The sequence below is a fragment of the Ursus maritimus genome, unplaced genomic scaffold, assembly GCF_017311325.1.
Source record: "Ursus maritimus isolate PB19 unplaced genomic scaffold, ASM1731132v1 scaffold_4, whole genome shotgun sequence".
In the NCBI taxonomy this organism is placed as follows: Eukaryota; Metazoa; Chordata; class Mammalia; order Carnivora; family Ursidae; genus Ursus; species Ursus maritimus.
The window spans coordinates 63,089,392-63,227,556 of NW_024426552.1; the positions used below are offsets into that span (position 1 = coordinate 63,089,392).

Genomic DNA, 138,165 nt, shown 5'->3' on the forward strand with positions numbered 1-138,165 from the left:
ATTCTCATCTGTTTTCCTTTAGAGTCATTCATATATTTAATTAGCCGTTGATTCATTCGTCAAGTTTAGGATGAGCGTCCACTCTTAGATGGAAGAACACAGTTCAGATGGAGCGCCGTGGAGCCAGACTGCCTGGGTTTGAAGCTCTACCACTTACTAGCTTTGTGTCCCTGAGCAACTTACTTCACCCCACTGTGCCTTGGTTTTCTCAGTAGTAAACTGGGGATAATAATAGTAACTACCTCTCTGTTAGTATGCAGATTACATGAATTAAATTCAGGACAATCTCTTAGAATATGTCTGACGCATTGTAAACACTTAATAAATGTCACCTGATGTATTAGTCAGGATTCTCAGAGCAGCAGAACAAAGAAAATCTATATGAAGAGAACATGTGATTGTGGAGGTAAGAGGTCCCAGGATCTCTGCAGTGGGCAAGCTGGAGACCCAGGAAAGTGATGGTATCGTTTCAGTCCAAGTCTAAAGGCTTCAGACCCAAAAGGAGCCTATGTTTCAGTTTGAAGTCCAGCTCAAACAGCCTTTGACTGATTGATTGAGGGCCACCCAGATTAGAGAGGGCTGTCAGCTTAGTTTACCAACTCAAATATTGACCTCATCCAAAAACACCTTCAGAGACATGCCCAGAATAATGTTTGACCAAATTCCTGGGCACCCTGTGACCCAGTCACATTGGCACATAAGATAACACTGAACTGCGTTAAGTCCTGTGCTAGGCACTGGTGAAACAGGATGTTTAAGATATGGTCTCTGCACTCTTGGGACAGTCTATGCCCAGCCCCACCAACAGCCACGTGATTGCTACTGATCAATGAGCAGATTGCATCTATCGTTCAACTGGAATGTACCCTCCAGCATATCTCTCTGGCTGCTTTTTGCTGGGTGGATGGCTTGGAAGCTTCCTTGCCTATGAACTTTCACCATTTGGATTTTCCCTTGTGCTTCACCTATTTTTTTCTTCTATTTCATCTCACCTCATTATATCAAACACTCTCCTCGGAAGCCCAATTTTTAAAGTAAATTAGAGAGGGATTGTTCTGATGGAATTGGTGAAGGAGTGGAGGTCTCACTGATTTGGTCTTCCCCTGTCTGTCAGTGACAATTTCTGGGGAGGGCTTTAGAAAAACTGGTTTTGAAAAGATTGAATCAGATGATCTCTAAGGCTTCTTCCAGCTCTAACATATCAGGAATGTATTCCATGTCACGATTCCATGAATAATACAGAGTGCATGGCTGTATTCCTCAGAGCTCTCAGCTCCTACTCAGGATAGCTCTGCCCAGACCAGTAGGGATTTGTGGCAGGTAGAACAGACTGACTTACTAAAATCTGTTTCTGCCTTTCTGATTTGCCTTCCTGGCTTGCTGAGACTAGAGAGTAAAAAACTACATTTCCAAGACTGCTTTACAGTTTAGGTTCTGGGGATGACTTAAACTCTGCCAGTCAGACACATCTGCTCAAGCATTAAACTGCCAACTGGTTTAAGTGGGGGAATGGTGCTGGTGCGATCAGCGTGCGGCGTGCACGCGCTCTCTCGTGCTAGTGGGACTCTAACAGGTGCGTTTGGCTCTGGAGTCACTGTTTGCAGTGACGACTTCTGATAAGGCAGAGACAGCTGCTTCACTGGCAGACCCGCTCTGAAGTGCTGTCCTGAGCCCAGCACAATGGGAGGAAGGACTGAACACGCACACTGCTAGTCTCCCCTTCTGTGCCCTACTTTGGGCTCATTCCTCCAGCCTCCCAATGATTTTGTAAATGTCCACGTCTACGTACTAAATTCCTTACTGCTTGAAAGAGCTAGAATGATTTGTTTTATCTGTTATGAAAGCCTACCTGGTACAGCACTCACTGGCCTTTATGAATATTTTACTAACCTCATTTCTTTGAGATTCTCAGTGTCTACAGAAGAGTTACGGGTCCACCCTTTCACGGATGTTACCCTCACCTGCCGTTTCTCCTTCGTGGAGGGCACAGAAAATCTTGAGTTTTCTTGGGAAAGAGAAGACATCAAAGAAGAATATGGAGTAGAAGAGAATAAAGTATATTACCACTTTCTCAGGTGCTATGATTTTTTTGAATTTTCCCAAGGCTGGTTTACCAGTTTCATAATAACACTGAACAACTGGAGGATCAGAGGAGCTCCTTGGATGAGGGAAGAGTCTCCGTGGGTTGGGCTGAAATTTCTGAGGGACTCTAGCACTTTTACTAAGAAGTGTGGATTTCGTGGCTGAAACTATCTACAAGTGCTCAGCCATCACACCAAATGGAAGAGGCGAAAGTACAATCAAGCTAATAGCAGGAGGTAAGGGAATTTATTGGATGAACTTGGTTTCAAGCTCTGTCTCTGTTTATAGGGATAAATTTTAAGTTTCCTCTTCTGGTGTTCTCAGTTTTTCTCTTCTCAAGTTATCATAGGCTCTTCTCATATCCATCATAAGATTCAGGTATTTGCACTCTCAGTTCATGTTAGCTGAAAATACTGCTCTGGACCAAAGTTGGTATATCTGCATCTGTCTATATTACCCATTCATTCAAACAAGCAAACAAAATAAATACCCCCCCCACAATGCATTGGCCTTATCCCAGACTCGCCCAACAAATTATAACACTGAAAACCCAAAATGTTACATAACATAATTCTCCTCCATGAAAACCCTGAGATATGAAGTGTGGTTTCATGAAAATAGCCCTACACTGGGAGTTAGGAGGCCCAGGTTCTCATTCTGGATGACTCTGACAACTCGTTTAGCTTTTCTAGGCTTCATTTTCTCACTGTTAAAATGGGGGATTGGACCAGTGGATCTCCATTATGCCCCAGGGACGCTCACCCTTCTCGGGATTACATGGAGAGTGGTCTTCTCCCTGCCAGAGATCTGCAGGTAGAGGGAGGCGTAACAGAATCCCTCTGGAGAAAGATCTGGAAGAGATGGGAAGGTGGCAGTGAGAACCATTTGTTATCTTCTGCGATTCTCAGCAGGGTGTCTGAGGTCAGCTGAGAGTCTGCAATGAAGCCATGAAGAAGGAACGGTTCCACACGTAAATACAGCAGCGCTGGATGAGACCTGCAGGACAGGGGCATGCGTGTATTCTGATTCTTTTTCAGTGCCTAGGTTGGAAATTTAACTACGGTGAACCTCAAGACCTATTGCCTCCAGAAGGATTAACATAAAAACTCAGGGCAAGATTTTTGCTAGCTTGATCCTCCCGGGGCTGAAATAAAAAAGGAACTAATTGTTTTGTTGTTTTTTCCAACCAGACTTTGAAATGCCCCAGGTGCAGTTTGATAGGATTGATGAGGAGGACGTGGCAATGTGCATATCTAAGAGCTGGTACCTCATGCCCAGTGTGACCTGGCTTGACCCAGCAGAGAGGGACCTGAGCCACCACAGCACCGTGGTGGTCCTGGAGATGAATGGCTTCTACAGGGTGCTGTCTGTCCTGAAATACCCAGTCAAGTTACATGAGAAATATGTCTGCGGCATAACAGAGACAGATGTGAGCAACCAGCCCTTCAGAATCATCCGCAAATACCTAAGTGAGTGAGTGAAAGCAGGATGTATTTCACTACAGAGAAAGGAAGTATGATAATAATAATAATAATAATAATAATAATAATTACTAGTAGTAGTAACAATTATTTGTTATTTCTGCATAATAGGATTATAGACAATTTTTATTTTCTTCTTTGTACTTGTCAGTCTTATGCAACATTCTGTAATGACCATATATTATCTTTATAGTCCAAAAAAACTATACTTTAAACAATCTCTTTAAATCTTTTAAATCTTTACAAAATATAATTCACATGCCATAAAATTTACCCATTTAAAATGTACAATTCATTGTTTTAGCATATTCAGTTGTTCATCCATCACCACTGTCTAATTTTAGAACATTTTCATTGCCCTAAAAAGAAACCCCATCAGTCACTCTCCATTCCTACCGCCATGTCCCCTCATCATAGGCAAACACTAACCTACTTTCTGATGATATAAATTTGCCTATTTGGACCTTTCATGTAAATGGAATCATACAATATGTGGTAACTGACGTCTTCCATTCAGCATGATGTTTTCAAGTTTCATCATGTTGTAGAATGAACTGGCACTTCATTCATTTTTATTGTTGAATAATATTCCATTGGACGGATATGCCATATTCTACTTATCCATTAATCGGATGACGGAAATTTGGGTTGTTTCTATCTATTGGCTGCAATGAACAATGCTACTACAAACATTGGTGTACAAATTTTGGGTGAATATATGTTTCCATTTATCTTGGTTTATACCTAGGAGTGGAATTGCTGGATCATATGGTAACTATTTTTAATCTTTCGAGTAACTGCCGATCTGTTTTCCAAAATAGCTGCACCATTTTACACTCCCACCAATGAAGGTTCCAACTTCTCAACATCCTTGTCAGCATTCATTATTAATTTTTAATTCATTTTTAATTTTAGTCATTCTAATGGATATGAGTAGTATCTCTTTGTGGTTTTGACTTGCATTTCCCTGTTGGCTGATGATACTGAGCATCTTCCCATGTGCCTACTTGTGATCTGTATATCTTCTTTGAAATATCCATCCAAATCCTTTGCGCATGAAAAAAATGAGTTATCTTGTTATTATTAAGTTGTAAGACTCCTTTATGTATTTTGGATACCAGTCCCTTATCCAATGTATGATTTGCAAATACTTCCTTCCTTTCTGTGGGTTATCTTTTCACTTCTTTTTTTTTTAAGATTTTATTTATTTATTTTTCAGAAATAGAGACAGCCAGCGAGAGAGGGAACACAAGCAAGGGGAGTGGGAGAGGAAGAAGCAGGCTCATAGCGGAGGAGCCTGATGTGGGGCTCGATCCCATAACGCTGGGATCACGCCCTGAGCTGAAGGCAGACGCTTAACCGCTGTGCCACCCAGGTGCCCCTATCTTTTCACTTCTTGATGATGTTCTTTGAAGCAGTAAAGTTTCTGATTTTTATAAAGTCCAATTTATCTATTTTTATTGACACATGTGCTTTTGGTGTCATATCTAAGAAATAATTCCCTAATCCAAGATCACAAAGATTTACTGCTATGTTTTCTTCTAAGAGTCTTATGATTTTAGCTCCCACATTCAGGTCTATGACACATTTAAAGTTAATTTTTGTGTATGATATGAGATAGGGGCCAACATAATTTTTTATGTAGAGATATTCAGTCTTCCCAGGATCACTTATTGAAAAGACTATTCTTCCTCCATTGAATTGTCTTGACTTCCTTGTCAAAAATCGCTTGACCATAAATACAGGGTTTATATCTGGACTCTCAATTCTATTGGACTATGTACCTGTCCTTATGCTTATGGCAGGGCCACACTGTCTTGACTGGTATCGTTTTTTTAGTAAATTTTGACACAGGGAAGTGCCAGTCCTCCAAATTTGTTCTTCTTTTTCAAGATTGTTTTGGCTATTCTTTTTTTCTTTTTGAGGATTTTTTAAAAAAATTTTTCTTTGAAGTAGGTCCCACATCCAATGTGGAGCTTGAACTCCGACCCTGAGCTCAGGAGTTCCATGCTCCAGCTCCTGAGCCAGGCAGGCGCCCCTCTTTCTTCTTAACATGGGCATTTACAGTCGTAAATCCCTCTGAGCTCTGATTGAACTGCATCCCATACATTTTGGTATGTTATGCTTTCATTTTCACTTTTCTCAAAGTATTTTCTAATTTCCTTGAGATTTCTTCTTTGACCTATTGGTTATTTAGGATTGTGTTAATTTCCACATACATTTTATTTCCTAAATTTCATTCTGTTACTGAGTTCTAATTTCATCACATTTTAATAAGCTTTGAAAATGTGAAGTGCAAACTCTCCAATTTCGTTCTTCTATTTTTTTTTTTTTACCCATCTGCCCACCCACCTCCCCTCTGGCAACCGCCAGTTTGTTCTCTGTATTTGAGTTTGGTTTTTGTCTCTTTTTTTTTTCTTTGTTTGTTCGTAACTCTGTTCTTTGTTTTCCAAGTTGTTTTGGCTAGTCTGTGTCCCTGCCTTTCCCTATGGACTTTATGATCAGCATGTCAACTTCTGATCACAAGCAGGGTGAGGTTTGGGTAGGGATAGCAATGAAGCTACAGATCAATTTCGATAGCATTGCCATCTTAACAGTATTAAGATTTTGACCCATGAATCTGTGATACCTTCCCATTTATTTAAAGGTATACTTTTTTAAAAATGTGAAGTAAAATGTGGAGGCCCTGAGGTTAAGTGAACTTGGAGGGAAAAAAGATCGCTATGTCACACACTGAAGAAGTGAAGTCAACTTTAGTATAATTTTGCTACTGTTGTATTGTTGAAATGTGTAATGGCTCAAGCCCGTCCTACTGCAAGGAAGGAAGAGAAGAGAAAAAAATGAGGAAGAGAAAGAGAGGAAAGAAGGGAAGGCAAGAGAGAGGGACAGAGGAATGGAGGGAGAGAATGCAACATGTATTGACAGGTTAGATAAAGACAGAAAATGTTTATCTCATTTAGTGGCTTGCAGATCTTTCATGATCTTAGCAAGAAATGTGCAGTGGAGCAATCGTCCAGCAACCAGAGCAGAAAAGATTGGGGATTGATAATAATTGTATCTTTTTTCATGGCATTTCTTAAGAGGATTAAAAGATTTAATAAAGTAGGGGCGCCTGGGTGGCACAGCGGTTGGGCGTCTGCCTTCGGCTCAGGGCGTGATCCCGGCGTTCTGGGATCGAGTCCCGCATCAGGCTCCTCCACTATGAGCCTGCTTCTTCCTCTCCCACTCCCCCTGCTTGTGTTCCCTCTCTCGCTGGCTGTCTCTATCTCTGTCGAATAAATAAATAAAAAATCTTTAAAAAAAAAAGATTTAATAAAGTAAAATTCTAGCATAGTTCCTGGACATAGTACGCTAACAATAAATGTGAGGTGTTATTGTCATTAAAAATGTTCTTATTTTTATTTTTATTACTTCAAAATATTAGGAATGTTTGTTTTTAAGAGGGTAGGATTATAGATTGTATCCTTTATGCTTTGCTCCAGAGTCATAAAATCACTGACTAATAATGGGCAAAATTTAAAATAAAAATCATGAAAATCTGTTTAAATAAGCTGATCAAGCATAATTGTGTGAGCATAGAAAGACAAAAACAAGAAAAGGAAACTCCAAAAAAAAAAGCTTATGTTTATTTTATTTTACATATGTACTGATTATGTAAAATTCAGACAATAACTGCAAGAAGAAAGAATAATTTTTTCCTTCCTACAAGTTTATAATAATGAATATGTATTTTCCTAACGAAAGAAAAAATATAATGTGGAGGAATTAGATAGGCTTCAGAGAAGAGAATTAGATTCATATAGTAAAAGATCAAATTAGAACCTTACCCTAAGATGAAAAGATTAGGAGATTATTTTATTTTGGCCTTAATTATTTAGAGGACCTTTATAGAATAGAGACTGACTTGTTGTTCATGATATTTATGGAGGAGATAATAAAATGGCATGTCATAAATTAAAACATCAAGATTTTAAAATACCATTTTGAAGTTTTTCAAAACTGGAGTAGGTTAATGAAAAAAAGGCGTATCTCTAGCCAGGTGTGCGTGTGTGTGCGCGCGTGTGCGGGTGTGTTCTGTGGGTACAATAAACATAATAGTGCAAACTTAAATAGAACTCTTACTTGGTTTCAGTTGCTATTCTAGGGTTTTACATATATTTGCTTACTTAATCATTATGGGAACCAAATGAGGTAAGTCATATTATTATCCACATATAAGTAGGTTTACCAGATTTAGTAAATAAAAATAGAAGATTCACAGTTAAATTTGAATTTTAGATAAACAGCAAACATTGCCAAATATGGCCAAAGTATTATTTGTTATTTATCTAAAATGCAAATTTAACAGAGTGTCCTGTATTTTATCTGGCAAATCTATATGTAATAGATGGGGAAGCTGGAGCTCAGAGATGGTGGGGATGGAGCATTCAGACCTCACTAGAAGAACAGAAAGAAGAAACTAAAGATTTATCACTCTCATGCTTTCTGTGCTTAGCTGTAGAAGAGAGGGAGCTGGAACCATGTTCTTTGGAGGCCCCTTCCTCTCCTATGGTTCTGTGTCTTTGGGAAGCCAGTTGGAATCATTCTTCTATTAATTCAACAAATATAAGTAGAATGCTTGGTTGGTGCCAGACATTGGCACTGCACCACGAAGATAAACAAGATCGTAGTAGTTCCTGCCCTTTGTGCTGTGGACAGGTTGGTGGGGGAGACACAGGTTAAATGAATGCACACTGCAGGACGAGGGGATTATGATGGAGAGAAATTGGGTGCCACAGGAGCGTGCCGAGGGCCTCCTCACCTGGTTTAGCAGGGTAGCCTTGAGTAGGATGATGGTTCTCAAGCAGCAGCCCAGACCAGCCACATTCGCACCCCCTGGGAGCTTATTGGAAATGCAGATTTTCAGGCCCCACCCAAGACCTAATGAATTAAAAACTCTGAGGGTAGGCCTAACAGTTTGTGTTTTAACGAGGTCTCCAGGTGATTCTGACCCACTCTCGGGTTCAAGAACCACTGATACAGGGCATCAGCCCCCAGGGATGGTGAAGACACTCGAAGCATCTCTGGCCTATCCCTCCCCATGAGATGGGTTCTGTCTCCTCAAAGTCAGGGGCAGCAGGTTAGCAGAGCAGAGCTGCTGGCTCCTTGCTCCATTCCAGTAAAACAAGGATAATTAGACAGACTCAGAGGTCTAAATGTCCTATTTTGAGTTGTCCTTTCTTTAAAGGGGAAAAAAAGTGGGGGTTACTTATTCGCCAGACTATTCAGCCTTTCCCACATATTCAGAAATAGAGGTCTGTGGCCCTTGCAGTGGTGGCCACAGACTCTTTTCTGAGACACTATAAAGTTATTAATAAGCTGACTTCAAAGAAATCCCTGTTTTGTGTCCCCCTAAATGTCAACTCCTAAAAATGCCTGGCGTCCTAGAAATACCTAGAAGGACCCTATATTTTACTTTTCTTCCTTTCTAACTCCGTTCATGGACTTATTTGTATAAAGCCCTTTGAGATCTGGCATCTGCCTATTTTTCCACCCTCATGGCTCACTGGTTTCAACACATGGCTGTTGCCATCGCTTTCAGCTGACTGACTTCTCACGGTTTTTAGATTGTGTTTAGTTTTTCATTCTGCCGAGTCACAGCAGAGACTCTGCCTGTGTTTAGGCAGCTTTCTTTTTTGGGCTGCCTCATGGGTTTCTAGTCATCCTTTAAGATTTGGCTCAGATGTTAAGCCCTTCCTAAATCTTCTACTCTCATTTCCATTTGTTCAATATTTCATTCATTTATCAAATATTTGTTGGACTACAACTCTGTGTCCGATCCTTTTTTCGGCACTGGGTATACAACAATAAACAAAACAAATCCCTTCCCTCATGGCACTTACATGCTAATAGTGGGGTGGAATAGCCAGTGAATAAATAGATCCTTAAAATATGTAGTATGTCACTGTATGAATCCATTTATATGAAATACAAAAACAGGCAAAATTAATCTCTGCTGTTAGAAGTTAGAATACTTATCCTTGGAGTGTGAAAGGGGAGTAGTGGCTAGGAGAGGGCATGAGGAGCGTCTGGAGGTGTTGGTAATATTCTGTTTATTGGTCTGGGTGCTGGTTACATGGTTGTATTCAGTTTGTGAATATTAATTATTAATTAATTAAGAATAATTATTGATTAAGAATAATAATTAAGCTGAACACTTACATGCACTTTTCTGTGTGCATATTTCAATATAAACTGAATATGAAGTATATCAGGTGGTGAAGAGTCGTACGGAGAAAAAGAAAGCAGGCAAGGCAGATTGGAAAAAGGAGAGTGGAGGGGGGAGGAATGGAGCGTTGTGATTCTATGTAGGCTGTCCAGAGAAAGCCTTACTGAGAGGCTAAATTTTAACGAGGATCTGTAGGAGGTGAGGGAGCCAGGCCTTGGGATGGGCAAGGGCTGGTGGATTTGAGGAACAGCAAGGAGCCTACTGGTTGGAATGGAGAGAATATGAGGAGAGTGTAAGAGATCATATCAGAAAGATAACAGGAGGCTGAAATGAGTGGTGCTTTGTAGGCCATTGTAAGGGTTTTGACTTTTGCTCATGCTATGAGAAGAGATGGAAAGCTACTGGAAAGTTTTCAACAGAGGAGTAGAATGATCTGATATATCCAGGGGAAAGGGAACACAAGCAGGGGAAGTGGGAGAGGAAGAAGCAGGCTCATAGCGGAGGAGCCTGATGTGGGGCTTGATCCCATAACGCCGGGATCACGCCCTGAGCCGAAGGCAGACGCTTAACCGCTGTGCCACCCAGGCGCCCCTGATATATATTTTAAAAGTATATTTCTGACCGCTTTTGAAAGAACACTCAAGAGAGACAAGAATGAGAGCAGGGTGACCAACTGGGAGATTGTTATAATAATCCAGGTAAGAAAAGATGACTTGTCCAAGATGGTAGTAGTAGAAGTGGTGAGAAGAGAGTGGGTTATGTACATAGTTTTGAAGGCAGAGCAGCTAGGATTTGAGAAGAGATTAGATGATGGGTGTGGGGGGAAAGAGAGAAACTAGTGATGACTAAAGTTTTTGACCTGGGCAACTGGGAGAATGGAATTACCATTTATTCTGATCAGGAAATCTGGAGTTTGGTTTGGGATGTGTTGAGTTAGAGATGCCCGTTTCAGACAACTGAGGGGCCACGTTGAGTTGAAGGTTGGATATGAAATTGGAGTTTGGGAGAGAAGTCCAGGCTTGAAACATATACTTGAGAGTTGCTAACCTATAGATGGTATTTCAAATTATAAGATTAGATGGGTTTACAAGGGAGCAGTCATAGATGGAAAAGAATAGAGGTCCAGGGACTGAACCCTGGGCCCCCCCAATGTGTATAGATCAGGGAGATGAAGAGAAACCAGCAAAGGGAAATAAGAAGGAGAGGACAGAAAACAGAAGGGAAACTAGGGAAGCATCTTGACCTGGAAGTGCAATGAAGGGGATGTTTCAGGGAGGAGGGAGCGATCTCTTATGTCAAAAGCTACCCACAAGTCAATAAGAGGAGGACAAAGAATAGATCATTTGTGAGAAGGAACATGGGCAGCTTTGGAGGACTAAGAATAGATCACTGGAGAAGTAACACAGAGGATAATTTGCTTCAGAGGCGAGCAGCAGACAGATGTGTGTTAACGAGAAAGTTACAGAGTTTCACTCTTTCTTTTATTAGATGAGAGGAATAACAGCATGTTTGTATGTTGACAATGAACAAAAGGAGAGGGTAACGTTGATGTAGGAGAGGGGGGAGAATTACTGAGGAATGTCTCTTAGTAGGCAGAGGGCTGGGGTCTACGCACAGGTAGAAGGGTTCGCCTAGGTCAGATTGTGTGAGAGGGGCAAGGCCCAGTACGTGGGCAGTGATGAGAAAAGTGAATAGTGTGGTAGTGGGAGCTTGTAGAAATTCTCTTCTGCTTGCTTCTAATGTTCTCAGTGAAATAGGAGGCAAATTATCAGCTTGAATAGGAAGCTGAGGATGATGGTATTAGAGTGTGAGGAGAAAGAATGAAATAGTTATCTAGGAGAGGAGATGAGAATAACTGAAAAAAACGTCACGGGCTTCCTGGGCAGCACTGAAGGCACATTTGAGGTTTGTGGAGGTAAATTTAAAGTGAGAATACTTAGCGCGGTTGTGTGTTTTCCTCCAGCCACATTCAGTTGCTTGTGTGTGGGCACAGAATGGGAGGAGTGTAGGGTTAGCCAGATGTTGGGGTTTTGCCGTGCAGGTATGACAAAGGAAGACAGATATGTGCCAGCAAGTGATGCCATTCTCAGTCAGGGGATCTACGCTGGGCTAGTAAGGGTAAGGGGTGTGAGGCAGGGGAAGAGACAGTGAGAAAGTGGTAGGATCATTGGGTTCTAGGTCCTAATGGCACCCAAAGAATTTTTCGAGTCAGGTACCAGAGATAATGAGCAGGAAGGGTAAAAGGTAATGGTTGGAGAGTTGTAGTGCTTGAAATTGAGGTAATAGAGTGGTTGTGTTTATTGCTAATGACAAAATCCAAGCTCTAACCATGGAAAGGGTGGCTAAGGTAAAATGGAAGACAAGGTCTTGGAGGAAAGAAGGTCCAGGTCCAAAGAAGGTCATGGGTTGGTCGTATATGAGATAGTGATACCAAGAATCATGACAGAAGTAATGCTGGACAGTTTGGCAGGGACAGCAGCTAAAATCAAGGAATGGTGGTGAGCAGTAGAAGACTGTAACGTGGAAGGTAATGAACAGAAAAGTCTAATGGGATGAGATTTTACGCTAGAAGTGTGCAGAGAGGAGGGAAAGAGAATGATCTGGAAGCCATTATGAGAAGGAATTCACTTACGTCAGGTGTATGAAGGACGTTAGAAAGAAAACCAGCCCCCCTTGAAAGGGCTATAAGGGAAGAAGTGTCCTCAGAGGAAAGCCAGATTTCAGTTAGAGCAAGAAGGTGAGGGAAATGTTAACAGAAGTTGAGAACAGAAGGGATTTGCTGAAGATTCATAGCAAGTTCCAGAGGGTGCAGTAGAAGGGGTTCAGACTTTGGGACTACATTGGAAATGGGGTCAGAAAAAGGAGGGTAAGAGTCATATGGGGCTCAGAGTGAGGATATACTGGGGGTCTTGGGCTTCTTGTCATGTTAATCATGAATAGGGAAAAAGATAGGATGAGATTGGATATGGTTGTCTCAAAATAGACCCTGGTGGCAAAGCGGTGAAGATTGTGGAAGGAAAGAGGGTGAGGGCGTTGTCAGGAACACACAGAGTTCTGAGGCCCCCTTTTCACTCTCTGTGACGAAGGAGTGGAACTCAGGGTGGCACAGACTTATCTGGAACATGTGGAACTCTGGGAGTCCCTTTAGATTCTTGGGGGTGATGGCGTAGAAGCTGGAGAAGGAGAAGCAAGACAACCACGTGCAGTAGCTCAGGTTGTGCATATTACAAGTCAAGGGTACTTCATTTACGTCCACTCTGCTGTGACGGACACTCCTGGAGGAGTGCAGTGTGACTGCCCGGGGAAAATACACTCTCCACAGCACCGGAAATACATTACATTTGTAAACTTTTAACATTGCTGAGATTCGTTACTATTCATCTTGTCACGAGGCTGTGAATCCCTCAGAAGCAGGAACCCTCTCTCTCTTTTCTGGCCCCTGAAACATAGTAGGCTTTTGCAATAGGTGTTGTTAGCTCTTAATTCCCGAGTGTTATCATCATGGCTCCAGAGATGCAAGATACCTTGGAACCTTGATGTGGAAACGTGCGACCTCTTCATTCCTTTGCCTGGGTCACATCAGGAATGTCCTCCTCCCTTCTCCCTCTATGGACTCACAAGCTCATAACAGACCCTACCTGGGAGTAGTTCCCTCCAGAGAATACTGAAATGTGCTGGGGTTTGCTGGCCGAGAACATCAGCTCCCCTTACGTGTGTCTCAGTCCCACAAACTTAACAGACACAGTCATGCAATTTCAAGGCCCTGGGCCTATCTTGTTTCTGTTTCCCCTCTCTCTCTGAAAGTCAGCTGGAAATTTCCCATTTACTTCCCTTTTCTCTTTTTGCTTCTCTAAGTGTTCCCTAAACACGATTGATGAATTGATGAGTGAGCAAATCAGAATTTTGCCTTACCAATGAAGGAGAACTACTATGGTGAATGGGGGTTATCGAATGCTACTGCTCTCAGGGGGAACAGAGAACAGAGAAAATTCATTTCTTGCAACTGTTCTTTCCTCTGAGACTTTCAGAGATGCATCGTAGCTGAGTGCAGGGTTTGCCTCTAGTACAAAACCCCAGCCTACCACATTTTCTTTCTTTTTCACAGGGAGGAAGTATCCCGGTATTAAGAGATTTGAATAACATCTGCCCAAGGACCAAACTGCCTTTAGCCTGTGGAGCTCCTGTTTTTCTCTTGCGGATGATATTCTTTTTTGTTCCAGGCACCTGTCATAAACAGAGAAGAATTAAGGAGGTCACAGGTCCAGCATGTTGGATGTTGACCGAAACTATAGAGCTCTCCTATTTTGTCTCTCTTAGGCCTAAGTGTCAAAGTCTTATTTCTTTATCTCTAATTCTGTTTTATTTATAAGATTTCTTTCTTTCTATTTTTTTAAGATTTTATTCATTCATCTGAGAGAGAGCACGCGTGGGAGAGAGGGGAGAGGCAGAGGGAGAAGCAGACTTCCCACTGAGCAGGGAGCCCAACACGGGTGATCCCAGGACCTGGAGATCATGACCTGACCTGAAGGCAGACACTCAACCATCTGAGCCACCCAGGGACCCCTGCAAGATTTACTTTCATTTGACCTTATGCATCTCACGTGTTAAATGCTCTGAGAATTTAAAAATCCTAACTGAAAAAAAAAAAAAAAAAAAAAAAAATTAAAATCCTAGGGGTGCCTGGGTGGCTCAGTCGTTAAGCGTCTGCCTTCGGCTCAGGGCGTGTTCCCGGGGTTCTGGGATCGAGCCCCACATCAGGCTCTTCCGCTATGAGCCTGCTTCTTCCTCGCCCACTCCCCCTGCTTGTGTTCCCTCTCTCGCTGGCTGTCTCTCTCTCTCTGTCAGATAAATGAATAAAATCTTTAAAAAATAAATAAATAAAAAATTAAAAAAATAAAATCCTGATGACCTATCTACGTTGTGAATGTTTCATTGATGTGGTACTTCAGTGACCATCTGTTGGAGAGTTCAGGGCAGAGCAGATTTCCTCTAAGCCACTTTTTACTTTTTGGTAATGATATTACACAGGCACTTTGCTGATACGAAGGAAGACCTGAGTAAGGGACATCTTCCTAAAACTGGTTCTGGGTGGGCTCATTATTATATTTGCAAAGGCTTTCTCTGGGCATTACTGGACAGAGGCTATGGAAATCCTGGCAAGTCAAAGAAAGTGAGACTAACTCTTGAACTTTTCTACCTTGCCCAGTTGTTTGAAACCAACTCTTTATTATTCCTAAACCTCACCTTCAAATCTGTCCTCTCCCTATGCTCTTTGCACAGATTCTCCCCCTCTGTTCCTTTTGGAAGTGGTAGGGGTTGGAGGATGATATCTGTCCTGGGCCTTGTAGGAGTCAAGATTAGGTTATGGGAGAGAGGAGGAAAAAGCACATAAGAGAAAAGCCAACACAGAAAACTGTCTAAGAACCAGACATTTTAATTGTCTCACAGCCCAATTTTTTTGAATCAGTAGATTCAGGTGATAAAATAATTTCAGTGGAGATAAGATATGTATCTGCTTCTAAACCTTCCATGTCGAATGTCCCTGGAAGAAGGCACACCAAGGACACTGACAGCCGCACTCTAAAGGTAAGTTTTCTCCAGGCCAAAACTTTGAGATGTGTGCTGGAGGTTGTGGGGGACCCACGATGCCTGACATGACTCTTGGATTATCATCTCTGGGGAGACCAAGTTAGACTGAGGATCGCATTTACAGGAACTTCAGAGGCCTGGCCTGACCTGCCCTCACATATCTACTTAAAACAAACAAACAAACAAACAAACAAACAAACAAACAAAAAACCTGAAAGGATGTGCAGAGAGTTATTAGAACTAAATGAAGGAACTTATGGATGACTTATATGTGCTTAGCAATTACATAATAGAGAACACTAATTAGGAATTAATGATTCACATTGATGTGATGGTTTTTAAAATAAAGGGAAACATTGCAGCAAGGTAGAATGAGTATGAGAGGGACCCAGGTTTGGATCCTGACTCTGTTCTTTGCTAGTTGTGTGGTCTTAGACAAGTTCCTGAAATTTTTTGAACTGTATGTTCCTTATCTAGAAAACCATTTTTTTCACAGGGTCATTGTGAGAATTATAATACCTAATACGTGAAAATAATTGGTAATAATAATGATACCTGACACATAGCACTCTCTTTGTGCCACAGACTATTCAAAAAATTGTATACTCATTGAATTATATGCTCACTGAATCCTCAAAAAAAGAAAAGAAAAGAAAAAAGAAAAGGAATGAGTTAAGTACTATTACTATGCCACTTTAAGGAGGAGCCAGACACAGAAAGGTTAAATAAATTCCAGAAGTATAAAAAGCCTGGTCAGGCAGAGCCAGGATTTAAACCCAGGAAGCCTGGTTGTTAAACATATGTTACATTGTCTCACAATAAGGTATCAATCACAAGAACATTGTTTCGATACAGGTCAGTTAGAAGGAAGTTGAAACGTGAGACTAAGGATGACTGGTATTTACCAAAGACAAAGAGTATGTGAGAATATAAATACCAGCTTTAACTGTGGAGTCCGGTGGAAGAATTTGGAGCAGATATTTTGTCTTGAGTTGTCCCTGCTCCTTGGAAAATGACAAATTCTGCTAACTTGTATAATTTAAAACTAGGCTAGGAACTAGAAGTATAAAGTCCCTATTCTCTTGAAGGCAAAAATTTCCTTTTAAACATGTTTCATCCTTTTGACGATTTTATACAAATTTCCTGGTTAAAATATTATATTCTTATTCATTAACAATCTTGTCTCTTATTTTCCTGACAGGACATTCTTTTTACAGGCCCTAATTATTCTCCAGTTTCAGAGTGTTTCCTATCTGACCACAGCAGGTCAGATAAGACCTTTGCATTCCAGTGATAGCCAGCAGGGTGCATTTCCTCTTCCTTTCTCCTACATTCATATAGCCTGTTCTGTTGTACTGCTCCCTTCCATATGTGCATGGTGGTTCCTTCTCAGTTTTGACCTCTCCCTAGAATCCACAGTATCATTTCCCATCTGAATTGTTACATGCTGTGTATGTGAATCTCATATGAGTCCAGCCCATTATACCTTTTTTGTAACTGTGTCCACTTTTTGTTAATGATGCCATGAGGAAGCAGAAGAAATAGACAAACCTAGTTTTTCAAAAGAGTTCTCTTTCTCTAGGATGGACCCTCACCACTCAACATTTTTTCCTCACTTGATACATTTTCCATAGACTGTCTTGTCTACACAAAGGAATACTATCTCTATACTATTACCAGATCTGTACCTCTAGCCCAGCGCTCTTCCAGAAACTCTCTGTCCATCTTGCTCACAAGGTATCTATTTGGATGTCTTAAGGCAACTCAGATTCAACCCCCGAGAAATCTAATTCATTGTTTTCCATTCCTTCCTTCCTTCCCCAGCCAAGCACTTCCTCCTATTCACTTACCAGTCTCTGGAAATGGCATGACTATCTACCAAGTTGTCCAAGCTGGAACCTTGGAGTCATTCTTGACTGTTACCTCCTCTTTAACTCTCATAGCTAGTCAATACCCAACTCCTGCCACCTCCTGAACCTTCTGTTAATCCCCACTGCCCATTATCTTAATTCAAATCACCATATTTCTCACCTCATTCCTCAAAGAGCCTTCTATCCAAGCTAGTACAGCAAGGTCTTGCCACCTTTGTGAGAGACAAAGGGCTAATAACAATATACGAAGAACTATTATAAACCAGTTAGAAAAAGACAAAAAGCCAATAGAAAAAGGAATAAAGGGTATGAAAGAAAAGGGCAAGAACCAATTAATTCACAGAAAGATGAAATTGATCTCACAAAGGGAGTAATACATTTAAAATAAAGCAACAATGAGTTACCATTTTTCCTCTGTAAGAGGCCCGAAATTTAAAGACACAGTGCTTGAAAAAATACAGGTAAATAGACAACGGTGTCTGTATTTTTGGTGTGAATGTAAATGGGTGCAACTTCTTTGAGGGACAATTGGTAATTCTAAGCAAATTTATAAATGTCCACACCCTCTAAGAGGATGGATCTTTTGATTGTATTTTCTCTGATACAACTTAATTTTTTTTCCCATGTGCATCTATTACTTTTTCAATAGGAGATGTGTTACATAATTATAAAATTAACTTTTCTTGGCAGGAAGACCCTCTCATTAGGGCAGCGGCATGATGTCTCCTGTGTTCTCTCAGGGCACAGTCCCCAGCAGCAGCAGCCCTGCTTTCCTGTCTTCACGTCCCACATCCATGCTGGGTTTACTCCACAGCTCTGATGGCATCTGCTTGGAGCTATGCACTCATTCATTCTTTTTCTTTCCTCCCTCCTTCCACTTATTTCAGAGGTAATTTGAGAGGACTGATGGGGACTTGATACAGGTGCTCTAAAACTAAAGCTAATTAATTTGTATTAATTTGCACAACTCATAATATTACATTTTGATTATAGGAAAATTACCATTTGAATGAAGTTTCTTTCAGGCTATTTTCATTTTTAAAAAGATTTTATTTATTTGACAGAGAGAGAGAGAGCGCACACAAAGAGGGGAAGCAGCAGGCAGAGGCAGAGGGAGAAGCAGGCTCTCCGCTGAGCAGGGAACCGGATGCAGGGCTCCAGCCCAGGACCCTGGGATCATGACCTGAGCTGAAGACAGACGCTTAACTGACTGAGCCACCCGGGCGCCCCCAGACTATTTTAAATACATTTTCACTTCCTAACGCATACATACTGTAATAGCAGTGTTCCCAGAGCATGGTACAAGATTGGGAGAGGCCAGCCAGGATTTAAAAGTGGTTGTGGACAAGGTACTCTTCAAATTGGGTTTAAAATTTCATTCTGAAAATAAAAATCGGAAGAACCAAATTGATTAGTGAGACCAGTAATCTACAGCAATAACATTACCAGAGATTGCCTTTTAGTGTTTGATCAGCATTTGAGTAATACCCCACATCCAGTCAAGGTGATCTGGCTGTAAGTTTAGAGCGGCAAGGCTTCTCCACATAAGACTAATAGAATGAGCTCTTTTGGAGGACAGAATTATTGGGAGTATGGAGTGCACAATAGCTGTAAGACTTGGACAGGGAGGTAGAAAGCAAGTATTGGTCATGTGTCTCCAAGATGGAGCAGAACAGAGGGTTTTAACCAGCCAACACTCACTTCACTCAGAAATGTTTATCTTTATGGGACATATATCGGGTGAAAGCCACGGAGGCTGTCCGGTGAGAGCCTGGCTCCCTGTGTCACTTTGTAGCTTTACTCGGCTTCTCGGTTTCACCCGCAGCCAGCCTCACGGTGTCATTCCAGTCTCATAAGCCCTTCAGGGCTTTAGGAGCCGTTTAGTTTAATCTCTTCCCAGTGTAGGAATGCTTCTTGACTTCTCGTCACTTCCTACTCCAGACCCACCGTCTAGGATTCATTTGAATCAACTTGCTCTATCGGTCCCTGAGTAAACTTGCCCTCCCAATGGCAGTCCCAGATTTTATTAGGAGAAACTCTTCAAGGCCTCTTTTAAGGCTCCTGGAGGCCAAATCCACTTTTATGAGGTAAATGGTTAATGTTCTCATAACTTTATTTGGTCTTAATTGGGGGGGGGAGGAAAACAATACAATGACTATTTTAATTTCTTTATTTATTAATAGTATCCAAAAAAGGGGGGGGAGAATCAGGAGTAACAAAAACAAGTTAAATGCAATATGGAAGCTTACTAATACAAATACATTTCACAAATACATAGGCAACAGAAACCAGTTCAAACTGCTTCTTGAAATTTGATTATTTAAAAACTTAAGTGTAAAGGAAAGACATTCGGATTTGTCCACATGGGCTTATTAGCAGGTGGAGGAGCCCTGCTTTCCAAAAACAGTGATGGAGTCCAGAGTCATGGCATGTGAGAAGGTTTCCATGAACACTGAATCTTAACAGACACCGTAATAGGTTAATAAAATCATATAAGCACTGAGAAAGCCCAAGGAAGCTTGCAGTCTAAGCCCTGTGCTTGTAGAGAGCTGGAGGAATGGAAGCTGGTTTAATCCTATTTGCTCCATGCAAAGCTCTATGCAAGACTCCCCAAACTAGGCTATTTAGCAGCTTTCCATGAATGGTCATCATATTGTGAGATTCTATGGTGCAGACAATGGCGGCCCTATTTACAGGAGGAATGCAGATTAGCTCTTGGGAATTCCATGTTGCAGGGTAGGGTAGTCTTAGATGGCAACCACTGCCCTGAATGTAACTGGTGAGGAGACACTCTGGCTTCTTGCTTTAAGCAAACTGGTATTCCTGCCCTCTCCCTCAGGGTCCAAGGGCTGGCAAAACTCAATCAAGGTGTGCTGTTGGGAGTTCTCCGAGGTGACTGGACAGGAAGGTGCGTTTCAGCGTGCACAAGTGGGGCTCGAAGGCAGCTTTTAAATGGGCTGTATATAAAAGCTGAGAATTCTAAACAAAAGGGAATGTTCTCCTTCCAAAGGAGAACAAGCAAACTTGTTTAGAAGGGACTCCACATTCAAGCACAACTTTCTCAGAGTCGCCTGGGCAGTGCAATCTACCTAATTTCCCTCGCATGGTCTGTAATCTGCTTTCTGAAAATGAGATCTTATGTCAAGTGTTCAATCTTTGTTGTTTCAAGTGCATCTTCAACATGGTAAATAGTGGGGTTAATAAGCACAGAGTCCAAAAGATAGGAATGATGGACTTCTTCCCAGTCACAGTTTGAAGACTCCATTTCCATGCCCCGTCTCCTAAAATGTGAAACCATCTTTTGTCCTCATTTTGAAAGGTAAAGCTTTTCTGTTTCCAAGAAGATTTAAGAAGGGAGTGCAAAAGCGAAGGCAAAGTGGAGTGGTTCTCTTTCCCGTTCTCTTCCTGGAAAGACTTTACCGAGAGGGCTCTACGTCACAGCACAACCTGGGCAGCCATCTGGACTGAGGTCAGATTTGGGCATCTTGTTTTTGGCCGTCTAACCCTTTTGTTGTAACAGTAAGGTTTCATTTATCCTAAGGAGAAGGAAAATCATAGGAACCTGTATCTTTCCGGACCAATGATCAGAACCACAGAATTTATAATTTATCAAATTGAAAGGTTAATGCATTCCTACTTGCTTACTGAGGAAACCGAGGCCCAGAAATAGGAAGAGACAGGGCCAGAGTCACTCTCCTAGTTAGTGGTGGATCAAGGAGCATATTGATAGGCACACATATCTAAGCCTTGCTTGGCTGCACTTGTTTCCATCCTTGGGAATACTGATTTGCATGAACGTATCAGAATAAATGGAAACAAATTAGCTTTTGGACCTTGAAAGCTTTGTATGGAGACGCTTGTATTCCCCTGGCTTCTGTCTGAGGCACCCACTGGCAGACTGCTGATCCACTGGAAGCCAGGGGGACCAAACTCTGGGCTGCATCTAACATGTGGCAGGGTGGGCGGAGTCTGGGTTATAGCGGTCCCTGCACCAGAAAGAACCCCAAACTCTCCCACCTCTGAAATGGTAGGACTACTGAAAAATAATTACAAAAGCTTAATTTCTAGTCAAGAAAATAAAATATTAAAAAACAACAATAATATAATGATAATAATCAAAGAATGAAGTCAACTTGCCAAAAAAAGTTTTACAGAAAAATAGCACCTTTGGTAAAAAGTATTTTAAAAATTTGGTTAGGTCTCTCAGGGGCTCAAAGTAGACAAGTATCTGCATCATTTGTGTGTACCCTCCCGGAAACTCCCAAGTCTGAGGGACACCAGGTAACTAGAAGGATGGCTGTGTATCTGGAGCCAGTGGTTGGGGCCGTGAGAAGCACGGATGCCGGAGGTCAACTATGCTGATGGCGCAAGAAGGGCTGCACGCAGAATGCGGCCCTCTCCACTGAGCGTCCCCAACCCCCCTCGGGGGCAGCCTGCAAAGCCCTGGCCGGCATTGCTGCACTCCCTGCAGCATGTTGATAGCTGTGGCAGACTGTGGTTCAGATCTGGGTCCAGATCCGGGTCTGCTCCTCTCCCAACCCTGATGCAGTTTCCTTGTCTCCAGCCCCTGAGCACCACTTACAGTTTCTCTCGAAGCACTTCTAGAAATGAAGGCTATGGCCCTTCCCCTCCTAGCCAGCCACCCCCATTTCCTTTATTGCAAAACAAATAGACAAAATAAAAACTCATTGCTATACAAGCAAATACTGGTGATTGGGCGATTGTAGCAGACACTTGCGGATACTGGACTCAGCACTGAAGTAGAAGAGAAGGTGCCAGGCTCTGGACACCCTTCCCGGGTGCCTCCTCTTTAGATCTCTTTGGTGCTCATTTTCTTGGTCTTTTCAGCTGTTTCCTTTGAGAAGCAGGAGAAAATAAGCATTGTGAATTATAAAAAAAAAATCACTGGCATCTATCTAGTCCTCAAGATTTTATATGGCATTGACAGAGAGAGACATGCTTCTGCTAAATTTTAGTTCTGTTTACTCGTCTGTCTCTTCTGTGGATGAAAACAACCTGAGGGGAAAGATCATGTCTTCTTTTTGACATGGTCCCATAGGGACTGTCACTGAATTAAGAGCTGAGCCCATTTGAACACCTATGAAACCACGGGTCAGACATGATTATCCCCCTTTTAAAGATAAAGGAAAAGATACTAAACGCAAGTGCTACAAGATGTTCCAAAAATCCCAGCCCAGAGCGGGGTTAAGAGCAACAGGCTCCGGAGGCGGACTGTCTGAACTTCAGTCAGGGATGTGCTTTCTGGGGGACTTCGGGCATATTATGAAAACTGTGCCTCAATGTCTTCATTACAAAATGAGGGTAATAAAGCACCACCTCTTACAACATGTCACATTTCTCCGAAGAAGCCATTCTTACTTATGGCCAGTAAGCCCATGAGAAAATGTTCGACACCATTAGTCATTAGGGAAATGCAAGTCAAAACGACAACGAGATGCCACTTCACATCCACTGGGCTGGCTAAAATAACACATAATGGACAATGACAAATGCGGTGAGTTTGTGGAAAAATAGGAACACTGCTGGCTTGGATGTAAAATGGTACAGCCACTTGGAAAACAGCCTGGCAGCTCCTCAGAAGATTAACCACAGAGTTACCATACGATCCAGCAATTGTGCTCCTAGGTGTATACCCAAGAGACCTGAAAACATATGTCCACACAAAACCAAACTTGAACAAGAATGTTCACAGCAGCATTATTCATCATAGCCAAAAAGGAGAAACCACCAAAATATCTAACAGCTGCTGAACAGACATAGAAAATGTGGCAAATCCATACAATGGAATGTTATGTAGCCATGAAAAGGAATGAGGTACTGACTAATGCCATAACAAGGATAGGCCTTGAACACACTATGCCGGTGAAAGAAGTCACACAGAAAATGCCATATAGTGTATGATTCCATTTGTATATGTCCAGAATAGGCAAACCTGAGAGTTAGAAAGTAGATAAGTGCTTGCCAGGGGCTGGGAGAAGAGAGAATGTGGAGTCACTTATAATGGGCCTGGGGTTTCTTTCTGGGATAATGAAAATGTTCTGGAATTAGGCAGTAGTGATGGCTGATAATCTAGTGAATATACTAAAAACCACTGGATTGTATACTTTAAAAGGGCGAATTTTATGGTATATAAATTATATCTCAATAAAAAATTAATTAGGAAATAAAAAGCAATGCCTGGCATCTAGCAGACACTGTTGGTCTCCCATCCGTAGCCCCTTCAGCATTTCAGAACACTGGCGTGGCTTCTTCCTGCCAGTACCTGCACCTCTTTGCCCAAGACATTCCCTGGCTGCTGGAGCCTGCTCTGCCCACACACGTTGGCAGGCCAGAGATGCCAGGGAATTTGTGCTGCTGGTGGCAGTGCTCGCCAATGGCGGCTGGGAGTTTGTGGAGGAATACTCTTGCTCCGTTCCCCCTCAGGCGTGGGAACTCTGGTCCCAGCCCTCCACAGCAGGACTAAGCTCCCCACGCCCCCAGTGGTAACACGCTTGGATATACACTCTTTATTGCTTCCTTCCCGTCCTGGGCTTGCTTCCCAACTCCCCTTCTGGTGTCTCCTAGGATTGCTAAATCAACTATTTGTACTCGAGTCCTTGCCTTAGCGTCTGCTTTCTGAGGGAACTCACATAAAACGCATAAAAATGTTAGCTATTATAATTCACTCCCCACTGTCTACTCTGATCATTTCCCCACCCTAGAGGAAAGGAATTCCTATTAAGTTCTTTTTTTCTTTTATGTGGTCGGACTCGTCTGGAGACTCAAGGCTGATGAAATATGGAAAAACAAAAGGCTAGAAGCTTCTGCTTTGGCTTAAAAAACTGACATGAGGTTTCTATGTTATCATGACAATAATGACAAAATGCATATAAAAAACCATCAATAAATATGAGCAATTATTATTTTTGAGCACTTACTATTAATAATTATTTTCAAGTCAAATATTTCATCTCAGTAGTTGAGGAGCTCTTACGACTGTTACAGTCCCTCCGAACTTAAGTCAGAGAGAAGGCTGGTATACCAGACCCAGGCCGCAGACAGCTGACATGACGCACGATATCCTTTGTTAACTACATGGTAAACCAGCGGGAAGACAGCCCTTAGAGCCTGCAGAGCCGTGTTTTCTCTCCAGCCCTTACCAGAGTACGTCAGTGAATCACTATTCTGCCAAGAGCCTTTTCCCCAGGAAGGCCTTCAACTTAATGACACAGAACTGGAACAGAATTCTTATTTATTATCTTCTCAAGTCTCCAGGGAGTAGAACCTCTAAGTTCTCCGGGTTTGTCAATCCCAGGCTATTTTCTAACCAGCTTGGCATTTAACTGAAATCCTTTCTGCTATGGTCCACATTCACTAATTTCCTGCTCATTGCCCCCAAGGAGCTCCTAGTCTTTGGGTCTGGGCACTGCTCGTGACAGGAAACGGTAACACTGTTTTAGACCCTGCTCATTTGAAAACCACTGACAACCTATTTGCAGATCACCACCTGCCTTATTCTTACCCATAAAGCAATTTACCGCGTCATAACCAATATCTGCCGGGACCTGCTGGACCCTGGAGGGACTCCATCAGGGAACTGTCGATATCATGGTTTGATACTGCGGGTTTACCGTTCAGGACTACTGTACGGACCAGAGCGGCTCCTTGGTCTCCTGGAGCATGCGGCAATATCTGAATGGTGGAAGGGCCTACTGGTGGAGGCAGAACCTGAGCCAGCATGGAGGCTACTACTCACCTGGTGCTTCTGGAGCTCCTGGACATATCTGGTCATCTCCTCCTCTGTCTGGGTCTGGGCCCCCTTCTGATTCTTTCCTGCAAGAAGACTCAAAGCTCAGAGCAGTGGTCTCTGAGGGAAGCCAGTTCAGGATCCCACCAACAGCTACCTTTTAGGCTCTCAATCTCCTCTCCCATTTAACCTATGGAAGGAACGGTGAACTGCCTGCATTTCTGTGAATATGAAGTGTCCCAGTGCCATGGACACCTTCAAAGTAACACACAGTGAACAAAGCAATCTCCTTCACTCTCCTCGGCCTCTGCTCTGCCCCTGCTCCAGTGCAGCCATGCCAGGGGCGGGCCTGCAGGGAAAGAGAGGGGGAGTGCCTGGGTCTGGACTCAGCAGATCCTCTGGGCCAGTGATTCTCAACTGTGCCACCCCCACAAAATGTCCTACAGAACTTTTCGAGACACAATTGTTTAAATTCTACTTTTAGATTCTGGTTTAGCTGTTGTTGGGCACCAGGATTTTATAAAGACTCTAGGTAATTCTAATGCACAGCCAGGGTTGATAACCACTGCGTCTAGCAATGTTTCCCAATTTTACAGGGTGACTGAAAAAAAAATCATAGAGTACATCCTAAAAATGTAGGTTCCCAAGCTGCCCTTTTGTGGATTCTGCTTTGGTAGGTCTGGGATGCAATCCGTACATTTACTGTGCGCAGTGCTCTCTGTGAGGAAACACCGCTCCACCGTCCCCTTCTCAAGTTGGGCATTGATCTGCCCCTCACGGCCGCTTCCCCCAGTTCTGGCTCCACCTGGTTTCACATCTTGATGCCCCTTTTTCTTTGCTCCTTTGGGGTTTATGATCTAAGACCAGACTACCTTTCAGGTACTGACTTTGTAATGCTGAGGCATTACGATGTCCTCTCAAATCCATGGCCCACACATCAAGACAGGCTCACCTTGGGGCACCCACATACCCGGGGCTCTTTATACCCACAGAGGGCCGTGGACCTGGGCCATCCAGAGAAGGAGGACAAGCCTTCCAGCCTGCCTGTGGAAATGCGATCATTTGGGTTTTGTCTGATGCACGTGATGGGGTTTATTTTCCAGATGATCACGCTTACTCTGTAAACCAGCTATTCAACGACTGCCCGTGTCTTAGAAATGGATGGCTGCCCTTACAAAGCCAGACCAGGCGCAGTTACGTGTAGAGAGCTACCATAGGGGGTTTGGGGAAGATAAACATGGGATGCTTCCTGATTGAGGCAGCTTGGGTAGTGTTTTGAGATGTCCTCTCTTGGCTTCAATAGCTACTGTGTGCTTAGCCTGGCTACACTGACTTAGTTTTGACTTCCAGCAACTTCTAGGATTTCTAGTTTCTAAACAGCCTCTTCCGGCTCTTCCATTTGTCTCTGGAGTGGTGTTGGCTTCTTGCCTTCCCACACTGAGAAGAGACTTGGTCGTGGGCAGTGAGAGACTAGGGATCCCCTGGTAGGACTGAGTTCCATTTGTACTGTTGCTGCTGCCTGGGCTTCTTATCGAGAACTACCTCTTCTGGGTCCTTGACCTCTGTCTTCCAGTTACCATCTTACCTGACCTTCGTGAACATGATCCTAAGACCAGCCTGTTCTTTCTTGTCTCAGTTTTTTTAAGATATACTTTTAAATTCACCCCATCTAATCACCCCCTGTAAATTTTGGGCTTGGTTCCTACCAACTGATCTTTCTTCTCAAACCCAGTGTGACTCTCCATTCTAGACCTGGCTTCACCCTCTGTCTTTCCTCTGATCTGAATGGTGCCTGTTTTTTCCTATGACCTGGCTCCAATTCAAGAGGTTTTTTTGATCTTTGGCATCATTCCAACGTGCCATGTGGTTTCTGCACTAGTCCCCCAAACTTTCTCTGACATCTCTATCTTCCCAACCCACCCTGACCATGTCTCAACTTTTTTTTTTTCCTTAAGGAATTACCCAAGTCTGTTAATTCAAATAGGGCCTATGAACATTTCTCCTTTTTCTGCTGGGTATGGATGGCAAGGAGGAGTCATTTTGTCTTCCAACCACCTGAGTCTTTTACATAGAGCATTTCCTAAGCTGTCATAAGAATTACGTGGGTTAATATGCAAAGTGCGTAGAAGAATGCCTGGCACGCAGCTCTAAGTATTTGCTTTCATTATTATTATTACTATTATTATTATTATTCCAATCTCATATCAACGTTTGATCTTACCCTGCATCTTAAACCTCTCTTCTGCCAAGCCTCTGGAGTGAGTATTGAACTTAATGCATCTGGCAGAAGTACTTTGCCCTCGATGCTGACACTACAATTGGAGTCTGTTATTTGTTCCCCAGTTTCCTCGCTCCTGGCCACCGTACTCCTCTCCATCATCCCCACCCTGACTTCTATGTTGAGTTCACAAAGAAAGCTCTCTCCCCACTGTTCCTCCCTTCTGCCTGAGGGACAGCTCACCATCGCAGGTCATGGCTGTGCAGACCCAGTTTCCGCAGGCACAGACGCAACGGTTACAGTCCACCTCGGTCTCTGCTCCATCTGCATACGTCTCATCCTCCAGGGCACACTCTGTTGGGACCGGAAATAAGGGGCAACAGTTTAGGGTGAGGGCGGGACAGGACATGCTGGCTACTGTCTGTGCACTTTACCCCTTTCCCAGACAAGGCCTGCTTCTGGTTATCCTTCAGAGACCACATATCTGGGTAAATGAACCCATCGATCCAAAAATTTTTGGACCCTAACCTCAGCATGTAGGTGACGGGTTAGGGCCCAGTCTAGAATGGTGGAAGGGAATTTTCTTAGCAAGCTCTGGAAAATTCCATCAAGTCTCTCTATCTTGGCCTTTCCCAAAGCCCCCCGCCCCTCCCACCATTCCCTACAACTCTGTATTTCTTAGGTTAAGCATACTCTTCTCTGGAGGATTGAAGGTCGGGTTGAGGCACTTGAGGAACTCTTGGAAGCTGAGTTTCCAGTCAGCATTTTCGTCAGACAGTTCAATGAGAGCATCAACACAGAGCCCTCTGGAACAAAACACAGCGGAAATGTGTCAGCAAGACCTCAGCTTCACTCCCACAGAAAGGAACTAAGCATTGGGATCACATACACTTGGGGACAGTTAATTGAGGACCTTCTGCACTGCCTCCCCACAAGCATCATCCATCCTGACTCCCGTGAGCACCCAACTTTTCTTTGTTATACTTGATGTCGGATCATTCACACTGTTCAAATGTCCCTCCCAAGAAGACTGAAGTTCCCTGAATGGTTTTGTCCACTTTGATTGACAAATGTTCTCACTGCCTATGCACCTTCTATGAGCAATTGCCTTTCCCCGTGGTATTGGTTAAGTCAACTAAACTGGGGAAATCAAAACAGAAGGGAGATGAATAGATGATAGGAATGGAATGTGTGATGGAGTTCAAGCAGGCATCGTCAGTATCACTATTCTAGAAAGATAAACGTGTGTTCAGAAAAGTTTTATGGAACTCCAGTTCCCTCATGATCCCCTTGGCCTGGATTTGAACCCTGGTTCCATCACTTCCTACCCAAATGGCCTTGAGCTAGCTCTTCAACTTTTCTGAGCCTGTTTTCTCATCTGTAAAATGAGGACAGGGAGCCCTTCTTCACTGGGATGTTAGGAAGATCAAACATTGAATTTGTAAAATATTATCTAATTTCAAGTTATCAAAATATGAAGGATTTTCAGATGTTATACTGTAAGGTCGTGGACTATTACTGAGAAAGAATCATTCTAGAATCTGGACTTCATGCTTTCTATTTCTTCTGAACAAAGGAGGTGCTGTTTCTATTTTTAATTCTTTCTGATGTACTGGAACCACACCAGAAGTTTCTCAGGGGTTTATTAATATTTACTCCGGAATAATATGAGAAAAGGACAGGGGCATGCTCTCATTTGTCACAATTAGAGTTCTTTATGTGAAATAGCACCAATTATCTTAAAATCAGAACAAAAGCTATTTTAGACTTGTGGTTAAATAACACAGTAATGTAATTCCTTCAGAAAATTAACCATGAAAACATTACCCACAATACTCAGAAACACTTTTGCTCTGATGTGACCTTGGTAATTTATTTTAAGATTACATTCTATTGCTTGCAAGTTCTGGCCAAAAACAATAACTATTTGATCAGATACCAGGGGTGCTCAATATATTAGTTCATCATGTTCACACAGTAGACCAGGACAGAATTCCTGGCTCCTTCCTGTCCAGCCTTCGCCTCGTGGACGACTCCCTGACCCCTCAACTCCACTCACCTAAGCAGCTTGTTGTTCTCCTGGTCTGCATAGGTAGTGATGTTGATGGCAGTTTCATTCTGCTCCACAAATTTCAGTAATTCACTGGAGTCCAAGCGAGAGTCACCATTATCAACGTTCTAGAAAGGGGATGAAGAGCTTTTCAGGAACATTTTGTAGAACTGTCTCCTACTCAGCTTGACCCATCTTTGGTTCATCTTGCTCTTGATATTTTCCAACCCTGCCCTGTCCTCAGAGCTACAGCAACAAAGGCTTGAAGACTTGAGAAGGCACCTGCCCTCTGAGATGAGAGAGTGTAAGTGTGTGGGCAGAGTCCACCAAGGGCCTTTCAAACCCAGGCCCTGCTCAGAAGGGCAGCTGGGACACAGGCCTGTGTTTACCCAAGTAGCCTGGGGTGCTTGAGGACGCTCTGCAGCCTCATCCCTGACATGGTCCTGCAGACATTCTCCACGTAACATCTGGGTTCAGGCCAGCCACCATACCCTGTTCTCGAACCTCAGTGGACATATAACAGCAACATTCTGAATCGGCATCTGTGGCAGAGCCCAGGATGTGTATTTCTAACAAGCTGCTTGGGAACAACAATGCAGGTGACCCTCAGAGCTCACTCTGGGAGTCACAGGACCATTTCTTGCTGCTTGATTTTCCTGGCCTGCTCTCATGCTTAACACTCACACTGGTACCTCTAACCAAGCACATCAGTGAGAAGTCACAGCAAAGGTCCTGAATTGATAACCTGCAGGCAGAGATGGTGCAAAGCCCCCCCGCCCAACTCTGGGCTGGGGGCCCCACTGCAGACGTGTGCAAGGTCCTTGGCTTACAGAGCACAGGCTGTCCTCATGACCCAGCTGACATCCCATGAGCACAAGGTGAGGGTACAGTGAGCTCAGGCATTATCCCCTCTTTGACAAGATGCTAAACCTAGACCATAGCCATTTGGGCCTCTTCAACATGCTCAGGCGCCACTGCAGGGGGAGGGTGTCGAGGTCAAGGTCTTATCAAATTCTAAGTTGGTATTGCTGCTCTCCTCAATAGTTCCAATGGGGGAAAATGTTTTTGAAAAATTCTTTCCCTAGGCTGCCTCGTCCTGCTGCCTTAGGAAATAATCAGCATTCCCATGTTATTTTCAAGGTGGCTCCCCGGATGGTGTAAGGGCTTCTGGAAGAAAAGTCTGTCCAGGCCTCCAGGCAGAAGGGACTCTCCTTCCATGACTGTCCTGTGTCACATGCGTTCTACTCTAAGGCTGTAACTCTTTCCACGGTATGTATAATACAAACCATGCCAGCCCTTGCTTCGTGCCTTTTCATCATTCTTGTCCCAATTCCTAGCAACAGGTCTCAGACGTTCTCTAGTCGCTATACATCCACCCTGAGGAAACCACCCCTCACCTTGTGAAGGCCTGATTAATTAATGGAGAAAAATGAAATAAGGTTGGCCAGGGGTCACTGTTTGCAGTGTGGGACTTTCTTGAATCGAAATGTTCCAAGTGCTGGACAGACAGAAGCAAGGTTCACAGACCCCAGCAGCACCACAGCCTGATGAGAGAGCAAGACTGAAGAGGAGCTGTGTAGTCGTGGTTGCAGACCCGGGGCCACATGGCACCTGGGGGCACCAGGAACCTGCGACTACAGCCCAGGAAGCTCCCAAAAGTCAGCGCTAAGTGCACACACCGCACATTCAGTAGGACCAAAATCTAGGCCTGAAGCTGAGGGGAGAGCCAGCCAGCCAGCCTGCACGCTCATCTCAGGAGGGACCAAGCAGGCCTCCCCAGGCCAGCTCTGTATGTGGAATCCACAGGAAAACAGACGTCTGGTACTTGCCCCAGAAATAGCCTGGACTGCCCGGGGGCTTCCCTTGGAGGGCATGATCTTGGACCATGAACCAACCTAATTCACTCGGCCTCTGTTTAGCCAACCAGTGACAAAAGGGACGTACCTCTGTATGCCTGCCTTCCCCAGCTCTATGTACACGTGATGTAGCACCCTTTTCTTCTATGTAACTCTACGATTGTAGGAAGGCGGGAAGGCGTGTGATACAAAACCCATGTTTGGGGCTCACTGACAAGTTTGGAGAGGACGGGCTAGGCCAGGCACTCGCTCACACACAGCAGCTGTGGTGATGGGGGACATGATAACAGAATAAGGGAGGAAGGAGTCTGGCTCCAATTGTGGCCCTGGCCACTAGGGGTCTGCCACCACGAGTCCAGAGTGTGTGTTTATGACGTGGCCATGGCAGGCACTCCCTACTGGTCTGTTACACTTTCACTGGAGAAATCATGAATGAACCAATAGGTGAAGTGAGAGTCTGGTTTTGGTCTTAGCCAAATTCTGATTACATTTTCTCTTAACTAATTTTGATATAAGGAATGCCAGCTGGGCTGGAGGGCAGTCCCGGGTTCAGAAACAGTTTCTGTGAGATATCGGATCTCTCACCAACAGGCAGCTGTTTGACTAGTGGGAAGGAATCGCCCTTTGAGGACTGCACCACACAGGACTCTGATAATCATCAAAAAGTAGACAGTGAAACCCCTGTTTTCTCAGAGGACACTGCCAGAGCGTCTGGGAGAAGCAAGCGTTGTGCGTGTCAGTCAAGATCAAGCTTTCGTGGTCAAGAGTGAGAATGCCCTAGAGAAAGCTACTTTCTCAAGGGAGCCTATTGGAGGAGTTAGTGCCAGAGCGGGTGGAGAGGTGTCAAGGGGGGCGTGGGGCCCAGGTACCTGGGAATCAAATTAATAGCAGATGCCATTGACGCCTGAGGCAGGGTGCCACCAAGGGGCCACTGGAATGATTATAAGGTCCCAAGAGGTCCCTTGGAAAGAGTGTCCTGGGTCTCCTGGGCCTTAGCAGCCATGGCCAAGTCCATGCACACAACGACCTGGCAGGTGCTCCTCACTCAGCTTCTGGAAACCGTTTTCTTCAAGTTACTTTCTGCTCCCGTGCGACTCTCCTGGCTCGGCACTGTAACGTGTTTCTCTGGAGATGAGCAACCACCCTCTGCCCCAAGGGCTCTGTAACATCGGGGGATTGAGACAGAGGCAGACTGAGAAGGGCTGCGCCTTCTCCGCCAGGTGCGATCTCAAATGCTTGGAACCCAGAGAGACATACTTTCTGCCACAGGAGAGACAACTCACTAAAGACAGGGACACAAGTGACGTCCTAAATGACCAAATACCCAGTCCAGTATTTCTCCATCCGTGGGGTCCATAAAGTCAGTTAGGAAGAGGAATCCACAGACTAGGCTGGTTTTGGCACGTGGTGGCCACAGAACTGCCAAGAAATCCCTCGTGTGTCTGGGGCTGCTTCTGAGCCCAGGCTGGGTACGGCCTGGGAGAGCAGGCCCTGGAGGCACGAGAGAACATGTCCGTCTGTGGACGAGCACCTGAGGGCGTCTAGCTAGAGACGTGTGTCTGTATGTAACAGGGGCTTCTGGCTTATGCGGCAGTGTGGGTATCTGAACGTGTGTCTGTGAGGAGGCTGTGTCTCTACGTGGGGTGTGCATCTCTGTATGTGGGATGTGTGTGTGCTTGTGCATGCTTCTGCGTGTGGTATTTTTATCTCTGGGTGTGATGTACATATGTGTGTGTCTGTGTTCCTGTCTCTCAGCTGGAAGAGCGCCCTTAACCGCTTCTTCGAACAGTGTCTCAAGCTCTCTGAGAAATCCGCGTGCCATGGGAGCCCTACTCATTGCTAACAACTGTTTCCGACCTTTTTCAAAGCAGCATCTCTCCTGTCCCCAGTTGGAACAACCTGTCTCTTGAACTAAGTGATGGGACAAGCAATATCCAGGTTCATGAAGAATCTTGGACCCATGGAATGCCAGTCTGTGGACTCCTCTCCGATGATGAGGAGCTCTACAGGCCGGGGACGAGCAAGTTAATGACTTAGAGAAATGTCAAACTGGGTGGGAAATGCCTGGGTCTGGGTGCGATCGGAAGGTGTTCTGTATCAACAGCCAGCTCTATGAGGTAGAGGGTGGGGGGATACATACAGGGTAGGGGGATAGAGCCTGGCCATATACATGTGCTTTAGATCCCAAAGGCTCTCTTGCTGGAATCCCACTGACCAGGCTGGTCAGAAAGCAACTGTCATAGCTTCAGGGAATGATGGGAAGATGTGATCAGGCGACGGGAGAGGAAGTCTCCCTTTGTCTGGGGCTGAAGAGTCTTTGACCCCAACTCTGGATTACCTTAAAGTACTTGTCTAGGGTTTCACTGTAGTTGCTGCCTTTAGAGAACCAGCCATCAGGAACAATCTCTGCTTCCAGCCACTGGATGATGCGACGCCGGAGCTCATCGCGGTTGGACTGATAGCAAACGACTGTAGGAAAGGGGAGGGAGGTCAGCTGAGCGATGAGGACCCCAATGTCACCCAGTATCCACTCCAGCGGAGGTTCAATGCCTGGGGCTCGGCATGCGACATCTCATTGACTTTTCACAGCACTCCAGGGACACAAAACTATCACACACATTTTAGAAGAGTCAACCTACGGTAAACCACTGGAAAGTGTCTTAATCAGGATTCAAGCTTATGTTTCTAAAAAACTTATAAGAATTGAGAATATTGAAACAGAGAGACTATGTTGCTTAGGTGAGAAAAATATTGGCAGAAAAATAAAGGACATTTTCATTAACTTCAGGAAGCTGAGGGGCGAAAAATCAATCAATCGATAAACAGTGTTCTTGGCTCAAAGATGAGCTGAAATGACAAGTGAATGAAGAAGCACATAATTTTTCATGCCACCAGATTTTAAACTCTCTCTCTATAGCTTTTTCCTCTTATCAACTGGGTCTATCAAAACTCTCCCACTTAAAATTTTACACTGTCTGCATTATCCTTTGTTCTAAACCACAGAAAACAAGGTCAAGAAAGGGCCACGCTGAAACCCTGCTCTGGACAGCTGTTGCAAGCCACATGGCAGGAACAGGCGGGACTGAGAGTTGAGTAGATGGAGGACAGGGAAGGGAGAGTGCCTTGTCAAGAGGAAATTCCTGGAAGACAACACACACCGGAATGTGCTTAGGGCCCTGAGTCAGGGGAATGGAAATCTGGGCTCCCTCTTCCAAGCTGTGTAATTCAGGGAAATTCACTTAACCTCTCTGAGCCTCAATTTCCTCAACCATGAGGTCATTACAATAAGGCCCACCTCACAAGATTTTTGTAAAGATCTAAGGAAAAGCATATGCTAAAGGTTCTGTAACTATAATGATGAAATTTTAATTTCAATTCATAGAAAACCATGGAGAAAGTCCTACTGGCATTTCCAATTATCTCCTTTCCAAAGAGGCTGTGCCTTCTGATTCTGCTAGTCCTGTGACATCAGCCTATCTTACAGAGCATCGAAGGAAAGATTCAGTGGCTTTCCTGTTCTTTTAAGGCAATCACTACTCAGCAAAAATGGAAAACACAGCCAACATTCTGACCCAACCAGCTGCTTTAAATGGCAAGCACACACACAAAACAATGCAGTTTTGCAGCTTTTCTGAGCTGTGTTGAGGAGTGACCTGTTCTGGGTCACAAGTTCTGACACACAGATCTTGTGAGCTTCAGCAGGAAATGTGAAACACAAAATTCCCTCAGAAAAAGAATTTCTTCCTTAACAGGCACCCTGGAGAAAAAGCAGGCTCTCACCTGGGCTGGCTGATGGACTTATGGGTTTCTTCTCTGCAAGACAAAAGGAAAAAATGCATAAGGCCAAGTGAAGACCAAAGAACATTTCTGTGTACTGTTTGGATTAAAATCATCCCACGTTAAGGGGGCCACTTACATCCTTTTCATCATTTTGTCCTGGGTCCCTGTCTCCTTTCCTTCTTCTAGGGCTTACGTTTGGGATCTTTTCTTCCCTGCTTTATTTGACATTTTTTGGGCCACTGAGTTGCCCTCCTGGTCTCATACCTCCTCCTGTTATGTTGAGGGGTGGGGATGGGTTGCTGGGACTTTGAGAATTCACATGGAACCATTACAGAGAGGGAAATGGAGTGGAGACCCAAATGTGGGAAACAGTTTCTTGTTTCACCAGGACAGTTCAAAGCTGGGATGGGCTAAGTGGGGCTGTGGCTTGGCAGGGAGCTGGTGTCTAATTAGCAATGAGCTTGGGACCCCTTCCTTCTTATCCTAATGGCAATGGCTTGAGTGCAAAATAGAGGAAATACGTATACCAGGGCTGAAAGGTGCCTAAATTTAAAAAGTAAAATTCAGGGCGCCTGGGTGGCTCAGTCGGTTAAGCATCCGACTCTTGGTTTTGGCTCAGGTCATGATCTCAGTCATGAGATAGAGCCCCACATTAGGCTCTGTGCTCAGCGTGGAGTCTGCTTGAGATTCTCTCTCTCCCTCTCCCTTTGCCCCTCCCCACCGCACTTTCTCTCTAAAATAAATAAATAAATCTTTAAAAAATAAATAAAATAAAAAGTGAAATTCACCTGCTTTTTAAAAAAGCATAGAGTTCATTTAAATACTTCTTTATTATTGTTGATTATTCATGTGGTTCCCCGTCCACTGCAGACAGTACTGCAAGCTCCCCTGGGAGGCTGATGCTGGAAACCTGAGCACAGGCCTGCGCAAAGCTAGTATCCAGGGCAAAGCCAGTAGGCTCATGAGCTCCAAGAGGATGCATCTCCAAGTTGCTCGGTGGTCTCTGTGGCTCTGGGTGTTGCGGCCCAGTGGAAAGGGCTGTGGGAAGCCAGGCCACACTGCTGTGTCCCCTGGCTCCTCTGGCTGGAGCTGGGAGATGGTGGTAACAGCGGTCCTTACCTTTGCAGTGTCCGTCGTAATCAACCTGGATTTTGGATCCAGTGAGGCAGGCGTCTCGATGCAGCTCACAGTGGTTGAGGTAGGTCTTGCCGTTGCTGCCGCACACAGGCCTCTTGTGAGGTTTGCATTGCTGAAACAGACCCGAGCAGGAGGTCTGTGCAGTCAGGGTGCCAATGCACGCATACGTGCACGCACACACGCACACGTGCAGCTTGTGGGGACACCCTGGTAGGGAGTCTCAGCTCTGGCATCAGTGACTCTCCCCCACTCAACGTTGGAGGAACCCCATCATTTTGCAGCCCTGCATGGCCCTCTGTGCTGATCCTGGATCATCTCCTCTACTCAGTGAAGAAATAGACCACCCTGACCCTATCAAATCAGCAGGAAGGGCATTTTATTAGAAGTCAGGAATCTGGACGCTCTATCACCTTGGAGAAAGTCACTCGATGTCTTTGCATAATCTCAGATCCCTTAAAATGCTGACATTCTATGACATGAGAGCCAGAGCTGAGAGCGGGGAATGTGGAGACTCACAGGCAAGTGCATAGACATGTGTGTGAGCGCACACACACTCACACACCGCAATTCTTCAGTTCTTCTGGGGTTTAACTAGAAGGATCTTTGCTCTCTCTCTTTGTATAGTATTTTGGGGCCATTCTCGCAAGGGCTGTTGTGAGGCAGGGCTGGGGACACCGGGTCTTTGTGAAGTACTGCAGAGAATCATTATGGACAGGGAAATGGACTAAAGCTCACTTGGCAACTTGGGTCTACGTTGGCTATTTAAAGGGCCATGGTCACAGGCAAGCTCAGTTTCTTTAGACTTTTGTGGTTTTTGAAAGGCGGTAAGGGGGAAGCAAGTTCAGCTCAGCCCTGATGAAGGCACCAAAGCAAGAAAGAGCAGATGCAGTAAGAAGAAACACAGAACGCTGGAGCTGGAAGGCAGCCCCGCCTCTCGGATTTTAGATGAAAATACCAAAGTCTGGGAGGACAAACTTTATTTAACCAATATTTATTATTGAGTTCTTACTAAATGATCTACATGCTGGGCAAACATGGTTTCTTGTCTCCGCAGCATCCAGTGGCAACTAACTTCCTCGAGATCACACAAATATATGAGGTCAAGGTGCGACTGGATGCTCACGTCACCACACAGTGGCCAGCTGCACATCTGGGGAGGGCCTCCTAAGGCTCCCGATGGATCTGGTTTTCACATTTCTAAGTCGGGGGACTTCCCTTCTGACACAACGGATCAGATCTTCATCTGGGGACTAAATTAGGTGTATTTATTTGCAGAAAGGCAAATATATTTCTAGGCTTGTGTTGGTTTGACAGAAAGGAGAAGAAAGGTGTTTATGTTTGTCTGAAGAGTGAGAACTTGTCAGAATCCTGCTTACAAAAGAAGTCTTTCTCAAAAGCTCACATTGCTTTTTAAACCTCATTAAAAACAAACAAAACCCTCTAAAAAAAACTTTGTTTCTTCTAATAGTGTTCTAAAAGCGTGCATATCCTTTGGCTTGGCAAGCCCTAGTGGGAATCAATCCCGTAGACGTACAGGCTGCAGCACCTAAGGGTACGTGCGCAGGGATGTTATTATTCGTAGCGGTAAACAACTCAGGAAACAACCTGAATGTCCACCTATGGGAAAATTATTACATAAATATGATGTTATTACAAAATATTTATTATGATCCCATTTTTTTATAAAATGGGGGGAACCGTATACATTTATAGTAACAGAAAAACAAGTGGAATAAGATATATCAAACCATTAACACTGATCATCTCAAACTAGTCAGATTTGAGGGTTATGGGGAAGATCATTAATTTTAGGTTTATACAAATGTCTGTATTATTTGACTTATATATAAACATTATTAAAATTTTGACTTAAAAATCTTATAAAACTAAACATTTTTTAAAAAAAGAAAGAATATCCCTGCATTCACATCTGGTTTTTAACTTCTGGGATGAAAATCCCTTGTCCTTCAGAGAGACAAGGTATGCTTTTATACAGATGATGAAATTGTTGGCCCTGCCCTGCTGACTAGCCGTGCCAGCAAGGGAGCCAGCCATTTGGCCTTGGCTACTGTCCTCTAGCTTCTGACCTCAGGACTTACCTCAATGCAGAGGCAGGTGGGCTCTCCCTTCTCTGTGACTGCACATTCCCGGCCGGCTCCACAAAACACATTGGCGCAGATCTTTGATTTGCTCTTTAGTTCTTCCTAAAACACAAAATCATAAAGGAAACCACGTCACGGAGATGAGCCTGTCACAGCATAAGCCAATGGCGGCAGTTACTTTCCAGACTCAGGTCTTGGTCTGGAGTTGCAGCTCATGGTGGTGGAAGGGTCCTGAACAGCTAGAAGCTGTCCCCAGGAGTCAGCCCCAGACTTGCTGGCACTGCTCCAGCCCAGGCCTGGCTATCTCGGAGTCCCTTAGATTGTTTCTTAAAGAGCAAGAGACTCTTATGTGTTTCCTTTCCTTTAAAAATGGCTACTCAACACCCCTTGTATGTCAACACTACAGTAAAGAGCTATAAAGGCAGTCTCTGTCCTCAAGAAGCTCCATGACTCTCTGCGGAAGCTCCCAAATACAGATTTAGCAAGCAACATGGAGCCGGAGGGGAGAAGGAGGGCGAGCATTAAATAAGGCTTTCTGAAGATAGGATGTCTTAACTAATTCCTAGAGGATGAGAAGAGCAAGCCAGACAGACACAGAGACATGTGAGAGAAATATGGCTATCTGAAGGACCAAAATCCCCGAGTCGTGTGCAAGGTAATATATTTCAAAAGGCCAAAGAAGAATAGCTAACCCATCGGGAACGTGGATTTGCTATTATTCCATATGGTCTTATTCAGCCCCTGTCCACATCTGCCTCTGGCTTCAAGACCAAGAGAGCCAAACCACCCGACAGACAGCAGAATTATCCTCAAACTACTTGTGGTCAGACATTCCTGTTCAGACGTGCACAGCAGAACCTACAGGCAGGGAATGGTCCCAGCCTATGCCACTGAAAATGAGAGTGTCTGTAGGCACTAATCTCTCGGTGACACATTGCTCCCTCACATTAATTGGTGGCTAAAAAGCAGCCCCACCTCATTTGTTCACGCAGGCCAGCAGCAGTGGTGGCTGAACAAAGGAGAATGCGAGTCCTCCAGCCTCTGTCTGACTGCTGAGCAGGCAGTCACCACAGGCCTCCCGGCCCCCGCCCACTGGGGTAGCACTGACTGTCACAAAACCAACAAAGATGGCAGGAGCTGTGCTGGGGTCAGTAAAGGCAGAGGAGGAACCGCAGATTCCACCCCTCAGACCGCGTCTACCATGTCATGCGGACAACTCACACCCACATAGCTTGTAATACTAAAATTCTCGTAGTCGGTAAATATTTCATATCTAAGAAGAGGTCAAAGAAAACAAAAGACGTAGATATTGAGAGCTGAGGGCTGTGCCCAATACAGCTGGTCTGCTGCCACCTGGAGGCTGCTTTGCAAACTCCGCGTTATTATTGTCTCGCCTCAGCCATCTTGCCTGTCATGCAGGGATCCCATTGGTCCAGACACTCTCTCCATGCTCACATTTCATTGGTTCATAGGCTGTTGCTAAACCCATTCTTTTTTGGATGTTGCTAAGGCGAATGCAATAAAGCTGGCAAGCAGGGAAGAAAAGAGGAAGTAATTCCCAGAATGCTGGGGTGACTAGAGAGCTGTTGTTTCCTAAACCAGGAGTGGAGATAAAATCGAGCATATTCTCCAGGCAGGGCCCTCCTCACTGTGCCTGGGAAGGGAAAGCAGCTCTAAAAAGGAAGAGGAAAAAGCTATTGCTGACCAGTGTAAAAAATCTCAGATTAGACCACCTTCTCCTCTCCCTTCATGAAACACCATTCTAGCCAAGAGACACAGACAAATGAATGCATAAAAAGGCATGCCCTGACACTGCCTACACTCAAAAGACACAGCGCACAGCTCCCGGGGAAGACCTTTTACCACTTGCCTGTGAGTCTGTAACTAGCCACTTTAATTCCTTGAACCTCAAGTTTCCTCATATGACAAATAGGGGTAAATACCAGCCCTGCCTTGTGAAGATGAAACAGTGTATCTGGAAGGGCGTCATAAGCTGAAAAGCAAGCTTCCTGCAGAACAGCGTGTGGCACGCACAGAGCTTCTTTCACCTTCTGTTGCTGTGTTCAGTGAATATTAAAATATTAAAAAGGAAAGCTTTTACTTCCAGGTTGAATTCAACCCAAGTCATTTTTTCAGAAATAGTTCTCCAAAATCATTTGAAGAAACACTCTTTTTTTTTTAAAGATTTTATTTATTTATTCATTCAACAGAGATAGAGACAGCCAGCGAGAGAGGGAACACAAGCAGGGGGAGTGGGAGAGGAAGAAGCAGGCTCCCAGCAGAGGAGCCTGATGTGGGGCTCGATCCCATAACGCTAGGATCACGCCCTGAGCTGAAGGCAGATGCTTAACCGCTGTGCCACCCAGGCGCCCCAGAAACAGACACTCTTTATGTAAAATATAAAGCCTCATATTTGAACAGTCCAGTCAAATTTACAAAATGTTTCCACACATACGATTTCATCTCACTGTATGAACAACCCTGCAAGGACATGTGTATTATTAACCTCATTTTACAGGAGAGGGAACTGAAGATCAGAAAGGTCAAGTGACTTGCCCAAAGGTCCCAAAGCTAAAACTGAGAGGAGCTAGGATTCCAACCTGGATCTTCAGACAACAGATGGGTAAGTTCCCATTTATAAAACCCGGCACTCGGCTAAGTGATTTGGATTATACGTTGTCTCACTTAAGCCCTGGGATAACACCATGAGTTAGACATCGTAACGTTCCCTGTTTCATAGACGAGCGAACTGAGCCTTAGAGGTTAAATAACTAGAACATGACAGAGCTAAGATGCCACCCAACCAAAGGGAAAGCAGTTCCTTTATATTTGATTTACTTTCATAGCCAGAAAATTAAAGGTTATGGAGATAATGATAGAGATGTGATTTGCATAATTAGCTAATGTGAGAAAGCGCTTACAAGTGCGTCAGAGCTAGATTTGAATTCCCACATCCCACCTCTGCTACCTACTTGTCATGGTGATGGGCAAGGTACTTTCTTTAGACCTCAGTTTCCTCACGTGTGAAATGGGACCACTCATCCCCGCGAGGGGTGTGTGAGCCCTATAGGAGAGGCACTGCCCGCAGCAGGGTGCCTGACACAGAGCTGAGAGCTGCTGTGGTTACTGCCTCTCAGACAATTTCCCCACTGAGTGCCGTCCCCACCTCGGTTGTCATGTCCCCATCCAGCCTCCCTTACCCTGAAACGATTATACTGAGAGCGGGAGGACTGACCGAATGGAAAAAACCAAGGGCTGAAACCAGCCTCCTTTCCCCTTTAAGACCAGAGAGAAAGGGGGGCCACGCTAGTCACACAAGCGTTCCTCTTTGCAGGTGGCACATCTGTCAATAGGTGGCAATCTCCCTCTTTGTCTTGCAGAACCCGACGCCGCAATGCGGAGCCGCAGCCCTGGCTCTCGGCTCCACCCTCCCAGCCCGGGAGTGAGGGGCAGGAGGTGGGAGAGCAGGGCGGGGCGAGCACCCTACAGCCACCGGCCGCAGGTACAGAGAACGGGATTTTTGCCTACTTGGGAAAGAATGTTCTACCTGAAGCCCTCCATCCTCCCCAGTTCTTCCCATTCACAGGCGTGCTTTCATGCAGAAACAACAATGAAAATTTTCTACTTAGAGGTGGCCTCTTTGTACCATGGAAAGCCTTTCTCCAAGCCCTATCTTGGGGGGGGAAAGGGATGTCAGGAGCACCCCTGAGGCTCCTAGAAAGTTCTTTAGCATGGTGGGTGATCTTACCCCTCTGGTGAGTGGAGGAGAACATCTTGAGAGGAGATGTATACGGCGTAAACATGCTCCCGGGACAGGGCAATCAATGGCTGCCTTTTGGGGAGGGGTGTGGTAAGTTAGGCAGAAAAGAGGCAGGGCAGCAGGTGACATGGAAGGTGTCCCTTCCACCTCAGCAATTCTGACTCAAAGTGCAGGGCAGCCGGGATGGAGAGAGGCTGGAGCCAGGGGAACCTGACACGTGGAAGGTCGTGATCTAGTGGGGGTGACAAGGGCCTAGGGTCCAATGCTAATATTAATGAGTGCACCTACAACTGAGCGAGGCTCTTCACAGCTATCTCTGTCCCCAGAGTGTCTGTACAAGTTTCCATATTTTTAGACCCATCTAACAGATGGGGAGGAACTTAAGAGTCAGAAGAGCTCTGTGACATACAGCGGCCACATAATGAGGGGGAGCTGAGTCAGGACTGGAAGACAGGTCAGCCTGACCCCAGAGCCTCAATTTCCCTTACAAGGAACAGTCAAGGGAAGGAGCTGCAGGCAGAGGGGACAGCTACAAGGGCTGGCACAGGGAGAGGCCACACAGCACAATGCAGTTCTTTTAGGAATTAGGTCCAAAGCCTATAGGAGAATTTCATCTAGGAGTAGATAATCACACTGGCATATGAATTTGCTCTAGGAGTGGGAGGTCATAGGTTTACAAACCCCTAAGTCTGAGAGTACCTGTGAAAATGTGATTGACTGAATGGGGTTGGGGGGCGCTGTTCTGGAAGTGTGGACAGATATGTTGATAAAAGTCGACAAAATACTTGCTTCCAGTGGAGAAACACTGGGGTTCTAGCTTTGACTTTCTCCATCATCTCCCTGACCGGCTTCCTTGTTGTTTTCATTACGCACTGCAAGCCATGCTCTGGGGCTTTGGTCTCATGGTTAAACTTCACAATGCAAACTCCCCTTGGTAAAAGACTGACTGGGAACACTGCTAACTTTTACTAGAGGAAACACTTTCTCCCTGAGCAACTGTCAGCCTGACGATAATAATACTTTATACTAGTACAGCAATTTCAAATAGTCTGTAATTTTCACTATCACTTTTAATTCTCAAAACCCTTTAGGATAGGCAGGCAGGGGTCAGCTCTAAGGCACTTCCAGACTTAACATCCAATGATGAAGAAGAAACTGAGGCTCACGGCTACACGTGACTGGTCCAAGGACTCACAGTTGCAGAGCTGGGTCCGGGCCTAAGGTCTCCAGACTTTAATTCCAACGCTCTTTCCACAAACCACTTTGCCTCATTACAAATCAAAGCTAGAAAAGGTGCTGCTGTGGATCCAAGATCTAAAAAAATAAATTAGTTTTGCAATTAAAAAAAGATCCTTTGCCAACAAAGTGCGAAGCAAGTTATTTGTAAAACCACCAGAAGAGGTGATGGTGTGTAGGGATCTCTGGGCCGACAAGCATTAAGTCTGAACACAAACTACACTTTGAATGTTTAAAAAAAAGTCTTCTGAAGTAGAACAATTTCTGGAAGAACAGTGTGCTTTGGCAGGGGAGGCAGCTTGCAAGCAAAACCATAAAACTGTCAGCTTAATATATCATCATTTCACTAAAGTGAACTGGGTCAGCTCTGTACCCCCCCCATCCTTTTCCTCCTTTTCCAACTTTCTTTTCGAAAAAAAAAAAAAAAATAGCCCTACTTAATGCCAAGGTGGAATTTTGGCTCCACTGGCCACTATTTTGTGACAGAGTGGCTTTGTTGACATGAGAAAGGCTCTCCTTGCTTTGCCAGAATTAGTCATGGAAACTTCACAGGAACACCAGGGCCCCTCAGATACGCTGCTGAGCACCATGGAGCTTGGGACAAAGGAATTCACAGAGCTGGGGAGAGCCGGAGGAGGCCTGGGTGGGGCCCAGGGTGGGACGCTGGCTGCTCTCAGGCGGCGTTCTGGAAGGGAACCCAGCAGCACAGGCCTGAGAAAGCCAAACCTCTTTAGGACCTCGAAATCTAACTGGAGTGCCATTTGACCTTGTTCAAGTCTCTCCAATTCTTTTGCTCTGAAAAGGAGTATCTTGCTGCATCCCACGTACGCTAAGGAAAGAGGTGGAAGGCGATTTCTGGCAGCTGTTCTGAAGCCCGTGGCAGGAGCCTCTGCATCGGCAGGGACAGTGAACCTCCCTAGATGTGCTCGCAAACCATCCCTCTGCTCAAGGTGAACACACCAGGGCCAGATCCAGGTTCGATGGATCCTGAAGCTTCGACAATCTGAGGGGCCCTCCCTGAGAAAAACAATACATGATTATGACTGTGACATTGGGCTCGGGGCCTTGTGAGTAAGGTCTGAAACTCAAGCTTAATTAGCTCACAATAAATCTGACTCTCCACCTACCCTATTATTTTCTTCATAAACAAGAAGGCTTTGGGGCCTTCAGTCTCTTTAATATTTTATCCATGTATAGCTTATCTCAAGTGAACTCCAAGTGCCTGCACATTTTGGCTACTGATACACCCACCAGAATGTCCTGCCTGAGAAAATCCTCAATAAATGTTTTTTACGTTAAATTTCACCAGCGGGGGTGGGGGAAGATTCAAGTTAATGCCAATGTCAGTGGCCAGTGACAGTGGCTCTCAGAATGTTTGGGGGAAGATGTGGCTGGCCTTCATGACGTCAAAATAAGGGATGCATCACCCCAAAAGGATTAGCTTTAAGATAAAAAAATCAAAAATCTATTATGGACCTGTCATTGAAGAACTACCTAATTCTCCTTTGTATTTCTTTTTTTAAAAGATTTTATTTATTTATTTGACAGAGAGAGAGAGAGAGAAAGCACAAGGAGGGTGAGCAGCAGGCAGAGGAAGAAGCAGACTCCCTCATGAGCATTGAGCCTGGTGTGGGACTCGATCCCAAGACCCTGGGATCATGACCTGAGCCGAAGGCAGAAGCTTAACTGACTGAGCCACCCAGGTGTCCCTTTTGTATTAATTTCTATGTTTAGCTTCTATCACAGCTTATGGGATAAGATGTTCCTGACATTTTCTTCTCTTTACATGATAATGTATTGTGTGTCTAGAAATTACTACTTTCAAATTGGAAATGGGACAAGACTAGTTACCTTAACCATTGTCTTATGGATTCTGTCACATTCTCTGTGTTTGCCTTGTCAGACTGGAGGATCTGAACTGCCACCTTCACAGGGAAGCCCCCTCACTTTCCCAGCTGCACATTCAGTATCTCTGGGATGCCTCCCACTCCATGTACTTAGGTCTTTCTTGAGGTGGCCCAGCCCCAGCATGGCAGACTAGATGCTTGGTTTCTATATAATGCTAAGTTCAGTTTTCTGTGAGGGCCTTGTCCAGTCATAGTAGAAGAATAGCAGCACTTAGGACACACAGAGTTGGAAAGATGTCAGGCCCTTTCATCCGGGACTGAGAAAAATCGCACACGGGTCTATGGGGTCTGAGGAGTCGTCCCTGTTGGCAGTGAGGAGGCTCTGACTCCAGCACCCCAGGAGGGCGCTTCTGCTCTCATGCCCTCAGAGCATGGGTCACAGTGATGCACTGGGATGGCCCCATGGAGTGCCATGCTGTCTCCCCAACTTAGGCACATCCAGTGACTCCACTCTGACTGACAGTGTCTACCAGGCTCCCCAGTATCTGTCTACAGTTCTCAGAGTGATCCCTGGGAGTTTCTAAGATATCCTGTCTGTCTTCCTAAGAAGTGCTTTTCGTAAGGCCCCCGGCTGTACAATTGTACCCTTCAGTTTCTTTAAAATTCCTTGGTGGGACCTTTTAAGCCAAACCACTTTTTGCCCTGAATTAGTCTGTTGGGTTTGACCACGGTATTCATTTTCCATTTTCCCACCATCTGCCTAAAACTTGTCTGCTATAAAGGACAATGTTGGGCCACGGATAGTCCTACAGTCTTCTTCAGTAAAGGCCAGGGCAAGTAATTAAAATCCACTACGGAGCATATTTGATAAATGCCTATAAAAAAACCCACGAATGATAATAGCCTGTGACCGGTGTGATGCAAGCTCCATGTAATAAACCCGAAGGAGGGCAGGATGTGGCCTCTACCTTCTCAGGAGTTTCTAAACTCATAAACCAGATCAGTGCAGTCCTTAGTGAAGGGGGCTGCTGACTCCAGCAGATGGGCTTCATGGATGAGAGGGGACGTGAGCTGAGCCCTAAAAAATGGTACGATCTGGATAGAAAAACTGTAGGTTTTTGAGCAGGAGGGTCTTAAGACCAGTGGGTTGAGGCAGAACTGGGGGCACAAGGAACCTGGGTAGAAAGTGCCTGGGATGATGAAAGTCTCATGTATGGTGGTGGCATGGATACAGAGAAGGAGAGAATTCAGGAGAAAATTCTAAAGAACGAGATCTGGCAACAAACCAGATAGAAGAGGGGAAGGTGAGAATCCAGAGAACTGCCAAGATCCTTGGCTTTGAGAGCCTAAAGGTCGGCAGTGTGTCTTCCGAGTCAGAGACCAGGCAGAGACCGAGCGGGGGGTCGGTGATGATGAGTCAGTTATGGACTTAAGTCTAAGGGGACAGTACAACATCCCACTGACAGCTGAAAATAAAGGGACTAGAGAAGCGCATCTGGACATGATCCATGTAGAAGTGAGAAACGGGGCCAAGGGAATGAATGAGCTCAGGAAGAAAGGCTGGGAATGGAGGGCTGAGGGTGGCCAAGGAGCAGGAAGAAGAGGCTGCCTGCAGCCCAGCTGGGGCTTTCTGCAAGCCAGAAAAGGTGTGTTCTCCTCTAGGCAGATGTGACCCCGGGCCAGGTTACAGGGCTCAGCAAGCAGTGCAGGCTGGATTTCAGCCCCCTTCACCTCCTCATGCAGTGAACAGCCTGCACAACCGTTACAAGGGCTCTGAAGGCAAAGCAGACAAGAAAACAGAGCAGGCACACTGAGAAAACTGGGAGCAAAATCAGGACGTCTAGAGAGCTCCAAGAAATGGATGATGAATGCCATTGTATGAGAAATGATTTGGCAAAGGTTGGGATGAAACAGCAAAAAAAAAAAAAAAAAAAAAAAAAAATCTTTTAAACCTCTGTCAAAACCTGAACCAGAAGCCAGACCAGACTGAGGCGGGGAGGTCCTATGTAAGGAGAACTGATACAGGAACCTGGAGAGAGGCCCTGGACATTTCTCTCTCTGCCTTCAATGCTGTGTGACTTAGGGCAAGGTGCTTGACTTCTCTGGGCCTCAGTTTCCCCATCTATAAAAGGAAAAAATTGTAAATGATGCCAAAGTCCCTTAAACTGTGAAGATTCTCTTAACTAGAAAGTGAGATATTTGCCATTTCAGATGTTCTTGAGTATCAAACTTTGATTTCCCAAGGAAGTTAACCTAGATGCCCAAACTAGAGACTGGTAATGTATAGAGCCCCCGTGAGTGTTTCAAGGTTTTTGCTGGGTTTCGGTGGTGGAATTAAAGTTGGCTTTTGTAGTCAAAGAATTTCCATAAGCAATGTCTTTTCACTGTCTCCTGGGTCATGACAGAGGAAATCAGAGGAGAGTAATGGGAACACAGTTGAGTGGCCTGATTTCACTCTTGATTGAATGGTTGGAACCCTCTACTCCCTTTGAATGCCATTAATGACATTTTTATTCTATTTGTGTTTGCCTTGCAAGACGAAAAGGGAGAGAATGGCGAAATTCACATGAGATTCACAATTCTTCATTCCTGCCAAGAACCTGTCACTGAAGTATGTCTGGGACTGCCAGGGCTCACATTTACTCAGCATCCATGCTCTAATTATTTCCACATGTAGTTCAAGGCAAATGGTTGATTAAAAATTAAAAAAAAAATACCCACACACCTAAATCCCAGTACCCTCCACTAAGGGGGTGGGGAGAGAGCTCTAGGGAAACTACGGGAGGCTCAGAGAGAACATTTTGGAAGTGTCTGCTGTAGTGCCAGCCACATCAGCCCAATCCCCACACATCCCCACACATTCCCAGCACTCCATCCCAAGCCAGCCCTCCACCTCCCCAAGCTTCCCCAAGCACTAAACCAAACACAATTCACATTCTTTGAACTTCTGAGTGGAATGTAGGATTTATTCCTGCTTTGGTGGAAGGCCTAAGAGATGGATATAGGCTAAGAGCTACAAGTACTCTCCACCCCTTTTGCCCTGGGCTCTACTGAATTTAGGTAGACTGGGCAGTTCCTGATATCACATCCTAGGGAAGAAATCCAGTGTGCAGAGAACGTGGGTACCTTCCCCAAGCTGGAGAATAGTCCCCACATTTGCAGCTCCTTTCCATGAACCCAATTTGCGTATGGCTCCCCCTAAAACTGAAAGTTAACCCACTGTTCCCCAAGGTGGTTCACATGACTGATTCAGATGCCTGACACTGTCATCTACTGACATCTACTTGGCCGTATTTAACAAGGTCTTCGGCAGTGACTCAGTCTCTTCTTGTCTCCTGGGTAATTTCATTGTTTATGCGGCCTCAAGATCCTTGACCTCCTCACCTCCAGGAAGCCTCACTTCTAAGGTCCTCTGGCTACAGGAAGCTTCAGGAGGAATCTGTGAGTAGAGCAGGTAACTGCAGCAAACTAAAATAAAGGGTACAGGGCTCCTGAGGTCCCACGTTTTGAAATGAAACCTCATTACCCTTTGAAAATGTCAGCACCGTGAAGCATTGTTAGATGCTTCTTTAACCTTCAAATGGGCAGAGAATGTCCCACAAGACCAGCTAAAAAAATAATGTCACCATCTGGGAAGTCTGATTTATTGTCTGAATTACACAAATCCTTCCTGTCCTTCAAGGCTCAGCTCAAGTTACACAACTCCATCCTTGGTGATCTTTTCCTCTTGAGTGGTATGAGCTCCTCCTTCCATCTCTAAACTTTCATTCTTCTCTGTACAAACTCATTTGATCACTTTTTAAAAATGTAATTGATTATGCAGACTTTGTCTTCCCAGCTGAACTGTAAGTTCCTAGAGGACAAAACTTATGTTCTAAAGTCTTTCATAGGTCCAGGCAGAGTACATTGTGCCAGGCCATCAACCTTTGTTGGAAGTATCCAAGGGCAACTGAGCCACACTGCCCTAAGGACCTAGACCGGGGCAGAAAGACAGCCCCTGGGCCAATTCCTCTCCTGGGACTCCCCCCTTTCAGGGTCAGGTTTTTTGTGGGGGAAATAGCCTAAAGACCCCACCCTTCTCCACCAGGCTATAAATATTTAGCCTGTAATTTCCCTAATGAGATACTGTCTTTGACCCACAGAAAGACATTGGGGTTTGTGTGTGTGTGTGTGAGGTGGATAGGAGAGCAATGGGAGCTGGAAATGGATTTCAGCCATTTCCTTTATCCACAATTAATGTATACTCTAGCAGACATGCTGAGGGAATGAGAATGGGAAAAGGGAAAAGAATGGAAGAGGAGGCAATGTGGGAATGTGGGGTTCCTCGCAGGAAGGCAAAATCGGGTGGGACTTCAGAGTGTAGGGTGGGGGTTGCCAAAGGGCAGCCTGACACCTTGGTGACCTATACAAGGGAGAAGCAGAGACAAAGATAAGCAAGAGGGGCCAAGAGAAATTGTGAAAATGGGCCCATTACCCAAGGCAGCTGTTTGTGTTAACTCTCTTCAGGAATGCTGCTCCTACATTGTCCTGAGGTAGAAGGAAGGCAAGATGGTCAGTCTGCCTAGACATGAGAAAGAATAAATTGCCATTACCTTATCCTACCCCTCCCCCACACGCAGAAGGCTCTGGAGGTCTCCAAGCACTCCCTCTGGCTCATCTGCTAGGCTGACCTTACGGTGGGCTGGAATACACTGAAATGGGAGTGGCCAGGGAAGGGCCAGGCCTTCTCTGTGCCCAAGTGTTTTATTTTCCAGGGTGCTGGGCATCTTGAAAAGAACGGTGATGTCCAACCAAGAGCTGAGACCACATAACAGATGGAGGGGACAAAGGGGAGGACAGCAGGGAGATGAGGAACAAAATGGAGCAGGGAAACCCCAGAGACCCAGCAGAGCACAACAGTGTGAGTCTCTACTTTAAAAACACAGACAAAGCCCTGGGACTCTGGGGGCAGCGTGGCTGCAAAGCAGCTGTCAAGTTTCTAGCATCCTGGCAATTATTCTCCAGCCTGTGGAATGCATAAGGGGTTAAAACGCAGCAAGAAACTCCATGCTAAATGAAGTCACCATATGTGTGGCTCCGTATGGTTCTAGGAGGAGCAGACAGATGTAATTAGAAGTTCTGAAGACACTGTGTTGTCATGGTAACTGTTGGCCAGGAGAACCCGGAGTCCGAGGAATACAGTCTTACAAGGAAATGCCAGACGCAGGTGGTGTGCATCGTCCTCAGGCTCCACAGGCAGGGCTGTTCCTCCCCCTTGCCCCGTCCTACACTCTCGGGGACCCTCCCTCTCCAATTCCTCCTCATCCCCACTTCCTATGCTCCAGACAGGCACCCAGAGCAACTCCAAATGCAGATGAAGCATTCCCCTCAGATGGCATCCAAAGGAAGGAATTAAGGAGAAGTCGAATCTTGGGAGTTCATGCAGGTGACATTGTTCTCTGGGCAGTCTCTGGTCCCACGGGCTTTCTAGATCTGAGTGTGGGGATCACCGGGGGAAGCTGCAAGCTTAATTTACATATCACTCTGGAGCCAGCTCCTCTAGGAGGCAGATGCTGGATGGGTACTACAGGACAAGTAGGGGTATGTGAACTTGAGCAGAGGAATGTCTGCTTTTAGTAGGCAACCATGCATTTTATCAGCCAAACTGGAACGCTTTGAAAGTAAAAGGGGACCTTTAAAATAGATATACTTGGACAACAGGCATACTGTGACATCTGGTCACCTCAATTAACAGGCTACCTAAGGGAAAAATTATTAGTTTTATTTTATGGAGTGGAAATTTTACCTGGTGTCTATGAGCCCCCAGAAACCCAGCTATGGATTTTGGGACTGGATTTCCCTAGAGCACAACCCAGGAAAGATGAGAAACTCAAAGAAAGTATGACTCTAGGCATGAACTGCCTGAATCTCTCGATTCAACTGCCACTTGAGGATATTCACAGGGTTCTGCTGTCGCAAAGCTGGGGAACCTGGGCAGATGGGGCCACTTTCCTTCAAAATCTCGGTCATTACAAATCCTTCCAACTGCTTCTCTAAAGAGAGAAACATTCATTTCACACATTGTTGTCAAAGAGGGATGATTCTCTGTGGATTTATGGCAATAATGTGGTCAACGGAGTGGGATCATTCCACAGTAGAGAGACCTAATAAATCTTCCCCTGAAGAGTGGAGGTTTCCAGGTGTACATTCTTACACATTCCTCAACAACTGAACCAAAAACAGTGGCTCAGGGATTCTGTGGTCACAAAACCCAGGGAAAGGTTAGACTCTCCCAGGGAACCAGCAGAAACGACTGTATTTTAGGCACAATATAACCAACCCAGAAATTATGAGAATGCGGTTCAGCCACAAGCTCAGTTACAGAACTGTGGGATTTCAGAGGGTAAGGCCCACCCAGGGTGCATCCCCTAGTATTTTCTCAGGGACTGTGGGAATCACAGCCATTTGATAAAAGTTCCTGGCAGTCCCTTGACAACTGTGACTAGAACTCTGGCTTAAGGATGGGAACCACTGGGGCCAACTTCCCTTATTTACCTGCTCCTAAATGCAGACAGGTCCTAGATACTGGGGTGCAAAACTCTGAGCTTAATGTGGAGCTTCCCCAAGGTTTTGGGGTGGCAATAAACGGCTCCTTACAATCTGTAATCATCAATTAACACCGTTGCTCTCTGCTAAGCATGTATGCGAGGAAGTCCTGACACCCATTGCAGGTCCCCTGCATTTTAATAGTCCAATTCAGAGGAACATTAACCTTTCTGGAACAAATTAAGAACTTGATAAAATCAATCCCTTTGAAAAAAAAAAAAAAACCACTGCAAGCATAAATTAATTCTGCATTTCCTTATTACTGTCCGAAGTGGAACTGGACAAAACCTATTTCCATGCAAGTAACTGAGCAACAGAATACCAAACATCACGTTGGATGCTGGGGACTCAAGGAAGGATAAAGCACAGTCCATGTCTCTAAGCTGCTGACAGTTTAGTTGAGGAGTTGAGGAGATGGGGTACAAATAGATGGAATCTATCTATCTTTCTTTCTTTCTTTCTTTCTTTCTTTCTTTCTTTCTTTCTTTCGAGAGGGAAAGGGAGAGAGAGAGAATCCCAAGCAGGCTCCACACCCAGCATGGAGCCTGATGCAGGGCTTGATCTCACTACCCTGAGATCACGACCTAAGCCAAAATCAAGAGTCTGCCGCTTAACTGAGCCACCCAGGTGTCCCAATACCTGTTTTTTTTTTTAATTTTTACTTTTTTTTAAAGATTTTATTTATTTGTTTGTGGGGAGAGAGAGAGAGAGAGAGAAAGCACACAAGCAGGGGGAGGGGCAGAGGGAGAAGAAGCAGACTCCCCTGCTGAGCAGGGAGCCTGATGTGGGGCTTGATCCCAGGACCCTGGGATCATGACATGAGCCGAAGGCGGATGCTTAACTGACTGAGCCACCCAAGTACCCCAATACATGGAATTTTAAATAACAACACGATCTAATAATTGAAAAGTCAGGACGACATGTAGCTAAGTGTGATTTGTGGTTAAGTGACAAGTGTCTAGAGCAGCCCTGTCCAACAGCAATATAATATCAGTCTCACAGAGGATTTGAAAACTTCTAGTAAAATTTTAGAAAGTCAAAAGAAACAATTATTTTAATAATTTTTTTACATAAGCCAATATAGCCAAAATATTACCATTTCAGCTTGTAACCAATAGCATTAGTGAGACGTTTTACGTGCTCTTGTTCATAGTAAGTGTTTGCTACCTGGCTCGCGTTTTTCACTTACGGCACATCTTACTGACACTAGACACACTGCAAGAGCTCAATAGCCACTTGTGGCTCGCGGCTTTTCCTACTGAACAGCCCAGCTCTAATAAGTTCTGGGTGCTGACATATTACTGAGGGCTGAACTGAGGAGGAGAGTTTAGGTAGAAAGAATACAACTTTCTTTAACTAGGAATGTCTTATATGTGGTGTACATAATCGAAGTCAACAGATAATTGAACACCTCGGTAAGGCAGCATGCTGGGCTGCATGGAGCAGGATACTGAGGTCATGAATATCCAGTCCTTTCAAAACAGGCAGGTGCCGTGGGCACTTAAGCCTAATTCTGGCTCTGGTCTCCTCTAGAAGAGAAAACGCTGCCACCTCCTTTAGTGCTTTGTATGGCTTATCTCATAAAACAATAAGGGGCTAATTAAACTACATATTTTGAAACTTCTCTTAACTATTTAAATACTTTTACTTTTTTTGCATAAAAGTCCATGGACAAATTCGACATGTAGTGGATATTTGTCAAAACTTTTTTTTTTTTTCTGTTTCTTGGCTCAACTGCTACACTCTTTTGCTGCCAACTTTCAATAATATTACACACACACACACACACACACACACACACACACACACACACAATTTTAGTGCCTTGAGATTAAAGTCCCTGAAAATATGCACACTCTATTCTTCTTGAGACATTCCTGCCTTGCATTCTTTCCTTGGAGCAGTTGGGAAGTCACAGCAGGGGGAGGGGAAGGAGCTGTAAATTCTACGCTGGCTGGCCAATCAGGCCTTATCGGAGTCGGGAGACCCACCAATGAGAGACGGCCAGGTATTCCGCTCCACAGTCCTAGCACAACTCCCTATTTTTGCAAAGATTAAAATTCTGTGAGACCTTCAAACTGTACCAACAAAGCACAAAGGCCTCTTTTTCTGTTCAATTTGCTTTCCCCCAAGGACTACATTAGAAACTCTACACAAAAACCTACTAGCTTAGTTGCTACAGACAGATTATCTTTTGCAGTAAAAACACTTCCTTAGTATTATGTAGCTGTTTAATTTTCAAAGCTCTGTCCTTTAACTGATTAAGCACTAGAGAAATGCCACATATTTAACTGCTTTCGATTACCCTGATTCCACTGAAAAGTGGAGCAACACGCTATGGAAGTCAACCAACTGGTCTATGGGTCAACAGTAAGGGAGTTTAGAGAATAAGGCTGCAGATAAGTGTCTGCCCCTTAAAACCCCACCCACTGCTGATCACTGCGCCATTGGTGGCACCTCCCAGGATAAAAGATATCTCTGAGCTCTAACGTGCAAATCCAGTGACACTGTTTTGCCCATACTGGGGACATCAGAGTTGCCATTCAAATGAGCAGGAGACAGAGCAAGAGCAGAAAGGATCCCAAAAAATAAAGGTCTCAGTAAATGGTGATGTCAGAAGACAAACTGGCCAGAGGCTTTGGGGCGAGGAATCACCAACAACAGAATTTAATTTAATGCTTTATTTTATATTCCTTGGGATATTAGCTTACTCTGGGAATGATGCCCAGTTAAATCAGAATTGCTGCTCACGCAAGGAAAGAATAAAAATATTTACTGTTTAGTAAGCCTCTGCTTAAATTCCAATGTCACCTGGAGCTGAGAGAATCAGGTTCCAGGTGTCAGACTAAGTAAGTCCAGCATTACTACCATGTCCAAGGTTAAGCAAAGTGTTGATGGGCAAATACTATCGACCATCTTCCCAGGTACACAAATACTTGCAGAATCTGACATAGAGATCAGAGATTATAGGCAGGATACCGTGCATCTCCTCATATTACATATGAGACATCCGGATTCATTAATTAACCCATTTGACCAATGGATCAATTCAACAAATATTTACTGAGCATCTAGTATATGCTAAGCTCAGTTCTAGGTGCTGGGGATTCATTGGTGAAAGAGACAGAGAAGGACTACATCTTGAAGAAGTACATATTCTAGAGAGAGGAGAGTAAAAATAAACACAATTAACAAGACTATTTCAGTGTGATTACATTAGAAGAACATAGCATATGTTTGACAGAGAAATCTGCGAGAGGGGACACCACTTAGATTGAATGAGGGAACGCTCTCTTGAGCTGAGACCAAAGGATGAAAGGAGCAGTCCAGGCAGCCGGAGGAAAACTGTAAAGGTTGTGACACAGGGCAGAATTTGTCACGTTCCTGGAACAGACAAAGGCTAGTGTGGCTGCAACATAGGGTCTAGCAGGGAGAGCGGTGAGAAGTTAGCTGGGAAAAGCAGGCAAGGCATGGAGCATGTAGGACCCTGTATGCACTGATAAGAACCTTGAATTTTATTCTTAATGAATAAAACTGGAGGAGAGTGATGTGATCAGATATGTGTTTTACAAAGATCACTCAGGCTGCTGTGTAGAGAAGTAGATGGAGAAAGGCAAGAAGGAAAAAGGGGTGAGCAGCTAAGAAGCTACTGCAATCGTCCAGTGCAAAATGATGGTGGCTTAGACTAGGGTGGTGGCGATGGAGGCTGAGAACAGTCAAAGGAGAGGTAATATTTTCTGACAGTAGAGCCAACAGGACTTGCTCATGGACTGGGACGGATAGGAAAAGTGAAAACACCTTTAGAAGATTCCTGGGTAATTTGAGTTGATAACCAAAAAATACCTCAGCCAGTTCTTGGTAGGTATGGACATTGCCATGCCAATGGTCCAGTACGGAGTCACTTCCAGAAGGATCTTCCCTCGGACTGGCCTTGGGGTCCAGATAAGTCCCATGCCTTCTCAATGAAACTGCATTAGTTTAGGAAGTGAGTTCAGCAAGCCCGCTAAGACCTGGTGTCAGATGTAAATAAACTCTGCTTATGAAAATCTGTCCAGAATTGACCCCTGTTCCCAACCATTCCATGGAAGACAGCACTGAAGTATTTATGGTATTTTTGGAAATGGTGCTCTATGGTGAGATGTCTGGGAAACAATGCTTATAATACTCTCTTTCTAGAGAAGAAAATAAATGATGCACACGAACATTGTCAAGTTCTAAAAAGTCCTGCGACTAAAGAACCACTTTGACCTAGCACATAGATTAACATCACTCACTAGAGTTGGAGAAACATGGATCTAGGCTCTGTATGTCTCTCCCTGTAGTTTCACTGTCCCCTGGAATTCAAGCAAAAACAAGAAGAGCAGCTACTGTTTACTGAGCACTTACCGTGTGTAAGGGACTGTATATCAGTATCTCCCTTGCTATACACACTATATACAGGTGCTGTTTTAATTTATAGCTTTTACATTATCATTTGTTCCTGTGAGTTTTGCTTTATGGACCATGTGTTCACTTGGCAAAAGCAGACATTTCTTCCCTAATCAAATACAGCGGCAGTGTTCATTCATAGTATTTCCTCAAGCTGCACTTAATATAAAGACCAGGAATTCTTCACTTTATCGCCCCACCTTCATTTACTCACCCCACTACAACGACGAGTGAGAATGTCCCACTCTCACCACTGCCTCACTCTTCCTTCAGGCCTCCTCTTCACTAGTTTCCTTCTTCCTATTTATTTTACTTATTTCTAAGACAAGAACCATTTAGGGGCAGTTCACATGCTTTGAACACCTTTAGGCTTAGAATTACCGTTCTTTTTTTAAAAAAAGATTTTATTTATTTGAGAGAGAGAGAAAGAGAGCACAAGCAGGGGGAGTGGCAGAGGGAGAGGGAGAAGCAGACTCCCCACAGAGCAGGGAGCCTGACAGGGGGCTCAGATCCCAGGACCCTGGGATCATGACCTGGGCCAAAGGCAGGCGCTTAACCAACTGAGCCACCCAGGCGCCCCAGAATTCCCTACTTTCTGCCTCTCTCTCAAATGTTGTGACTTTCAGAATATGGCTGTTGTCACATCTAAACCCTCAGGTTGGGGGTGCCTGGGTGGCTCAGTCAGTTAAGTGGCTGCCTTCAGCCCAGGTCATGATCCCAGGGATCTGGGATTGAGTCCCACGTTGGGCTCCCTACTCAGTGGAGAGTCTGCTTCTCTCTCTCTCCCCTTGCCCCATAATAACCCTTAGCTATCTGGAAGACAAACACACCACACACACACACACACACACACACACACACACACAGTCATTTCACCAACCTCAGCAAAGAGAAGACTTTTCCTGGAGTTGTAAACAATAGATCACTGGGGAATGGTGAGTTCTTTACATTCTAGGCTACTGTAACATGAGTCATTATGGTTACTAAATGACAATGCTATTTATTTTACACCGGGCAAAATAATCGTAGCATTACCTAGAAAAATAACCCAATCACCAACTGAAATATAGCCACTGGGGAAGACTGCGGCTCGCTCTAATCCACCAGCAATTCAATGATGCAACATAAGCAGGAAATGAACAGCCCTCTATTTGATCAAATGTGTAAAGAGAAATTAGTGGGAAAATGCAATGACTTAGCTGTAAAATGACCAACACAGTGAGATTAACAATCCTCAGCATTGGCTCTTCTTAGAGGATTTCACAGCTTCATGGTTTCCTTATTTTTGTCTAAGCAAAGGGAATGCCTACATAGGGCATGTGACAAACACACAAAAAAACAGCTTTTATAGTTTCTTATTATCCAGGTTGTATTGTACGTGCTTTTTTCTTTAATTTTTTTACTGAAGTATAATTCACATATTATTAGTTTCAGGTGTACATCATAGTGATTTGATATTTTTATACATTACGAAATAATCCCTACAGTAAGTCTCATTACCCATGTTCTTTTGCAGAAAACAAAGGAAAACACAAAGACAGTTGCCCAGTTGTATCTCTGGGAGATAAAGCTATTAACTTGGTACTTGTCCTTTAAAGACTATGGCCCACAAGTAGCTTAGGAAATTTATTAAGAAATAAGTCTGCAGTGAATACTGAATTTATTATACCCAACATTTAGCAAAGACTTCAGTGTCTTGCCTCTTTACTTAAAACACTTCCCAACGCCATTCTCCCTTCTAGTCCTGTCCCCTCAAGAAAGGGAATTGAGAAACCCCTAATGAACTCACACCTGAAGGAGGAGTCCTTGTGCTGGGGTTTTTTTTTGATCATTAGCCAGTGCTTCGTGCCATGCAGAAAATTACGCTTCTGTTGAACATGATGCAGACACCAATTAATGCATAAAGTGGAAGGCTTTACCCTGAAAATAAATAGCTAAACCAGGAAGTCTGCTTCTCTGCATGAGGCTGTTGGCAAGGCCAAGGCCACACAGGCTAAGAAAGGAAAGAAAAAAGAAAATGCCAAGGACAGAAGACTGGGGGGGGGGGGGGGCAAAGCACAAATGGACACATTCCTGAACAATTCTTAGGACTCTGAGCTGAATTTCCCGCTCTGACACAGACCTCGGCCTGCCCCCAGGCAACCGTAGCGCCGTAATTATAGCATATAGTGAAGACTTGCGGATAAGGCCGCCCTTGGAGGAGCGAAACTGAGCGTTCTGAGCATTTGTGCCATCTGCCTGCATCCCAAAGCAGGCTTTTGGGAGTTGAGGTGGGCCACCCTAGAAACCCCTACCTGGGTCCTCCTGGTAAGGACCTTGGCCATGAAGGGAACTCAGGTATGTCTGAGTCTCTGCTCAGTTCAATAGCTTTTAGCTGCAACACATTCATCAATTTCTTACTAGGCTTTAGATGGCCAGATAGCCCCGTGAGAGTCACCAGAAATTTTTCTGACTGTCGTTGAGTTCTTTATCTACTTTATTTTTCTCTGTTGCAAATATGCCACAAGTGGGTCCACTTGGGTCCTTCTCCATAACTGAAAATAGTTAGCCTAACACTAACAGAAGCTAGCCAGACTTGTGAGCTATGGGATTTGAAAGGAAAAACGCTATATACCTCTTATTTTTGGAATGAGGTAGGAAATGAATGAATGAACAAATGAATAATGCTCATTGATTACATTAATGTTCATTAACAAGCAGATTTCCCACCCACAAAAATAAGCCCTCCTCATCACTATTTTCTATGTGCCTTGGTTCAGAAAGGAATCAGGGCAGTATAATGGAGGTCAAATACTAAACTAAATTAAAAGAGTCACATTAAGGGAAATTTAATAACATACATGCTTCTCTTCGTAAATTCCAATAGGAATTTGGGGTTCTTTTTGTGAGGGAAGTATATCTGAGCTACAGGCCGACAGCCCTATTCTCTAAGTAGTGAAATCTAACTCAGTTAAGTAATGCCAATTAAATTAATTAAGTAGTGAAATTTACGTGTGTGTCTGTGTATAGTCTATTCTGGAGCACAGCCAATTTTAATTTGATTCTGACACTGTACAAGTAGATGTATTAGGAAAGCCACGGGCCACATTGGGCTGGCCCCCCACGCAGGACCAATAATGTAGCACAGTGGGCTTATCTAGCAGGATTTAGGATTGGGAGTGCAGTTAAGGTACCAAGCCTTTAAGTAGGACTAAAACATCTGTGTTGGCCTCTGTTTCCTTACTGAGTTCACCCTCGCAGGTCACTTGATTTACCTGCTGAGGTCAAGGCCAAAGAGGTCAAGGTCAAGGCCTCAGCTGTTAACAGCACTGAACTAATTTGGAGACAGGCATGGGGACTAGGGCAGCCACTTCATCAATATCTGTTCAGGAAACCCAGGATCCTGGTCCCGGGCCAGGTGGCATGATGAGAAGGCAAGATGCATTCCAGAAAACAAAATTAGGGTCCACACGGCATTTCCAGACAACTATTTTTGTAAGCCATTTTAATACTGCATCATTATTATTATTTTTAAAGATTTTATTTATTTATGTGACAGAGACAGCCAGCGAGAGAGGGAACACAGCAGGGAAGTGGGAGAGGAAGAAGCAGGCTCCCAGCGGAGGAGCCTGATGTGGGACTGGATTCCGGAATGCCGGGATCACGCCCTGAGCCGAAGGCAGACGCTTAACAACTGCGCTACCCAGGCACCCCTGCATCATTATTTTTAAAAGAACTTTTACAAAGGTCAGAAGAAAGTTTTTTTTTTTTTTTAAAGATTTTATTTATTTATTTATTCGACAGAGATAGAGACAGCCAGCGAGAGAGGGAACACAAGCAGGGGGAGTGGGAGAGGAAGAAGCAGGTTCATAGCAGAGGAGCCTGACGTGGGGCTCGATCCCACAACGCCGGGATCACGCCCTGAGCCGAAGGCAGACGCTTAACCGCTGTGCCACCCAGGCGCCCCTGTTTTTTGTTTTTTTTTTTAAATAAGTTCAGTAAAAGCTCAAGTTGCACACTTTAGAATTCTGAGTTGTTTTCCTTTTTAAAAAATTCTTTGCTCAACCTCAAGGACGCCCAGCATCCTTCATTTCTTGCCCAGTGTTGTTGAGCAGCTGGTTTCTGAAGTGGAAAATCAAGTGATTCCTTTCTATAGAGTAAACAGCATTTGGGATTCCTGGGCATGCAGACTGTTCGGGTGCCACATGCTGTACTATTTATGTTGCGCTCGGCACATGCAGGAGGAAGTAAGAGACACAAAAGGCCTACTGCTTTTAGTCACTCTTTTCTTCCCATTCCTGGGCCAGCTTCTCTTTTCAAACTGCTCCCCCTTGGGCCATCAGTTAAGACAAGAGCTAATCAAATATCTTAACTCCATTAAGAATATTTTGACAATCCAACCTAAAATGTCTGCCTCCTTTCCTATGGATAGGATCTGTGGGTGCGGTTCTAGAGCTCCCCTGCTCCAACCCCCATATTTTGCAGATAAGGGGTCCGGTGACTTGCCCAAGTTCATACTACCAGCCGAAGGCACAAGGCTCCTGACCTGGGTGCCACGGTCTGGCGTGAGTCGTTCATTCCAGCCCATCTCCGGCCAGTAAGAGGAGGCTTGTCTGAAGCCAGCTCACATCAGGAATCTCTGGAAGCCCAGCCACAGCTTCAGCCAGCGCTGCTGGCATTTCCGCAACTCCGAACGTCTCAAGACGGCTGAAACCTGACAGTCTCATAAATTCACTCACCTCCTGCTAATGTGTGCGGTGCGGGCCCTTCCCACCCCCACCCCCCCGAAATAGTGTGAGGCAGACTAAGAAAACTGGGGAAGTGAGCGAGGAGAGGCAACCCAAGTCAGAGCTACAGAACTGCGCGGATCGTGCTAAAAAGGCGCGGTGCCAAGCAGACACTGTCTAGACTTTAACCGGCCCCTCCAGAGGGGGGTGCGGGAGGAGGGGGAGCGGGGCCGGAAAGCCTGCTTGCTTTTTGTTCAGCTAATGCAAACACATGACATGGCCTCTGACAGGCTCCAGGCTGGGAGTTCACTCAGTCTAAGACATTTCTTCCTCGGGGCTGGAATTCAACTGTGGGCTCAGGGAAGCTGTGCTAATCCAGCAATCAGAAAGGAGCTGGGAACGTTTCTCCTAGTTCCTGGGGAATCACAGTTCCCAAACTAGACGGAGTTGGGGCAGCAGCCCAAACGAGCACATTTGTGGGTACAAAAGAACAGATTTTGAAAATTTTTCCATTTGTATCATCTTAGCTAAATCCATGAGGAAAACCCACAAAAATACAGAACTGGCTTTGGATGGAGGCCTGTTACAAAAATTTTGTTTAAGACTACTGATATCGGGGCGCCTGGGTGGCACAGCGGTTAAGCGTCTGCCTTCGGCTCAGGGCGTGATCCCGGCGTTACGGGATCGAGCCCCACATCAGGCTCTTCCGCTATGAGCCTGCTTCTTTCTCTCCCACTCCCCCTGCTTGTGTTCCCTCTCTCGCTGGCTGTCTCTATCTCTGTCGAATAAATAAATAAAATCTTTAAAAAAAAAAAAAAGACTACTGATATCAATTTATAAAATGTACAGATGGAGAAATGGCCTCCATGGTCCAATAAGCATCACACATCTAAGAGAAAATGTTGGGTTTGGGGAGCTCTGCATATCAGCTAGAAAGGAGGTACCCCCTCCTCCGGGGGACAGACAAGCTCTAAGCCAGGGCGCACAGAGCGCAGGATGGAGTCAGTCCCATTCTCCTCGTTGGCCAGCTGCTCTGGTGGCGAACAACCATACCCACAGCGGCTCAGCCGGAGCTGGAGAGCTGTCTCACAACTTGGTCCTATTCAATGTGGGACAGCTGTGAATGCATCTGAAGGACAAAGACACCGCCTTAAAACATCCCCTGAATCACTGAACACAATACGGCAGGTGCTCTAATGTTAGAGAAGCCGCTGAACCTGAACCAAGTGAGGGTCATACCCCTACCTGTGTGGTCCACAGAAGTGTGGATCCCGACACTTGTGCCGACAAAACACCAAGAGGCCTGTACGGGTTTTTGGTTTGGGGTTTTGTTTGTTTGTTTTTATTGTGTCCATGTTACCAAACAAAAAAATGTTTTTCGTGTGTTTTCAGAGTCACTTTCAAAAATAAGACACAATGGGCCTAGCCCACAGAGCAACTGCTTTGAGAGCTGGCGTCTGGATTTGTATCCTGATTTTACTCTTTACTAGTGGCTGATTTTGAGTAAGTAACTGAATTCGCTGAGCTACGGTTTCTTCATTGACGAAGACATGAAGATTATAGTAACTTATCAGGTTGTGAGAATTAAATAAGACAAGGCTCTTTCCCTCCCGCTGTTGTCTGGTGAACCACCACTCATTTTTCAGGGTGCAGCTGGGGGAGGCCTCCCAGAGCCCCCGGGGCTGGGTTAAGTTCTCAGGCCCATTCTGGCACTTACCACCCTGGTTCACTCTGAGCCTCTGTCCCTGTCTGTCTCCCCCACTGGACTGCAGGCTCCTTGGCAGCAGGGTCTGTGTCTTAGTCACTAGCACCAACTTAGCGCCTCACAGAGAACAGGGTTGTGATACTTCTTACTTTTGTCCCTTGAGTTAACTTTGTGCCTTTGTGAAACTTCACTTTGTCCCAGATGGGTGAAGCAAAATACTGCACGAAAACTTCATGCAGCTTTGTCTCTGAGTAAAATGTGACCCTGGTGATCTGGGGATGTTTTGGCAGCTCCTGAGGCAGCCCGAACCCTCCAGGATGACCTCTCTGTAACGGTGTTGGAGCAAGATGAGAAAGAAAAGGGAGACAAGGTAGAAGGGAGAGATGCAGAGGAAAGAGCAACACGGGGAGCAATGAAGACCCAGCTCTGGGGCTTGGGATCAGCAGCCACGTGAGGCTGTGGTCAGGGCTGGCTGCCAGACACAGCAGTGCCCAGCAGAGGACTCGAGGTTTGTGTGCAAAACACCTAGAGCGTTGCCTTGGTTCCTGAAGGGACAAATCGCAGTCTGCTCCAGGAATACTCCCCTACCCTGTCTTTGAGAGTAGGTATTTAGCAATGAAAGCAAAGAGTTCTATTCCTGTGCCTGATCATATTTTCCAAACCCCAAATTTAGAATTTGTAGTCCACTAACAGGTGTGTCATGGGGACGGCAGTAAGAATATATGAAAATGACCATCCCACAAAAAATCCAAGATATCTGGTGGCCACCTCCATTTGTAAGAAGGAGGGACACAGGAGAAAGAAAAACTGAATGTGGAAAAATTACAGGAGCCTTAGTCCCTCTTTTCTTTGCTTTTTCTCCCTCTTCTTCCCTTTCTGGTATTCTCCCTCGCTCACTTCGTCTTTAGGGAGAACCTATGCTGGTTGGCACAGCCCACTGCCTGTGCATGGGAGGTGCTCAATGAGTACCTAATTCTTTTCCTGCAGGAAGGATAGGGTTGTGGCTTCACAGAGGAAACACTATCTAGAAGTTCTGAAGCAAGACTGGCTCAGTAGCAGCAAGGGCTCTGATAAAAATTCTGGGCGTCAAAGCATCCAGTGAAATAAATATCCTAGTTGTCTTTTAAAAAGCAGGTGATCCTTAATCTCTGGAGTAAAAGAGGCAAGAAGAGTTTTCTGCAAGCCATGGGCGTGCATGCACACACCCACACCCCAAGGGTCCTGGAGTTCTTCCAATAAACAGACACCACAAGAATGATCCTAATAGCTAACACTGCATTCTATGTTCTGAGCCATTCTTCTACCTGCTTTACATATAAGAGCTTATTCGATTCTTACAGCTAACCTAGAGTAAATACTCTCTAGTAAGCCCATTTTATAGATGAGGACGTAGGCCCAGAGAGGTTAAGTAACTTCCCCAAGATCACAGGGCTAGTACTGAATTCAGGTAATCTAGCTTCAAGGTCCTAGAGCTAAACCATTATGTTATCCTTCCTCTCAAGAAAAAAATCAGTAAACGAAATACAGTGAAACCTGAGCCAACACACAGGTTGCACAAATATAGACAATGCCTAGTGGATGTTAGTATGTCAACTGAGAATTCTTTTACTGAAATCATTACAGAGTCAAAAACATTCTTTGTCAGTGCCTAGTGGGAGCTTCAGGTAAGAGGCATGGTATCTCTTGTAGGTGTTTGGTATTGACTATGTTCCATGAGTAGAGGATATCTTTTCCATTATCTAATTGGATAGAAAGGCAGAGAAATAGCCATTATCCCCATTTTACAGATGAGCAAAGTGAGCTCATGGAGGTTAAGTAACTTATACATGGTCTCGGAGCTAGACAAGGGCAGAATTCAAATCCAGCCCATTACCCAGAGCCCTTGCTCCTAACTGAAGCTGCAAGTCAGAGATACGAGGTGGCTTAAGAAAGGGACAGAGCAGGACTTCAAAGTCAAGGACTGTCGTTATTTTATAACGTCCTTCTTAATGAGAAGGTGCTGTAGCAGGGTCCTATCTTGTAAAAGATAAGACTTGGAAACACCCAGATAGGCCAACAAGAGAATGAAGAAAGGGACTCCGTGGAAGGCCTGAGTGACACGAATATGGGAAATCAGAGAAAAGTGTTGGCACTCCAGGAACAGACACAATTTCCACACAGAAACCTGCCACCTACTGGATGGGTTGTTCAAGTAGTCAAGGTGACAGGCTGCAAATGGCCCCAGCAACTCAAGCAGAGCCTCTTAAGTTCTGAAAAGTGTCCATCCCACTGCTGCATTTCAGGGTTTTCCGGACCAGCGGCCAGAGGTGAGGAACGGGGTGGTAATTTCTGTGAAAGCCATAAATCTGGCCCCCTAAATTTGACCAGGTCCGTTTGAGCAGTACCGGAGCTATGGTAACAGCAACTCCTTCAGAATAGGGACCTACAAGGTATTGCCTTTTAGTTCCACACTATTCTCCACAGCAGCATATGGGCAAAGGGACTGGCATAATGCTTGGCACTTCTGCAGATCAATAAATTACACTCATTTACTATCACTGGACGATAGAATCAAAGACTGTGGGGAAAAGACAAATTTTGCCTCAGACACAAAAATTTTAAGTCTTGAACAAGATAAAAAGTAACGACAAAGAGGCAGTTTCCTTATATAAATTCAAGCCAATATCCCATGACACACACATGTATAAATCAGTGCCTGCAACATGTCATGGCTTTTGCCATGTGTCACATAACTTGTTTTGGCAACAGTTAAGCTGGTCAAAAATAGCGTCCGGGATTATTCAGGGAACATTTTAAGGGTCATAAATTCAGACTTAATCCTGGGAATAGCTTATTGGTGATGGCTTCCAAATGAGCACATAAAAAGTCTGTGAAGAGATTTCATGGAAATCCTCCAACCACAGCAGAAAATGCAGATTTATAGGATATATTTTGTACTCCAACTACCCAAAGAGCTTTCTATTAGCAAGATATTGCCAGATGGCTGCTAATGTAGGAGCTGTTATCTATGACAGCAGCAGCTCGTAGAGCCTTAGCAAGAACAACTGTTTACTGCATCAGAACAGCCAAGAAAATTCTCATTATCATATTCTTGTTGATGGCCAACATTAGAGGGTTTGGCTCCCTTTAAGGTGTTCGAATTTGTCTAAAGAAGTTAAAAGCTTGGGCCAGGACTAAAATGCTGTTTTTTTTTTTTTTTTTCATCTATTTGCTACCCTAGTCACACCACCTAATAACTAATACCCCATGTTTTCTTTGTTTCACATAGTCCTGAACTTTGCCTTCTAATCACCTTAATTTTGCTTAAAGATATACCAATGTTTGTCAGATTGGATTGACATTTCCAGAAGGAATGGCAAATATCTTTTATCTCTCCTACAGACTAACTAATTGTTAGTGGCTACCCAGAACATGGCTGAGGATTTTCAAACCTTCTCCAGACTCAGGACAACAGAATTCTATGATTGATTAGCAATGTCTGTCATGGGTAAGGGAAAGGGTAGTGGGGACATGCATGCCATGTTTGTACCATCACTGCTGGCCATTTATCACAAAGTGTTGTGAGATACTTATTTTTATTGCCTACAGCAATAAAACATACATCTGTTGATTGCTAATTTCTCTGAAAGGAGGGAAAAAGGGCTGATTTATCTTTAGGTAGTGGAATTATGGTTAATTTCATTCTTTCCTCTAGTCTTTTCTATATTTTCTAAGCTTTTCATGAACACATTACATTTTCATATTTTATCAGAAAATAGCTCTTTTTTAAAATTTAAATAGAATAGCATACATTAGGAGGGTAAATTCCTCCTGAAAAAAGGAGAGGGGTCACAAGAATCCTCAAGATGGATTTTAAGGAGTTTTGTTATACTTCTCTATAAATCTATTCACAGTTGTGAGGATAATGCAGAGTGGAGAGTGTTCTGCTTTTTAAATTAAACTACAATCATTTGCCAGAACATTAAAAATTTTCGTAAACACAACTTTTAGTGGCACGTATTGTTGCTAACCCTTAACTCTTCCCCTATTGTTGGATATGCAGTAGATTTTAAGTTTTTCACCATCATAAATAATGTAATGGACATCTTATGCAGTCTCTCTAAAAGTAATAATGGCCAGGGCAAAGTGATCAAAAATAATTGAGTTTTTTTCCTTGCTGTAGTTTCTCAGTGTAGATTATATTGAGCCCTGGGTTATCCATCTGCAAAATAGCCAAGTCAGCTCCCCCAAAGCTGATCCAAAGTCTGCTAAAATGGATTCATGTCAATAAAGACTGTATTTAACTGTGTTTGCTTTAGGTCTGTGTAGTTAACAAGAAAAACAATTTTCTTGTATAAGCACTGTTAACTACAAGCTAAAATGCTTACAATAATATCCAAATTGCAATTATCATATGGAGAGGGTCAATTTACCTTTTCATTAATTATTAAAGTTTTATTGTTAAACCATGAATTAGAAGCTTGCCAAATGTTACTAGGGCCAGACATGAAGAGACTGGACTAATTAAATGATGAGTGATAAAATGTAACTCTGATCATATCTACTCCTCACTCTTTTCACTGTAACTGTTTCCACATACCATGAGTTCACAGCCTGCTTTCTGCACCGACTCCCTCAGCCTTGATTGGGTGGTGGCTACATGGGTGTACCCATGTGTACAGTTCAGCAAGCTGTACCTTAAGGATTTGCGCATTGTACTAATGTAAAAATAACTTTAAAAATCAAGGGAAGCCGTAAGTTAATGTAAAAAGAAAGAGCACTAATTATAATTGTACAGATACTTGTTCGTTATGTAGTTAAAACAATATTACAGCTGCCACAGTTTAAAGCATCTGGCCCATCATTAGACTGTGAGCAACCTGAAGGCAGAGATCATGTCTTGCACTTCATGCATGACTCCGCCCTGGGTGCAGGGCGTGTTCAGCCCGTAGCAGGGATACTGCTTGATGGGCCCTGTGATGAGAAGGCTGGTAATGACTCCGAGAGAAAGCACCCCAAGCCAAAGTCACAGGCACCAGAAGACAGCACCTTAGAGAAAATTATGCATCGACTTGCATGACATTAATCACCTAGCTTACAAAATGAATCCATCTAAGTGTAAGGTTCTTTTTCAGTCCTATAATATCTGGTGTCATTACATTTGTCCTATTTATGGCTGCTAGAAATTTTGTCTTGATGTCCAGTTATTTGAAGAGGAATACGAAAATGACACTGATGTTTTTAATTCATGATGTGTGACCACTGGTATTTACAGTTCATCCTTTGCTTTCTCAGTTTTCCTAGAAACACATCTTTCTGACTCACTGACTTTGAAGACTTTACTTTCTTCTCCAGGACGTTACATCCATTGCAGCCCATGCCCCCTGATCCCCACCTCACAGCTCCTCCCCAACTAGCTCCTCTGAACTTGGGAACTGACTCCTCCTTTCCACCACCCAATCCAGAGACTTCTATGGGAATTATAACACGTCCTCTTTCTAAAGACAGTTTCAGAGGCCAGGGCCTCATGTGCAGGGTGCTTGTCCATCTGTTCTGGCTGTTCAACAGAGTCCCTGCTATGTTTTAACATTCGAATCCCAACAATGATCTTCAGAATCACAGCAAGTAGTTTATTTGCCAATGGATAAACAAGACATTATTTTAGTGGTTAATGTACAAGATGGATATTAAAATCCTAGTTCTGCTGCAGCTCCAAGAAGGAGTCAGAGGATGTGGGTCAGACTCTGGTCCTCCCTGAATCCACCATTAGAATAATTCTGAAGGATACAGAGGAGCTCCCACATCAGCCAATAAAACCCCTAGAGTTGATTAACTTGTGCATTGCTAATAGGGTGTAAATGAGAAATCTGGCTTCAGAGGGACAATGACCTAATAATCTCCTTGTCTCTCTGGGTAATTAATATTATTTTTGTTACTATTATCTTAAGTGAGGCACTCACAGTTCATGGGTCAAATTTTTCCTTACTGCAGTGAGTGTTCTGATTTGTGCATCAGTCCCTTGCACGTGTGACTTACCATGGTGAGTTTACAGACCTGCAATGCTAGCAATCAGAGTGCTAGCAGAGACAACTACCAAGGGAGAGCGGAAGCGTGCCTGGGTGCTCGCCAAGGCTGTCTTTCAGAAGCAGGCAGTTGGGCCACAGGTTCGCCTCCAGCCTGCCATGTTAGAGTGCACTCGGATCCACCTACTGAGACTCCAGGGCACATGCTCTCGTGCCTGGACTGTCAAACTTTCCTAGCCTCCGTCCACACCTCTCACTGAACTGCAGTAATTCTCAGTGGGAGGGCAATGGGTGCAGGAGAATGAACAAGCCTACACAGCCCCCTCCCAACAGAATCTAGAAAAGGGGTAGCTGTGTAATAGTTGAAGCACTCCCTCAAGCTGCTGCCACCCCCCATTCCTCACCCATACCGATGCTAACATATGCTCTTCAACAGACTTGTGCCACATCCCCCCCCCCCCCGCAAGCCTAGACTGTAAAGGGGCCTAGGAGTGAGCTCAGGTGGATGGGGCAGAATTTAGGGGGAGGCTGACAGAAGCCATACATTGGTGATAAGAGTATTAAAGACAAACAAAGTAAGAACGAGAGGAAGCAATCAAAAAAGCATGTAGTGCCAAGTGAGTAAGAGACCATGGAAAACATTCAAAATATAACACATTCCTTAAAGAGATTTGTTAATAGTTTCTCAAATCTAACCAAACAGGATTTAAGACTGGCATTAATAATGATGACAACCACCTTTTCCCAGACTTGGGACACCTCTGATTCTGGAGGTCTACTATCACAAAGGCTTGGCTCCTTCTAATATCAACATGATTTGTCAGGGAATCATAGTTTTAGAAAATATGTTGAGTTGAATACGTGTACTTGTATTAAACCAAAAAGCACCAAGAAAACTAAGTTTATTTTCTAAATTTTATTTTTTAAAAATAAATCTTTATTTTTTTAAATAAATTTATTTTTTAATAAATAAATCCACAATATCTGTACAACTTTAGCCTTAAAGTGTACTAAAGTGGATTCATGTCAATAAAGCCTGTAAATATCATTATTTGACTGTTTGCTGTATGTTCATATACCTAGCAAGGAAAAAAATATTATTGCCAGCACAATTATAAGATAAAAGACTTAATATACAAATTGGTAGGGTTAATTTACCTTTTCATTAATAATTAAAAGTATATTATTATTAACCAGGGATTAAAAACTTGCCATGTGTTACTCAGGCCAGACATCAAGAGAATGGATTGATTAAAAGATAATTCTTGGGGCACCTAGGTCGCTTAGCTGGTTAAGTGTCCAACTCTTAGTTTCAGCTCAGGTCATGATCTCGTGGTGGTGGGACTGAGCCCCACGTCAGGCTCTGCACTTAGTGCGGGGTCTGTTTCAGATTTTCTCTCCCTCTCCCTTCCGCTTACTCTCCCCCCTCTTTCAAATAAATAAATAAAATCTTAAAAAAAAAAAGATAATCCTTAATAATCTGGAGCCATGAAATGTAACCAGGATCATACCTACTCCTCCTTACTCCTCAGGTACCCTGAGTTCGACCACTTTCTGCACTAACTCCCTGTTTTCATGCCTCGGCACCTCTTGATTTTGTCTGGGAATTTAGTGGGAGAACTCTCTGCTCTTCTACCCGAAGCAGGAAATTGCTGCTGGGGGAGCTTCCTATGAGAGCAAAACTTTTCCCTACAATGCTGGTAGGGGGGAGGGGTGTAGTGCAGGCTGCCTAGAATAGATCCTGGACCTTGGGTCACACAGCCTTCAGCCTTCAGTCTCCTGGTGCGGGAACCAACAGCCTCTCATACCTCACATCTGCATTCCAGTTCACGAGTGATTTCACACACTAGCTGGCAATTCCTAAACCTGCCGTAAAACCAATCAGGGATTCACCTCATCCATCATTGCACTGCAGCTGCCTTTTGAGGGCCACAGCAAGGATGGAAGGGTATTTCTTAGACAGGGCTAAATCAGCCAGTGAAGACAGATCCTCCCTCAAATTCAAACCCAAGGAAACAAAATGCATGAGAAGCAGATCTGGAGTTCAAGATAGGCCCCAAACATTGAAGGAGCTGGATTCAGATCCTTCTACAGGACTAACTAGCTGTGTGACCTTGGTCAGGTTATCTAATCTCCTAAACCTGTTTCCTCCTCTGTAAAATGGGGATAATAAAACTGACTTCATAAGGTTGGGGAAGATTTAAAAGAAAAAAACACATGCAGTCCAATGTCTGCTATGTAAGAAGTGCACCAAATGTGAACTCCTTCTGTGGGACAGTGGTTAAGAGCCTGGGGTATGATGCCAGACTGTTGGGTTCAGACCCCTATCCCTACCACTTAACAGCTTAGGGCACTGGATAAATTACATAACCTGACTCAGTTTCCCCATCATTAAAATGGGGTTTCATTACAACTCAAAGTAGATATCCAGTGAATATTAGCTATTTTTAAAATTTCATTGTTAGCTTGTGTTTCCAGGGCAACCAATAACATAGTGAATTGAGAGTTTATGTTTGAATTGAGAGTAATATATGTGTATTTTTTTCCTAACTCATGAAGACCTTGCATGCTTTTATGAATTTTTTCTGGCCAGAGACAAGCTGTGATGCAAAGGGTGGGGCTAAACTGTTATATGAAGAAAAAAATTCAAAGAGGGAGAATAACCACCCACCAGGGAGCTACTTCTTTTGTAATGTACATTCCATTTCTTCTCCCTCATGCTTTTTAATTCCTTCCACATTTCCTGCCATAATTATCAAATGTTTGGTTTCTGACCTCACTCTTCTGGAGACTAGAGCCCAGGGAATTTGGAACTGTTTATTTTCTGTCCATAAACCTTTGAGTTAATGGAGGGGCTTGTGAGCGAAGGGTTTGTTGGTTTGTTTGTACTGTCTCAGGAAGGTCACTGGAGTTGAAAGGAAAACATTACCAAAAAAGCGCTGAAATACTTTGACTGGAAACGCGGAGCCCCCAAAGAGCAGAGCAACGGATCTCTTACACTTGCGCAACGCTGGATTAAGGGAAAATTGCGATTTTAAAAGGCTGTTATATGGCCCTGATATTACCACAAAATCCGAGGGCACTTTACAAAGAAAGAAAAAAAAATGTTGAGAATCATAATTATACTTTATAAAAAAAGAAAAAAGCATTCCGCCCTAAAGGAAGAATCTCCCCCCGCCTTTCCCCGAGGAGTCAGCCTTGGAAGGAAAAAGCCCCCAACTATTCTTAATTTCCTCTTAAGTAAAGGAAAGAACTCAAAGGCGCCTTTTTGAACTCAGCTGCCGCTCTTGTCGCCGCCTCCGTCCCAATCCGCCCGGCTCGTCCTCTTTCCCCCTCCTCACCCTCCCTCCATATTAGCCGCGGCGGGGCTCCCGCTTATGGCCCAAACTACTTTTCCCGATTTGGAGGTTTAAGTTTCGCAAGTAGTATTTCTGCTCCGAGCGCCCCCTCACCCCACGCCTGGAAACTCCCGGTCCCACCCCGGGAGAACATCCCCAGGACGCACTCCCCGCCCGTCCGGCGCGCACACCCAAGTGGCCCGCTCACCTACCTCGGCGTGGACCCAGGCGACCGCCACCAGCGCGAGCGCGAACCAACGTGTCCACATCTGCGGAAGAGAGAAGAGCGAGAATGAAGGCGCCGGGCCCCGCGCCCACCCTGGAAACTTCTCCGGGTCCCGCAGACTCGCCCCCTCCGCCCGGTCACCCTCGGCCGCCCGGAGGGGTCGGGCCACCGCGCCCAGCGCCGCGCGCCCAGCTCTCACCATGGTCCCGTCCGGGTGTCCGGAAGGCGCGGGGCAGGGCGGCCGCAGCGAGCTCTGAGGGAAGGTGGGAGCTCCGCGGCTCGGCAGCCTCCGAGGAAATCCGACCTGCGCTCGCCGCCCCTTAAGACCCCTCCTTCCCCGACTGCCTGCCCCCCAGCTCCTCCCCCTTCTCCTCCCCTTCTGCAGCAGCGGCCCCCGCGGCTCGCGGCTCTGCTCGGTCCTCCCCGCCCCTCGCTCTGGGGAGCCCGCGTGCGTCCTGGCGCCGCCCGCACCCCTCTCTCCTCAGGCCCCCCGGACGTGGAGGCAGAGGCAGAGACAGAGAGGGGGTGTCCGGGGGGCGCTGCAACAAAGGCGGAAAGGGGTGGGGGGCCGAAACCCCACCCCCGGGAGGGCCCGCTGGCTTGCGGCAGCTCTGGCGGGCCGTGGGCGCGGGCTGCGGCGGTGGCCAGGTGGGCGGTGCTGCACGGGGCTCCCGGCCGGGTCTGGGGCGGGAACGTGCAGGAAAAGGCGCCCTGCGGCCTGGGGAGCCGCAGCCGCCCCCCGCGACTGATGGACAGAGGGCCGGAGGTGCAGAGGGACCCTCGCGGCCCAGGGACCGGGGCATCACGGCAGACAGAGTGCGAGGAAGTGGGCGCAGGGTCCGGAAGACCGGCCAGCAAGGGGAAGGCTGCTTTGGGTTCAACAGTGAATTTCCAGGGGGAGAGGTGGGAGCCGCCCCTCTCTGCTAAGATCTTGACTCCAGCGTTTGCCAGCAACCCCATCCTGTCCTTCTCTCTGGTCAAGGAGCGGTGTCCCCCCTCCTCTCTTCTGCGCCCCCCCATCACCTGTGCCCTTGCTCCCACCCCCATCAATCCGGGTTCCCTCCCTATTCTTGCTTCCCATCTCCACCAACTTCTTCCCAGGGGCCTTCAAAGGTACGCTGCCTCTTTGAAGGTGTTAACTCCCCAAACTCCTAGCTGCGGCTTCTTTCCTACCTTGTGTCTGGTGTCCCTGGTGCTGAGAACAAATATCCTTGACACCTCAGATTTAACATGCCCAAGGCTGAGCCCCACTTCTCGTCAGCTCCCAGGCCTGCTCATCTACCTTTTCCAGAGTACTGCCATCAAAACGTTTCCCCACTTCCCAGACCCTGGTTTCACCGTGTTCTGGCAGTTACCCCTTTGAGATCTCACATGCATCTCTTCACTGCCGTTCACATTTCCACTTCCCTAGGCCAGACCTTCATCCTCCCTCATTCCGGAATTCTGGAAACCACCTCTGGTTGCTTTCCAGCTCCAGGCTCTCCTCCCCTAGTCTCCACGGCAAACCATTGCCATATTTTCACTAGGTGATTTAAAAACTGTCCTCCTCAGGCTCTCCCCCTCCTCAGAAACTCAGCACTCTTCCACATTGCATCCAAAGTCTCTGCCTTTCTTGAAAGTCTCCCTTTTCTTGGGCCAACCTACTTACCTAACCGTACTTCAATGGCTTAATATACTCCCTTTGCTCAAATCAGGCCAGTATTGTCATTGCCCTCTGAACTTATCATATTCATCTGTTTGTTGCGTGCCTACTGTTGTGCTTCTAGGGGGTTTCAGATAGCACCCATAGTCCCCACGCAGGTTCACAGTCCGTTGAGATAGCTGCTGGAATCAGACTGACAGAAAGGAAAATCTCAGCTTTGTGCCGGGCGGGCACTGGAAGGGTGGCCATAGCTTAGATCTGGGGGGACAATGGATCTGCATGTACTTCACCTCAGAATTAAATAAAATAAGACATGTTAAATTGCTCTCGTCGTACCTGGCAGTCCCAAGAGGAATTGAACAATTTGCTTTGTAACATTGGGAAGCTAGAACCACCCCCACACCCCATGACTGATAGAGGGCTGGAGATGCAGAGGGACCCCTTTTGTGAAAATCTGCTTTTGTAAAATTGCAGTTTTACAGTTTCTGGAAAAGCAGAAAACACATGATTTCTAGAGTGGGTGAGCTCCCCAAAGTTGAGGGGAGCTCCCCAAACTCATTCCTGCTTCCTTGATATGGAAAAAAGAGAAGTAGGGAATAGATGTCCTCCCCGCCCTCTCAGTCTCTGCGCTAGGATTAAAGGCAAATGCGATGTATAAGATTTTGCTCCTGCCCTCTAATAACTCAAAATACTTTTTATCCCTCCCACATCAACTGCACCCCCTCAGAATCTGACATGATCTCCTTCCCTCTCTTTCTCCTTGTGTCTATTCAATGTCAAAGTCTGTCTTTCTCTCCCCAAGACCCAGGTGCAGTTTCTTTGCTTCTCTCGCACCATTTCTGACGATAACTTGGCATAGAGGACATGAGGTTTGAAGCCTGACAAACCTGGCTTTCAGTGGGGTCACTACCACTTACTAGCTGTGTGACCTTCATCAAATTACTTAAACTCTCTGAACCTAGGTTTCTGCACCTGAAAAATAGCAATGATAATGCCTTTCAGAGGGTTGTGGAATGTAGATGTGGTCGGTTATGGAAAGTGCCTGGCAAGGAGTAGACCTCTGCAAGTGGTAGCCATTATTTCACTGACCCTGCTTTGCATCTGAGTTGCAGTTGTTACTGCGTACTAGGTACTACAGAGCCATTCAACCCGTCTTATTTCATTTAATTATCACAACAAACTGAAAGGCATTTTTTTATTGCTTGCATTTCCCAAATAAGGAAACTGAAGCTCAGGAAGGTTAACAGTTGGTTATACAGCCCTACAACTTGGCATTTTATTGCATACTGTTATGCGCTGTTTAACACTTGTTCACATCATTGTTCTTGAGTCTCCAGCTAGATTTTAAGATGCTTAGCGCATAAACAGTTTTTGTTTGTTTGTTTTTGTATCTTTATTCTCTCTACGTTTGGGGCACAATCAATGGATGTGATTTTATCAAAATTACAGATTCCTGTTCAATCAAGGGCACCATAGAAAAAATGATAGATTAGAAGGAGAGACTCAATATCCAAAACTGACATGGAACTCATAAGTGCAATATAAATACAACTTCTGCAAATCAGTGAGAAAAAGACTGGAAACCCAACAGAAAAATGGGCAGAGAGTATGAACGGGCAGTTCCCAAAAAAAGGAATCCCAGATGACCAACAAGTAGAGAAAAGATGCTTAAGATCACTGGTATTATTTAAACTGCACAATGAACCTATGAAATCCGTATTATTTTATTGCCTCAATTTTACAGGTAAGAACATTGAGACATACAGATTTTATGTAATTTGTCCCAGATTGTACATTAAGTGGTAAATATTACTTTATAATCATCACAGAGGCAAAAATTAGACAGTTAGACAATGCTAAATGTTAGTGTGTGAGTAGTGCAGTCTTTCTGGTGTATTGTGATTAAGAGCATGGATTTAGAAGCCAGATTGCCTTGGTAGTATATCTTGGCTTACCTACATACTATGTAATCTTGGTCAAGCTATGTACCCTCTCTGCATCTGTTTCTTCACTTGTGAAGTGGAAGTAATAATAGTACTGATTCCATAGGGTAAGGTTATTGTACAAATTAAATGTGTAAATACATGTCAAGGACTTTTAATAGCACCTAGTACGTAAGCTTATAATTATTGTGTGATACTGAGGGAGTGATTCAATAGAAGGTCCTTGCAGGTACTGATGATAATTCTGTGCTACAGAATGGTTAATGTAACTCTCTACAACAAACAAAAAGCAAAACAAACAACAATAAAAACAAAACAAACTGCACGAAGGAGTTGACAGTTGTAAGAGTGAGGAATTTTTTTGGTTGCAGGTTAACAGAGAAGCTGACTTAAATGAATGGAATTTATTGGCCATATAGCTAAAAAATTCAGGGGGTAGTTTTAGCTTCAGGAAAGACTTCATCCAGGAGCTCAAATAAGGTCACCAAGGATCCAATTTCTTGCCATCTCTCACCTTTACCTTAAGCAATCTTATTTCATCGCTGGGTTTCACACAGTGGCTCCTGGGAGTTCCAGTCTCTGCTCTGAGGGTAGAGAACTGGCTGTAGTAGTGCTGGCCTCCTTATGCCCTTGGACCACACCATCTGGGTGAAGGAGAGAGCCTCTTTTGGGAGCTGCTCCAAATGTCCTAGGATTTACGTTTTTTAAAGCCTAAATGCATTTTTTTTTATTTAACGATTTTTTATTATATTATGTTAGTCACCATACAGTACATCCCCGGTTTCCGATGTAAAGTTCGATGATTCATTAGTTCCTAAATGCAGTTTCTTGACATCCTCGTGCTGAGCACTGTGACTGGGGGGCTGGGCTGGGCTCGATAGGCTAAAGCCAATAAGGATGACCCAAAAGAAAATCAGGCTAATGTCAGGAAAAGAAGGGACTGAATGCTGGGACTAGCCAAACAATGTCTAATGCAGCAACAAATCACCAACCTACACTATGAAACCAGCGCGCTCCCAAGTGGAGTGTAGGTTCCCCAGAGGGCATGAGAAAAGAGTATTAGAATTTCTATTTTTACTTATTTTCAATCCCAAAATAGAAATTGACTTTGCAAATAAGTAGATAGACTCTGGAGCCCATATTTAATCCATATGTCAGACAGTCATGAGTTATACTCCATTGCCAAGTACCATGAGGAGAGTGGGTGTTCTCCCACACAAAGGGACTGACAGCAGCTAGCTCCTTTTAACATATTGTAATATACTGCGGTGTGCCCACTTAAACGGATTTACATATTATACTATTTAGTTTTAATTAAACTAGATTAAAAACATTTCAGCTTTGAAACCATAAATTGAGGATAAAGCTTTTTCCTATTAATAAGAAAAGGGCAGAGCTGACATGTTTGCTATTTCTGGGAAGAGCTGTCTTTCACATAAACAAGGTAAAAGCAATAATTTGATCATATCTGACAATAAGTCAGTCAAAAACCTTGAAAGTAACAATAAGGCTATTTGAAATATTGGTTCACATTCATTGTTACCAGTAATAACTTCATCCTAAATATGCTTTGTGATATCATTTAAAAATACTTAGGATTGACAAGAACGTTAGAAATTATCCAGAATATAAAGACAATACCTACTATTTTTTTCTTGGTGATACCTGAAGATACGCAATTCTCAGTTCAATCCTTTAGAAAATTTCTCTCGATTTTTTATAAATAAGTAAACAAACCACTAGAACTCTTTGTTGGAAGGTTTTTGAACAGACTGAAAATTTTTGTTAAAGTTTTTAAAATGTGTATAAATGAGAGTTTTTATGGATGCCACATCTTTATTGTTTTCGACAACAAAATCACCTAATGATGAAACATTTCCAAATATCCCATTTGAGAATATTTTCTCCACAGCACAAGTTTATTTTTAAAAGCAATTACATTATCACTCATTATTAGCATCACAAATTTTCCTTGAAGTAGTAGATTGTGTGTGGATTTTTAAAAAAATCTGATTGGTAGCATTCTACTTATCACACAAAATGACAACAAATTTGAAAGAGCTGTTTTATGTCAAAGATTTGTCTTCAAGTTCAACAACATTTACGCCCTCTGTCCCAAGGTAATCTGTGAGCCTCAGTGTGATAGAAAACATTTGTATATCCCATATCATTTCACTTCCCATATCATTTTTAAAAAATTTATTTATGTATTTGCGAGCGAGAGAGAGGGAGAGAAAGCATGCATGTGAGTGGGGGGAAGGGCAGAAGGAGAGAAAGAGAACCTCAGGCAGACTCCCAGCTGAGCATGGAGCCCACGTGGGGCTTGATCCCACAACCCAGAGATCATGACCCTGAGATCACGACCTGAGCCGAAATCAAGAGCCGGACACTTAACCAACTGAGCCACCCAGGTGCCCCTCACTTCCCATATGACTTTTGATTATTACAAATATTCACTATATGTTAATTTATAAAGTTAACCACATCAATGTCTTCATGCAGCATGCTTTGCAGCTCTGGCCCCGGGTGTCTTTGCTGCAGTAATTCAGTTGTGAACGGTGCAGCAAAGCATTCCATGTGTGAGCACAGCAGTGGAACTTTACCCTGCATCCTTCTGCTCCATTCAGCCATTCCTCTGTAAGTTCACTTACAGGGTTCCTGCAGAAAATACTGCTTTCACTAAAGAAGTCATTTATTATTTAAAATGCACCTTTCCTAGTAGAGCTTTCTTTAGTTGCTCACAAAAAAAGGCAGTTTTTGGTTTATTTCATTATTGAAACAGAATGTACCCAATAGAAGAAGATGAGAAACATTCGAAACATCCATATTTTCATTCACTATATGGCAAATCTGCATGAATTTGCTCAAATACTTGTTTTCCCTGTTAATCTTCATAAACATGTATGAACATACATGTTTATGAAGAGTAAATATATATACATATTATATATATACATAGTTTATTGAATTTTTTTGCTAACTCCAATGGTGTATGCTGACCAAGGAGTACACTTTAGGTTGTCACCATATTGGTTTCCCTGTACTATTTCTACCATTCCTGATTATAACAGGAAGACAATTGTTTCCCCTCAAGGCATGTCTTTTGCCATTAAGTCAGAAACTTAAAAGAAAGTCTTAGACATTTAATAGAAATGGTGACAAACTTTCTATGTATATTTGGAGTGTATTGGTCTGCTAGGACTGCCATAACAACACCGGACAGGTTGGCTACACAACAGCAACTTATTTTTCAGACAGTTCTGGAGGCTGAAAGTCCAAGATCAAGGTGCTGGCCGGGTTGGTTTCTGGTAAGCCCCCTTCCCCTGGCCTGCAGTTGGCTACCTCCTCGCTGTGTCCTCACATGACCTTTTCTCGGTGTGCATGCATCGCTGGTAGTTCTTCCTCTTTTTATAGGGACACTAGTCCTGTGGGATTAGGACTCTACCTTTTGACCTCATGTAACCTTAATTACCTTCTTAAAGGCCCTGTTTCCAAATAGGGCCACACTGGGGGTTAGGGCTTTGACATATAAATTTTGAGGAAATGCAATTCAATCTATTACAGTGAGTTAACTTTTTTGCCTCTGACTGTCGTAAAACCAAATATCGAAATAAACTGGACTTAGACCTTCAGTTCTCTCTGTCACAAAATGTTAAGCAAATATTTCCAAATGAAACAAAAACATCACTCTCACTGAATCTATTATTTTTTCCAGTGAGAGCGAAAAGGTTTTTTGACCATTAATAAGCACAATGAAGTGCTATTAAAATGTTGATTATTGTATCTTTAACTCATTTTGTTATTTTATATTTTGTATATGTTTAATGGTATGTATACTGTATTTGCTCATTGTTATTGGTGGAGGTATGCGCCCATCAAGTTTGAATACCATTGCCACAGAAAACCAAATCTCACACTTAGGCCAAAAGAACAATTCTAGAATTGAGTACAGTATTTGTTACTTTTAATCACATTCATTGTGACATTAATCAAATTCATTGTGACATTTTTGTTTAATCATTGAGAACACCTGTGACAAGATGCTTTCATCAGCAACTTAGGGAAGTAAAGTATTTATTCAATTTTTATGTGTTTATTGACATATACAGAGCAATGTGTAATTTAAATGTGTGCCTGTTCTGCTCTATCTAAAGGTCCTAGATCCGCACAGGCTCTCTCTCAAGTTAATTTCTGAAAATTCCATAACTGATAGTATAAAATTTCATGTTTTATTCACAAAACTATGATGTGTGATAATCAATCTACTTGTCATGAGCTTGGCAGGCCTATTAATTTGGATGAGTACAAAAATTTTATATGATGAAATCCTCATGATATTCAGCACGCATCTGCTCCTTCTGCCGTCAGCATGTTTTCACTTCACTTCAGGTAACCATATAGTTTCCCTCTAAAATCCCATTCCTCTCCCACTCTATCTGTGTGTTCTACTCCATTCCAGGGGCAAAGCAGTGATCGCGAGTAAGCCAATCAGTGCATTTCTTCCCCTTGGTCACAGTTCAAGAGTATCTGACGGAAGTCAGGCCAAATCTCGCACGCCAAAAGAACACTTCTGGAATTGAGTACAGTATTTATTATCGTTAATCACATTTATTGTGACATTAATCAAATTTATTGTGACATTTTGTTTAATCATTGAGAGCACCTGTGACAAGATGCTTTCCTTACCAACTTGGGGGAATAAAGTATTTATTAAATATTTATGTGTTTATTGATATATGGGCCAATGAGATCCAATTCCAAGATTTTTGTTCTATCCAACAGGCAAACTAACCCTCTCTTCCCAAGTATAAGACAATGTGAGTCTGAAGCTGCAGGAGGCCACCTCCTGGGGTCAGAGGTACTGCCAACCCTAAGGAGGCAGACCCTAGAGATGGGGCCCAGAAATATCATCAGGGCCTCAAACTGAGCTATTTCTGATTGGTCTCAGACTTTTTAGCTTTGTTGTCTGCTTATTTTTGCTAAGCCTCTTACGCTGGTTTTGTTCGGTTGTTTTGTTTGTTTGTTTCGGGTCACAATTGAAAAAAATCCCAACTGATCATGGGGCCAATAATATAATTACAGAATGTTTAAAACAATAAAATAGTTAGCATAAATGACAGTCCATTAAGTCTAATATTTATAAGACTTATGAGACATCAAAGCTAGGCAAAGGAAATGCTTTGCTCAAACACTTGCAGAATAGTAGACGTTCTGTCCACTGCATGGGGCTGCCTCCTCCATTCCCCAGCCTACTGCAGACATGGGCATGTGTATTATTTAAGACATCTTTAATGCAAGTCACTAAACTGAATTCATACTAGCCTAAGCCAAGAAGGAACTTACTGGCTCGTGAGGTACCGGGGTTAAAGGAAGAGCTGCAGGACCTAAGGTCTCAGGGACTTGCATGGGAGTTATGGTAAGCTAAAAACCGCTCCCTGCACCCTTGCCAGGATATTCACTTCCTAATCTCTGGAACCTACAAATGTTACCTTACATGCAAAAAAGAGAATATTATATGGCACATCTTGTAAGGAACTTGACAGGAGAATCTTCTCCTGAATTATCCAGGTAGGCCCTAAATGCAATCACATGCATTCTTATAGAAGACAGGCAGAAGGATATTAGACACAGACAGAAGAGGGGAGGAGAGAAGGCAACATGAAGGCAACATGAAGACTGAGGCAGAGACTCGAGTGGTGCAGCCATGAGCCAAGGAACACCTGAGAATGCTGGCAGCCACCAGAAGCAGGAAGAGGCAAGAGACAGATTCTCCCCCAGAGTCTGCACGGGGAGCGCTGCCCTGCCGACACCTTAGTTTGAGTCTTCTGGCCTCCATAACTGGGAAAGAAGAAAGTTCTCTTGTTGTAAGCCAGCAGGTTGTGGTAATATTTTATGGCAACCCCAGGCAATGAATACAGGACTCAGTGCTATAAGTTCTCTCTCTCTCTCTCTTCTCTCTCTCTCATTAGACTCTCAGCTTATTCTGCGGTTTTAGTTTCTCCATATGGCTGAGGCGATGGCTATTGCAAGTCCCCAAACTGCATCCTCCCAGCTTTGGGACCTTGGCAAGAAGAGAGCCTTTATTTTCCCAAGGTCCATACATCCAAGCCAGGGAAGGATGCTGATTAGTCCTATTTGTGTCCTGTGCCCGCCACCCTCCTTGGACAAAGCATACCGATGAGTGGGAGGTCCTGTGGTTGGCTGTGTTTGGGTCATGATACCATCCCTCCAACAAGTAGCGGACTCTGATTGATAGCTTCACAAACCACGTGGTATGAGGGAGGAGGTTTTTCCAAGATGGGACGCTGGGCAGACTAAAACAACAAATATGCATGGCAAGGCAGCCGGCCAGATTCCTGGGCTCTTTCCCAGCCTGGGACACCATGGGGACGTGTAGGGTCGTGAACAAAAGAACAACAGACTTGTCCCTGAGATGTGGGACATTGGATATTCCCTCCTCTAATCCAGACATAGAAGTAAACAACTGCCTTTGGAATTTATGTGGAGACTGCAAAAGCTGCATGTTTGAACAAAAGGGTGGGCCCACCCCCTATAGTTTCTAGTCAGAGTGGAGCTAGTCCAGGCTGGAGAAGAGGGTGGCCTCAGTGGCCTCATGAGGCGCCATGAAGTTAATTGGCAGCACCAGGTTATGGAGGGGTTGGGGCTCTCCTGAGAAGATCCCTGTGGAGAGGGGTTTTCATGGCCAGAGCCCAAGGCTGAAGAGAGTCATCCTTCATTCTCTGCCACTTCATGTCCCTCTCTTTCACCCTTCTCTAATTCCCTCCCCCCTGTTCTTTCTCTCTTCTTCTCTCTCATCTCCCACCCTTGGGAGAAGAAGCAGGATGCTTACCCACCAGCCACCAGCTTTGCAGACAGCAGTTTATGCTTTTTAATTTTTTTTTATGCTTTGAGAAGAAAATGCCTTGCCCTGACTAGTTTCGGGGGAACACTCTATTATCAGCATAATCACTGACATTTATCATAAAACCTCACTGACTGAGATTCTCCCAGGGCCTGGGCTACTCCCTGGGCATAAATCAAGCACTTTTGAGCAATGACTGGGCTTCTTTCAGACCCTTAGGTATTACTTTTAATGCGCCAGCAAAAGCTAAAAATGGAAGTGAATAAATGCAGCTGTTTAAAGGAACGGATCTGCACATGAAGGTCATGCAGTAGAATAATTTGGCTCATTAGGAATGTGTGAACGTGGCAGAAAATGCTTATTTTTACTGGCTTTTCATAGTAAATAGAAATGCTGCCATTAACCTGCTGAATAACACTCAGATTGAGCCTACCAGAGATGTTGCTTGGACACCCCCCTCCAGCAGGGTCTGCCCCCTCAATATCTCCTCTCTGCCTTCGTTCATTTTTTATTCACTTATGGCTACTTCCAAAGAAAGCTGACTCTTTCAACTTCTGACTTCAATAGCTGTAATGGATGTGGGGGGTGTAATATCTCTGCAAGGAAGAGACTTATGGTTTCTCTCTTTCTTTTTTTTTAATGTGAGGAAATAGTGCTACTCCAATATGAATGAAAATCTCTGGACCTGATTGCACATTGGGATCTCCAAGGCCACTCCCAGATTCCAAGTTTCCCTAGAAGGTCTCACAGGACTGGGCACATACATGTATTGATGGCTATGATTGGTTACAGTGTGAGAATTCAAAGCAACAACAGTAAAAAGACAAGGGCACTTGGGGCAGAGACCAGAGGAAACCAGGCACAAGCTTCCAAGAGTCCACTCCAGTCATGTAGTGGAGTCACACAGGATGTGCTTAATTCCTCCAGTTCCTACCTGAGACAGTATGTGTGAAACGTTGTCTACCAGGGAAGCTCATTAGAGACTCAGTGCCCATGGTTTTTATTGGGGCGGTCATGTAAGCATTCTCCGCCTAGTAGATACTAGAAGTCCAGAATCCTAGAAGGGAAGCAAATGCTCAGCATAAGCCATACTCTCTGCACAGTTTAGGCACAACGAACCACTCTCATTATTTCTGGGGATGGTGCAATGCTTCCTGGGGTCTGACCAAGTGTTCTGATGCCAGCCATGGGCTACCCTTACAGTCAGGGATTTCTAAGGATAGAAGTCTCAGTCTTGCTATGCTAACTCTTTAATCTCCACTGTTTACCAGTGGCCATAGCATTTTCTCCATTAAGGAAAACACGAAGTTATAGAGCAGAACTTATTAATATAAATTAGGGGATACACCATGCAGACTCAAATGTCTTTCATGCCCCCAGCTTTCTTTAAAATGGTACTTATATGCCGTGTGTCTATTCTGCTATCCTGGCCGTAAATAATGGAATAAGGGATTTCTCCTTGAGTCAAAAGTTAGGAAGTATAGTCGGACATAATGGAGACCAAGTTCACGAAGTCTGACCAGTAGGGGAGCTCCATGGTGGGGGGGGGGGTAACAAAATGATCCAAGCCACTGTTTTTAGAATAATAAATGCTAGATGGAGAAAAGGAAGGTGGGTGACTAATGCTCAGACTGAGTGAGAACAAATGTTGAGTTACTGTTCCAGGTCTCTGTGAAGCCTGGTGCGCTCCTCAGTCTTGGGAGTCTATGGTCAAGATGGATGATTCTACCATATCCTTGCAATGAACACATTTCCTTCACAAATAGGAGTGTGTCTTTTCCAAGCAGTCTGAATGAAACTAGCTAACACCAGGGTAAATATTCCTTCTACAAAAGGATTTGGCCACTAAAATGACAATAGTTGTACTAGATGGCATCCAAGGACACTTGGAAGAGTATAGTTTAGGTCAATAAGAAGTAGGACCTTACACTGCAAAAAGGAAGTTTCAGAACACACCCCACTCTCTCAAAAACAGAAAACATAAGTAGGCTTAAGAAACACTTTAAAAATTATCTGTGTGGTTGTGTCACAAGGAGTCATTGGGACAGTTTTGCTATATTGGGACTACTTCCTTTCCTATCAGACAGATGTCAAGAAAGTGGTGATCCTCGATGGTGCAGCTCCCGTGTCCTTGGCACATACAATGCCAGGCAGGATGAACCCAGGATGGTCTGGAGCAAGAGTTCCTCCTGATAAGGCTGCCAGCAGGGGCTGTGAAGTTGAGAACAGCCCCTGAAAATATGAGCCCTGGAAGCCCCAAACCAGACTTGAAAGGTGAGCTGAAGCCTCCTGATGGGCTCAGTGGGAGGCAATATTCAACCCCTGCATCCAAATCAGGCTCAGGGGCAGGAGTAGAGTGTATTTATCAACTTGTCTGTGGGTTAAATATATCTTGAGTCAACATTTTGGGAGTCTGCAAGGATGAGGGTAATCAGAAGTGTACTCCATGGACACTGCTTCGTCCGAATGTTCTTGAGGCAGCCCCCTCAGAACACACAGATGGTGTTGGGGAACACACCACCTGCCACCTGCCTGAACACTTCAGAGACTCCCATTCACACGTCCTGGGCTGAGGCAGCATTGTGATTAGAAAGGATGGTTTCGTTGCAGCACCGTCACCTTCTTGAGAAAAGGATAACCTCTCTTTATCTGGCATGTGACCTTTCAGTTGTACTTGAAGTATTCAGGGCTGTTTGGAGAAAATGCGAAGTGACCTGAGAATACTTACTCTGGAACGATTGTTCCCTTAGGAGCTTCCTACAGGCAAAGTGATAAGTGTTGTCTGAGACTCCAATTTTAGTATTGGAGCTATTTCCAGCCTTCGTTATTAAGAGAGGGCTCAAGTTTTCCTTCTTTAAAAGGGGAGAGGAAAATGAATAGCTTCGTTAAGCATTCCGGTGGAGCATTAGAGTCCTGCAACCCTGGGATGGGCGACTGGGTCGCAGACCCCGGGAATTCTTCTCAATCTACTATTTATGGCACATTTCCTTTTAAAACGTAGTGTTCATTTTTCCCAGAGTACCTGCACAGAAATCGCATATTCTATTTTCTTTAATTACAAAATAACCAGAAGTAACAAAAGGAGATTTCCTATGTTGCTCTTTCAGAAACATGAAATTTACAACTTAATAATTTATAATATGGCATGATTTTTATGCCCTGAATCTTTTAGGGTATTAGCTTTTGATATCTAAAGACCAAGCGTTTGATCTCAAACTGCTTTTATCTTGCAAAGACTATTTTGAAACCCAAAAGCTAAAAACTGACAGTGTTATTTGCATTTTGTTGTAACAAGCCTACCTTGAGGCAATGACAACCTCAGGTCTAGGTCAAATGGAGACTGGTCAAGGGACATCAGGAAGTGTGGGGAGCGGTTAAGAGGAGAACACATCAGGGGCGCCTGGGTGGCACAGCGGTTAAGCGTCTGCCTTCGGCTCAGGGCTTGATCCCGGCGTTGCGGGATCGAGTCCCACATCAGGCTCCTCCACTGTGAGCCTGCTTCTTCCTCTCCCACTCCCCCTGCTTGTGTTCCCTCTCTCGCTGGCTGTCTCTATCTCTGTCAAATAAATAAATAAAATCTTTAAAAAAAAAAAAAAAGAGGAGAACACATCAGGTTATATTATGTACTCTATATGCCCAGGTGGTATTCATGAATTGGGGAATTTAAGTAAATCCCAGAGTTTCCTTTGCCAACGTCAAGCTTTTCCTCTATGGAAAGGTAAAAGATTTTCCCTCGGGGAGATTCCACTATATGGTAACATCTCATCTGCTGGAAACGGGTTGGAGGGGCAACCTCCAGAATCTAAACACCACTGGAGGTAGGAGACAGCAAGCAAAACCTCTAAGTTACCAAAACAGATTTCACAGAAGCCACACACTGAAGAGTTCACTCATAGGCAAGCCCTTAAGCCCTCAAATTAAGCCAATTTGGTTTTGTTTGTATATTCAAACTCTCCATTATCAAGTTTCTAGGCTGGGTTGGAGTTAGTGACAGAAGGATCTGGTTATGTATTGCAGATAGCAACGGAGGAGTCAGAGTACAACAAAAATCAGGCACAAACACTTCAAACATCAACGCCGTCTTGGGACTTCAACATAAAGATAACACGTCTGAAGTTTCTCATTTCTTCCTGTAACCAGGACTGTGATTACTAAGTGTCATAGCGCGCAGTGGGGATTCAGAGACATCCAATCCAAGTATGAAATATGGGGTTCATAAGTTAATAATATGACTTAATAATAATAGTGTGACATAATTTTATGCCTTTTGGGGGCATTAACTTTACAAAACTCAAAGTCAAGCTTTTAGATCTCAAAACTCCTTTTTTTATTTTTTGCAAAGAGCTGAGTTGCATCCCCCTAAACCTCATGTTAAAACCCTAATTCCCTGTACCTCCGAATGTAATTGCATTTGAGGATAGAGTCTGTGAAGAGGTGATTAAGTTAAAACGAGGCTGTTAAGGTGGGCTGGAATCCAATCTGACTAGTATTCTTGTGAAAAGAGATTAGGACACACAGGGAAACCCAGGCATGTGCGCACACGGAGAAAAGACCATGTGGAACCACAGTGAGACGAGAGCTGTCTGGGTGCCAAGGAGTGAGGCCTCAGAAGAAACCAAGCCTACTGATGCCTTGCTCTTGGACTTGCAGCCTCCAGAACAGTGAGAAAGTAACTTTCTGTTGTCGAAGCCCCAAGTCTGTGGTATTCTGTTAAGGCAGCCCTGGCAGACTCACACAAAGACTATTTTGAAACCCAAATGCCAAGAATCAACTTCTTTGTTATCTGCATTCTACTGAAAAAAAAAAAAAAGCCCACCTGAGGCTTTATAATTTAGTGAAAGAGCAGTCCAGCAGATTTCCCAAGGTCTCCAGGAAGACACAGAATTGACCCCAGTGTTCTTCTCTCTGGGTGTGTGGCCTGGGATAGCAGAAAGAACATCGGCCTTCGGGTTCAAATCTAGGCCTCTGTACTCAGAAGATGGGCTACAGTTGAAACTCTCCTTCACTCATCTGAGCCTCAGTTTCCTTATTTATAAAACACAGATGAGCTGTAAAAATCACATGAGATTACATTCAGGCCACATATGTAAAATTCCTAGCACAGGTCTGACACATAATAGGCAGAAAGCAAATATGGGTCTATTACTATTTCTACTCACCTTATCATGACCTTGTCATGACCTTGGTATTCTCTGTTGAAAAAGGGCGGAGGAAACATGTTATTTAAAAAAAGATTTTTAGCCTTATGTATTAAGATTCAAATGTCTGGGTGGTTAAAGGGATGAGCTTTATGTGTTCAGAATGCTGGATTATCCAGAACTGTTCCCCAAAGACTGTCAGGAGTTGAGATTTTGGCCTAAATATTTTGTGTCCTCTGAACTATTTTCAATCCCTAGTCTCCTTGTTTAGTCCTCCACTCCGAGTGCCCCAGTTCTCTCATATATACTTCACAGCTTCTCAGAACCCTTCAAAACTTTCTTTTTACTCTATTTTATTCTTTTTGGCATTTTCCAAAATGTCTATAATGGCTTAAACCAATAAAAAAATACACTATAAAATCTACCAAGAGTCCAGGTAAGGGAGTCCGTGATGAGTTTGGTAGCTTGGTCATTGCTGAGCTTGACAGAGGACATTGAACTGAGTGATAGTGGCTGAGGGCCGAGNNNNGGTGGTGCCAGAGCATGCGGGGGGGGGGGGTGAGGAGTGACAGAGAAGCAAGACAGATACATGTGGGTGAGTGTGGGAAGGGAGCTGGATTGGGGGAAGCCCTTTCTCTTATGGCAGCAGACTGGGATGTATTTATAGGTGGAAGGAAGTAGTTCCCAGAGAGGGTAAGATGATAAAAATAAAGACAAGAGAGCAAGGACTGGGGGCGGTGTGAGGAAGTGGGTTTGAGGCCCACACAGGTGAGGAGGCTAGCCTGGCACAGGAGGGCTGCAAGCTCTTCCTCGGAACAGGGGACATAATAGTATGGTCAGAGGCAGAGGGAGGAGGAATTGAAGGCTTCCTGTCTGATAGCTCATTTTCTTTGTGACAAGTGATCTCAACTGTTGAGATTGAGGGGATTGGGCTGGATAAAGGGCTTATGGAGAGTGTGTGGCGTTATCAACACGGAGAATGAGAAAGGACGATTAATAGGGGTGAGTGAAACCATTGTTAGTCAGGGCTGAGATCAAGGTTGAGAGAAAATAGGGTTGTAGAGACAACTGTGAGTCACTAAAGGTTTTTGAGGAGAGGAATGTGAATAATAAATGTATTTTAGGACACTTTTAAAGTACTGGTATACCAGATGTTGCAGGTAAGCTTTGCCAAATTTGGGGGTGACTGGTAATGGAACCAAAAAAGGAATGGTAAGCAGGGTCCTTTTAAAGGACCTTTATAAAAAGGAAGATGTCATTTCTCCTTGGCCTGCTGGCTCTCTGGGACACTCTGACAATAGAGGATGCTAAAGGGAGACTGGAAGCCTGGAGGAGATTCTTGGAACTGTTTTACTTTCTGTTCCTGTCAGCGTCACCCCAGGAAACGATCTTTCCCCTGTCGATGATCATTACTTCTAGTTTCCATTTTTTCTTATACTTCCAAGCCAACCTCATAGCATCCCCTTGGAATAACCAGCCCTAGCCAACTGGCCTCCTCTCCTCAGAGATGTGAGTTATAGCTTAGAGGTCCCTCCTCTGAGCTTGGAGACACCAACACTGACAGGCAACCCCCAGGTCTGGGCCCCAGTTCAGCAGACCTGTCCTTTAAGCTTCTAGACACTGATAACCCAGACCTTTTCCCTTTCCCGCTTAGCCCTAGAGATAGTAGCTGCTTCCCCTAATTCTGTGTTCCCCCAGTGTTCTCCCTTTACCTTCCAGTCCCCAACACCTGCTTAATCAGTTTCTTTAGGTAAATTCTTTCTGTAAGAAGCCATACTGGTTTTTGTTTTCTTGATTAAATCCTTAGCATAGAGTCACTGCATTAGCGTGCAAGGGCAGCTGTAACAAATTACCCCAAACTGGGGGGCTTAAGCAACAGAAGTTTATTGTCTCACAGTTCTGGAGGCTAGAAGTCTGAGAGCAAGGTGTTGGCAGGGTTGGCTCCTTCTGAGGGCTGGGAGGGAAGGTTGTAAATGGCCATCTTCTTACGTCTCTACACCATCTTCCCTCTACGTGTGTCTGTCTCTAAATTTCCTCTTCCTATAGACACCAGTCATATCAGATTAGAGCTCATTCTAATGACCTAACTTTAACTTGATTACCTCTGTAAAGATCCTATCTCCAAATAAAGTTACATTGTGAGGTACGGGGGGTTGGGGCTCCACCATACAGATACTACAGGATGTGGCGGGAGGACACAAGTCACTCTCTAGCAGTGGCCTAGAATAAGGAATAGCAGTTAGAGAAAACTGTGTGTTTAGCTTTTGGTTGGCCCACTTCTAGCTCCATGTCCTTGGGCAAGTAGCTTAATCTCTCAAACCTCAATTTTTATCCTTTATGGAATGGATGTAGTAATTTCTACATCAAAAATTAAATGAGATAATATTTTTAAAAATCTCAAATTCTCCTCTTCCCTCCTTCTCTCTTTTTCTTTCTTTTTTTTCTTTTTGTATTTTTCTAGGAGAAGATAAACATGTTGCTCCTTCCTCTTGCCCTGCTCACTCTATTATTCTTATCCTGTTGGGGTGAAAAGATAGAGTGAGGGCTGTACTCAGCCCTGGAAACCCACACCTCCATTAACAGCTCTCTTATTCTAACTCAAGTGGTATCACGAGGGCTTCCTTCTGGCCCCCCGTTGCTCCATAACTCATTTCTCTGTTTCCTTTAACTCGATCTGGGTGTGTCCCTGTTAGAGACCCTACTTTCCCAGCAAGTCTTAGCCAAGTATCTTGCTGCTAACCACACCCTGTGTCTCAGGGGAGAGTGCTTTTCCACACACCACTTTGTTTAGAAATCCTTGTTCCTGGAAGCTGACAAGCTGTGAGTTTCTTAAAAACGTAATGATTACCTATGAACAGTACAGCTAAATATAGTCATGCAAAATTCAATATTTTGAAACAGAAGAACATTGTATAAACAAGATTTTGTATAGTTTTCTACCATGTGGGAATACAGTGAGAAGTCTCTGTGAGGTTTGTATTATATAACATTTTGAAAAGAAATGGAATTTTTAGAGTGGTATGTACCAACTTGACTAGGCCGAGGTCAGATATTTGGTCAAACATTATTCTGGTTGTTTCTGTGAGGGTGTTTTTGGATGAGATTAACATTTATTTATTTATTTTTAAAGATTTTATTTATTTATTCGACAGAGATAGAGACAGCCAGTGAGAGAGAGAACACAAGCAGGGGGAGTGGGAGAGGAAGAAGCAGGCTCATAGCAGAGGAGCCTGATGTGGGGCTCGATCCCATAACGCCAGGATCACGCCCTGAGCCGAAGGCAGACGCTCAACCACTGTGCCACCCAGGTGCCCCTGGATGAGATTAACATTTAAATCAGTAGATTGGGTAAATTAGATTGTCCTTCCTAATGTGGGTGGGCTTCCCCCAATTATTTGAAGGTCTGCAAAGAACAAAAAGGCTGACATTTCCGAGTAAGAGAATTCCTCCTACCTGGGACTACCTTTGTACTGAGATATCAACCTTTTCCTGACTTCCTACTCAAACTAAAACATCAGCTCTTTCTGGGACTTGAGACAGCTGACCTTCAGATTAGAACCGCACCATGGGCTCTCCTGGTTCTCAGGCTTTCAGTCTCCTACTAGAACTATACCTTTGGTTCTCCAGGATCTGTAGCTCGCCAACTCACTCTGCAGATCTTGGGATTTGTCAGTCTCCATAACATAGGAACCAATGCTTTATATTAAATCTTTCCATATACATATACATCCCACTGGTTCTGTTTTTCTGGAGAACACTGCTTCAGATTGGAAAGAATTTTAGCTGTGCTTCTCAAACTCCAATGTGAATACAAATCACATGGCATCTTGTTAAAATGCAGTTTCTGATTCAGGATGTCTGGGGTGGGACTAAGATTCTGCACTTCTAAAAACTTCCTACGTGATGCTGATACTGTTTGTCCACTGACCACACTGAATACCAAAGCTTTAGGGATCATAAAGCAGAGGTTCTCAACTTGGCTCCACGTTGGATTTATCTAGAGTGCTTTTAACAAATATTCATGCCTGGTTCCCAACCCCAAGACGTTTAACTGATTTAACTGGTCTGTGTTTGGGCTCAAGCATCAGTGTCCTTTTTAAAAAGTATCTCAGTTGATTCCAACATGCAGCCAGGATTAAGAATAGGTACTCTTGTCCAGGGTTCCTCAAAACTTTAATATGTATAGGAATCACCTGGGAATCTTATTAAAATGCAGGTTCTGAGTCTGGAGCCTGAGATTCTGCATTTCTAAAAAGCCTCTAGGTCAATTCAGGGCCGCTGGTCCACAAACCACATTTTGAGTAGGAATGGTCTAATTCAGTGTTTCTCAACCATGGCATTATTGACATTTTGGATCAGATAATTAGGGGGCTATCCTGTGCATTGTAAGATGTTTAGTAGCATCCCTGGCCTCTACCAGATGTCAGTAGTTAGCATACTCCCTCACTTTGGACCAGCTGTGACAACTAAAAATGTCTCTTGACATTGTCAAGTATTCCCTGAGGGGCAAAATCTACACTACTACCACTATCCACGACCATGCTGGTCTAAACCAACCTCCTCGTTTTGTTGGAAACTGAATTCCTGTTACAATATCCTCATCTTCTAAGGATTTCAGCATCTCTCGATATTTGAAAGCTGACAGATCACAAAGATGATAGCTGCTTCAAACGGAGTGTGGTAGATAAAATATAGCCCCCACCCCAGGATGTCCAAGTCCTATTTCTGAAACTTGTGAATATGTTACTTTACATGGCAGAAGAGGCTGTGCAGATATGATTAAGTTAAGGACCTGGAAACAAAGAGATACTTCTGGATTATCCAGCTTGATCCAATGTAATCACTAATAGGAGATGCAATGATGAAAGTAAGGTCAGAGAGAGAGAGAGAGATATTAGAAGATGCTATGCTCTTGGCTTTGAAGATGGAAGAAGGGACGCCTTAGGCGAGTGAAGGGGCAGAGGGAGTGGTGGAAGGTGGTGGCGTTCCTCCTGAACGGTTCTAATCCTCGGAAGTGACCATGCGGCATCCAAGGCCAAGTGAGAAGTAGCCTTCCAGCAGAGTAGACAAAACAGGCACAGCAAGGCCCATTTTACAGAAGAATAAACTGAGTCCATTTCTTGAGTCAGAAAGAACTCTGACTGGGAGCGGAGTTAAGATGGCGGAGGAGTAGGAGACACCGTTTTCAGCCGGTCCTCCGAGTCGAGCTGGATAGGTACCAGACCAGCCTAAACAACCACGGAACCAGCCTGAGACGCAGGAAGACGCATCTGGATCTCTACAAATGAACATCTCCAGCACTGAGTATTGAGGTACGAAGCGGGGAGCCATGAAACCGTGCACAGATATCGGAAGATAAACGGAAGAGGAGAACCGCACGTTCGGGCGCCGGGGAAGCGGTAGCCACTTGCGGGAGGCGGAGGCGGGGCTCACCGGTCGGGCACCGCAAAACAACGAACTGAGACCGTGAGCTGGGTGCACGCGCCCAGGCATCTCGCGGAACCCGGAATCCCGGTCTCACTGAATCCAGACTGAGACGGGAGATCTTCGGGAGCGAGGCGACTGACGGCTAGCGGCATTAGAAACACAAAGGACAGAGACGCGCAGGCCCTGGAAGTGAGGGCTGGGACGCCGGGTGTGGGGCGCACATCCCGGGACGCTGCAGGGTTGAGCAGCACCAACAGAAACAGAGTTAAAGTGGCCAGAACATTAGTAGAGAACGGGCCGCAATCCTTCTGTTCCGTGACAGAGGCTGAAATTTGGCCGCTGCTGCTCTGACTCTCAGAAGAGGCACAGCAAACCGCCAGGGAAAGCCGCCAGAGAACAAAAGCCTGGAAATACCGGCTCAGAGAGTGCCCATCCCCATCCTCCCTCGCAGGGGACACGGAGACTCTACCCAAACAGGGTTGCCTGAGTATTGGCGCGGCAGGCCCCTCCCCCAGAACACAGAAGGCAGGCTGAAAAATCAAGAAGCCCACAACCCGGGCGCCTGGGTGGCGCAGTCATTGAGCGCCTGCCTTCGGCTTAGGGCGTGATCCCGGCGTTCCGGAAAGGAGTCCCTCATCGGGCTCCTCCGCTGGGAGCCTGCTTCTTCCTCTCCCACTCCCCTGCTTGTGTTCCCTCTCTCGCTGGTTGGCTGCCACATAAATAAATAAATAAAATCTTTAAAGAAGAAGCCCACATCCCTAAGATCCCTATAAAACAAGGGGCACGGCCTGGGACCCAGTCAATAATTTGGGCTCTGGAAACCCCGCAACCTCTCTTCATCAGAATGACAAGAAGGAGAAGCCCCCCCCAGCAAAGAAAAGACAGTGATTCTGTGGCCTCTGCCACAGAAATAATGGATATGGATGTAACCAAATTATCAGAAATGGAATTCAGAGTAACGATGGTCAAAATGATGAGTAGAATTGAAAAAACTATTAACGAAAAGGTTACTGAGAATATAGAATCCCTAAGGACAGAAATGAGAGCGAATCTGACAGAAATTAAAAATTCTATGAGCCAAATGCAGGCAAAACTAGAGGCTCTGACGGCCAGGGTCGCAGAAGCAGAGGAACGGGTTAGTGAATTGGAGGATGGGTTAATAGAGGAAAAAATGAAAATAGAAGATGGTCTTAAAAAAATCCACGCCCACGAATGTAGGTTACGGGAGATTACTGACTCAATGAAACGATCCAATGTTAGAATCATCGGCATCCCCGAGGGGGTGGAGAAAAACAGAGGTCTAGAAGAGATATTTGAACAAATTGTAGCTGAAAACTTCCCTAATCTAGCAAGGGAAACAAACATTCGTGTCCAAGAGGCAGAGAGGACCCCTCCCAAGCTCAACCACGACAAACCTACGCCACGTCACGTCATAGTGCAATTCGCAAATATTAGATGCAAGGATACAGTATTGAAAGCGGCCAGGGCAAAGAAATTTCTCACGTACCAAGGCAAAAGCATCAGAATTACGTCAGACCTGTCTACACAGACCTGGAATGAGAGAAAGGGTTGGGGGAGCATATTTAAAGCTCTTTCAGAGAAAAACATGCAGCCAAGGATCCTTTATCCAGCAAGGCTGTCATTCAGAATTGATGGAGAAATAAAGACATTTCAGAATCGCCAGTCACTAACCAATTTTGTAACCACGAAACCAGCCCTACAGGAGATATTACGGGGGGTTCTATAAAAGTAAAAAGGCCCCAAGAGTGATACAGAACAGAAAGTCACAGCCAATACAAACAAAGACTTTACTGGCAACATGGCAACATTAAAATCATATCTCTCAGTAATCAGTCTTAATGTAAATGGTTTGAACCATCCCATAAAACGCCACAGGGTTGCAGATTGGATAAAAAGAAATGACCCATCCATTTGCTGTCTACAAGAGACTCATTTCGAACCCAAAGATGCATTCAGACTGAGAGTAAGGGGATGGAGTACCATCTTTCACGCAAATGGACCTCAAAAGAAAGCTGGGGTAGCAATTCTCATATCAGATAAATTGGATTTTAAACTACAGACTATAGTTAGAGATGCAGAAGGGCACTATATTATTCTTAAGGGAAGTATTCAACAAGTGGATATGACAATTATAAATATATATGCCCCCAACAGGGGAGCAGCAAGATACACAAGCCAACTCTTAACCAGAATAAAGAGACATATAAATAAAAATACATTAATAGTAGGGGACCTCAACACTCCACTCTCAGAAATAGACAGAACACCCTGGCAAAAACTAAGCAAAGAATCAAAGGCTTTGAATGCCATACTCGACGAGTTGGACCTCATAGATATATATAGAACACTACACCCCAGAACCAAAGAATACTCATTCTATTCTAATGCCCATGGAACATTCTCAAGAATAGACCATGTTCTGGGACACAAAACAGGTCTCAACCGATACCAAAAGATTGAAATTATCCCCTGCATATTCTCAGACCACAACGCTCTGAAATTGGAACTCAACCACAAGGAAAAATTTGGAAGAAACTCAAACACTTGGAGACTAAGAACCATCCTGCTCAGGAATGACTCGATAAACCAGGAAATCAAAAATCAAATTAAACAATTTATGGAGACCAATGAGAATGAAAATACAACAGTCCAAAACCTATGGGATACTGCAAAGGCAGTCCTAAGGGGGAAATACATAGCCATCCAAGCCTCACTCAAAAGAATAGAAAAATCTAAAATGCAGTTTTTATATTCTCACCTCAAGAAGCTGGAACAGCAACAGAGGGACAGGCCTAATCCACGCACGAGGAAGCAGTTGACCAAAATTAGAGCTGAAATCAATCAAGCAGAAACCAGAAGTACAGTAGAGCAGATCAACAGGACTAGAAGCTGGTTCTTTGAGAGAATCAATAAAATTGACAGACCACTGGCAAGACTTATCCAAAAGAAAAGAGAAAGGACCCAGATTATTAAAATTATGAATGAAAAAGGAGAGGTCACGACGAACACCATTGAAATTGGAAGGATTATTAGAAATTTTTATCAACAGCTATATGCCAATAAACTAAGCAATCTGGAAGAGATGGAATCCTTCCTGGAAACCTATAAACTACCAAGATTGAAACCGGAAGAAATTGATTCCTTAAACAGGCCAATTAATTATGAAGAAATTGAGTCAGTGATAAACAACCTTCCAAATAACAAAACTCCAGGCCCGGACGGTTTTCCTGGGGAATTCTACCAAACATTCAAAGAAGAAATAATACCTATTCTCCTAAAGCTATTTCAAAAAATAGAAACAGAAGGAAAGCTACCAAACTCATTCTATGAGGCCAATATTACCTTGATCCCCAAACCAGGCAAAGACCCCCTCAAAAAGGAGAATTACAGACCGATTTCCCTAATGAATATGGACGCCAAAATCCTCAACAAGATACTTGCTAATAGAATCCAACAGTACATTAAAAGGATTATCCATCACGATCAAGTGGGATTCATACCTGGGATGCAAGCGTGGTTCAATATTCGCAAATCAATCAGCGTGATACATCATATCAACAAGAAAAGACTCAGGAACCATATGATCCTCTCAATCGATGCCGAAAAAGCATTTGACAAAATACAGCATCCTTTCCTGATTAAAACCCTTCAGAGTGTAGGAATAGAAGGTACATTTCTCAATCTCATAAAAGCCATCTATGAAAAGCCTACTGCAAATATTATTCTCAATGGGGAAAAGCTGGAAGCCTTTCCCTTAAGATCAGGAACTCGACAAGGATGCCCACTCTCGCCACTATTATTCAACATAGTACTAGAAGTCCTTGCAACAGCAATCAGACGACAAAAAGGGATCAAAGGTATTCAAATTGGCAAAGAAGAAGTCAAAATGTCTCTCTTTGCAGATGACATGATACTCTATATGGAAAACCCAAAAGAAGCCACTCCCAAACTATTAGAAGTTATAGAGCAATTCAGTAACGTGGCGGGATACAAAATCAATGCTCAGAAATCAGTTGCATTTCTATACACGAATAACGAGACCGAAGAAAGAGAAATTAGGGAATCCATCCCATTTACAATAGCACCAAAAACCATACGTTACCTTGGAATTAACTTAACCAGAGACGTAAAGGACCTATATTCTAGAAACTATAAATCACTCTTGAAAGACATTGAGGAAGACATAAAAAGATGGAAAGATATTCCATGCTCATGGATTGGAAGAATTAACATAGTTAAAATGTCCATGCTACCCAGAGCAATCTACACTTTCAATGCTATCCCGATCAAAATACCGAGGACATTTTTCAAAGAACTGGAACAAATAGTCCTTAAATTTGTATGGAAACAGAAAAGGCCCCGAATCTCCAAGGAACTGTTGAAAAGGAAAAACAAAGCTGGGGGCATCACAATGCCGGATTTCGAGCTGTACTACAAAGCTGTGATCACAAAGACAGCATGGTACTGGCACAAAAACAGACACATAGACCAATGGAACAGAATAGAGAGCCCAGAAATGGACCCTCGGCTCTTTGGGCAACTAATATTTGATAAAGCAGGAAAAAACATCCGGTGGGAAAAAGACAGTCTCTTCAATAAATGGTACTGGGAAAATTGGACAGCTACATGCAAAAGAATGAAACTTGACCACTATCTCACACCATACACAAAAATAAACTCCAAATGGATGAAAGACCTCGATGTGAGACAGGAATCCATCAAAATTCTAGAGGACAACATAGGCAGCAACCTCTATGACATCGGCCAAAGCAACCTTTTTCATGACACATCCCCAAAGGCAAGAGAAACAAAAGATAAAATGAATTTATGGGACTTCATCAAGATTAAAAGTTTCTGCACATCCAAGGAAACAGTCAGAAAAACTAAGAGGCAGCCCACGGAATGGGAGAATATATTTGCAAATGACACTACAGATAAAGGACTGGTATCCAAGATCTACAAAGAACTTCTCAAACTCAATACACGAGAAACAAATAAACAAATCAAAAAATGGGCAGAAGATATGAACAGACACTTTTCCAATGAAGACATACAAATGGCTAACAGACACATGAAAAAATGTTCAAAATCATTAGCCATCAAGGAAATTCAAATCAAAACCACACTGAGATACCACCTTATGCCAGTCAGAATGGCAAAAATAGACAAGGCAAGAAACAACAAATGTTGGAGAGGATGTGGAGAAAGGAGATCCCTCTTACACTGTTGGTGGGAATGCAAGTTGGTACAGCCACTCTGGAAAACAGTGTGGAGGTCCCTTAAAAAGTTAAAAATTGAGCTACCCTATGATCCAGCCATTGCACTACTGGGTATTTACCCCAAAGATACAGACGTAGTGAAGAGAAGGGCCATATGCACCCCAATGTTCATAGCAGCAATGTCCACAATAGCTAAATCGTGGAAGGAGCCGAGATGCCCTTCAACAGATGACTGGATTAAGAAGTTGTGGTCCATATATACAATGGAATATTACTCAGCTATCAGAAAGAACGAGTTCTCAACATTTGCTACAACATGGACAGCACTGGAGGAGATAATGCTAAGTGAAATAAGTCAAGCAGAGAAAGACAACTATCATATGATTTCTCTCATCTATGGAACATAAGAACTAGGATGATGGGTAGGGGAAGAAAGGGATAAAGAAAGAGGGGGTAATCAGAAGGGGGAATGAAACATGAGAGACTATGGACTCTGAGAAACAAACTGAGGGCTTCAGAGGGGAGGGGGGTGGGGGAATGGGATAGGCCGGTGATGGGTAGTAAGGAGGGCACGTATTGCATGGTGCACTGGGTATTATACACAACTAATGAATCATCGAGCCTTACATCGGAAACCAGGGATGTACTGTATGGTGACTAACATAATGTAATAAAAAATCATTAAAAAAAAAATGAAGATGGAAGAAGGGACAACAATCCAGACAGCTTCTAGAAGGTGGACAGTCACAGGGAACAGATTCTCCATGCCCTCAGGCTAAATGCAGTTTATGTAAAAGCAATGCTATGGCTCATGTGTAGAGTCTATTTATTATTTTGTAGCCTCTGGATAATGCAAAAACATGCCATTTGTGGCAGAGTAAGAAAGCATATCTTGAAACTTGATGTTAAGGAAAAGGAAAACGGGAATTACAACCAGTGTAGGTAATTAAGCTAAAGATTCAGGGTAATGTGCCCAAGGGCCTTTCTTTATCCTAATAGGACCTCACTTCCCAGCTCCCACCCCAGGCTGGCCATTGCTACCACTAGATTGTGCGTCAGGAGTGCCTAGAGGAGATCCCAGAATCTGTGCCTACCAATCATCTACAGTTGACTAGCGTGTATCCTTTTCTGACAGCTGTAGCCTTTAAGCCTACAATAGCCAAGGAAAATTTGCATAAAATCTATCCATTTGAGTGTTAGCTCTTACCTATTCTAAAACACAGTCTTTCTAACCGGTTAGAATGGCAAAAATTGACAAGGCAAGAAACAACAAATGTTGGAGAGGATGTGGAGAAAGGGGATTCCTCTTACACTCTGGTGGGAATGCAAGTTGGTACAGCCACTTTGGAAAACAGTGTGGAGGTCCCTTAAAAAGTTAAAAATTGAGCTTCCCTGTGATCCAGCAATTGCACTACTGGGTATTTACCCCAAAGATACAGATGTAGTGAAGAGAAGGGCCATATGCACCCCAATTTCATAGCAGCATTGTCCACAATAGCTAAATTGTGGAAGGAGCTGAGATGCCCTTCAACAGATGACTGGATTAAGAGGATGTGGTCCATATATACAATGGAATATTACTCAGCCATCAGAAAGAACGATTTCACAACATTTGCAGCAACATGGATGGGACTGGAGGAGATTATGCTAAGTGAAGTAAGTCAAGCAGAGAAAGACAATTATCATATGGTTTCACTCATTTATGGAACATAAGAAGTAGGAAGATTGGTAGGAGAAGAAAGGGAAGAAGAAAGGGGGGGTAAACAGAAGGGGGAATGAACCATGAGAGACTATGGACTCTGGGAAACAAACTGAGGGCTTCAGAGGGGAGGGGGGTGGGGGATTGGGATAGACCAGTGATGGGTATTAAGGAGGGCACATATTGCATGGTGCACTGGGTATTATACGCAAATAATGAATCATGGAACACTACATCAAAAACTAAGGATGTACTGTATGGTGACTAACATAACATAATAAAAATTATTATAAAAAAATAAAACACAGTCTTCTGTGTGACCACTTTTTACTCAATGTTATACTTGCCTGTTTAACTGCTTAAACCTTCCACCAAACCAGAATTTTTTTAAGATTGTATTTATTTATTTGTCAGAGAGAGAGAGACAGAGAACACAAGCAGGGGGAGAGGCAGGCAGAGGGAGAAGCAGGCTCCCCACTGAGCAAGGAGCCCAATGCAGGACTTGATCTCAGGACCATGAGCCAAAGGCAGCTGCTTAGCCCACTGAGCCACCCAGGCATCCCCAAACCAGAATTTTTAAGGTGACAGAGAACTCTATCTTCTTTACTCCTATATTTTCATCATGAATATAGTGCCTATCATGGAGTAAGTGCTTATTTATGTTTGTTGAATGATTGAGAATGAAGATGAGTCTTTGGCATGTTGAGTAGAGGAGTTTTGAGACCCGACCTCGAGGCAAAGAGACCTGCTAAGCAGTGGGTTGTGAGAGGCAGAAGCTCAGGGGGCTGTTTTGAGCTGGAGCTAGGGAAGATGGTTAGTCCATGGGTAAGAATGAGGTCATGAAGTCAAAGCGTGTAGAGCAGGGCGTTACCGATGTTTGGGCCGGGTCATTCTTCATTGTGGGAGCTGCCTATGCCTTGTAGGGTGTTTAGCAGCGTGCCTAACACTACTTACCAGATGCCAGTAGCACGGCCCAACTCGTGACAACCAAAAATGTCCCCAGATTTTGTCAGATATTGCCTGGAGGGCAAAACTGCTCCTGGCCCTGGTGACAAAAGCATTGGAAGGGCAGCACTTATTCATGTGGACGTCCCCAAACACTTGGCTGTGTAGAGTCAAATGAGGGGCTCTCCCTCTTTGCCTCGTGATCTCACCCCTGCTTCCATCCCCTTACTCCAACCCAACACTCACTTCGATATTGGAAGTAGCAATGTGACATCAACAGAAGCAGTAATTACGACTATGCTGCATAGTATTAAAAAAGAGAGAGAAAGTCCTGTTTTCAGTCCTGTAAAACTGCGGCTCTCTTCCCTTGCCTCATTTCATGAAAGAAGAACGCTTCCGTCCTGAGTGGGATCCCCTTCTTGAGGTGCTTCACAGATCCTTTGAACTCTGGTCCCTGGACAGGAGCTGAGACTTCGGAGAGAACGCAGGTCTGCCTGGGGCTGGGGCGGTTCTGAGGAAGGGGTTGGAGCAGGTGCCAAATGAGATATTTCTTCTGAGGCTCCACACAACAGCCCTTTCCTTTCACACTTGGAAATATGTGCTGAGCTGACCACGCAATAGCCTCAGGCCAGTGAGTGATGTTTCCCAAGATGGGTTTAATCATTGGAATACTGCACATAAGTTCGAGTCTCAAAATGAATTCACTCTGCTTCTCAAACTATAGGAACACGAGAAATAAAGCCACTGGGCAGTTCAGAGAGGGTGGGTGTATGTCATCTTCTAGCAACATTGGTAGGATGTTTGGAGGGCTTCCCTTCAGGGTCTGTTGGAAGCAGGACAGGAAGGGGCTGGATTTTTTCCCTATATCCCTTCCTGTATCTCCCAGAACATTTGCCATGTTTGGAAAAACCTCATTTTGATATTTTTGGACCAAAAAAAAGTCAAGCTAATCTAAGAAAACACTGCCTCTTTTCTGTTTATGGTACTATGCATCTCATTTTTCACTATATCTCCTGATGAAATATTCATGATAACATGAAAAGAATCACAGTTTGAAAGTAAGAAACCTAGAAGGAGCCAGTGGTCTCGGTCAAAAGAGCAGTATAATGAGGGTGGGTAAATGGGGCACTTGACGCCGTTATCACTCAACATTTATGGGACTTCTGCTATGTTCCATGCTGTGTGCCCGGCACAGGAGATGAAGGTGGAAGAGGTACAGCTTGGAACCACAGGTTGGTAAATAGCTGGCTGCCAGCCCGGATGATAATCCTGATGACAAGTAAGGGGGGCTGTGGGTACACATAAGAAGTGCTCTGGATGAGATGGAGTCAGGGAAAGGGTCCCACAGGAGATATCATGCAAGCAGGTGGGAGTTACCAGGGTGAAGGGTATGGTGGGTGGGATGGGCGGGGAGTGAGGAATCTACGCCAAGGGCAATTCAGAGGCCCAGAGAGGAGAGAGACCACAGACTGGAAGCAATTTATTCTGGCTGGAGTAAATAATGTCAAGTACTGGGGGTGCGAGGTGCTAGCAGAAGAGGTTAGAGAGGTGTGACTGCAGGAATCCATGTAAGAACGTCTTTGGTTAGGAGCAGGAGCCAGCTGGAACCCAGGCCTAGAGATACAGGTATCTCCAGCATCGGAGCCTAGTATGGCCTTAGCCAGAAAGCCCCTTGGGCTTCCTGCTGACTCCAACCCAGAGGTCAGCCTCAGTAAGTACCCAGCAGGCCTCCAGAGTAGGGTTTTCATCTTGCCAGGTGGTGGGGTTGGATTTCTTGAGCTCTGCAGGGGCACCGATGTGTCACACTGTAGTTCCAGGGCCAGACTGAACTTTGTTCCAGGGCTGATAGAAAGTGCTCTGAGCGAATACACACGTAGAATGGAGCAAAATGATTCATTTCAAAAGAGGAAGGAATTCATAAATAATTGATGCTAATTAGAGGTAAGTGACAGCTTAGCCGGAGTTTCTGTCAGCCATCAGGGATAAGTGGGTAGTGCCAGCTTAAAGGTGGAATGTCAGGGTGAGCCCTCCTCCATGGCACCTGTCAAGATCTCTTCTCCAGTTTGGCCAAGTCCGTGATCTCACCAGACCCCTTAAGAGATCCCAACTCAGTACTCTGAGCCTCGCCCTGCAGCAGCCTTGCCTAGACCACTTCCGCTCGCTCCCACCCACACGGTTGGCCTTCCGCTCCTTAGGATCCCTCCCGGCACCCACCCCATGGGATTCCTATTAGAATCCCATTAAATTTAAGAGGAATACTTTCAGTTATAAAATAAGTCATGGAGATGTAGTGCAGAGCATAGAGAATATAATCAATAATATTGTAATAACTTTGGTGACAGATGGTAGCTACACTTACCATGGGGATCATTTTGTAATGTACAAAAATATCAAATCACTATGGTGTACACCTGCAGCTAATAGGATACTGTACGTCAATTATGCTCAATAAAAAGTATTCAGAGCCAGAGGCAGTTTGCGGAGCAAGGTATCCCACTTCTTCATTTAACAGCTGAGGAGACACAGTTTACAGCTGAGAGCTGTTGGAGGAAACCATTGCCTGCTACGCAGGCGGAGTAATAGAGAAAGCCTGCCGGCAGCGAGAGAGGCCATGAAGCACAGAGATGCTCAGAAAGGAGCAGAGATGAGAGATGCTGAAAGAGGATGCCCAGGTTGCCTGGTTCCACCCGTCTATGATGCCCAGCTGCTTTCCTGCCTTCGGGCTCCATGAGGTCCCCTGGACCCTAACGACAAATTCCCTTTTCCCTTATGGTAGCTAAAGTCAGTTTCTGTGACATGTATGGCTGTTACATCACATATATAATGAATCAGGATTCAGGCATGTAAAGTCACCTGTAAGAGAAAAAGACGACTTTCCAGCTGAAATTAAGCGTTGGTGTTAGTTTCTTGTGGCTGCTGTAAAAAATGACCAGAGTCTTTGTGGATTAAAACTAGAAAAATGTATTTTCTCACAGTTCTGGAGTCAGAAGTCCAAAATCAGTATCACTGGGCTGAAATCATAATGTCAGCAGGCCCATGCTCACTCCAGGACTGTGCTCCTTCCAGAGATTCTAGGAGATAATCTTTCTTTCTTTCTTTCTTTCTTTCTTTCTTTCTTTCTTTCTTTCTTCTTTCTTTTTAAGATTTTATTTATTTATTGGGCAGAGAGAGACAGCCAGCGAGAGAGGGAGCACCAGCAGGCGGAGCGGGAGAGGGAGAAGCAGGCTTCCTGCTGAACAGGAAGCCCAATGTGGGGCTCAATGGGGGGCTCGATGCGGAGCTCGATCCCAGGACCCTGGGGTCATGACCTGAGCTGAAGGCAGATTCTTAACGACTGAGCCACCGAGGTGCCCCGAGATCATCTATTTCTTGCCTCTTCCAGCCTCTAGTGGTTGCAACCATTCCTTGACTTGTGGTCACTTCAGTCCCTGCCTTTTGTCTTCTGTCTGTGTATCGAATCTCCCTACTCTTATAAGGACACTTATGACTGCATTTAAGGTCTTGCCAGATAATCCAGGATAATCCCCCATCTCAAGATATTTAATGTAATCCCATCTCCAGAGACCTCTTTTGCCATATAAGGCAAGATTCACAGATTCTACAAATGAGGATGTGGCTATCTTTCAGGGGAACATTATTCAGCCTACCACATTGGGGATATTTAAAACACAAAATGCCAGTTTAAAAGGGTGATAGCTGACAGTGGAATGGTAAAGAAAGGTAGAGCCAATGAAAGCGCCAGGTCAGACAAAGGCCCCCAGACCCAAAGAACACAGGATCTGACCCTCCAGGTCGGCATGGGCCCCTGGAAGAGATGGCTGCATCATGTGAGATCCTGGTCCAGGCACCAGCCATCATGAACACTCAGCTAGCATCCCTGTTTCTGATTTCAGGGAACTTTCTGATAATCTAGTTGCTTATGTAGATTAACCAAAAGAGACAGAATGGACTGATTTCTACACCAAAGTATCGAGTTTGTGGGCACATGATATTTGCTTGTTGTAAATGTAAAAAGCAGAATTCTGCTGTTGTTTTGTTTTGTTTTTTGCTCATTAGTTTCTGTGACTTTGGGTAACACATCTCAGGCTCTGAGATGCAGGCTGTCTAGTTTAGAAGCTCAGAAATATAATTTGCCAGCATACTAATAGTAAATCCATCCCTGAAGGGGCATTCAAACCGAGTTGTAATAGCTTGGTCCTAATTCCAAATTCCTAAGGAGTTAATTAAAGAAAGAAAAAAAGTCAATTTCCTACCCTGGAGCAATCAGCTGTGGCTAGGGAAAAAGGCTCCTTTGAATACACTGCTTTTATTGTGTGCTCATTAGGGAGGGATAGGTTAAAAGTTGGAGAATATGGCAAAGGACATAATCGCCCCCTGCAGTCTGTGTCACCCTTAAATTCCCAGAGGGCATTTTATTTCCAAACGCTTCCTGTACCATCTACTAAGTCTTCCTCATGATTATGTATTGTGTGTATTCTCGGGGCTCGTGGTAAAACCACAGCTTCTCCTTCCTCCCATCTATTCTTAATGATGAATACCTAATGAATCTCTATGAAATACCTTTGATTTATAATCTACAAAGACTATTACTCATACACAATCTGTGTTTTTAGTCCTATCTGTGTATCGCCTGTATTTTATTGCTTAATATTTTGAAAAAATCAACTCACTCAATAATTAAATACATTAATTAAAAAAATAAACTCTACCATAAATGAAAAACTCATATCACTTCCCTTAAATAGAAGGTAATCATGCAAATAAATGTAGCAGGGTGGTAGAATGTGATTTCCCACCACTGTTTTGACTGAGGGCCCCAGTGCAATACACGATATACAACAGATATATTACCAGAGTTAACAGACGGACTGTTAGGAAAGGTGAAGAACTGGTTCCATGGTTTTTGCATCCCTTAGTCGGATCAATGATATTTAAAATGAGTCGGAGGGTAGAGGGAGAGGAAGATCTGTGAAGGATCTCCTAGGAGGGGTCTGGTGCCAGGAGGACTGCCTTCTCCTCCAAGATAGTGTGACAAGCTTTGTTAGGACCACCCAGAGAGAAATAAAGGTGTTCCCTGTAGTTAGGGGACATAGAGTCATGGCAACTGACTCTACTAAGAAAGGGTGGAAGTGGCTGTGTTAGAAAGTTAGGATTGGGCTGTCCTAGCAGAGTTTTGGGAACAAGGAAGGTGTGACCATTTCCTGTGGACCAGACATAGACCACTTAGGAGAAAGACAGCCGGAGTATAGTCAGATCATCTTGGGCATTTCCAATTGAATGGCCAGGAGGAACTCCAGCAAGAAGAACTAGGGGAAATGCTGGCTTTTTAGGGGCTACGAAAGGAGTTGTCAGTGACCACTTAGACTAGAGATGCCGGAGTTAAGTGCCCTACAGGGAGTGTTAGAAATCTCTATGCAATGCCCAGGCAAAAAAGAGTCCTCTAGTGTGAATGATGCCTCAGCAGAGGGGAGGTCTGATCACTTTCCCCAGCTCTTTAGTGGCGGCTAGCAGCTCCACATATTTGCTTCAAGGCACCTGGCTATTGCCAGTTTCCTGGGTGTAGCCTAGGGATGGACACCTATAGTCATTCAACAACCGCCAGTACCGTAAGGACATTGCCATGGAGGTAAAAGGTGAGTGAGTATTTTAGCCTTGTTGAGGGGGCCGTGGTCATTTGTGCAGTCAAATCTAGTTTGTGAGACAGGCCTCCCCTCCCCCGCCAGTGGCAGATAACACCTGGGTGAAGCTGAGGGCCAACCTGTGCGTGTAGCAGCGGTGAGGCTGGGCCAGCCAGCAGACAGAAGTGGTGGCTTAGTGGCCCTGGCATTTGTGTGCTGGTTTGATTTCTCATGTGTGCATCCACCAAGCCCTGAGTAATTTTTATTGTTGCCATTTGATTTTCTATTTTCTGTTTTCCCTCTCTGATTTTCATTTCTCGGGTTTTCTTTTCCTTGCCTTCCTATGGACCACTTGAACATTTTTTAGAATTCCATTTTGATTTATCTGTAGTAATTTTGAGTATATCTCTTTGCGTAGCTTTTCTAGTAGTTGCTCAACAATTACATTATAGATAGCTAGTGTGTCAGTCTGTTGGTGTCATCGGTTTGCCAGTTTGAGTAATGTCAGAGACGCCATACCTCCCTTTATAGCCCTTCACCCTTCCCCATTTATAATATAATTGTCTTAAGTATTTAACATTTTTTGAAGATTTTATTTATTTATTAGAGAGAGAGAGAGAACATGAGCAGTGGGGAGTGGCAGAGAGAGAGAGGGACAAGCAGGCTCCCCACTGAGCAGGGAGCCTGATGTGAGGCTTGATACCAGGACCCTGAGATCATGACCTAAGCTGAAGGCTGATGCTTAACTGACTGAGCCACCCAGGGGCCCCTTAAATATTTTACATTTAGAACTATATCAGTGTTACAACTTTGCTGTACTTGTCAAACATAATTTTGAAAACTCAAGAGAAAAAAGCCTATAGTATTTACCCATTTTTCCTCTTTGCTGATGTCCCAAGGTTTCTTCTTTTATTGTTTCCTTTCTGGTTAGAGAACTCTGTTTAGCCATTCTTTTAGTGTGGGTCTTTTGGTGACAAATTCTCTTAGTTTCCCTTCACCTGAGAATGTCTTGATTTCCCCTTAATTCCTGAAAGATAATCTTGTTGAGTATAGGAATCTGGAATTGAAAATTCTTTTCTTTCAGCACTTGAAAAATACTGTGCCACTTTCTTTTGGCCTTTATGATTTCTGATGAGAAATCTGCTGCTATACAAGTTGTTTTTCTGCTGTAGGTAGGCTGTCATTTTTCTCTGGCTGCTTTCAAGAATTTTTCTTTGTCTTGAGTTTTGCAAAGGCTAATTATGATACGTCTTGGCATGGCTTTCTTTGGGTTCATCCTATTTGAGTTTCCTAAGTTTCTTGAATCTAGGGGTATATGTATCTTGCCAAATTTGGGACATTTCCAATTATTATTTCTTTGAATAATTTTTCAGCCCCATCCCTTTTCTTCTCTTCTGGGACTCTGATGACACAAATGTTAGATCTTTTCTTATGATTCCACAAGTCTAAGTTTCTGTTCAATTTTTCCAGTCTATTTTTTTCCTCTGTTGTAAAGATTGGGTAATTTCTCTTTTTCTATCTTCTATGGTATTGTTCTCTCCTATGTCCCCCCGCCCAATTCCACTGTTGAGCCCATCAACTGAGATGCTATTTTAGTTCTTGTATTTTCAGTTCTAAAGTTGCCAGTCGGTTCTTCTTTATGTCATCTGTGTCTTTGCCAAGACGCTCTATTGTTTGCCTGAGATTTTCTAGTTTTCATTTGTTTCAAACGTATTTCTAATTGCTCACTGAAGCATTTTTAGCATGGCTACTTAAAACTCTTTGTCAGATAATTCTAACATCTCTTTTATCTCAGTGTTGGCATTTATTGATTGTCTTCTTTTCATTCAGATTGAGATATTGCAGGTTCTTGGTACGATGAGTGGTTTTTTTGTTGATATCCGGACATTCTCATATTATGTCATGAGTCTCTTGATCTTATTCAAACCTTCTTTTTTGTCTGGCTTTTTAGGACACCACTCTGGTAGGAGAAGGGGATTGCCACCTTGTTACTGCCAGGTGGAGGTAGACATCCAGGTTCCTCACTCGGTTTCCACTGAGACCCAAGGTGATTGAGCCCCTTGCTACTGTGGGACAGAATCGGGAGTTCTGATTCTCCATGTGGCTTCCACCATCGCTGTGGTGGAGCTGTCTTGGTTACCACAGGGCAGGGTGATTGTGACAGTCCTGACTCTACACTAAGCCTCCTATGATAGCACCCAAGCAGGGAGGTGAGAGATGGCTCATTATTGCTGGGTGGGAATGGAAATCAGACTCCCCACCTGGTCTCCACTGACACTGCTGTACTACCCCGGCAGAGAGTTGGGGTGCCTCATTACAACCTCCCAGGGGTACAAGTCTAAGCTCCCCACCAGGACTTTGTTGGTATGGGAGAGTTTGAGGCATGATTTTTCCTTTGGTGTTTCCTTGGAGTAGGGGTGTTTTGCATAAAAACTGTTTTTGCTAAAATCCTCATTTTCTGGTCTTCTGGCTAAAAGAGCAGGCTTTTATTGAGGGTTTGTTTGTTTTGTCATTTCTGAGTTGCATGCTTCCTCAACTCCGTGTCTGAGTTGTATGAGGCAAAAAGAAAATCCAGGGAGTTCACCACCATGCCATTCCTTAGATCTCAAAGTCCTTTCTTCTGTCCACCTTTCAGAGTCTTCTTATGCTTGTTTTATATTTTATGTCCAGGGTTTTCAATTGTGCTTACTGGGAGCAATAGGGAAAAGTACACCTCCTTTGTTTTCCTGGAAACAGAAGTCACAGGCTATCTTTTTTTTTTTTTTAAAGATTTTATTTATTTATTCGACAGAGATACAGACAGCCAGTGAGAGAGGGAACACAAGCAGGGGGAGTGGGAGAGGAAGAAGCAGGCTCATAGCGGAGGAGCCTGATGTGGGGCTCGATCCCACAACGCCGGGATCACGCCCTGAGCCGAAGGCAGACGCTTAACCGCTGTGCCACCCAGGCGCCCCCACAGGCTATCTTCTAAATGTTAAACACTTGGTGATTTGACTTGGGCATATCATTTCCTCCCTCTGCACTCCTACCCTTGACACAAATACAAAAGAATAAAAGCACCAGATTAGTGCTATGTTTTTAATTAATTAATAATATAAATATTTTAATTAATCAAAAGGTGATTTAAAGAAAAAAGTAAATAAAATAAAGATGTAATTTAAGACATATGTCTATATACCTATGCAGATATTTTTATGCACAAAGTTACATGAAAATTAACAGATTAAGAAATGTATACACACTGGGGCGCCTGGGTGGCACAGCGGTTAAGCGTCTGCCTTCGGCTCAGGGCGTGATTCCGGCGTAATGGGATCGAGCCCCACATCAGGCTCCTCTGCTATGAGCCTGCTTCTTCCTCTCCCACTCCCCCTGCTTGTGTTCTCTCTCTCGCTGGCTGTCTCTATCTCTGTCAAATAAATAAATAAATAAATCTTAAAAAAAAAAAAGAAATGTATACACACTGATGCTGCAAATTGGTGAACCGTGGATATCTTCTACAGGCTCTCAGGCGTTAGGGATAGAAGCTGATAGTTACACTGGACAAAAAAAACCCGGGGCAGAATCAAGAGTAATATGTTCCCTATTCTGCACACAGACAGTAGATCAGGGCAGTTTGGCTTTTGGTTTCCTAATACACATATGCTTATCCACCTGTCTTCCAAGACGATATAGCAGTATAGTCAGACACACACACACACACACACACACTAGACTAATAGAAAAGTGACTAAAGTGGTTTTAATATATACAAGAGGATGTGAATAGTTAATTAGGAAGCATGGTGTGGGACAACACCAGCATTTGCTGATCTTACACTATGAATTGGATGCTCTGTAAGTTATTATCTCATTTAATTCTCAAAGGTTGGTATCATTATTCCCTTTTAACAAACTGAGGCTTAAAGAAGTTAAATAACTTGCCTTAGACCACATCTAAGAATTACAAAGCCCAAAGTCAAACCCCAATTTGTTGGATTTGAAAATCTGCTTTGCTACCGATCTCTCATGAAAGAAGGTGGAGCTTTAGGAAAAGCAGTGTTAGGAGAAAAGGTACTAGATCCGTCCATGAGGCGGCCACAGAGGACCGATTGATGAGGCCGGACTTCACTGCATTTTTTAGTCTCTTAGATTCTCGCAATTGAGCTGTGCCTTGTCTCAGAGTCTACAACCTTCTCTTCCCAGGATGCACTTTTATTTCAAGGGGAAAGTTTGGGCTGTTTCTGCTCTCCTCTCAGATTTGAAGGGAGTTGGCCAGGTCTTCTCTTCCTGTGTGTATATGACTAAAAGAGATGGGAGGGGGCCCACAGCACAGAGACCCATTGCCAAGAACATCTCAGGGTGGAGAGACCTCTGGAACATTTTTTCCACTCTGCATCAGACAGGGTAAAACTGATTAACATTTAATTGGTTTCAGCTGTTCTGAACATGTTGCCTAGAAAACTTCGATGTACTTTGCTAAATTCAATATTCCTTATGGTTAACAGATTAAAAGCCAAAAACACTCTTGAAGATCTTTGCTTTGGATCACACTGAGTTCTCTGCTATTGTTCACCCATTTGGAATGCTCTAGGAATGCTAAATACTTTGGATTGGGTATAAAAAAAGAAACAAATTTATGTCTGTTAAGACTCCTGGGTAGACAGCTTCCTAGGAATCAAGATATCCAGACTGCAGTCCCAGCTTTCCCTGCATAGCCTGTTACTTTGGCAAACCTCTTCACCTCACTGGACTGCGTCAGGCTCCTAATCTACAAAATGAGGAGATTGAGCTCAATGATCGTGAAAATTGCTTCATTCTTTCAGGTTCTGTAACTGTTTTCATTGTTCTGATGTTTAAGTATAATTCTGAAAAAACAATGGTATGATGGTTTCTGATTAACAAGGGTGCAGAACAGCAGTGACAAGTTGAACCTGGGAACCCACTGAGGAAGGGGTTTCAAAGAACATAAAATGGATAAGGCTTAATCAATAGACATTTTACTCTTCAAAGGACAAAGGACAAATGACAAATGAAGGGCTGGGAAAATCTCTGTTTCACTGTGTGTCCTTGGGCAAGGACACTTTAGTCCCCACCCTTCATGTCTCCATCTGTGAAATGCAGATGACACCAACCTGTTAATGCAAACATTTTCGTTGGAGGTTTAGTCAAAAGGTGGGATGCAAATAATGTGTATCAGACACTGAGGACCACAGCAGGGGCTTAACCTCAAGGTCCGGGTAACTCCTGACCCATATACTGCAGACCCAGGAACTTCTTCCCTTACCTTCAGGGCTGTGAGACTGAATGTGGACTTACTTAAGCTTGAGCTGAGAGAGATGTGAGGCACCTGCATTGAATGCCTCCCCCATCCCCTAAAGCCAAGGACCCCTCTATGCCTCCACAAATGAGTTAATGCTTGAAATAGCTCAGACTGCTGGACCCATAGCTGGTGCTGCTGCATTAACGGTCCAGGACCATTTAGGGTCACAGGCTTTCATAAAGGATGCAAGAGCAAAGCTGGCTCTACAAATGCTAGAGCCTTGCTGCAGGTGGTAACATTGAAGAGCTGATGGCTTTGGATGAGATGGTTCTCCAGGAGTTGGTGCCTCGCATAGGTGGAGTAGATTTGTGTAGCCACACCCAGAGCTATGATCTTGAAGGCAAAACTAGATGTTGAAAGTTGTAGTCTGCTTGTAAAACTTCATGAGGGGGACTGTACCAATGTGGAAACTTCTTTCCTAGGGACGAATCATGCACTGGGAATCTAAAGTGTGGGAGAGGGTTTAGTCTTGGTCATTGACTTACCTATTTGGGAATGTCAGACTTACTAGATTGGAAAATGGATGAATAGTGTTTTCTTTTGGAAATGTCCCGTGTCCACCTGGGAGAGGAATGAGGGCTTGAGACAGCAAGGTTTTCCAAGTTCCACCTGGTGGCTCTTTACCATACTCTGGCGAGGACTAGCCTTCACGTGCTCTTCTCCATAAGTGGTGGAACATTCTAGCTCTCTGAACACCCCCAGGATAGCAGAATCAAACTGATCCTATTGAGTGATCCCACCAGTGCAGCAAGTCCACAACAGTGTGTGCTGACTACCGCCTCAGAACCCGGGTCTCACGTGATTATATGTAGAACCCCTTACTGAACCTTTCTCTTGCGGCTTGGAAATTCAACTCTATTTCAGGCATCATTTCTCTTCAGGGTTTACCCATGGTTGGAAATGTGAAGAATCCATGGAATAAAAATGAAAACAAAAGAAGATGAAAGTGCTTTGTGTATTATTGTTGTTGCTCTGTAAAACCCCATGGCCCCTCCCCCCCGTGGTTCCTATATTCTGTGTGCTGAGTCTGGGAGCAGGGTCCTGTCAGCTGGTGATCTATATGCTCATATTCCCTGAGGAGAAGCCCAATCCTATCCTTGTAGCCTGGCCAGCCTTGGCAGGAGGCCCAGGCTCATTAGGTCCTGATTGTGCTTTTCCTTCTCCTAGTCATAGCGAAGCCCATGCACATTGACCCCAGGCACTTTCCCTCATTTCCCAACCTGGATTCACCTTGAGTTACACACGGATGATGGGCGATCACATAGCTTTTTGTGTGTGATTATGAAGAGAGAACACGAGGGAGCGTTTGTTCTTGCAGTCCCTCTGTGCTCCCCACTGTTGTTCCAGTTCTGGTGTTGGAGAGGTGGGTGTGGTTGGGGTCCTGCCCCAAGGCGCTCCCCGCTCTCAGCACAGCCTCTGTTTCTCCCCTGAGTCCCCTTCCCAGCCCTTCTGAAGGCTTCTCTTTCTTTCTCTGGCATCGTTTCCATTTGAACTCATATAAACTATTAATGAGCCAGACAGCATTATACGATTTTTATAAACTGTACGATAGAGGTTTATAAGAAAACAAACCATAGTTGTGAAAGTTGCCATGAACATCAAGTTCTCATACTGCTGCTTTAGAATTAGCCTTATTAGAAACTGATTATAATTCTTCTGGGGTAAGGACTGCTAAAAATTGACTTGGAAATTCTATGCTTTCATTATACCCATTTCCCCCAGTATTTGTTTACAGCCAGAAACTCTGACATATTGTAAGATATGTTGCTTGCTTTTGCCACAGGCCGTAAACTTAATTTTCAGCTGCTGCACCCTGGAAACCCAAGACACTTAGAACATTGTTATTTATTTTCAGAAAAAAAGTATTTTAATCATCAGATTTACTTTACCAATAAACCTGCCTTTCCTCCCCTCCACCACTTTTTGTAAAGATTTTATTTATTTATTTGTTTATTTATTATTTATTTATTTATTTATTTATTTCTCAGAGAGAGAGAGAGTGCATGATTTCACAAGCCAGGGGAGAAGGAGGCAGAGGGAGAAGCAGGCTCCTCACTGAGCAGGGAGCCGCACGTGGGGACTCAATCTCAGGACCCTGGGATCATGACCTGAGCCGAAGGCAGACACTTAATCAACTGAGCCACCCAGGTGTCCCTCCCCTCTTTTTTTAGTGGTGATAAAGTTATGAGAACTATTCTATGCTATGATTATGCATTTAGATATTGTGCTATCAAAAGGCACCAACAAAAAAACCCCAATGTAATGAAACAGATAGGAGGAAACTCTATCCCCCTCTCCCTCCCCACGCCCCTTCTTGGCTATGTGAACATAAGCAGTTTTATTAATGTCCAGGGGAGTTTAAATTCTTCTTGTTAGGATGACTATTATGAACTCTTCCCTAAGTGAAGATTTGTGTTCTGAAGTCATTGTATTCTTGGGCTCTGGTCCAAAGTGACTTCATTTTCCGCCTGCTGGGATTTCAGAGAGACTGCTAATGCAAGGGCGGCAGATCTGTGAGCCAAAGACGTCTTTTTTTTCTGACTCCTGTTAAATAAGACTGAACTGTGTGTGAAGATGCTACCAAGTTTCTCTAAAATTTCAATTAAGTATGCCAGAATTCTCTTAGCCTAACCATGGAGTTAATTAAAATGTACATTATAGTTCTGATAAACTTAACAATAAATTGGCATTGGGAAGGCACGGGAACAGCAACTAGAACTCTAAAAATAAATAGTTCTCAGAGAACAGTCCTCAACCTCATATTAAACATATTAAAATTAATTTCAGCTGCATCAAAAAGTTGGCATGTGAGTCAGTCCAGGATTTGTATTTTTTCGTTTTTTTTTTTTAATTGGTTTGAATCAAATGGCAAGATAATTCTAGGGTTTCAAGATGGAAATGAAGAGTTTACTATTCATGAGCCCACTTACTAAGAATGATGCAGCCATCTCAGCCAGTAACTTCAAGCCTTCTAGTATTTGATACCACTGTGAACCAGAAGGTCAACACTCCACAGAAAGCCTGAGCTAGAAAAAATTGGCATTGCTTCGGCAGCACATATGCAAAAATTCTCTCTCAAATCAGTTACTCTGGCCTTCTGGAAGAAGAAGAGTTTCAGAAGTCACCTTAAAAGATAATCCAAGATGTGCAGAAACAATTTTTGTAGAAGGGTGTTCACTGCAACATTGTTTATCATAGTGAGAAATTGGGAACAGCCAAATAGCCAGAAAGTGTTGGTAAAATAAATTATGATACATTTACACAATGGGATACAACATAATCATAAAATAATGTTATGATGTAGTAATATTAAAATTCATAAGAAAACTTCATGATATATTAAGGTAATTTTATATATATATTAAGAGAAAAAAGGTAGGCTAAAGGTAATAGACTCCAAAAGTTAATTGTGGCTATCTCTCGGGCAATGCCAAAGAAGCTGAATTGTTTTTCTCTACCCTTTTCTATAAGTCTTTTGTAATCAAAGAAAAGAGAAATAAATGCCATAAAAAGATATTTTGTTTGCAAAATCTGCTGAGAGATGGTGCATATTTTAATCTCTTATTTTTAAACTAGAACTCTCAAATTACTAGGCTTTTTAGAGATTCATGTACTTTTTATATTTCTCATCAATTTTTAAAAATATCTGTCACTTCCTATCATATTTGGAGGTTTTCTCCTCTCCACTTACGCAATGCTTTGGGAAATTAAATTTGATTGTGTCAAAGTCATCAGAAAAGCCTTAATTTTGTTTCTGTGAAGCCTCTTTAAAAGTTGTTAGGTGGAGTTAATAGGCTGTTAAATTGGTCGGGAGGCCACCCGCACTGATATAAAGTGGTTCTTTATCACTGCAAAAACCTCCACGGATAAACTCCACCCACAAAGCAACATGCAAACCCCGGAACCTGAGAAGAAGACACACACGCTAAGCCAGGGTGCCCCTGCCTGCAGAGCACAGATCAAACTCCTTATCCGAAGATGGAGGATTGAGGCTTCAACCAGTAAGACCGTGCGCTGGGGAAAGATCAGGCATGAGGTCAAAACACTCTTGTGTGGGAGGATCCCTGTCCGCTACAGTTTCATAGCACAAATGAGAATAATCCCTGGCTAGATGGGAAATTCTATGAAACCCTATTATCCAAGATTGTCAGGGCACTACAGTGTTACTGTATTAGTTGCTCTTGATTTGAGACACATGTTAAAAAACTACAAAATACCCCTCTTCTCCCAAAGCAGCCCAAAGAGGGACATTCTAAGATCATGGCTCACTATGACAATGGTTGGAGTTCTCAGTGTTCCTCCCACCGCAGCTCTCTACCCACGACCTGGAGCTCCTCCCTTTCCCCTGGCACTCGTGTTTCTTACCTCCACTCCATCCATTGTGCAAAGCCGCTGCGTGAAGGATGATGGAGCGGCATTTCTGTATGCCTCCAGCTTAGGGTGGTTGAGCGCTCTAGGGGAGGAGAGAGCAGAAACTCCGAGCCCCGGAGTCCTGGCAGGCTGGCTTGGTGTGGTGGGATCCAGTAGGACATAGTTGCCTGGTGTCCGTACCACGGGGATAAGGAGACCCAGGTCGGAGGAGGGGAAGAGTAAAGTGAGAAAGAGCAGAGGGAGACTGGAGAGAAGGGGTGAATAACGTAGGCAAGGTCAGGGCACCATGCAAGGCTTGGGGGGGGGGTGCGGCAGGCATGGATTGCTGCTAGAAGGGGCAGGGGGGAGGCATGGTGGGTAAAACAGAGGTTCTTTCAACAGGAGTCTGTGGATTCTAGCTTTAGTTTTGTGTGTTTGAAAAGTATCTTTACTTTTCTCCGTCACTCAGACTGTGCTTTAGCTGGATACAGCAGTCTAAGTTGAGAGTTTTGTTCATCCAGGTTTGTTTGCCTTCAAGACTGCCTTTTCCGTCATTCTGTGGCATTTAATGTTGCCGCTGAGAAGTCTGGTAGTATTCTCTTTTTTGTACAATAATCTGTTTTGTCTTTCTGACACACTTAAGATTTCCTTTTATTCTTTATGTTCTAAGTCTCATTCCAATGTTTCAAGGTGGGAATTTATTTTTATTTATCCTTTTGTCACCTAGAGCCAACTTTCAACCTGAGGACCTGTGGTTTTCTTTTGCTCCGGGGGAATTCTTAGCCATTACTTTTATGCCAAGCGACTTACATTGCTTCTCTGTTGTTCTCTTCATTCTGTTTTTTTAAGTCTCATGTTATATGCATGTAAGCACTTTTTTGTCTCTCTGTGTTGAGTTTGGGACGAGCGTCTTGGGTTGATCTAACCAGTCACCAGCACTCCCGTTAGTAAGTCTAAAGTTCATTCCAACTATTATCTTTTTTTAAAGATTTTATTTATTTATTCGACAGAGATAGAGACAGCCAGCGAGAGAGGGAACACAAGCAGGGGGAGTGGGAGAGGAAGAAGCAGGCTCATAGCGGAGGAGCCTGATGTGGGGCTCGATCCCGTAACGCCGAGATCACGCCCTGAGCCGAAGGCAGACGCTTAACCGCTGTGCCGCCCAGGCGCCCCCCAACTATTATTTTTTAAAATTCCAAGGACTACCTTTTCATTTCCGAGAGTTCTATTGGTTATTTTGCACATCCATCTATTCTTGCTTCATTTATGCCCGATTTTGTTCCATACAGCCAGTTCCTTTTGTAGCTCTTATTCTCGTATCCCTTTGGGCTTCCTTGTTTTAAGCAATTTGTTATGCTATTCATTAAAATTAATTTTTTTCTGCAGTGAATTCACGTTCTGATTTAATGCTTTATTGACTGTATTTTTTAAGGATAGGATTTCATGGATTTTAGATTTTTGATTTGCAAGCTTATTTTGAATTGGAATGTTTTCGTTGTTGTTTGTTTTTAATCTGTTTTTTTTTTTTCTCTTCTCTCTATTTCTCTAAATCCATTGGTTTTGTGGTTGTCCCTTTACTTGGCCCCCTGGAATTCCATTTCGGAAACAGATGCTCTAAAGGCAGTTCAGGGCTCTTGGCCAAGGTGATGTCAGAGATAACTTGGGTCCAGTCACTGGGCCAACACGTTGGTTCTTTTCCTGATTTCATGGCTGGATCTCTTTTTATCTCCCTAGGTACACAGACTCTCCTAACTCATAGCTTAGGCAGCCTCTCTAAGTTGATCACCCCAACTTAGGTCCCTTGCTGCAAGTGGAGTAGACTCCCTGCCATGCAGCCACCACTACCTAATTCTGGGCCTGGAGATCAGCAGGTCCGTGGCTTCAGCCCAATTCACTCTTTGGCATTCTGTTGCTTTTTCTCATCCATGGAGATAGCAATCTTTTTTCCCCCTTGAACTCTGCAATGTCATTTTTGTTTCCTTTTTTATAGTTTATCTTTGCCACATGTTTAGGGGAAGAACAGCAATGCAGGAGTCTGCTGTGCTTGGGTATGCCTGATTGATGTACTCTGGCTCACATGCTAATAAGCTAGCTGTAAGCCATGGGCTGGGGAAGCAAGTTTCCTTTCTGCCACCTCGCAGAGCCAGGGCTCTGAATATGCTCATTTCTCCAAATTTAGCAACAATGTTCAGGTACCAGGCAACCAGAATTTTGCCAACATTCACTATGTTTAATAAAACGCAGTTTCCAAAAAATAAAGCAGTTTAAGTGCCCATGGGGTTGCATATCACGCAAGACCATCCATTGTGCTAAGTATTCTCCATCTACTTCTCTGAATCCACTCTCCACCCTGCTCCACCCTGCACTGTGCTCCCGGGAGGCTGATCTACATGGACTGTGTCCACCAGCTTCCTGGCCTCTGCTTCCTGCTGTGTTGGCCGGTGGGAGGGGCTGGCAGGAGATGGGAAGGTAGCAGAAGGGAGAGGTTTGGGTATTCAGTACGCCAATTCCCTCCTGGCTGGATTGCAGGTTGTTTCTCTCCTGAAAGGGTCTCTGTTGGGTGGCCTTCTTTTACAGCTGGAGTTCTGGCTACCACTCCTTTTTCCTGCCCCTTTAGGTTCCCACTATGGCTAGCCCTGGGGTCTTACCCAACATTTCTGGCTTCCTTTACCCCTCTCCACACATTATAAATAGCTTCATTTAGACTCTCCTCGATTATCCCATTAGCTCGTTCTATCAGTTCCCTGCCAGGATCCTGAATAATACCTCCATCCCCACTGTGACACATGAGGGGATCTTATTTTCTCATCTTGCTGACCAAAGTACTAGAATACTGTATGGTGACTAACATAATATAATAAAAAAACATTTAAAAAAAGTACTAGAATATAATTCCTTTTGTTTCCTTCTCAAACCCAAATCACAGATTAATTGAGTTCCATGAAAACAATATTTTAAAATATGACAGCAGGAGAAATCTGTCATTACGGCTTCAAAATTTATTTCTAGAGCTATAACCTGGCCATGCATCATAAAAAATGCCTCTCCACCCCCAAAATAATGAATTTGGGACTCCATTTCAGACCACGAGGGAGACCGAATCATATATATCTTTTTTTAAAAGTGTATTATCTGGTCCTGAGGGAAACAGAGAGATGTTAGGGAAGAAGGATTCATAGAAACAATACAAAATGATAAATACTGCTCTTCCCTTTCCACATATCCTAATGGACATGTTGCTTCCTTCACAAGCACCACAAATACAAGGAGGCTAAAATTAATACCCTGAGTGGATTTTCTTTTACAGGGAGAAAAATTGCATGTGTCTGAATTCTCATAAAGCTCTACAAAAGACTTCCTTGCTGAAATAGCTGTTTTCCCCAGTTGTTTCTGATTGATGTCTAATTTCCTCTCACATTCTAACAGATGTCTTAGCCATTTTTGCCACCTGTATCATGAAACCCTCTGCCCATAAAACCTTTACTAATATGATACAGTAATGAATCAATTGAAAATTACTCTACTTTGCTTAAAAATTTTTCAAGAAAACAAGGTCATATGAAGGTAACAAATAAAAAAATAAACTGTTAGTATATGTTCAACCCCTTCCCCCATCTGCTCATAGAGTTATGTATGTGATCATGGATCTTCAGAATGATGGATGAGGGAACTCCATTAGCTCTAGTCTCAAAACATGGTTTGATGATATTTAATATTTACTGAGTACCTTTTATATGCCTAGCTCTTCTCCAAATTTTATGAGGAATGAAGAAATATGATATTGACACTTACTCACAAGAGCATACAATACAAGGGGAACAACAGTGAAAATTATTGAAACCATATTAAATGCTTAATTGTGTGCCGTTCAATGCAGAGAAGTTCAGAGAACTCTGGTATGTTCCTGTATAATATATTTCATTTTTCTTAATTGGTCAACCAGTTTAGACTGCTCAACCTTGGTAGATGACCCAGTTAATAACAGTGACCACATCTCTCTTCCCAAGTTTTCTCTTTATATGGCTTGAAATTGTGTTCCATTTTTCATATTCACATCAGATGACTGCTTCTAAAAAGTTTGCAATGATGATTCTAACACTAGGTTTCTTATATCCTGTACTTATGCAACTAATTTTCTTTCTTTTTTTTTTTTTAAAGATTTTTATTTATTTATTTGACAGAGATAGAGACAGCCAGCGAGAGAGGGAATACAGGCAGGGGGAGTGGGAGAGGAAGAAGCAGGCTCCCAGCAGAGGAGCCCGATGTGGGACTCGATCCCGGAACGCCGGGATCACGCCCTGAGCCGAAGGCAGACGCTTTAACGACTGCGCTACCCAGGCGCCCCTGCAACTAATTTTCTAAACCTGTAAATAACCTGTTGCATTATGCTGGTTCTTTGAGGCCCATTGTTCCAATTCATAAAACTAATTTGGATCCTGTTTTGATCATTCAATTTATAAAAAGGTTCCTCTCCAAACTTTGGTCACCTGACGTTTCATTTTGGATATATCTTATATGTAAGGAATTTTAGTGTACTGTGGAGTTTGGAAACCTTGCTGTTCACATTGTCTCACTTTACCATCAATGTCTCTGGGCAGTGCTTATTCTCTTTTTCATGGGTGTGGCCACTGAAGCTCAGAGCAGCACGCGCAGAGCTGGGACAGGGATACGTGCTTCAGACTAGTGCCTGGGTGTCCTTTCTTTCTTTAAAATATATTCTTAAAGGGGCACCTGGGCGGCACAGCGGTTAAGCGTCTGCCTTCGGCTCAGGGCGTGATCCCGGCGTTACGGGATCGAGTCCCACATCAGGCTCCTCCGCTATGAGCCTGCTTCTTCCTCTCCCACTCCCCCTGCTTGTGTTCCCTCTCTCGCTGGCTGTCTCTATCTCTGTCAAATAAATAAATAAAATCTTTAAAAAAAAAAGAGGTCTTTCATTTATTTTTAATATTACAGGTAATATGTTAGCACATTAACACTGCATAAAACCAAACACTGTAGATTAATTGAACACCCCCTTGGTCCTTCCTGAAACCGCCTGTCCCTCTCCAGAGGTAAGCCAACTCAGCTTGGAATGTATTCGTCAGGAACTTCCCCATGCATTTCTTCGCTCCTGGAGATAGTTCATTTTGTGGGGTATCATATTGTACTTGTTTTTCTGAAATTGGTCCTTCCGTGTCATAACATATTTTAGAGCCCTTTCCATGTCAGCATTTACAAATATTACTCACCTCTTCACCTGATGCACAGTGCTCCATTGTAGGCATGCGTACAACTTATTTAACTTTCCCTTTGTTGGTAGACATTAAGATTGTTTTATCATAATAAATGTCTTGTACATGATTCTTTGGGTACATGTGTGGGAACTTTTCTAGGCTAGATACCTCAAAGTGGAAATGTTGCTTGAAAGGATGTGCATTTAAGATCTTGATAGCAAATGACCAAAACTGTCCTCCAGAAAGGCCTACCATGTATATTCCTGCCAGCGTGTACGAGGGTAGTGTTTCCCCCCTTTCCAGTAATATTGATTAGTACTAGTTGCTTTAGGTTTTACTAATCTGAATTGCTCTAATTACTGAGTTGATCATCTTATACTTCTTCCATGAATTATTTATTCTTATTCTTTTCATAATATTCTCTCAACTATGTCTGATATTGTCTTCACGTACACCTCAAAGACAAGGACACGTACAGAGCTATAAAGTGTCTTAGAGGCCTTTCTCTATGATTGAACACTGATCCACTAACAGATATTTGAATGCAATTGTCTGGCAGGCAGTGGGTCCCTTTAACCAGCTTACAAACTGGGCAACACCCTTCCGTCTTGCTCAAATAAATATTATGAGCATCTTTGCAAAATACTGTATTGACAAAAAGATTGTGCCTGGTACTCTTATATTCTATCTTTTAGCTCTATCAGAAAATAATATGAAGTTAGTTTAACCTGTCTCAATCGTTAGCTCACTAATGTTTATGTAATATGCATTTTAGAGTATGGCAGAATGTAATGCTAAGCTTGTTCACTCTGTAGGTTTCATAATCCATTTTTTCTCCTCTGAGAAAATCTGTATTTTTGCCTGGCTTAGATTTCTGGCACCTGTCCTATTTTCTATTTCCCTGAGATGAGAGGCAGTGTTTCTGAGGCCTATAATCTTTGATTCAGTCTGCGAAGCCTGTACACTGGGTTCCCTCTGCCTCTCCTCATTTAGGTTGGGCCCCAATTTATTCTCTGTGGCATCTGTTATACTCTTCTCAGTTTGAAGATCGTGTTCCTTGCTGGAGAAGAAAGAAGGAATTGAGTAGCCCTGCCTTTTCCCTGTTATCATCTAACAGGATCTTCTCCAAGCAGTTAGCTTACACTTGCCTTCATCTTTTTGCTTTCACGGTGTGTGTGTGTGTTTTCAAAGCCCGCTCTGTGGCTCTTGTCATCTAGCACTCTACACGACCTTCTGCCGCTTTCTTACAGGGTTTGTATAATTTTCTTATTCACCTTGATTGGTGTCTTTTCTTTCATCTTTTGTATATGTCAGTTCAAAATATAGACTCATCAGAAAACTCCATGTTGGGTCATATTGGTTTCTGCAGGTAATGATTACACCCCAATTTTAATTTTTCAGAGCTTCACAATTAAAAAATCCAATACATTCCTTTTTATTGGCTCTGGCCTTGGGGGTACATTTATATTTCCGTGAGCTTTTGGAAGTTTATTTTCCTAAAGCCTCAATTACACATCTACTATAACCAAAGGTTCTTTTTTTCCTACTACAGACTCTAGGATGGTGTGACTGCTTTCTTTCATCCTTAGGAAGGCAAGGATGGCATTTTGTTTCACATGTTCGTTGAAATATTTTTATCATATGAACATCACCATCGAATCCTTCCTCTCTGGTCAGAACTGAGGCTAGTGTAGCACTTCCTTCTTTCTTGAACTTTTTGAAAGATAAAATTATCAGAAGGCAAGTCAAGAATGTATTAAATTCTAAGATTGGTGTAGAGATTTTGAACAGATGTCTAAGTGCTTGAAGTAACACATCAGTATTACAACTTGCCTCTGTGACATTTTTATCATTTGATTTAGGAAAGCATCCTCCAGCTCTTGCGTTTAGCCTGGCATTCCTAGCACGCGCCTACAAATAGCAGAAATCTCTCACTCGTGTTTAATCTTCTCCATATGCTCTATGCTGCACTTGTGGGTTCCATATATTTGCAGTTTTGACACATGGCGGTACTATATATCCATTTTTATCAGCTCTGTTTATATTGAAAAACATATACCATTTCATTGCTTAAACCAGTTCTCTTTCCCCAAGTTTCAGGGACATCTAGGAAATTGTAGTTATAAGCTGGTGCAGCCACACATGATGTGTTGCCCATTTCCCTTCAGAAAAAAAGGAATTATCCCCCAGTCAATCAAACTCAAATTGGAGACATTCTATAATATGCCTAAGTATTCCTCAGAAATGTCAAGATCATCAAAACCAAGGAAAGTCTGAGAAATTGTCACAGCCAGAAGGGTCTTAAGGACATATGATTGGGACTTAATGTGGTATCTTAGATAGGGTCCTGGAACAGAAAAAACGAAACTAATGAAATCCAAACAAGGCGTGGTGCTAGTAATAATGTGTTCTATTGCTTTGTTAGTTGTGACCACGGTGTGATAGTGATAAGTTAACACATGTTAACCACAGCTTCTGAGCCTTTTTCTCCCTTCCCTTCAAACTTCACGTGAAGCCCTTTGACTAGGAACCTTTGTTCCTAAAACATTTTTTTTCCTAATTTTCTTAGCATGCATTTCTTGCTTTGCTAAGAGTCTATTATTTCGGTATTACGAATCAGAGTTGAGAAGAAAAATATTGACACCATCTTCTGAAACACCTTTTTACTTCCAGTAATCTTCTTAATCGTCCAAAGGCACAGCTTTCAGCCCAGAGAGCCAAGGTAGCGCTGGTGCAGTCAGTCCTCTGCCTGTCACACACGGTCCCTCCACCCCCGCCTCGGAGGGTCTTCCACGGAGAGGATTCAGCGAGAGGCACTGCCTTCAAGGGAGGGCCCAGTGGGCTCACGTCCGTGGAGGAGTCGTTGGGGGTCTATCAGCCCCGTGTGTCAGTGTGGGCCCTCTGGGGAGCGCGATGGGGTGGAGTCAGGAGTCAAGCTAAAGACGGAGGACGCGGCGAGGACAGGGAAAGGTCGCAGGTGGTGGGCGGTCTGCACCTGTGAAAGGGAAGCAGCGCAGACGCAGAATCCGGCCGGCGGAGCCTCAGCGTGCGCTGCAGACCTAGCAGAGTCTCAGCCGGTCCACTGGGGGAGATTTGGAGCAAAGCCGCTTGGATTAAGATTAGCCTGCAAGGGGGCAGAAGCGCTCCAGGTGCTCGGTCATGGACCGGGGGCTGCCTGTGAAGTGTAGGGCCCGGGCTTCAAACTTGAGGCAGATCCCGAAGGTTCTGCAGCCGGAGACCCTCAAGGACCCAGACTCCTTGCAGCTGAGTGGCACCTTCTTTCTTGAAGGGAGATCCAAGTGCACATGCACGGCCGCCATAGTCCTCCCTGGGTCATTAGGGTCTCCTTCTCTACACGTGCTCGGGGAGCAGTCCCTCCAGGATTCCGGAGGGCTCTTCTTCCAGACGGCAAATGTAGAAGAGGGAGGCTAGTGGAAGAGCCGCAGCCCCCATGGCACACAATACCATTCAGAATGGGGTTCTCATTGCCGGGGAGACAGTGAGGGTCCAGGTACAGCACCTCATCTTATCATCTGCTTTCTGGAACCATTGTCTAGTCGTCTAGGACATTGGGTCGTGCAGGAAGCAGATGCCGAGACATCTGGCACTGGAAGTGCAAGACATTGATGGCAGGTGGGAGGTGGGGACTGAGAAAGATAAAAGGGAGGAGGAAAGACAAGGTAGGGCAAGTCTTTAGACCATGATGCCGATCTGACATGTGTGCAGTGAGAGAGGGAAGCAAGCAGAATTAGGAAGCAAGAGCGTCAGACTGTAGTGTGGATCTGATGGTCTTGGTCAGCTGGTGGGAGCTCTGCATCAAAGATGGTCTGGAGAGGAGTCCTACATATGGTAGGAGTGGCCAGGCCCTGGCCCTGCCACGCTCGGCCCTTGACTGGGGCTGCCCCGCATGAGGATGGCCTTGGCACTGCAGCCATAGGCAGTGGCAAGTTCTTTGCTGAAGGAAGAATCAGAGCAGAAGGTCTCTATGCCCCCCCCCCACGTTGCTGGAGCATTGGGGGGCCAGGCATTTGGGAGCCAGCTTTCCTTCCCACTGATGGCGCGGTCACATATCCTGGCTTGACCATGGCTTTACAAGGTAATGTATCATCAGGGGGCCTAAAAATCTAGTTTGAGGTGGAGGGAGGAAGCTCTCGTCTGTCAAATAAAGCATTTAATCTTATGGGGAAGCTATCTTTCTAGGATGTGAAGAGAGCATGTGCTGCTCAGTACTCAGTGCAGTGGGATGTACTGCTGCTGCTTTTTCTTTTTCTTCTTTTTCTTTTTAAAAAGTTGAGGGACACCTGGGTGGCTCAGTCAGTTAAGCGTCTGACTTTGGCTCAGGTCATGATCTCAGGGTCCTCGGACAGAGTCCCAAGTTGGGCTCTGTGCTCAGCAGGGTGTCTGTTTGTCTCTCTCTCTCTCTCCTTCTGCCCCTCCTCCTGCTCATTCTTTCTCTCAAATAAGTAAATAATCTTTAAAAAATTGATAAATTTGACGTTTAACATCATGTAAGTTTAAGGTGTACAGCATGTTACTTTGGTACATTTGTATATTGTAATATGATTGCTAATGTAGCAATATTTATCACATTACATAATTACAGTACAATATTATTGTCTATATTCACAATGCTGTGCATTAGATCTCTGTAACTTATTTACCGTGAAGAATGCCTTTGGTATTTTTACGGGGATTGTGTCAAATCTATGGATGGCTTTGGGTAGTATGGCCATTTTAACAATATTAATTCTACTGATCTATGTACGCAGGATGTCTTTCTATTTGTGTCTTCTTCAACTTCTGTCAGCAAAGTTTTGTAGTTTTCACTGTATAGGTCTTTCACATCCCTGATTAAGTTTATTCCTAAATGTTTTATTGTTTTGATGCAATTGTGAATGGGATGGTTTTATTTCTTTTTCTGATGCTTCATTACTAATATAAAGGAATGCAATTGATTTCTGTATGTTGATTTTGTATCCTGCCTTTTTACTGAAGTCATTGATTATTTCTAACAGTTTTTCAACTGATTCTTTGGGATCTTATCATCAGCAAATAATGACAGTTTTACCTCGTCCTTTCCAGTTTGGATGCCTTTTATTTCTTTGTCTTGCCTAATTGCCCTAGCTTGGACTTCCAGTACTAGAATGAATCACAGTGGTGAGAGTGTGCGTCCTTGCCTGGTTCCTGATCTTAGGGGAAATGCTTTCAATTTCTCTCCATTGAGTACAATGTTAGCGCTGGGTTTGTCTTATATGGCCTTTGTTATGTTGAGGTATGTTCTTTCTATACCTGTCTGTTAAGGTTTTTATCATGGAAAGATGTTGTTTTGTCAAATGTTTTTTTCTGCATCTATTGAGATAGTCATGTGATTTTTATCTTTTATTTTATTGGCATGATGTATTACATTTATTGATTTGCATATGTCAGATCATCCTTATATCCCAGGGATAAATCCCGCCTCGTTATAATAGTACATAATCCTTATAATGTATTCTTTTTTTTAAAGATTTTATTTATTTATTCGACAGAGATAGAGACAGCCAGCGAGAGAGGGAACACAAGCAGGGGGAGTGGGAGAGGAAGAAGCAGGCTCATAGCAGAGGAGCCTGATGTGGGGCTCGATCCCATAACGCCAGGATCACGCCCTGAGCCGAAGGCAGACGCTTAACCGCTGTGCCACCCAGGCGCTCCCTTATAATGTATTCTTGAATTCTGTTTACTAATATTTTGTTGAGAATTTCTGCATCTGTATTTATCAGGGATGTTGGTCTGTATATATTTTTTTCTTGTGGTATTCTTATTTGGTTTTGGTTTCAAAGTAATGCTGGCCTCATAGAATGAGTTTGGACGTATTCCCTTCTCCTTCATATTTTAGAAGAGTTTGAGGAGGAGTGCTGTTAATTCTTTAAATGTTGATAGAATTCTCCAGTGAAGCCATCTGGTCCTGGAGTTTTCTGTGTTGGGAGTTTTTTGATTACTGAATCAGTCTCTCTACTTGTTATCAATCTGTTCAGATTTTCTATTCCTGATTCAGTCTTGATAAGTCGTGTTTCTAGAAATGTATCCATTTCTTCTAGGTTATGTAATTTGTTGGCCTATAATTGTTTATAGTAATCTCTTATGATTCTACATCTTTCTGTAGTATCAGTTGTAAGCTCTCCTCTTTCATTTCTAATTTTATTTATTTGAGTCTTCTCTCTTTTTTTCTTAGTTAAGTCTAGCTAAAGGTTTGTCATTTTTATTTATCTTTTCAAAGATCTTCTAGCTCCATTGAAACTTTCTATTGTTTTTCTGGTCTCTATTAAATTATTTCTACTCTGATCTTTATTATTTCCTTCCTTCTGCTAGCTTTGGGCTTAATTTGTTCTTTTTCTTTTCTTTTTTTCTTTCTGTTTCCTTGAGGTGCAAAGTTAGGTGTTTATCTGAGATTTTTCTAATTTTTAGTATATGCATTTATCCCTGTAAACTTTCTTCTCAGAACTGCTTTTGCTGCATCCCACAATATTTGATGTGTTGTGTTTTCATTTTCATTTGTTTTGAGATTACTTTTTATTTCCTTTCTGATTTCTGCTTTGACCCAATGGTTGTTTAGAAGTATGCTGTTTGGTTTCCACATATTTGTAGACCTCACTTTCCTCTTGTTGTTGATTTCTTGCTTCATACCATTGTGGTCAGACAAGATGGTTGAGGGGCACCTGAGTGGCTCAGTCATTAAGCGTCTGCCTTTGGCTCAGGGCGTGATCCCAGAGTCCTGGGATCAAGCCCCACATCAGGCTGCTTGCTCCTCTGGGAACCTGCTTCTTCCTCTCCCACTCCCCCTGCTTGTGTTCTCTCTCTCGCTGGCTGTCTCTCTTTCTCTGTCAAATAAATAAATAAAATCTTAAAAAAAAAAAAAAGAAAGAAAAGATGGTTGATATTATCTCAATCTTAAATTTGCTAATTTGTTTTGTGGCCTATCATATGATCTATCCTGGAGAATATTCCATGTGCACTTGAAAAGAATGTTTATTCTGCTGCTGTTAAATGTGAGGTTCTGTATATGTCTATTAAGTCCATTTACTCTAAAGTATGGTTCAATTCCATATCAATTCTTTGTTGATTTTCTGTCTGGATGACCTATCTATTGCTGATAGTGGAGCATTGAGGTCCTCTACGATTTTGCACTGTTGTCTACTGCTCCCTTGATATCTGTTATTAATTGCTTAATATATTTCAGTGCCCAGGCATTAGGAGTGTATGTATTTACAATTTTTATATCTTTTTGATGTATGGACCTCTTTATCATTATATAATGACCTTCTTTGTCTTTTTTACCCTTTTTGGCTTGAAGTCTATTTTGTCTGATTTAAGTATGGCTACAGCCACCTTCTTTTTGTTTCTGTTTGCTTGGAATGTTGTCTTCCGTCCTTTCACTTCAAGCCTCTGTGTGTCTCTAGATCTGAAATGAGTCTCCTGCAGGCAGCATACAGTTGGGTCTTGTTTTTTATGTAACCAGCTGCTTTGTGCCTTTTGATTAGTGAGTTCAATCCATTTGCTGTTGTTCCCCCCATTTTGTAGATAGTGAAGCTGAGGAATAGAGACGTGCAGTGACTTTTCCAAGGTCATATCGAGAGCAGGCAGTGAAGACTAGGTGTAGATCAAAGGAGCCTGGCTCCGAGTCTGCCTAGGAACTCCTAGACTAACACTGCCTATTAAAAGATTCATCAAGCCTCCCTGTGGTGCCTCAAGAAATCCTACAGAAGATTCAAGAATAGGTGGCTACTTGATAAACTTTTAGCCAAAGAAGGGTCCTTTGCCAGGAGAAATCACTCTCTTTTTTCTTCCAATGGGAGCCAATATTGTCATTTGCCAGGCCTCTTCATGAAGGCTGCTAATTCTAGTGTTTCTGAGACAGCTCTTTTCAGTCTGAAGGTTAGTCTCCCTCTAAATCGTTACTCTCCACTCCCCACTATAGGTAGTTATGGCCTATCGGCAAAGCAATTAACACCTGGAAAGGAACTTATTTCCCTGGTGGCATTCCAGAATAATTTATTAATTTCTTTCCACCTGTTTGCCAGGACTATTCATTCAGTGAGACTCTTGGTCCAGGGACCTGTGAAAAGCATCTCAAATTCACTTTGGTCTTTTCTATATTGTTATTTCCTACCCTTAGGAAACAAGCAAGTCAATGAATGCTTAGTAATAAATTAACATGGAAAGTACACTAATTCATTTTAGAAAGATTTTCTACTGGAAGGTTTTTTCCAGTTAACCTTCCATCTCTTATTACCCAGAAAATTAAATTAACAAGAATGTCCAATTCCCAAAGCGACCTGGTCAATCCATATTTCAATGTAAAACAAAGTTAATATTTATGGTCATTAACCTAATTTTTCTCAAGAGTCTATTCATTTGATTAATGTTTTTCCTTGTAACTCTCTTACTTAGCTCGTACATCTCTCCAGTCTAGTTTCTCCTTGTTTGAAAACGGTTTAAGAATTTTGTCCTGAGTATAAGAAAATATTCATGGAATTGGCCCATGGGATAAATATCACAGAAAAGCTACTCATGAGACATGGAAAACCACATCATTGTTCTCGTCACCTAAAGAAGGACGGTTAGACACTTTTGAGGTTCCGGTTTGTGTTTCGGCACAGGCTCGATAATACCGATTGGCCACAATGTTGTATGACATATATTATCAGGTGTTAGACTTAACTGTGAACCCAATGCCGTATCTTTTCACCAAGTTTGTGGATATAATATTTATAAGATTCTTCAAAGCCTGTGGACAATTTCCTAGGTTCTGGGAAGCCAGGACCATGTTTCTCAAATCATGGTTCATGACCATGTATATCAGATCATCTCATGGATAGTGTTAAAAATGCAAATGCCCAGGCCCCTGGCAGAACTACTGAATGAGAATATTCAAAGTCAGGCCCCAGCACATGCATTTTTATAATTCTCAAGCACACTGAAGTTTGAGAACCATAGGTCAGCCAAAGTAAACAGTTTAGTTTAAGAATCAACTGAGGGTAGAACTTTTTATGGATATTCACAATCTGATTCTAAAATTTATCTGGAAGGGCAAAGGAATTAGAATGGTCAAAACAGTTCTGGAAAAGAACAAGGTTGGAAGAGTCATACTACTTGGCTTCAAGCCTTACGAAAAAGATACAGTAATCAAAACTGTGTGGTATTGGTGAAAAGGTAGATACATAGATTGATAGAACAGAACAGAGAACCCAGAAATATACTCACATAAATACGGTCAGTTGGATTTTGACAAAAGTGCAAGTGCAATTCAACAAAAGGTACGGGAACAGTTGGGTGCCAGTAAACATAAAAGCGAACCTCAAACTAGTCTCCAAACCTTATGCAAAAATTAGCTCAAAATGGGTCACAGAACTGAGTATAAAATGTATAACTATAAAACTTTTAGAAGAGGGTTGCCTGGGTGGCACAGCGGTTGGGCGTCTGCCTTCGGCTCAGGGCGTGATCCCGGTGTTATGGGATTGAGCCCCACATCAGGCTCCTCCACTATGAGCCTGCTTATCCCTCTCCCACTCCCCCTGCTTGTGTTCCCTCTCTCGCTGGCTGTCTCTCTCTCTGTCGAATAAATAAATAAAATCTTAAAAAAAAAAAAACTTTTAGAAGAAACAACAGGTGGAAATCTTTGTGAGCGTGAGTTAGGCAGAGTTCTAAAAAAGCATAAGCATGATCCCTAAAGGAAAAAATTAATAAATGGGACTTGCTCAGAATTTAAAATTTTGCTTTTCACAGACATTGTTAAGAGAATGAAAGATAAGTTACAGACTGGAGGAAATTATGTGCACATCACATATCTGACAACGGACTATTATCCAAAACATATAAAACTCTCAAACTTCAACAGTGAGAAAACAAACAACTCAATTATAAAATAGGTAGAGGTGCCTGGGTGGCTCAGTCTGGGGTCATGGGATCAAGCCCTGCGATTGGCTCTGTGCTGAGCATGCCATCTGCTTGTCCCTCTCCCTCTGCTCCCCTCACCTGCTTGCTCTCTCTCAAATAAATAAATATATATATATATATATATATAAATGAAATCTTTAAAAAAATAAAAATAAAAAATAGAAAAATAGGTAAAAGATTTGGACACATATTTTGTCATAGAAGATAATAGATAGATGGCAAAAAACACATGGCAAGATACTCAGTATTATTTATTAGGGAAATGCCAATTAATACTGCCATGAAATAACTAAATTCGTATCAGAATGTCTAAAACAAAATGAAGTGACAATTCCAAGAGTTGATGAGGATGTAGAGTAACTGAAATTCTTATATATTGCTGATAAGAATACTATGAAATGGTACAGCTCCTCTACAAGAAACTTTAAAATTTTCTTATAAGTTTCTTATAAAATTATATATACATTTATCATAACCTACAAAAATCCCACTCTTAGGTATTCATTGAAAATAAATGAAAAATTATGTTCACATAAAACCCCATATGCAAATATTTACAACAGCTTTATTCATAATTGCCAAAGATTGGAAACAACCCAAACATCTTTCAACTGGTAAATGAGTAAACAAACAGTTGGACAGCCATACAATGGAATACTTCTCAGCAATAAAGAACAAACTACTGATACACGCACCAAAAGCATTGACTTTCATGTGCATTTTTCTAAGTGGAACAAGTCATCCAAGAGCTACATCCTACATGATCACCTTTATATGGCATTCAGGAAAGAGCAAAGCTATAGGGACAAAGAACTGACCAGTGGTTGCCAGGGTCTGAGGGAAAGGGGAGTTTTTGACTACAAAGGGGCAGCATGTATAAAGAAGTTTATTTAGGGTAATGGAACTCTTCTGTATTTTAATTGTGGTGGTGGTTACATGCCTCTATGATTCAGAAATATGCCAAAAAGTATGAATTTTACTTACGTGAATAAAAAAGAATCAGCTAAGGTGTCTAATTAAACCTGCCAATGAATCCAAACTAATATTTATTATCTATTATGAGCAGGGCCTGGACTGGTGGTATGAGGAAAACAAAGCTTTATCATAAGCTCCTTGTCTCCACAGACACCAATCCACTGGAAGACACAACCCAGGACACAAATATCTACCGTGGGGCAGTGAGGGATATGTGCCCAGCAAAGGAACAAGGAGGGTATAACTGGAGAACGGTGGATTTTTACAAGGAGAACTGTAAGTTTGGAAAACTACCTGGCTGAGTCACAGTAGAAATAAATCGGATTGTACACTGACCAAAAATTAGATAGGATAAAGTTATGAGCATGGAAAAAAACTGATTATTGATCAGGAAGGGTAAGGTAATAAAAAGCAAACTTTAAATGTCATGAGACTCAATCAATGCATGTAATGCTGTTTTTTTAAAAAGGCAAGTCAAATAATTCAGTATTGATTCCTCCCAAGGAAGGGAAATGAAAAGATACAGGGATGAGGTTGTGATATAAGTTGTGTTGACTTGGGATTCCATGAGCAATTTCTTCATTCCTCCCGCCCCATAAAAATACTTCCCTCCTCTGAGAACTACTGTTGGAAGAAGAGGCAGGTCTTCCATGAGTAGAATATGAAGGTTATTATCAGGAGAAACCTCTGTCTGTCTTGGGTATGAGGGAGTCATTTGGTAGTTAGATCTTAAGAGGAGGTTGCTGTCAAGGAGGTTTAAAATTAAAACTCCCCCCTTTCAGCATTATGTATCTAGGATAGTGGTTCTCAAAACATGGACCCGGGACCAGCTGCAAAGCTTCATTTGGGAACTTGTTAGAAATACAGATTCTAAGACTGTATGCCAAGCCTACTGAATCAGCAGTCTGTTTCAGCAAGCCATTGGTGTGATTCTGATGAATGTCTGAGAGGATTGAGAGTTTGAGATGTCAACCTGAATGCTGTGCGTAACTATTATAACCAGCTGGAGGTGAAAAAGAAATATCAGCTTCTAGTGACCCCCCATCCAGACCCTTACTGGGCCCAACTGTAGGCGCTCCAGACCAATGAACAATGGGGCTTGATTCAACCAATGATTTAAGACCTTTGGACTGGCTCCATTCTATTCAATGCTTAATTAGCATAAACACCTTGACTCTCTTCCACTTTTCGAAAGCACTTACAAAATTATGACTTTTCTCCCTTAGCAAACTAGTTAGTGAATTTTTATTTTTTATTTTTTTAACTGATGAGTGACTTCTTGTCAGGCGACTAAAATAAATTCCGAAGACTGCTTTCCTTTTCACGGATGAAGCCCTGGTGGTCTTAACTTAGTCCTTTACAGACAACAGGCAGTCAGCATGTTACTCTAGGATGGAAGGTTACTTTTTCATCCCAGGACAAGTACTTCAGAATCAGAAGACCTACATTTTAACCCTCGTGCCAACCCAAATTGTGGAAGGCCTTGGGCAAGCTACTTAACATCACAGAGTGTCTGTTTTCTCATCTCTAAAAAGCAAGGAGGTAACATCAATCAACATGGGAGGTTGCGTAGTAAAGTGGGAAGTGGATATACAGGTAAGGAAGCAGTATCACTTTGTGAGCCTTTCTCAATACTGCACTCAGTGCCCTCCGTTTTTTCCCTTGTCTTCAGAGCACCCCACAGGAGAAGCCTGCACCCTGCGCACGGTCCAGACTTCTCTGCAGGCCTTGCCAGCAGGGCAACTATCATTGTTTTGGAATTAATCTGGGTGAAGGGAATAGCAGAAAATATGCCAGCTTGAGGGATCATAGATAAAAACATTAGATGATTTTAGGAATACATTATAGACTTTCCATCAGAACTTGGAAATAGCACTGCAAATTGGTGTGCAATTTACAATAGAAAAATGCTCTTCTAATCCTTGGAATGAACAACTGGCTTACAGCAAATCTCCTGAGCCTCCTCGAATGAAAGTGTTCTGCATGCCGGCATCTCATTCCCTGACACAAACGAATAGGGTACAGCTGATGTCACTGTCTAGCACTACTAGGAAATAAACCGCTGCTTCTGGTCAATAAGTGGGAATCTATATTGAGTTATTTGCTAAGGGCCAAATTAGTCCCTTGTATATGCAACATTTCTCAAGAATAAAAAAATGTTTCTCTGCCTAAATGTTTCTCCGCCTAAATAAAAAAAATGTTTCTCTGACCAAGGCAATTATTACTGTAATGTATTTGACATAGGAATGATCCTGACACTTCCCTAGGTTCTTTAGGAATAAGAGGATTTTTCTGAAGCATGCTAACATTGAAAGGAACGTAGATCTCTAGGCAAGCAGAGAATATATTTAACGAAGAGGGGAAAATCATTTGTCTAGCTCTTACTGTGTGCCAGGCACTGCACTAAACATTACAAATATTAACCTTATCTTCACAATAACTCTGAGAGGTAGGTATCCTCCCCTCATTTTAACAGAATAGGACACTGTGGCTCAGAGAAGTTAAGTGGCTTCCACAAAGTCACACAGCACATAGTTTATGGTAGAACTGAGACTGAAATTCGGCAGGTGGTCCTTATCTAGACAGTTGCAGCAGCCTCCTGTGCTAGATAGCTTCCCTATGCCCATCCAGATGCCCTCTCCACTCTTCTCCATCTTACTCTGCTCTTGGAGAGGCTGCCGTAGCTTGCCTTCTGGTTTCCAGTTGTGTTTGACCAATGGGAGGTATTGGCCAGAGGTGAAAAGAGGGAGGAGAGTAAGGCCAAGGTTTTTATGCCTCCCTCCCCAGCTCCCTCTTGCTCCACGGCCCAGAAGTCTTAGCTCCCCCAGCCCCCACCGCCTCCGAGGATCCTGAACCCGGCTACATCTTCCCAAATCTCCTAGTCTCAGTGTGCCATGCACTTAATTTTAGTTTGACGAGCTTATAACACATTAAGGCTTAGAAATGACTGACCCTTCTTTTTGTTGTTGTTTTGTTGTTTGTCCTCATTCAAAGTCGTTGAATGATGGACACGTTCTGCTTATCCTACGCTGTGTTCTATCTGACTAGCTCCTGGCTTAACGTTTAGAGAGCATCTCTACCTCTGGCTACAGCTCACTGAGAAAAACTAAAGGGTTTTTATGAACAAAAGCACCTCACTGAGCCATATGTGGTTTCTGAATGATGACATTCAGAGTTTGGTGAAAAACAGAAATGGAACCTGACACTTATACAAAGTTCTATAGCTTTTGCATTCATTACTTTCTATTTAAGGGTATATTAGAAGCTACGTGGGGACCCAGAAAAAAAATCGCTGAGCATGAAGTTACAGTAAAGTTATTTTTTAAAGGACAGGTAATGACTGAACTCTGATCAAGACATATAACAGCTATCAAAGGTCTTGCCCCAAACTATTTTCATTAAGCTAATGAAACTGGTCTGTTTTGGCAGTGCTAACCGACTCCTGTTTTCTGAGTGAATTTATTACCCATGACTTCAGAAGAATAAAGAAACAGAAATAGACTATTATACATGGCAGACACAGTGAACATTTTTACACATGTTCATGCCATAGGCACAAATAAAACCCTTCGTGATCAGCCAACGTAACAGTCCTAACATTTTCAAAGGTGTCACTCTTCAAAGTCTAATGCCATGCATGGATGGGCAATACTTTTTTTTAAAAAAATTGGTTTCATCATATTTTTGTGCTTGAAATGACAAGGCATTTTGAAAATCATCATCTTACCTGAAGGTAGGTAGTTATTCTATTATTAGATAATTGTGGCACTTAACACAAGGAAGGAAGATAGAAGCAGTTAGTATTTTACAGTATCTTCCTATAATTATGAAATATCCCTTTTAATCTCTAGCAATACTTCTTACCTCCATGTCCGCTTTGCTGATATTGATTGAACTACATCAGGTTTACTTTGATTAGTGTTCGTGTAGGGTCCTTTTCTCATCCTTTTATTTTCACATTTTCTCTTTTTACTTAATGTGTGACTCCAGTAAATAAATAGCATATAGCTTGGTTTTGCCTTTTTAAAAATTCAGTCTGACAAACTGCCTTTTAATTGGAATGTAGACCATTGACGTTTAAAATAGTTAATAATTAATGATATAGTTTGAGTCTAACATCTTGCTGTTTGTCCTCTTGTACTTTGTTCCTTTATTCCTCATTTCCTGCCTTCTCTTGCATGATGAAAGCTTCTTTTATTATTCCATTCCTCTTTTTTCCAGTTTTTAGTTATATGTCTTCCATAGGTCTTTCAGTTGTTACTCCAGAGACTACAACAGGCATCCTTGATGTAATGCAGCCTACTTTATTGGAGTACTGTTGATTTTCCCGCTTCCTAAGTCAGGCAAGGACCTTGGCAACAGAGGAACTGTGTGGACTGCCCTCCACCGTTTGTCATCTCTCTTACGTCTACGGATACATTTATTATTGTTTTGTTTTGTTTTTTTAAAGATTTTATTTATTTATTCGACAGAGATAGAGACAGCCAGCGAGAGACGGAACACAAGCAGGGGGAGTGGGAGAGGAAGAAGCAGGCTCATAGCGGAGGAGCCTGATGTGGGGCTCGATCCCAGAACGCCGGGATCACACCCTGAGCCGAAGGCAGACGCTTAACCGCTGTGCCACCCAGGCGCCCCTTATTATTGTTTTGACGTAAACAGTCCATATTCTTTTATATTTAACCATGTATTTACCTTTTCCCGTGCCCTTCCATGCTACCATCTGAGACCATTTTCTTTCAGCCTGAAGAACTTCCTGGTGTTTCTTTTGGTTCACAAGTGCTGGCCCTGAATTCACTCAGGGTTTATTTGTGAAAACTTCTTTTTTTTTTTTAAATCTTTATTTTTTTTTAAAGATTTTATTTATTTATTCGACAGAGATAGAGACAGCCAGCGAGAGAGGGAACACAAGCAGGGGGAGTGGGAGAGGAAGAAGCAGGCTCCTAGCGGAGGAGCCTGAGGTGGGGCTCGATCCCATAACGCCGGGATCAGGCCCTGAGCCGAAGGCAGACACTTAACCGCTGTGCCACCCAGGCACCCCTATTTGTGAAAACTTCTTAACCTTCATTTTTATTTGTCCATTTGCACTGTGGCATGATTCACATATAATGAAATTCACCCATTTTAGGTGTATAGTTTGGTGAACTTTGGTAAATTGCATGTATATGTGTATACAGTCATGTGTCTACCCCCCCACCCCCACAATCCAGTTTAAGAATACTTCTATCACCCACAGAAAGTTCCCTTCTGTCCTTTTAGTCCAACCTTGCCCCCAGGGAACCACTGATGGGCTTCAGATCATTGTAGTTTCGCCTTTTCTAGAATTTCATAGAAGTGGAATCATATAGTATGTTGCTTTTTGTGACTAGTTTCTTCCATTTAGCATGGTCTTTTTGAGTTTTATCCATGTTGTTATGTGTATCAGTAGTTCATTCCACTTAATTGCTGGGTAATAGTCCATTGCACGGATATGCTATATTTTGATTATCCATTCACTAGATATTTGGCATTTGTATTGTTACATTTGTGTCTATTATGAATGCTCATGCTGTAAATATTCATATACTAGTTTTGTGAGAACATGTTTTCATATTCTTGAGTAGATATCTAGGAGTGAAATTGTTGAATCATATGGTAGGTATATGTGTTTAACTTTTTAAAAAAAAAAACTGCTGAACTGATTTTCAAAGTGGCTCTGCCATTTTGCATTCCTGCTTATAAGTATGAGGACCCCAGTTGTTCTACAGTCACCAAGGCTTAATATTTTAAATTTCAGCCACCCTTCTGAGTAGGGTTTTAATTTGCATTTTCCCAATGGCTAATGATTTGGGACATCTTTTCAGGAGCTTGTGGCCATCAATATACCTTTTTTGGTAAAATAGTTGCTCAAATCTTTTGTTCAATTTGTCCCTGTCATGTCTTGAGAGGTTT

The 138,165-nt window shown here is 43.5% G+C and overlaps 1 protein-coding gene across 1 annotated transcript; it reads right to left on the reverse strand.

The window, feature by feature from the left end:
* Nucleotides 1-19,383: 19,383 nt before the first annotated feature.
* On the reverse strand, nt 19,384-72,252 carry FSTL1 (follistatin like 1). The gene is made up of 11 exons (XM_040621307.1): nt 72,154-72,252; nt 71,941-71,997; nt 38,119-38,223; nt 36,002-36,131; nt 34,883-34,915; nt 33,441-33,571; nt 29,256-29,374; nt 27,890-28,002; nt 27,440-27,550; nt 24,988-25,064; nt 19,384-22,086 (listed from the first exon to the last, which is right to left on the reverse strand). The coding sequence occupies exons 1-11, from the start codon at nt 72,154-72,156 to the stop codon at nt 22,042-22,044; spliced, it is 924 nt and encodes a 307-aa protein (XP_040477241.1). The 5' UTR covers nt 72,157-72,252; the 3' UTR covers nt 19,384-22,041.
* Between the last annotated feature and the right edge of the window lie 65,913 nt (nt 72,253-138,165).

Coding starts and splice junctions, on each gene's coding strand:
- FSTL1 (XM_040621307.1), bottom strand. Junction 33,572..34,882: donor AAGTCCATCAGCCAGCCCAG/GTGAGAGCCTGC, acceptor CCTTTCCTACAG/TCGTTTGCTATCAGTCCAAC. Junction 27,551..27,889: donor CTTCAATCCTCCAGAGAAGA/GTATGCTTAACC, acceptor CGGTCCCAACAG/AGTGTGCCCTGGAGGATGAG.